Source organism: Ovis canadensis, chromosome 15 (assembly GCF_042477335.2).
Source record: "Ovis canadensis isolate MfBH-ARS-UI-01 breed Bighorn chromosome 15, ARS-UI_OviCan_v2, whole genome shotgun sequence".
Classification (NCBI taxonomy): Eukaryota; Metazoa; Chordata; class Mammalia; order Artiodactyla; family Bovidae; genus Ovis; species Ovis canadensis.
Window position 1 is genome coordinate 53466938 of NC_091259.1, and position 110416 is coordinate 53577353.

The 110416-nt window shown below is 38.7% G+C and overlaps 3 protein-coding genes and 1 pseudogene across 14 annotated transcripts; 2 read left to right on the forward strand and 2 right to left on the reverse strand.

Annotated features, from left to right (window-relative positions):
* Positions 1–15997: 15997 nt before the first annotated feature.
* On the reverse strand, positions 15998–17404 carry RBMXL2 (RBMX like 2). The gene has a single exon (XM_069553738.1). It carries the CDS (start codon positions 17402–17404, stop codon positions 16217–16219), a length of 1188 nt encoding a protein of 395 aa, XP_069409839.1. The 3' UTR covers positions 15998–16216.
* Positions 17405–30463: 13059 nt separating this feature from the next.
* NLRP14 (NLR family pyrin domain containing 14) lies at positions 30464–65881 on the reverse strand. Its single transcript, XM_069554175.1, has 11 exons — positions 65590–65881; positions 64492–64563; positions 58778–60374; positions 56278–56442; positions 53515–53682; positions 44741–44911; positions 44162–44332; positions 41663–41833; positions 39443–39613; positions 31526–31696; positions 30464–30819 (listed from the first exon to the last, which is right to left on the reverse strand). The coding sequence occupies exons 1-11, from the start codon at positions 65879–65881 to the stop codon at positions 30702–30704; spliced, it is 3267 nt and encodes a 1088-aa protein (XP_069410276.1). The 3' UTR covers positions 30464–30701.
* A 4288-nt stretch (positions 65882–70169) lies between these two features.
* On the forward strand, positions 70170–71024 carry LOC138421361 (large ribosomal subunit protein eL6 pseudogene; annotated as a pseudogene).
* An 8437-nt stretch (positions 71025–79461) lies between these two features.
* On the forward strand, positions 79462–98795 carry ZNF214 (zinc finger protein 214). 12 transcript variants are annotated; one of them, XM_069555196.1, is made up of 6 exons: positions 79462–79704; positions 80052–80110; positions 80734–80822; positions 88580–88627; positions 93902–94062; positions 95164–98795. In XM_069555196.1, the coding sequence occupies exons 5-6, from the start codon at positions 93936–93938 to the stop codon at positions 96852–96854; spliced, it is 1818 nt and encodes a 605-aa protein (XP_069411297.1). In that variant the 5' UTR covers positions 79462–79704; positions 80052–80110; positions 80734–80822; positions 88580–88627; positions 93902–93935; the 3' UTR covers positions 96855–98795. The 12 variants fall into 12 exon arrangements, with proteins under 12 accessions (XP_069411297.1, XP_069411299.1, XP_069411305.1 ...); XM_069555198.1 differs by lacking the exon at positions 88580–88627 and having other exon boundaries at positions 79462–79950; XM_069555204.1 differs by lacking the exon at positions 88580–88627 and having other exon boundaries at positions 79462–79950; positions 93902–94054.
* Positions 98796–110416: the final 11621 nt, after the last annotated feature.

Genomic DNA, 110416 nt, shown 5'->3' on the forward strand with positions numbered 1-110416 from the left:
TCCAGTGGTCATGTATGGATGTGAGAGTTGGACTATAAAGAAGGCTGAGCACCGAAGAATTGATGCTTTTGAACTGTGGTATTGGAGAAGACTCGAGTGTCCCTTGGACTGCAAGGAGATCGAACCAATCCATTCTAAAGGAGATCAATCCTGGGTGTTCATTGGAGGGACTGATGTTGAAGCTGAAACTCCAATACTTTGGCCACCTGACGCAGAGAGCTGACTCTTTTGAAAAGACCCTGATGCTGGGAAAGATTGAGGGCAGGAAAAGAAGGGGACAACAGAGGATGAGATGGTTGGATGACATCACCGACACAATGGACACGGGTTTGATGGACACCGGGAGTTGGTGATGGATAGGGAAGCCTGACATGCTGCAGTTCATGGGGTCGCAAAGAGTTGGACACGACTGAGCAACTGAACTGAACTGATTAGGCAAGGTGATGAGACGTAAGTCCATGATTATGGATGAGAATATGGGGTCTCCATGATTACATGGAGATGTGTATGTATACATATATATATATATACCTATATACATGGACCTATATCGATGTACAGAGATACTACATAGATGTTATATAAGACTAATGTTTTGTTGTTCTGTAAGAGTCTGCATTAGCAGACCTAGCGACTCTTTTTCAAGTTTTGAAGAAATAAGCTGCCATATTTAAGAGGGTGAGAAGGTCATGTGGAAAGGAACTGCAGGTGGCCTCAAGGAACTGAGAGCAGCCTCTGGCTGACAACCAGCAAGGAAACAGTATTACTTACTGAACTCTGCCAACAGAAGGAATATACGTATGTATGAATATATATGATAAACCAATAAAGTTATTTATTTAAATGGAAAGTGTTAATCTTTATGCAATCAAATGAATAAATATATTAACTTTTGATACCTCTGCTTTGGGGCCGAAAAAAATCTTCCCCAACTCAAGATGCTATAAAAACACACATATTTTTCCTAAGCTTTTTGAAGTTTCTATTTTTTATACTGAAAAAGTTAATCCACCATTTAACAAGATGAAGAAAGGTCTGTGGATGATAATGATGGCAGCACATCTGTGTGAATGCACTTAATACCACTTAACTGTATACTTAAAAATGGTCAAGATGGTAACTTTACGTGTATTTTATCACAATTTAAAAAAAAATTTAAGAAAAAACTTACCTAAAGAAAAAAAAGGAGTTAATTCATCTGGAAGTTATTTTGGAGTATAATAGTAAAGTCAAGTCGCTCAGTCATGTTCGACTCTTTGCGACTCCATGGACTGTAGACTACCAGGCTTCTCTGTCCATGGGATCTTCCAGGCAAGAATACTAGAGTGGGTTGCCATTTCCTTCTCCAGGAGATCTTCCCAACCCAGGGACTGAACCCGGGTCTCCCACATTGTTGGCAGATGCTTTACCGTCTAAGCCACCAGGGAATTACTGGAGTATAATAATAGTATACATCAATTTTTTTTCCCAAAAGTCTTTAGTCAACTGAATCAGTATCACTTACTGAATTATTCATTTGTTCCTACAAATCTGTATACTTGTATATACTTCTGGTCTTTCCAGCTGTATATAATGCTCATAATCTGATTAAAGATTTTCAATTGCCTCTATTTTACTTTCATCTTATCCAGAAGACAGACATCACCTAGCCCTAAAGTCATTGGCCCTGGAGCTTCAGGCAGCTACAAGGAAGGAAACATGAGGCCACAATCTTTAAGCTTCTGGTGCCACCTAGAGGACTGTCTTTATGGGTTAACCTCTGTTCAGAGTCAGAAAACAGTTTGCCCTAGGAAAATCCTTTTCCCCTTCTTAACCCTCTAGGGGAATTTTAAGTATATAAAAAAATTAAGCCTTATCATGTACAGGATAGCATCCTGCCTCTGACCTTTACCTGTAATCCATCTTTCAGATGCCATGGATATAATAGTAAGAGCAGCTCAGATCACTACTCCAGTCTTCAGAAGTTTCAGTGGCTGCCAAGTGGCCAGAGTAAGCCTCATGTAAATTAGCAGAGATGGAGAAAATCAAAAAAGATGAGGAAAATCTTAAAATTCACTAATAGAAAACAAATGGACTTTGCCCTATTTAAAGTGGCTAACATATACATGCTAAAGAAGACCTTTTTTGCTTCAAGGAAAACTTTCAAACTCATCTCCTCTGGAAAGACTTCCTCTAATCAGAATTCTTCAGTATTCTTGCCTTGAGAACCCCATGAACAGTATGAAAAGGCAAAAAAGATAGGACACTGAAAGATGAATTCCCCAAGTCGGTAGGTGCCCAGTATGCTACTGGAGATTATTGGAGAAATAACTACAGAAAGAATGAAGAGACAGAGCCAAAGCAAAAACAACATCCCAGTTGTGGATGTGACTGGTGATGGAAGTAAAGTCCAATGTTGTGAAGAGCAATACTGCATAGGAACCTGGAATGTTAGGTCCATGAATCAAGGTAAGTTGAAGGTGGTCAAACAGGAGATGGCAAGAGTGAATGCCGACATTTTAGGAATTAGCGAACTAAAATGGACTGGAAACACGTGAATTTAACTCAGATGACCATTATATCTATTACTGCGGGCAAGAATCCCTTAGAAGAAATGAAGTAGCCATCACAGTCAACAAAAGAGTCTGAAATTCAGTACTTGGATGCAACCTCAAAAATGACAGAATGATCTCTGTTCGTTTCCGAGGCAAACCACTCAATATCACAGTAATCCAAGTCTATGCACTGATCAGTAATGCTTTAGAAGCTGAAGCTGAACAGTTCTATGAAGACCTACAAGACCTTCTAGAACTAATACCAAAAAAAGATGTCCTTTTCATTACAGGCGACTGGAATGCAAAAGTAGGAAGTCAAGAAATATCTGGAGTAACAGGCAAATTTAGCCTTGGAGTACAGAATGAAGCAGGGCAAAGGCTAATAGAGTTTTGCCAAGAGATCACACTGGTCATAGCAAACACCCTCTTCCAACAACACAAGAGAAGACTCTACACACGGACATCACCAGATGGTCAATACCGAAATAGGATTGATTATATTCTATGCAGCCAAAGACAGAGAACTTCTATACAGTCAGCAGAAAGAAGACCTGGAGCTGATTCTGGCACAAACCATAAACTCCTTATTGCCAAATTCAGACTTAAATTGAAGAAAGCAGGGAAAACCATTACACCATTCAGGTATGATGTAAATCAAATCCCTTACAATTATACAGTGGAAGTGACAAATAGATTCAATGGATTACATCTGATAGACAGTGCCTGAAAAACTATGGACGGAGGTTCATGACATTGTACAGGAGGCAGGGATCAAGAATATCCCCAAGGAAAAGAAATGAAAAAAGGCAAAACGGTTGTCTGAGGAGGCCTTACAAATAGATGAAGAAAGAAGAGATGCTAAAGGCAAAGGAGAAAAGGAAAGATATTCTCATTTGAATGCAGAGTTCCAAAAAATAGCAAGGAGAAATAAGAAAGCCGTCCTCAGTGATCAATGTAAAGAAATAAACAGTAGAATGGGAAAGACTAGAGACCTCTTCAAGAACAGCAGAGATACCAAGGAAAAATTTTATGCAAAGATGGGCACAATAAAGGACAGAAATGGTATGGACCTAACAGACACAGAAGATATTAAGAAGAGGTGGCAAGAATACACAGAACTATGCAAAAAAGATCTTCAGGACCCGGATAATTACGATGGTGTGATTACCAACCTAGAGCCAGACATCGTGGAACATGAAGTCAAATGGGTCTTAGGAAGTATCACTAAGAACAAACCTAGTGGAGGTGATGGAATTCCAGTTGAGCTATTTCAAATCCTAAATGATGATGCTGTGAAATTGCTGCACTCAAAATGCCAGCAAATATGGAAAATTCAGCAGTGGCCATAGAACTGGACAAGGTCAGTTTTCATTCCAATCCCAAAGGCAGGCAATGCCAAAGAATGCTCTAACTACCGTACAATTACACTCATCTCACATGCTAGTAAATGCTCAAAATTCTCCAAGCCAGGCTTCAACAGTACGTGAACCGTGAACTTCCAGATGTTCAAGCTGGTTTTTAAAAGGCAGAGGAACCAGAGATCAAATTGCCAAATCCACTGGATCCTCGAAAAAGCAAGAGAGTTTCAGAAAAACATCTATTTCTGCTTTATTGACTATGCCAAAACCTTTGACTGTATGGACCACAACAAACTGTGGAAAATTCATCAAGAGATGGGAATACCAGACCACCTGACCTGCCTCTTCAGAAATCTGTATGCATGACAGGAAGCAATAGTTAGAACTGGACTTGGAACAACATTCTGGTTCCAAATCAGGAAATGAGTACGTCAAGGCTGTATATTGTCACTCTGCTTATTTAATTTCTATACAGAGTACATCGTGAGAAGCACTGGGCTGGATGAAGCACAAGCTGGAATCTAGACTGCTGGGAGACATAGCAATAACCTCAGATATGCAGATGATGTTACCCTTATGGCAGAAAATGAAGAACAACTAAAGAGCCTCTTGAAAGTGAAAGAGGAGAGTGAAAAAGTTGGCTTAAAGCTCAACATTCAGAAAACTAAGATCATGGCATCTGGTCCCATCACTTCATGCAAATAGATGGGGAAACAGTGTAAACAGTGACAGACTACTTTTTTGGGTTCCAAAATCACTGCACATGGTGACTGCAGCCATGAAATTAAAAGATGCTTATTCCTTGGAAGAAAAGTTATGACCAACCTAGACAGCATATTCAAAAGCAGAGACATTACCAACAAAGGTCCATCTAGTCAAAGCTATTGTTTTTCCAGTAGTCATGTATGGACATGAGAGTTGGACTATAAAGAAAGCTGAGTGCTAAAGAATTGATGCTTTTGAACTATGGTGTTGGAGAAGACTCTTGAGAGTACCTTGGACTGCAAGGAGATCCAACCAGTCCATCCTAAAGAAAATCAGTCCTGAATATTTATTGGAAGACTGATGCTGAAGCTGAAACTCCAATACTTTGGCTACCTGATGCAAAGAACTGACTCATTTGAAAATACCATGATGCTGGGAAAGATTGAAGGCAGGAAAAGGAGACGACAGACGACAAGATGGTTGGATGGCATCACCAACTCAACAGACATGAGTCTGAGTAAACTCTGGGAGTTGGTGATGGGGAGGCCTGGCGTGCTGCAGTCCACAGGATCACAAAGAGTCAGACACGACTGAGCAACTGAAGTGAACTGAACTGAATCAATTTATTTGTTCTCTTAGCACATTGCCTATGCCTATCTCATAGCACTTCTCTCTTTTGCAGTCTAGGTAGTTTGATTCATATTAGACTGTGAATGCCTTAAGGATGAAGATAGCATCTGGTACATCTCATATTTAAATAGTCTTGTTACTTTTAGTAAGAGTGACTTTCTTTGTTGAAGGTGATTCTGGGATTTTAAAGGGGGCTTCCCTGGTGGCTCAAAGATAAAGAATCTGCCTGCCAGTGCAGCAGACGTGGATTTGATCCTGGGTAGAGAAGATCCCCATGGAGAAGAAAATGGCAACCTACTCCAATATTCTTGACTGGACAATTCCATGCACACATGGACTCCAGCGGGTTATAGTCCATGGGGGTGCAAAGAGTTGGACACCAGTGAGCAGCTAAACAACAATCAGGGCATATGCAGTTCATTTCAGGGTATTAATCCAGATAATCTATGTCCATCTCCCGGTTTCTACATTTTACTTGTTTTTTTCTTATGTGTTTGAGTTAAAACTGATCTCATATTTCCTCTTTCTTATTTGTGATTCACATTTCGGTATTCCTTATTTCTGCTCCCTTATTAATCAACCTTAAGATATGCATGCCTTCTTAAGTTAGTATGTCAGTGATTCATCTGTGTACCTTCACTCACCTGTACAGCTTAAACTTCAGCAAAACTACCTTGACGTCAAAAAATAACAATATAATTATTAGCAAAATACAAATCAAAATTAGAATGAGTACCACCTCACACCAGTCAGAATAGCCATCATTAAAAAGTCTACAAATAGAAAATGCTGGAAAGAATGTGAAGAAGAGAACCCTGCTACACTGCAGGTGGAAAAGTAAATTGGTATAGCCACTATGGGAAAAGGTGCGGAGGTTCCTCAAAAAACTAGAGGTATCTTATGATCCTATGATCCTATTCCTGGGCATATTTCTGGACAGAACTATAATTCAAAAAATACATGCACCCCTATGTTCAAAGCAGTACTATTCACAATAGCCAAGATATGGAAAAACCTAAGTGTCCACGTGAAAAAGCTGGCTTAAAGCTCAACATTCAGAAAACGAAGATCATGGTATCTGGTCCCATCACTTCATGGGAAATAGATGGGGAAACAGTGGAAAGTGTCAGACTTTATTTTTTCAGGCTCCAGAATCACTGCAGATGGTGATTGCAGCTATGAAATTAAAAGACGCTTACTCCTTGGAAGAAAAGTTATGACCAACCTAGATAGCATATTGAAAAGCAGAGACATTACTTTGCCGACAAAGGTCTGTCTAGTCAAAGATATGTTTTTTCTAGTGGTCATGGATGGATATGAGAGTTGGACTGTGAAGAAAGGTGAGTGCCAAAGAATTAATGCTTTTGAACTGTGGTGTTGGAGAAGACTCTTGAGAGTCCCTTGGACTGCAAGGAGATCCAACCAGTCCATTCTGAAGATCAGCCCTGGGATTTCTTTGGAGGGAATGATGCTAAAGCTGAAACTCCAGTACTTCGGCCACCTCATGCGAAGAGTTGACTCATTGGAAAAGACCCTGATGATGGGAGGGATTGGGGGCAGGAGGAGAAGGGGATGAGAGAGGATGAGATGGCTGGATGGCATCACTGACTCAATGGACGTGAGTCTGAGTGAACTCCGCGAGTCAGTGATGGACAGGGAGGCCGTGCATGCTGCAATTCATGGGGTTGCAAAATCGGACATGACTGAGCGACTGAACTGAAATGAAGTGTCCACTAAGAGATGAATGGATAAAGATGTGCTACATACATACGCATACATACACATATACAATGGAGTATTACTCAGCCATAAAAAAGAATAAAATAATGCCTTTGGCAGCAACATGGATGAACCTAGAGATTATCATACTAAGTGAAGTAAGTCAGAAAGAAAAAGATAAATATCGTATGATATCACTTACATGTGGAATCTAAGCTATCTCACATATGAACTTGTCTACCAAAGAGAAACAGACTCACAGACATAGTGGGAGGGGAGGCAGGGAAGAGGTGGAGGCAGGGTTTGGAATTAGCAGATGAAAACCAAACTGAATGGATATACAAGGCCATACTGTAAAGGACAGAGAACTATATTCAATGTCCTGTGATTAACGCGCAATGGAAAAGAGTATGAAAAAGAATGGATACAAATATAATTGAATCACTTTGGTGTATAGCAGAAATTAACACAACATTGCAAATCAACTGTACTTCAATTTTAAAAAGAACAGCAATAAGAAACCCACAGCCTCTATTTACTAAGAGCTTATTACCTGCTATATGCTTTAATATATTGTCTTGCTTAATTTTCAAAGCAATTTAGTTCTTACTCATCTGTCACATCTTAATTCAATCATCACTTCTTTAAGGGTGTATTCTCTGATGCCCCATACTACCCTGAGCTTTATTAAATACTGCATCTCACAGCATTATACATTTCTTTCATAATGCTTATTGCCGTTAAAATTTTACATTTTTTTCCAAACTTAGTTGAAGGAAAATTACTTCACAGCCTCTGCCATAATCGAGTCAGCTGTAGGTATACATGTGTCCCCTTCCTTTTCAACCTCCCTCCCCTTCCTACCCCCTCTAGGTTGTTACAGAGCCCGTTTGAGTTCCGAGTAATACAGCAAATTGGTTATCTATTTTATACATGGTAGTGTATATGCTTCCATGTTACTCTATCCGTCCCACCCTCCTCTTCTTCCACCCGGCCCATGTCCGTAAGTCTGTTCTCTATGTCTGTCTCCATTGCTGCCCTGTAAATAGGTTCATCAGTATCATCTTTCTAGATTCCATATATGTGTTAATATACAGTATTTTTCTCTTTATGACTTACTTCACTCTGTATAATAGGCTCCAGGTTCGTCCACCTCATTAGAACTGACTCAAACAAGTTCCTTTTTATGGCTAATATTCCATTCTGTAAATGTACCACAGTTTCTTTAGCCATTCATCTGATGGTGGACATCTAGGTTGCTTCCATGTCCTAGCTATTGTAAACAGTGCTGCAATGAACATTTGGGTACATGTACCTTTTTCAATTTTGGTTTCCTCAGGATATGTGCCAAGTAGTGGGACTGATGAGTCATATGTTAGTTCTACTTCCAGTTTTTTGAGGATTCTCCATACTGCCTTCCCTAGCTGCTGCATCAATTTACATTCCCACCAACAGTGTAAAAGAATTCCCTTTTCTCCACACTCTCTCCAGCATTTATTGCTTTTGGATTTTTGATGATGGCCATTCTAATTGGTGTGAGGTGATATCTCATTATAGTTTTGATCTGCATTTCTCTAATAATGAGTGATGCTGAGTATTTTTTCCTGTGTTTATTAGACATTTGTACATTTTCTTTGGAGAAATGTCTGTTTAGGTCTTTTGCCCACTTTTGATTGCGTTATTTTTCCCATATTGAGTTTTATGAGCTCCTTGTATATTTTGGAAATTAATCCTTTATCAGTTGTTTCATTTGCTATTATTTTCTCCCATTTTGAGGGTTGTCTTTTCCCCTTGTTTATAGCTTCCTTTGCTCCAAAAGCTTTTAAATTTAATTAGGTCCCACTTGCTTACTTTTTATTTCCATTACTCTACAAGGTGATAGATCATCTTGCTGTGATTTATGTCATACAGTGTTCTATGTTTTTCTCTAAGAGTTTTATTGTTTTTGGTCTTTCATTTAGGTCCCTAATCCATTTTCAGTTTATATCTGTGTACAGTGTCAGGAAGCATTCTAATTTCATTCTTTTACACGCCACCTGTCCAGTAAAAACTCTTCAAAATGGGCAGAGGAGGAACCTACCTCAACATAATAAAGGTCATATACAACAAACCCACAGCAAACCCTAATTTCAACAGTAAAACACTGAAAGCATTCCCTCAAAGATCAAGAACAAGACAAGGGTGCCCAATCTCATCACTATTATTCAACATAGTTTTGGAAGTCCTAGGTATGACAGTCAGAGAAGAAAAAGAAATTAAAAGGATCCAGATTGGAAAAGAAGAAATAAAATTCTATTTGCAGATGACATGCTACTATACATAGAAAACCCTAAAGACATTATCAGAAAATTGCTAGAGCTAATCAGTGAATTTAATAAGGTCACAGGATACAATGTAAATATACAGAAATCACTTGCATTCCTATGCACTAACAATGAGAAATCAGAAAGAGAAATGAAGAAATCAATACCATTTACTATTGCAACAATACCTAGGAATAAACATACCTAAGGAGAAAAAAGAGCTGTAGATAGAAAAGTATAAGACACTGATGAAAGAAGTCAAAGACAACATAAACATAAAGAGAAATATTCCATATTCCTGGGTTGGAACAATCAATATTATGAAAACGAGTATACTGCCAAATGCAATCTACATATTCAATGTACCTATCATTACAAATGGCATTTTTCACAGAACCAGAACAAAATTTCTCAATTTGTATGTAAACACAAAAGACCCCAAACAGCCAAAGTAATCTTGAGAAAGAAGAATGGAGCTGGAGGAATCAATCTTCCTACTTCAGACTGTACTACAAAGCTGCAGTCATCAAGACAGTATGGTATGGGCACAAAGATGGAAATATAGACCAATGAAACAAGACAGAAAGCCCAAAGATAAACTCACACACCTATGGGCACCTTATCTTTGACAAAGGAGGCAAGAATATACAATAGGGCAAAGATAGTCTCTTTAATAAGTGGTGCTGGGAAAATTTTACATTTTTTAACCAAGGTCTATCTCTTCCCCTTTGAACATTAAATCCCTTTGAGGGTTAATAATTATCTACTTTTGTTCACCACAGTGTTTTCATTTCTTAGCTAAACCATAAGAATGATCTTGTCCAAAATCCCTAGCAGAGTGGCCTCCCACAAAAGACTAGTCTTATGAAAAGTTCAATGAAAACTGGTTAAGGCACTTAGTCCTGATCAGCTACACAGCTTGGACAACAGTTGCCTCTACAGTTATGATGTTAGAAAAGAGCTAACAGTCCCCAATCATAAACACTGACGTAGCATATCCTGCCATTAGTTTGCTGTCATACAGCTTCAGTTCCAAGACTTCCACCCCAGCCCCGTAATATCTTAAGACCTGGTATTAGTCACAGTAACACCTCTGCACCCTCTATTTATATTCTACCGTCTCTGCTTTCTCTAGTCCTTTACAGCTGGGCTGGCCAAAAATCTCCAGCAGGGGTCAAGGCTGATACATTTTATTATCAAGATCTCAACTGCTTCAAATCCCAACCATGAGCAATGAGTGACAAGAGCTAGCACTGTACTAGCTACTTCATTTATGAGGTAAAATCCAAGTCAATTACGCCAGAAAGTAAAAATTCTAAACCCTACTGGATTTGAAGGAATTCAAGGTCTTTAACTTCTCACTTTTTAAAAACTGAAATATTTTGACGTACAATATTGTGAGTTTCAATTGCAGAAGTGAAGTGTTAATCACTCAGTCATGTTCGACTCTTTGCGACCCCATGGGCTGTAGGCTACCAGGCTCCTCTGTCCATGGAATTCTCCAGGCAGGAATTCTGGAGTGGGTTGCCATTTCCTTCAGGGAATCTTCTTGACCCAGAGATTCAACCTAGGTCTCCCACACGGCAGGCATGTTCTTTGCCATCTGAGCCACTAGTTTCAGGTGTACTACATAGTGATTTGGGCTGCCCTGGTGGCTCAGACAAAAAATCTGCCTGCCATGCTGGAGATACAGGTTCGATCCCTGGGTCACAAAGATCCCCTGGAAAAGGAAATGGCTACCCACTCCAGTATTCTTGTCTGGAGAATCCCATGGACAGAGGAGCCTGGCAGGTTACAGTCCATAGGGTCAGAGTCGGACACAACTGAAGCGACTTAGCAAGAACAGTGTGTCCCAATATAACATATGAGTATAGTATTCTTGACTGTATGCCTCATGATGCATGTTATATCCCTGTGGCTTATTTATTTTAGAAGTGGAGGCTTGTTCCTCTTAATCCTGTTCACCTATTTCATCACCCTCCCCCTCGTGACTCCCTTCCCTGAAGGAATCGTCTTGACAATAACGTGTATCTGCCTTACTCCAAATTGGTTAGGAATGGGACACTGAGCCTGGTGATGCACGTTATTGGTCACCTTAGCTGTCAAGAAGTTAAGGCAGAGGCAGCAGGATATAAACTGGGGCATAAAGAGTCGAGTACATTTTTAAGATTTCAAGTTGAGTGAATAAATACAATAAAACTCTCCAGTTGAACTTTCCTGAAGACTTCTAATACATAAGCAGCTTTATAAGTCAATGGCAACGATAAACTGCTATTGCTGTGTGTAGCATGCTGTGGCACTACCACTTGATGAACCCCAATCATTTCAGGCACCATGCTGTGTGCTTACATGCCTTATTTTAAACTCTATGATTATCGGCACTGGCATATGAAGAAGACCAAAGATCAATTTTATAGAAGGCAATTGCCCAAGTCAAACAACAGAATGAGGACTCATACTGTGACCAGAATGTACCCTTCTACTGTAGCAAGGAGCCTCTAAACATTATGGGGAAGCTATACTATTTTTTCCCAATTTCTTCCCCCCAAATTTATAACATCCTCAGATTCTTCATTTTTGAGTTTGTAAATACGATAGTAGAATACATTCCACATGGTCATCATTGCTCTGTACCTCCTTTAGAGTTAATTTACTTTGTACTTGATACTCATGTTCAATGTCACCCGCAAAATATCTGGACTCATAATCATCTTTAAAGAGTTCTCAGATGTGCTACATTATGAGATAAATTACTTCAGAAATAACATCAATGTAAACAGAACACAGAGGTTCTGAAAGGATTCCCACCACCACTGGATTTCATGTGTACACAGCAAAAGCAACAGTCTACTTGCTGAGTTTGAGCAATGATCCAAAGAGGAAAACAGAGTTTAACCATCCCCCAAGAGGAAACTTCTCTGTACAAAGAGGATAATCACATAACATTTAAGGTAAAGGCTAAAACGGGAGGCAGCATGGACTCCACGTAAACTTAAAGATTGAGAAGGTTAGAGAGGTCCCAGGTTGCAAAACTACAGCCAGAGAATTCTCCATCTTACCTGTCCTGAGGCAAGCAGTTAAGGGAAGCTATTGATCTACAGGAAACAAGCATCCCTCCAGAGCTCTAAAACCCCAGGATTCAGGTTGCAATTAGAGATGAAAGAGTTCCGGCCTCACCTGATGGGGAAATATTCAGCTTGTCACATAGTTTGGATGTCTCTGGAACCGTTTTGGACAAAAGGAATGTGAAGAAGGGGGTCTCAGAAATAGGCTGAGACAAGTTCAAGACAGGAAACATACAAGTTTTGGTTATGTGATTCCTTAAATTATACCCAGTGAATCAGTCTTGTAAAACAGTTGATCTGCACTCATGTGCTCCCCCCATCTCTCTCCCTCTCTCATGAAAGACATATGAACAAGATCCTAATTGACTCTCTTGCATACTTTCCTCTGCACTGAGGAAATATTGTGTCTGTTACATTATACACATACATGAGAAACCCACAGCCTTTGTAATCTATGATCTCTTGAGCTCATTTAAGTTCTGGCTAAGTCTTTATTTCCTAATGTTTCCATCTCACTTTTTAAAAAGCTATTTATTAGCAGTTTCAATAGACGTAACATTGCTCTTTAGAAGTAAGTATTCTGTTAACTAGAAAAAATGTTTTCACTGCTATTTCACCGCTATTATACTTTAAAAATAATAGCAAAGGGAAAACTGTATTTTCATCTAAGCTTTGGTTCTCAGCTATAAAAGTTCTACCCTTGTATTCACCATGAGCTGGCCATGAATGCAGTCTAGTATAGGAAGTTTCTACAAATTGAATCAAACAGAGTAAGGTATCACCCACACAGAAAGAACAAAGCTGGGAGAAAGGACCACTGTCAAGATAAGACAGTTTCAGAATAATATTCAATAGCTAACTTTTTTTTAAGTAGTCATTATATTCTGGTGCTTACTAAGCTCTACTTTTCATAGTAACATTTGTATTATAAAGCATTTTGAAATTATACAATAAGAGATGCCAATGCACTGACTATAGAAATTAAGATAAAACTGTCATTTTTGCTTAAAATCCATCTCTTTTTAAAGAGATAAAACACTACAATTCACCGAAAGCTCAGTCCTCATTCCTTCCTTTCCTCCTCACACTAAATATCTTTTTTATGTTGTCACTCCAACCTCTTGTTCTTTTTACTATATCTTTATTTATACAAATTGCCTTTTTCACCCAACAAATATTTTAATATTTACCTGTTGATACTTGTGGATCTGGGTGATTCACATTAGCTTCTATGTTGAACTTCACTGTGACTCTCAGTTGATCCTCTCCAGTAGGCTTTCTACCTTTTTAACATTCAAGGGTTGTAAAAACCAATCCTGTACATATCTCCTTGTGTACATGTGCAAATTTCTCTAGGTCCTCTCTTTGAAGCAGATTTTCTGGGTCGTAGATATGTATTCTCCAACTGTACTAGGCATTGCCAAAATCATTTCCAAAGTGATTGTGTCAATTTACACATCTATCAGAAAGGTTAAGTTCTTTTGCCCACTTTTTTTTCATTTTCTAAGTACTCTTTTCCAAATTATTTCAATGCAAATCAATTCTTCCAATCTATGGTTTAATATTTCATTTTATCAGTGACTTTTATTACAAAAAATATTAATGTGGAAAACTGTTATCAACATTTTCCTCCTAGGTTTGTGCTTTTTATCTTAAAGAAACTCTCTACCTCAGTGTGATTTATTTCTTCAAGTGTTTTTTCCTCTTCATATCACATTTATATCTTCAAACCATGTATATTTTTGTGTATGCTGTTAAGAGAATCTTTTATCTTTTTGCAAAGAAAGCCATTTTTAAAAAGTCCATCCTTTCACCAACTTTTAGAGCTATCATATATTTTCACATACAGCTTGGCCTGTTCTAGGCTATTTTGGTCTACTGATCTGTCTTATATTTGTCCAAAGATGTCACACAGCTTAAATTACTAGAATTTTCCAGTAAGTCTTGGTATCTGATAGAGTAAGTTCTAATTTTTTTTTTCAGAATTGTTTTGCTTGTTTTGCTTTTCTCTTTATTCAAACATGTAAGTTTTAGGATTAGTTAAGTCTCCCATTAGCGCTTTTTAAAAAAATCTGTTTCTTAATAATTTGTTGGTAGTGAACGGGAGCTATTTTTTTTTTTTCCAGTTTTGTGGTTGATTGGCCAAATCTTTTATTTAGTATTCCATCGCTGATCAACACAAATACATGGCATTACTAGGAAGGAGGGGAGGGGAGCTGTGGGGGGAAAAAAAATCATGTTGTAATTTCACTTGAAGTTGTATTGATTTTCCAAATTAATTTGGCAAGGTTGAGAAGTTATGATAAAGCCTTCCCAACCATGACATAGCATGAATCTCCATTTATTTAGACTTCTTTTATGTCCTTAAATAAAGATTAACATTTTTTCCATAAAGGTCTTACACATTTTTGCCAGATTAATTCCTGATCTTTTTTTTTATTGAGCTATTAGTTGCCTTTGATCTTCTGGGCCACTACCACAGCCTTTCCTTTAACTCACTTTATTAATCAAAAAATCATGCTTTTAGAATCATGTATGTTATATTCAGATTTACTTTTGTTGTTTTTCATGTGTTCATCTGTTTCTCCAGCAATTATTACACTGAACATGGCTCCTAATATTTTGACCTGATTCTTCATTTGGTCATTACAGACATGTGACTGTACAATTACCTTTCTTTCAGATAAACAGAGAAATTCCACAGGAGTTGAATGGAAAAAATGTTTCTTACCCTCCACTTGGGGCAAAACAAAGGAGACTCTCATATCCTTCATGAGCCACTTTGGAGGAAGCCTCTAAAATCTGTGTTCAAGCCCTTCTCCCCACCATAAATGTATGGACCACTGAACTCATATCTTTGCCTTTTGTGGACAGGAAGACCCAAGTGTCTCATACTAGACTGAGTTCCTCAGATGTTGAAATGCCAAGCTTTCAGGGGCTCTTTGAGTTTCTGAGCTCTAATAACGCTTACTCTTTATTCTTCCACCCCTAGTGGGGAGAAGCCCAATTCTCCAATTTCCTAGAGCCAAAGGGCAGGAGCTCACAGTTAGAAATAGAAGCCATTTGGATTTCCAAATCCACCAACGATATATTTTCTATTTGTTTCTTAATAATTTGGTGGTGAAAATGAATGGTATTGATTTTAAGAGGGGTGGTCTGCAGCTTTGTGGTTGGCTGCCCAAATCTTTAATATAGTATTCCATCCTAGTTCAACACAAGAATGGTATTTTGGGGAGCAAGGGAATAGGAAATTCTGCAGATTTCAAAGTATGAAAAAAGGCAAAATATGCCCCGCAATTTCCTTTTTTGAGACTTGTGAATAGAACTTTCTTTCTTTATATATACTGACATAAGCAGTTTCTGTTGTTGCCGTCAGTTGTTTGCTTTTTAATACAGGTAAGAGATTTAGTTTGAAAGACACCTTGAAATCTCAGGAGTAGCACACACCAATCCCTCCCACTCAACCCCACCCCCACCCCCAAGCTCCAATCTAGTTGGATTGAATGTAAAGAATGGTCCAATTTTCCATCTTAGGTGAGAAGATCTTTGTCAAAGATCTTAGAACTTTTGGCCTCATTTATCAGGAAAATTTAGAAGGAAGAAAGCCTTTAGGAGAATTACTTGGAAACATAAGACGACTAGTAAGCAGGTTCAAATCGTATGCTTTTAAATGAGCTTGTTGAAAGAAACGTTAACAATTCCAGAACGAAATCAAAACGAGTTTAAACTTTTTCCTCTCAAATGCACACACACAAAAATAATCATGGAGACGTTAACAGGAAACTCTTAAAAAGTGAAAAACAATTCTTCCTTGCACTAGTCCTTGGGTAGTTACCACAGAACAGGCTCTTCTTCTCTGGAACTTCTTTGAAACCTGGTTTTGGTCCCAAGGTTTGTTGGTCTTAGTATCTGCTCCGGCCTCCTCCTCCTCTCTCCGAGCGGCTCCCCAGGCGGCCTCCGCCTCGGGGGACCTTACGGCCCGACCGGCTGTAAGACTCGCGCGGGGGCGGGCACCCCCTCTCCACAGACTGCGGCAGCCCGCGATCCGCCCTGCCTACCCGGTCGCGGCCCCCCGAGTAGCGCTCGCTCCGGCCCCCAGCATAACCGTCGCGGCCGCCGCCATAGGCGTCGGGCGAGCAGCCGCGGTACTCCTCGTAGCGGCCGCCGCCGCCACCGTAAGATGGCGGGGGCCCACGCGCGGGGGCGGCGCTGCGCGGGTCCCCGTAGCTCTCGAAGGGATCTCGGTAGGAGCCTCCGCTCGGGTGATCCGCGTAGTCGCGGTCGCGCCCCCCGTAGCCGTCTCGGTCGCCGTAGCCTCTCGATGGACACTCATCCCGGGCGCTGGAGTGGCCGTAGTCGCGGTAGGTATACTCTCTGGGCGAGGGGGCAAAATCCCGGGCGTCGCGGGCGCTCGGGTAGTCGCGGCTGGAGTAGCCGTCTCGGGGAGAGTAGCCCCCCTCCCGGGAACCCAGGTAGGGATCCCGGCGCGGGGGCGGCGGCTCTCGGCGCGGCGGGCCCTCATAGCCGTCTCGCCCTCGCGCGGCCGGGGCCCGCCCGCGCATTCCACCACCGCCGCCGCTGCGAGCCGGGCCCGACGGCGCGGCCCTCTTGGGGGGCGGGCCGGCCCGCCGCGGTGGTGGCGGCCCGCGCTTCATGGGTAGCGGGGCCCGGGAGGGCCGCAGGTCGAAGTCGCCCGCGTAGCCGCCGTCATCCGCAGGCCCTCCGCGGGACGGGGGGCGCCGCGGACCGCCGCCGCGGGCCCCGCGCAGGCCCCTCGAGCGGCCCCGGCTGCGGGACAGGGGTGGGCCCCGCCGGCCGCTCTCGAAAGCCGGTTTGGTGGCCTGGGCCACCTTGATGGCCTTACCATCCAGGGACTTGCCGTTCATGTCTCTCACGGCGGCCTTGGCGTCTGCCGGACTTTCGAAGGTGATGAACGCGAAGCCCCTGGACTTGTTGGTTTCTCGATCTTTCATCAACAGCACCTCGGAGATGTGGCCATACTTGCCAAACGCAGCCTCGAGGGATTTCTCGTCAGTTTCGTGGTTGAGTCCTCCAATGAAGAGCTTCCCCGGGCGATCCGCTTCCACCATGTCTGCCGGTCGGCTGGTCGGTCAGTGGCGGTGTGTGGCGGCGTGTGGCGAAGGCGAGCAGTCGTCGTGCCTTCTGAGCCCGCTGGTCGAGGGCGGCTCCTACTGGTCGGGCGCCGCGTCGTCGCGAAACCCCGGAACCGCAGTTCTCGCCCCCCGCTGCGCAGGCGGAACGCTCCGGTTTGCGCCTCTCTGATCTGGTTCCCTCAGCGTGCTAGGCTCTTGCTGGTTGTGATTGGTTGGTAGTGCCGGGCCGTAGTTCCCCGTCGAGGAAGACTGACGGTTTTGTGACTTTTTTTCCAGTCGTTAAACTTCGGCTGATTAACCTATCCTTGGCTTAAATTCTTTTGATACACTTTAATGAGAAGAATTTTAATGCATTCCAATCCAAGTTACCCAAACCACATTCAAACAAAAATTAACAGAAAAATGGAATAAGAACAATTTTAAAGTTTTTAAATGAATTTTGTACATAAAATGTATTAAGAATAAGATATTTTGCATTGCCAAGGGGCAAGAGAGAACTTGGTAAGTGGAAGGTTCCCTGGTAGAATAGGAAGGAGAGGGAGTCATTCTTTGGATGCATTTTCTTCCGTTTTTCAGCCTTCAAAGAACTCGTAGTTGCGTAGTATTAAAACTGTCCTTTCAGGTCTAAGTGTTGAACAGAGTCACCTCAGGGACAAAGTAAAGGCAAATGTGAAAGCACGTAGACACCTGTCAAAGTAGTACCTAAGCAAGCAGACCGTTAAAGGCTTTACCTCTTAATCTTGAGAGAAGAGGCACACCTCAGGAAAACAAAACATTCTGGGTTCATTCAAACGAATCACACAATTCAAATTTGTTCCTTATGATATCCTCTGAATGGAAGTAAGCGTGAAGAGTAAATTAGTGAACTCTCTTTACCTGAGAGTAAATGGTCTAAAACCACTTTTTTATTTTATACTATATTGATTGTGTGTGAATAATGCTACATTTGTTTATTGCAATAGCATTTAATCTTGAAAAGGGTAGTAAAAGGCATTTTTATGATGCTTCTGATTTTAATAAGGGCTCTTTTAAGGTTTTGTGATTTTTTTTAGCATACATGAATGGAAGTGAAAGTTTAAATGCATCACATCAGTTTACAGTAACAATTTTTATTATTTAATATATAATTTTAGTATATTCACTATTAATATATTTCTGAAGTAAACTTGTTTGGGAGGTATTCGTTTTAAAATATATTAACGAATTTTGTTTGTTCATACTTAGAAATTTTACATTTCCAAGCATAAAGGGTCTTAGCCAATAATTTTCTCTCCCATACCTAGCTGAGGAGATTTTTGCCCAAATTTGTCTTAGATTTTCAGTCTAGTTAGATTTTTTAAAATTTCTTCTTGACTTAGTTTTTGTAAGATATACTTTTTTCTAAAGTTACCATTTTTGTTCAACTTGAAAATTTATTTTTTCAGTAGCCATGTCCTGTTTTGCTTTCTCTCTTTTATGTAATCACTCTTGCCAGAAGTTTATCTTTTGAAAGAACTAGCGTTTTTCTTTGCTCATCCTCTCTTTTGATTTTATTTGCTGCTATTGTCTTTTTCACCTTCTTTTCATATTCTTTGGATGTGCAATCTGTATTATTTTCATTCTGGATTTTTAGATAAGGTACTTAGTCCATTAAGAGTTTAAAGAAACGTTTCTTCTAATTGTTGTATCTAAATTTTATTCTCTACTACTAGTTAACAGCATGCCCTGAACTGTGATACATGGTATTTTCATTGTTGTTCAGTTCCTAACATTTTCTCATTTTCTTTGACTCATGAATTATAAAGAATATGTTTTTAAAATTTACAAACATATGGATATTTTTAGTGTTATTTTTAACATGTTCTATATGATATCCATACATTGGTGTTGGCTGAAACTTGCATGAGTGCCTGTGTGTGTCTAATATGCTTGAGAGGAAAGTATATTCTCTAAATATTAAGGTCTAGTTCTTTCCTTGTATAGTGATGTTTAAGTCTTTCCTATTCTATCTTACTTTTTGATAGCGTTGTCAATCGCTGAGAATTGTTTTAAAATCCCATAATTGTGGATTTGTTAATTTTTCTTTATGTTTGTATCTACTTTGCCTCATGTAATTTAAAGTTATATTCTTGAATACATAAAGTTTGAGAATTGCTATGTGTTTCTGGTGAATGACTTCATTATGTAATGATCCTCATTATTCATATCTTTTATCTTAATTTGTTTTGTCTGATACTTGATGTAGCTCAATATTTTTCAAATTTTTTTTCTGCCAGCTTATTGTGTGTTGTCTCTTAACCACTTCTTTCTTGCCTCTTTGTTCCATCCTTCTTGCCCTCTCTTGTTATCATGATTTCATTTTATTCCTTTCTTTTTTCTCTAATAATACGAAAGAAGTTATGTCTTCTATTTCTATTCTTAGAATGATTACATTTAATGTTTTTATTGAGGGCTAACATAAATACAAAATTTACAAGTTTACTTATAAAATATTAAATTTAATACTTGATTAATTTTATGTATGTGTACATCCATGTAAACATGGATGACGTATATCAAGATTTATAATATATTGGTCTCCATAATGGTTGTTCACCCCTAATGGTTCCCTCCTGCCTTTCAAAACAATACATTCCTCTCAGAGATAACCAGTTTCCTGATATATCAATGATAATTTAGTTTTTATTATTTTTAGACTTTACATAAATGGAATAAAACTAGAATGAACTCATCTGTGTCTGGCTTATGGCACTCAGTGTATTTTTGAGATTCATCCATGTATTTATGCATTGCTATCACCTTCATACAAACTACCTAGGTCCTTTGGACATTTTAAAATGTCAGTGGTCCCAAAGGTCTGTCTGGGACTCCTTCACAAGAGAGTCTCAAGCTCCTTGTCAAGTATCAAGACCCACTGGTGATCCATAACTGGAGCTGCAGTTAGATTGAGAGAATATAGAAATGTAGGGTTGATAGAATTTAAGAGGAGGTTTGGATGAGAAATGGAATTTTTAAACAGGCTTTACATCAAGTGATTGGGTTTCTTTGTCTCTTTTATCTGAATGGATTATGTGGGTGGAAATTATATCTGACTGAGGAATGTTTCCCCTACCTAGTACTGTAAATTGCCCTTCAAGAAGTATCAGTCAGACATGCTAAATGGGAGCAAACAAGATTGCCTGAGCCCAAGTGATGTGACAATAAGAGATTGCTTTCCAAAATATACAAATAATTAATACAGCTTAATAGCTACACACACACACACACACACACACACGGCCTAAAAAGACATTTCTCCAAAGAAGAAATACAGATATCCAACAGGTACATGAAAAGATGTGCAACATCACTAATTATTAGAGAAATGCAAATAAAAACTATCATGAGGTCCCACCTCACCTCAGAAAAATAGCCATCTTCAAAAATTCTACAAATAATAAATGCTGGAGACGGTGTGAAGAAAAGGGAACCCTCCTACCCTGTTGGTGGGAATATAAGTTGGTGCAGCCACTACAAAGAACAGTATAGAGGTTCCCTACTAAACTAAAAACAGAGTTACCGTATGATCCAGCCATCCCACTCCTGGGCATATATCCAGAGAAAATCTAAATTCAAAAAGATTCATGGACCTCGATATTCACAGCAGCACTATTTACAATAGCCAAGACATGGAGGCAGTCTAAATGTCCATCAACAGATGAATATATATATATAATGGAATATTATTACTCCACCATAAAAAAAGAATGAAATGCCATTTGCAACAACATGAATGAACCTAGGGATTATAATATTAAGTGAAGTCAATCAGAGAAATACAAATATCATGTTATCTATGTGAAATCTAAAAAATTATATAGGTGAACTTATTTACATAGAAAATATGGTTATCAAAGGGGAAGGAGTAGAGATACATTTAATACTGTAGATAGATAACAAGGACCTACTGTACAGTCAGGGGAACCATATTCAGTATCTTGTACTAACTTATAATGGGAAAAAATCTGAAAAAGAATATATTATGTGTTTATCACCTTGCTGTACACCTGACACTAACACAGCACTGTAAATTAACTATATTTCAGTTAAAAAATGCTTTTAAGATTGCCCACACAGTATAGAATTAAAAAAAAAAAGATTGCCCACACAGTATAGAATAAAACTTTGTGTGCTGGTATAAGTGAGTTCTCTGTACCATAGACTGATGAGTGTAAACTGTGGCTTACAGCAAAAGCCTGTGAACACCCCACAGTAATGATTCCTGGGACTTTGGACTAGAAAATTTCCATTTGAGGGGCAGTTACCAGCTTGCTCTTGGACATTAACTGAAATTGTCCTTATGACTGAAGGACATAAAATAATCTTACCACCTTGCATGCACTATCAAAAAAAAACAACAAAAAAACCAAAATAAATATTGGGGAGGATGTGGAAAAATTGGAACACTCGTGCACTAGTGGTGGGAATGTAAAATGGTGTAGCCCACTATGGGAAACAGTGTGGTGGCTTTTCAAAAAATTAAAAATAAAATTATCATATGATCCAGCTATCTAATTTGAGGTATGCATAAAAAAGAATTGAAAGCAGACTCTCAGATATTTTATACCCATGTTCATAGCAACATTATTCACAGTGCCAAATGGTGGAAACAACTCAAGTGTCCATTGATAGATGGATAAACAAAATGTAGTATATATCTGCAGTATAATATTATTCAGACTTAGAAGAACATGAAGACACCTGCTACAATATGCATGAACCTGGAGGACATTATGCTAAGAAAAATAAACCAGTCACAAAAAAGAAAAATACTGTATGATGATTCCACTTATAAAAGTTATCCTAGAATGGTCAAGTTCGTAGAAACAAAGTAGAAAAGTGGTTGCCAGAGGCTGGAGGGAATGAGAAATGAGGAGCTATTGTTTAATTGGTATAGAATTTCATTTCTGCCTGATGAAACATATCTAGGGGTTTGTTGCAGAACAATGTGAATATACTTAACACTACTGAACTGTACATTTGAAAATGATTAAGATGGTAAGCACCATGTTATGTGTATTTAAGCACAACTAAAAAATCTGTAAATAAAAACTATAATAGTCTTAAAGCCTGAAGTATCAGTGATGTCTTAGGTAAGGTCAGAGAAGCATGCTGGGGGAAGATAGTGCCTAGAAGAGTTCCATAATAAAATGGAAATGTTTGTATAGGTATACCCTTTTGGGGAAATGCAGAGAGCTACTCAGTGGATTCACAAGCAGGTGGACTCTTTCTCCCAGGACTGACTTTGGAAATGCATGAGGAGCTGTTAGAATCTATTCTATGAACAGTGCCCTGTAAAGTTTTTCAGCTGATCAACAAAGAGTTGCTTGGTTTATGGATGGCAGTTCCAAGGTGAATGGATAGCATCCTGTTTGGAAGGTTATCACTGTGTTTATAGAAGGTAAAAACCAATCATTTCAACAGGACTTCTTGCTCCTCCTTTTGAGTAGGAGTCCAATGTAGTAATAAAAAAAAAAAAACAGTTTGGTGAACTCAATTGTATGCTATTTTCCTAGCAATGACTGAAGAAATGAACAGTGATAGAAAGTCCCTATGTTTGATCTGACTCCTGGGTAATAGCCTAGTCTTAAGTGAATGGAAAGTTGGCCTATTAAAGAGATGCCTGTATGAGGCATTGCCGTATTGAAATTACTGAGACTTCAAGGGATGCATTATAGTAGATATGGTGATGCTCATAGGAAGAACCAACTTGCAGGTTCACAAGGTGGTTGGACCTGACCAGTGGATACCCTGGTATGCTTGCTTGAGGACGACACCTGGGTGCATGAAATGAATGGACATTGAGGGACTACAGCAAATAGAGATGGACCCAGTCTAGACATACTCCTCTTGCACCTCTGAAGCACAAAATGCCACTAAGAACTGCTTTGTTTGCCAACAAAATAGACAGAGCCTGCAGATGGATATGTTGCAGATACCTCAAAGGGGAAAAGACCATGAACATAGTGGCAAGTGAGTCAGATGCTGGGATCTAATGGGTCTTGATGAGAATAGATCCCGATTCTGACACAGACTTTGTTTACTCAGTGGTAGATGAGAATGCTCAGAGTACTATAAAAGAACAGTAACAGCAAATATTATACCAGCTTGGATCATAGAGTGACATTGCTTCAGACCAAGGTACATACTTTACAGCCCATAATGAAAAGAGATGGACAGAGATACCCTGCTCAGAGTAATAGTTTGATAGAGAATTGCAATGGGGAATTAAAGCATTATTGCCTGAGGGGTAGATACAGGCATGAAGAGCTGGTTTATACACCCTCATGAGTGTGTGCTCACACTCAACATGAGCAGGGCTAAGGGAGTATCCTGACTAGAGTCTCCCCTGACTAGAGTCACCTGCCTGATGGATCTGGGGTGGAGGAGAATGCTAGCATGACTATATGGTTTAGTCAGTCCTGCCTATGTAGTGAAACCCCATCTAGAAACCCTAAAAAGGATTCGGGGAACTTCTGGGTTGGTGAACACATGGATGTGCTGGGAGGATCATGCACTTGGATGGGACATGGAATTTCTGTGCATTCACTACCACCCCCTCCCTCGAATTTGCTCTTTATACCTCTTCATCTGGCTGTTCACTTGTATCATTCATAATACACTGGAATCCTAAGTATAGCACTTTCCTTAGTTCTGTCAGTCATACTAATGAATTATAGAACCAGGGGGATTGTGAATATTTGGAGGGGGGTTGTCTTTTAATGTTCCCTTTAATCTACATTTATATTATTTCAATGAATGATAATAAGTGTCCACTTTGGAGGATTTCATTTCTTTAGGAAAATGGCTTCACAGCCTCAGGATTTATTATGAGCAGTGAAACTGACCAAGCAGAAAAAAGATCTGGGAACTAAAAGCGGTAATGCAAGAGGCCTCTGCCTCAAAGCGCTGTCCAGGGTTCTGCTTTCTCTGGTATGAAGACCAGAGTTGGCCTCGCTTCCAGGAATGCCCCTACCAGGCGCCCTGCCCCGTGCATAGTTCTGACAGCGCCAGAGTTAGGGTGCCGCTGAGTTCCTGAATCTGACAAACCCTGTGCTCCCTGCAAGCCTGGCCAGGACCCTGTGAAAGCTAGGTTCGCAAGCAGTGCAGCACAACACTTTCCTCTGAGCTGTTTCTTCCCCTCCCACTGGGCAGGATCCATAAGTGCCCCGGAATCACTGTCCTGACCCTGCCTTCCTTCCTGGTTTTCTCAGAGGACTTGGAGGGCAGATTCGCCTCACTTAGAGTAACCACTCTCAAAAGACTTTTGGACTCTGTGGGAGAGGGAGAGGGTGGGATGATTTGGGAGAATGGCATTGAAACATGTATACTATCATGTAAGAAACGTATCGCCAGTCTAGGTTGGATACAGGATGCTTGGGGCTGGTGCACTGGGATGACCCAGAGAGATGATATGGGGAGAGAGGTTGGGAGGCGGTGGGTTCAGGATTGGGAACTCATGTACACCCGTGGCGGATTCATGTCAATACATGGCAAAATCAATACAATATTGTAAAGTGAAATAAAAAATAAATTAAAAAAAAAAAAAAGCCAACTGGAAACGCAGGGCGCTGGCCTCAGGAATAGAAATCTAGGCACTCCCGCCCGGATGTGAAGGCCACGATTCCAGAAACCCCCGGGGAAGTGCGCTCCCAATGGGTGTTAGCAGATATTCCCCTGCCAACAAGATCACCTACTTCACGGAGTTGCTGGGAAGTTGGGAAGGAATAGGGTATTTTTGCTTACATTCATTTATTGAGAACCCACCATATTAAAGACACAGTGCTATAGGCTAGCAATATTAATAGTGAACCAAAGAATCATGGTCCCCACCCTTACTGAACTTAAACTGGGATGAGATGGAGGAAAAAATAATAAGGAAATCTGTCTCAGTGGTAGGAAAGAAACATGATGCAGTGTTAGGAAAAGGGAAGAGGATGGTAATAGTTAAGATAGGGTTCAACCTGCAGGAAGAAGTGATACTTAAACTACAGTGAAGAGTGAAGACCAGAGTAGGCAGAGAGGATGAAGCACACAAAGGACCAGTGGTGAAAAACTGGGAGGATTCAAGGTATTGGGAAGAAATTACAGTTGTTTAGTGAGAGGTTGGGATTAACATATACACACTACTATATATAAAAGAGGTAATCAACAAGAACCTACTGAGGGAAACTTTATTCAATACTCTGTAATAACCTATATGAGAAAAGAATCTGAAAAGAATAGAGATATGTATAACTGAATCACTTTACTATTCATCTGAAACTAACGCATTAATCATCAACTATAATCCAATATAAAAATTAAAAATCTTTTTAATGTTTTTCATGATGGATATATAAATCCTTCTTCCGCAAATACTTTGTTAACCAGCATCTCACTGGTTCTCTTACTAATGAATTGATAATATTCTTTGATAAGGGTTCATTTCGCATTTGTATAAGAGCCATGATTTAAAATCCTTGAAAATTATTTCACTACATCACTGGATTCTGAACCAATTAGAGTCTTTGGAAGACATTTAAAACTAAAGCAGGGAAATAAAAGAAATCTTTTCTCCTTGGTTGCTAAGCTGAAAGCATGTGAGCTCAAAGCTGCCTGTGACATATCTCTACTACATTTACCCATTGCCATAGCCCCAAAATATCTAAAGGAAATTTTTAAAGAATTCTAAGAAAAAAAGAAAAATTTTCCATTAAAAGAGTTAAAGAAAACGTTCTCAATAATTTATAGTTTGAGCAGCAAAAATTATTATAAAATGATTTGAATTGAATAATTAAAAAGCTTGATTTAAGGGGTATATATACATACATACACAGTCATGGGAAAACACATATTCTTTTCAAGCTCATGTAGAAAACTGATTATATACTAGGCCTTGAATTATATCCAGCTACTTTCAAAAAATGTTTTCATATAGAACACATTATCTGAACTCTATTAGGTTAAAAGCAATAACAAAAAGGTAACTTTAAAAATGCCTAAGTTTGAAAATTTATAAGCACACTTCTATGTGACATGTGGGTTACAGAAAAATAAATTCATGTAAATAAAAATATTTGGATATGAATGCTAATGAAAATAGTTCATATTGTGGATAGAGTTGAAGGGTATTATGCTTAGTGAAAGAAGTCAGACAGAGAAAAATAAACATTATATGATATCACTTATATATGAAATCTAGAAAATAAAATTAGTGAATATAACAAAAAAGAAAGAGACTCATAGACACAGAGAACAAACTAGTGGTTACCAGGAGGAAGAGAAAAGAGGGAGGGGCAATATAGGGGCAGGGGATTAAGAGATACAAACTGCTATGTATAAAATAAGCTACAAGGGTATACTATACAACACAGGGAATATAGACAATACTTTATAATAGCTATGAATATATAAACTTTAAAAATGGTGAATTACGATATTGTACACTTGAAACTTATATAATGTTGTAAATCAACTCTACTCCATGGTCAATGATGGGAATTCAATTAAAATGCAAATAGAAGGAAATTTATAGTCTTAATGCTTTATAATAAAAGATAAGGTTGGAAATCAGTAAGAATCTAACTTAAGTTAGCATACTAACAAAGCAAATTCAAAGATAATAGAAATAAAATAAGAATTTACAATACAAATCTATAAAAAGAAAACAGACAAAATGTAAAGAATCAAATATAACATTTGTTTTGACCACCCTATTTGATTCTTTCGCTATCGTATTTGGCTCGTTAACTATACTATTTAAAACGGCAAACCATTCCTAACATAGAGCTCTATTTAGAATGAGGGAAGTGGTTTTCCTGATGCACAAAATTTAAGGAGATGCCAAAAAGCCCCTCAGGAATGAAGATAAATAATATTTTAGTGGAATATTTTTTAAAATAAAAATTAGTGCAAAAAATCCATGATAACCAAATATTAAAAATTTAAATAAAGATGGTGTTTGACCTGGAACTTGCACAACCAGAAGAATAAGTGCCTTACTTTCCTCATCCTGATCCTGGCTCATGGGTTACCTGATAGCAGTGATACCAGGCATATGTGCAAAATGTAAATGGCATTGCTTCTAGTATACTGTTCAGTTCAGTTCAGCTGCTCAGTTGTGTCCAACTCTTTGTGACCCCATGAATTGCAGCACGCTAGCCCTCCCTGTCCATCACCAACTCCCAGAGCTCAGACTCATGTCCATCGAGTCGGTGATGCCACCCAGCCATCTCATCCTCTGTCGTCCCCTTTTCTTCCTGCCCCCAATCCCTCCCAGCATCAGAGTCTTTTCCAATGAGTCAACTCTTTGCATGAGGTGGCCAAAGTATTGGAGTTTCAGCTTCAGCATCAGTCCTTCCAATGAATACCCAGGACTGATCTTCTTTAGGATGGACTGGTTGGATCTCCTTGTAGTCCAAGGGACTCTCCAGTCTTCTCCAACACCACAGTTCAAAAGCCTCAATTCTTCAGCACTCAGTTTTCTTCACAGTCCAATCACATCCATACATGACTACTGGAAAAACCATAGCCTTGACTAGACAGACCTTTGTTGGCAACGTAATGTCTCCACTTTTGAATATGCTATCTAGGTTGGTCATAACTTTCCTTCCAAGGAGTAACCATCTTTTAATTTCATGGCTGCAATCACCATCTGCAGTGTAAACATTCTTTATGTTATGGAAGTACCTGACCAAAAAGACTGCTGCTTCTAAGTATCTTCTCGTGTCCGACTCTGTGCAACCCCATAGATGGCAGCCATTGCCTTCTCCGACCAAAAAGACTAAATTTTATTAAATTCCCTTTCAATATATAGTAAGATGATTATTTGGTCTTTTTCCATCAGTCAACTAATGTCATAAATTATAAAATTACTTCTAGTACTTGTCCTCTTGTACTTCTGTTACAAATCACAATAGTCATGGTATATTTTAACTGTTGGAAATAATTTTCAAATATATTTTGTCTTTGAGTATATATTCATAAGTAACAATTATAAATTTCTCGGTAGTGTTATCTTTGTAAGTTCTATTATCAAAGTTTTTCTAACTTTATAAAATGAAATGGGAAAGTTTTCTTCCTCTGTAATGCTCTGAAATTTAGTTAAAAGACAAAAGAATTTTCCTTTATCTGCAAGTTTGGTAGACATCACCTTGATTATAAGCAGTTTTCAGGAATTCCCTGGTGGTCCAGTGGTTAGAACTGGGCACTTTCACTACCATGCGCCAGGGTTCAATCCCTGGTCAGGGAACTAAGATCTCACAGGTTGCACAGTGCAACCAAAAAAGAAAAAAGCAGCAGCATTTATTAGTCCTTAGTTGGAGCTTTATTTGGCCCTGGAGAATGGGCCAGGATTATGTTAAAGCCCCTTATTTCCCTTTCTCTCCATTCCTGCTGCTATGGCTCTCTTCACAGCATTACCATCTGTGGCACATTTTATTGAATGGAATGAAATGGCGCATTTATTGAATGGCACATTTATATCCTTCATAAACAACAAATCTTGTTTATGAAGGATAAGATACTGCTCTATGTAAGGAATGCCACTTCTTTGATGTATGCTTTATTTTCTATGGACTTCCCTGGTGGCTCAGAGATTAAAGCATCTGCCTGCAATGCGGGAGACTTGGGTTCGATCCCTGGGTCAGGAAGATTCCCTGGAGAAGGAAATGGCAACCCACTCCAGTATTCTTGCCTGGAGAATCCCATGGACAGAGGAGCCTGGTGGGCTATAGTCCACGGGTCCACAAAGAGTCAGACACGAGAGGCTAGCTTTCTCTAGCCAGGACAACTGTCACTGGGAGTTAACCTCATACTGACCCTTCTCTAGGTATCATTTCTGCCAAATGTCACCTGTTATCACTGTTCTGTGTGCATATATCAGCTCCAGGAACATTACTTGTAAATTCTTACCCAATTGCCTTCTGCCCCCTTCTACCTGCCATGGTTGACTCTTGTCTCCAGCCTTGCTATGCTGACTTGGGAGCTATTATACCAGCAAAGAGACAGACAGGGAGAAGGATAAGAGTTTGTGGTAGACTACAGAAGGCCACAAATTCTCTAACAGTATTCCCATCAACCAGTGACTGCCCTTGAATCTAGACTGGCTTGGACTGTTTAGATCAATGGAGTAAGACAGAATTGGCTTTATGCCAGTTCTGGGCCTACCTTTTAAGAGAACTGGCAACTTCCCCTTGACTTCGTCAAAGCCCGAACCTCCATTCATTACTCCATCCCTGCTAGAGAGGCCTTAAGACTGGAGGGAAGAGGGGCCCAGCCTAACCCAGCCTGCCAGCCTGCCATCCTCTGCAAGGTACCAGGCATGTGACAGAAGTCCTCTTTAGTCTTATAGAGCAAAGCAATATGACTGTCAACTAAATATCACCACAAGACTCCAGGTGATGTCATGTGGAGCATAAGAAGTGCTTAACTGAGCCCTTTCTGGATTCTAATTCATCCAGTCATGAGATATAACAAAGTGGTTATTGTTTTAACCCACTATGTTTTTGGATGGTTTGTTATTTGGCAATAAATTGCATGACAAGACATTCTCCCACTGAAAATTTTAGTATACCATGTTTCTGCCAAAGGAAGGAATCTGTTTTTAGCTCTAGAAACTCCTATAATCTTTACATCTTCATTTATCTTCACAGTGAAAAGGCAACTCCCATTTCTATTGAGACTTGTGATTCTTAAAGAGTAATGTACCAAAGAATTGCCTGGGAAGTTATTAAACATGCCAGTGTCTGGGAACCTCACCCAGTAATCTAATTCAATAAATCTGGTATGGAGCTCAGAAATCTGCATTTTAAGAAAACACCAAGTGGTTTTGCCCCGACTGGTCCCAAGAACACACAGCGGAGCATTCAGTAAAATGTGCCACAGGTGGTGAGGCTGTGAAGAGAGGCACGGCAGCAGGAATGGAGGGAAAGGGAAATAGGGGGCTTTAACATAATCCTCCCTGGCCCATTCTCCAGTCTCATTTCCAGGCTTCTTACATCTGAATCCTTAAACTTTGTATTCAACTCAAACCATGTTATATTTTCCACAGAGCTTTATGTTTTCCATTTTATTATAGACTCTTAACTCCCATGTGAAGTAGAACAGACATTTTACAGAGAAGTGACTAACCCGTATCTGACAGACATCACACGCTATATGTCTGGGCATGGAGTACCTAAAGCTAAGAGCCTCCCACCCCACCTTGTCACTCTGAGGCCTTAATTTTACTTCGTTGAAGGACATCAGGTTCTTCAAATCAGGAACACCGCCACTAGGAACCATCTTCTTCCTCATGATCATTACAGTACTGCTTAACAGCTAGGCGTAGATTGCTACTCCCCTCAGCTTCCAGCAGCTTCTGGGTTTCTTCAAGTGCCTCTTTGCACAACCTGAGAATACAAGGGAACACCTCTTCTTGCTACAAAAACACCTCTCAATTCTCCCATAGCCCTTCACTTTCTCTGGGGAATTTATTTCAAGGAAAGAAAAAAACCTGTTAATAGAGAATATTAACATGGCTGGGCAGCAGGTAAGGAGAAAGAGATACACTGAGAGACATAGCAGTTGAAGGAAAATAGAGTACAAAAGATAAAGGGAAAATAGATTAAGATTTTTAAAGGATCCGTCAAGAGACTTTTCCTATTCAAGCAAAATAGCTCTATTCATGATTATGAAAACAGCCAATGATACACTATTTATTATGTGCTAGTCACTGTTCTAAACACTGCCTGTATGGACTCAGGTGATCCATGCTAACAGTAAACCTCTAAGTAAATATTGTCATTTCATCAGTTTTACAGACAAAGGAAACCAAAACACAGAGAATTTGGGGAGTAGTACAAGTTCAAATATCTAGTAAGTGGCAGGGCCAGAGTTCGAACTCAGAGAGTCTGGCTCTAGAGTTCTCGGCTCTTAACTACTACGCTACATTGCACCTCTTGAAATTCACTCTTCTATGTGAGAAAAACAAATAAGGGCCTGGAAAATACCCAAGGATTCACAATCATGTTGATGCTGAGGCTTGCCATTAATGAATGGCTCCCCAAATGCCTCATTCCAGGAAACTTCTCCCCTGAGAAGCCAATGAAGACTTACCCTAGAACCTGTAGTTTACATTCAGTAGACCTCAAGGCTTCACTTAACTTCGTAATTTCTTCATGCTCTATGGTATTCACTGTCAGGCTTATTTTTATCAGGCTTTGGTTGCTGCTAAGAGTAGAAGAGAGATCCTGACAACAGAGAGAAGTCAAACCACAGTGTTCCAACCTGCAGGGAAGACAGACTAAAGATAAATGAACTTTATCTCATGATAGAAAACGTGCACACAAGCGATCTGTGATCTGGGAGTGTAGGGTAACTCCAGAAGCTCAAAAAATGAGCACAAATAGGGTAAAATCAAGGTATATAATATTCATTATTTCTAGATGTTTTGGGGTTGAATATATCCCTTCCCTAATCATGAATTACAGGTTCATAATTATGGTCCAGGAATAAATAAAATGTGGAAGCACACCAAGGAAAACTGAAGCAACTGAATCCTTAGATTTAAAAACACAGCAACATAAGTAGATTTTAGAAATACGATATTGAGTATTAAAAGTCCAAGTATACAACACAGGGAAACAAACTAAATGTCCATGGACAGAGGAATGAATAAAGAAGATGTGGTACATGTATACAGTGGAATATTGTTCAGCCGTAACAGGAATGAAATAATGCCATTTGCAACAATACAGATGGACCTAGAGATTATCATACTGTGAAGTCAGATAAACACCATATGATATCACTTATAAATGGAATCTAAAATATGATACAAGTGAACTTATCTATAAAACAGACTCCGGACATAGAGAACAATCTTGTGGTTGCCAAGGAGGAGTGGAGGTGGGGAAGGGTTGGATTTGGAATTTGGGACTAGCAGATGCAAACTATTATATATAGCATGGATAAACAACAAGGACCTACTATGTAGCACAGAAAACTATATATTCAATATCCTGTGATAAACCACAATGAAAAAGATTTTTTTTAGTATTTTTTAAAATGTCATATGTTAAAGACATTATGGAGAGTGGGTAAGGTAAATAAATGGCACCATGCCAGTTATGCAAAAAAAATGTATACACCTAAAAACACCAGAGAAGCCCCCAAAGCAACATTACATCTTCTATAAGGTAATACAATTCTATGGCATATTTCAAAAAAACTAGGCAAACTGCCTATAAATGGAAAGAAGACATAGTTAATGGAGATAAATTAACCAACTAATCAACCAACCAGGGGCCTTGCATAAAACAAGGATAACAAAATACCATGAACTGGATCAATGGAACAGAATAGAGAACCCAGAAATAAATCCACACACCTAGAGTCAATTAATCTTCAACAAAGGAGGCAAAAATATAAAATAGGGGGAAAAAAATGGTCTCGTCAGCAAGTGACGCTGGGATAGTTGGACAGCTACATGTAAATCAATGAGATTAGAACACGCCCTCACACTATACTCAAAGATAAACTTCAAATGGCTTAAAGACTTAAATATAAGACAAGACACCATAAAATTCCTAGAAGAGATCACAGGCAAGACATTCTTTGACATAAATTGTACCAATTGTTTTTTTGGTCAACCTCTTCAGTCAATAGAAATAAAAATAAACAAATGGAACTTAATCAAACTTACAAGGTCTTAACAGCAAAGGAAACTATAGATAGATAGATAGATAGATATGTATGTATGTATATGTGTATATATATATGCATGTACATATATAAAGACAAGATACAGAATGGGAGAATATATTTGCAAATGATGTGACCAACAAGGACTTAATTTCCAAAATATACGGACCGCTCATACAACTCAACAACAACAAGACAACCCAATCAAAAAATGGCAGAAGACCTAAATGGACGTTTCTCCAAAGACATACAGATGGCCAACAGGCACCTGAAAAGATACTCAACATGGCTAATTGTTAGGGAAATGCAAGTCAAAACTACAATGAGGTACCACCTGACAACAGAAGAATGGCCATCATTTAAAACTCTACAAATAATAGATGCTGGAGAGAGTGTGAAGAAAAGAGAACCCTCCTACATTGTTGGTGGGAATGTAAATTGGTACAGCCACTATGGAAAAGAGTAGAGAGGTTCCTCAGAAAACTAAAAAATAGAATTACCATATGATCCAGTAATCCTGTTCCCATGCATATATACAGAGAAAATTATAATTTGAAAAGATACATGCACCCCTATATTCATAATTGTGCTTTTTACAATAGTCAAGACATGGACGTAACCTAGATGTCCATCAACAGATGAATGGATAAAGAAGAGGTGGTGGGGAAACAGTCCCAATAATCATGACACAAGGTACATAAATATCACACAAAACAAACCTTATGGTAAAAGCAGATAAGACATAAGACATAAAAGCATTATAAGAATAAAAGCATTAAGAGACATAAAACACTATCAAGAATTCATCAGGAAATAATCATTCTAAATTTGTGGTCACTAATAGAAGTCTCAAATATAGAAAATAAAAACTAACAGAACTACAAAGTGAAATACACAGATCTATAACTATAGCAGAGATTTTAACATATTTTTCACAATAATAGAATTATCTGGAAAAAATCATTAAAAATACCAGATGATTTAAAAAACAGAACTAACAATCTTAACTGATAAAAAATACTGCAACCCACAACTCTTCATAATCTTTCCAAGTGCACTATGGAACACACATTAAAAGCTGACTATATAAGGGCCATGAAACAAGTGTCAACAACTTTTTAAACATTGAAATCATGTACAGTGTATTCTCAGACTACAGTGCCAGAGGTTAAATATAAGAAGATAATAAGAAACTCTTATGTTTGAAAATGAAGTAGTACACTTTAAAATAATCCATATGTTGAAGAAAAAAATCATGTTAAATATTTTAAACTCAAAGTAACAAAAATACCACATATAATATCAAAATTTGTAGGATGAACTTAATGACTTAATGAAGTCTATTGGAAAAGAAGGAAATATTTATGAGATAAACATCCAACTCAAGAATTTAGGAAAAATAATGGCAAAATTAACTCAACAAAAATAGAGAAATATAGTAATTAATGAAACATGGCTATCTAAACACTAGATATGACTTAGAAATTAAGCAGATAATAACAGACACTTGCCAGTAAGTTTTAAGTTTCAGATGAAATGGCTAACATCACTTGCCAGAAGTTCACCAGAAATTTCTGCCAAGTTCAAGGAAGAAATAATTCCAGTTCTACACAGTCTTATGCTAAAATCACACTTGATTGGCTAGAATTTTAAAAATTAAGTCTGACAAAATTGTCAAGAATAGAGTAACAAGAACTCTTACACACTGCCAGTGGTAGCATAATGGGTGTAATCCTTGGAGATATTCCCGATAATAATTCCACTCCTAATTATTTACTGTAGATAAATGTGTACACACCTGTCTTACAATCCATGTATTAAAATGGGCTTCCCAGATGGTGCTAGTGGTAAAGAAAGTGAAATTGAAACTTGCTCAGTCATGTCCGACTCTTTGCTACCCCATGGACTGTAGCCCACCAGGGTCCTCTGTCCATGGAATTCTCCAGGCCAGAATACTGGAGTGGGTAGCTTTTGAACTCCTTTGGCAATGCAGGAGACCCAAGTTAGATCCCTAGGTCAGGAAGATCCTGTGGAGAAGGAAATGGCAACCCATTCCAGTATTCTTGCCTGGAGAATCCCATGGACAGAGGACCCTGGTGGGCTACAGTCCATGGGGTCGCAAAGAGTCAGACATTATTTACTGGAGATAAATGTGTAAACACATGTCTTACAATTCATGTTTTAAAATACTCATAGCAGCACTAATCATTAAAGAAAACAATCCAAAAGTCCACCAGCTAAATAGACTGAGCGACTAAGCCCAGCACAGCACAGAAGAAACCTATAATAAACACAAACCTCAACTAAATAGAGTTGGGAGACCAGAAGGGGGAGCTCTCACACCCTGCAAAGATAGCCCAGCCCAACAAGGACTTCTTTCCTGGCAAGGACTCAGCCAGTGAAAAGCCAGACTCTTGGTTTGCTATAGCCCCACCAGCTTCGTTTTCCTCTCTGTAAACACGTTCTCCTTTCCTTGCCATGTAGAGACTTGCACATGGCTCATCATGGTTGCAGACCCCAAATTACAATTCTCTGCTGATCCTGAATAAATCCATTTTTGCCAGAGAAATACCTGGCAGTGTTGCAGGTTAGCAATAGTTGGTAGTATGGTCATTCATTGGAATCTTTCGTAGCAATAAAAATGAGTAAAAATAGCCACATGAAACAACTAGAGGACTCTTACAATCATACCATTAAGCAAAAAACATAAAAGAATACATAAAGTATGATTTCCCTGTATAGAAAGTTCAAAATCAAGCAAAATTCAAATATATTGTTTATGATTACATATATTATATAAATCTATAGTGGAAAACACAAATTACTACTATAAAAGTCAAGATAATGTTTACTTCTTGAATAGGAGAGAAGTTGTGATTTGGGAGGGATAACTGAGGGGAGTTTAGTTTACTGGGAAAATTCAATATCTGAACCTGACCATGATTGTTACATATTTCCTTTTTAAAAAAACATTAGTTTTATTTACTTTTCTGTATATTTTATTTTATAAATAAAATGTTTAAAATATGATTTGGCAGAGCTTAAAAGTAACAGAAGAAAAAAATTATCGAATGAAGGCCACATTAAAAGAAGTCACAACTGCTAAAAATACACAGGAATATGTAGCATGAGTTAGAAAGATCCAGCAAAAGAAGAGTGAGTTTTAAAAGATTAAAGAATATAGATAAAGAATTATCCATAATTACAGAAAAACGAGAGATCCAACATAAGCATAATTACAGAAAAACGAGAGATCCAACATAAGCATAATTAGTAATTCTGAAAAAAAAATTAAGTCAAATAGATAAGCAGAAACTAAAGATAGGAATGCCTATCGCCACAAAAAAAAAAAAAAAGCACAATCTACATACTTAAATGGCACACCATTTCCCCAGAAAAGTATTATTAAAGAAAATTCAACAAAGGCTAAAGGAAAAATTCGGAGGATATATAGTCCCCCCGCCCCATTTTTTTTTAGAACAGTAAGGATATTAAAGGGGAAGAACCAACTGATTTCAGACTTTTCTACAACCAAATTCAATGCTAGCAGGCAGTGGACTCTTCAGAACTCTTAAGAGGATAACCAAAATATTATGAAGACAACCAAATGTGTTCATTCAGGTTCATCGAAAACTAACATATTTTCAGATATGCAAAAAAATAATATATATCTCTGGACTGCCCCTCAAAATTAAATAAGAAAGATTACTGACTCTATACCCCTCACTAACTCCTGGTCTACATTCCTTAGAGGGGCAGTTTAGTCACCAATTGTGACTATCCCCTGAAAAGCTCATCTCTCTTTGGCTACCTCCTGGGTAATGATTAAGATGAAAGGGATGGCAGCTTCTATAAAAAACTATTTTGAAGTTTCAGGATTGTATTCTGGTCATTCTTGGGCATGATGCTTTTCTCTCCCTAAAAGCAACTCCAGGTGACCCTGACTGGTACACCCTCCAGGTGGCAGGTCAGCCAAAAAAGGACTTTGGGATTCAAACTTAATTCAGATCAGATACCTGGATTCTCTTTTGGACTGACAAGGCCATAGCTCGTGAAAATAACAATCGTTTGGTTGAGTACAATGCTGGACAACTCCCCAACAAGCCAAAATGTGGGATACAACAGGTTTCAACTGTAAAATTGCTTTTGTCCCTCTCCTGCCTTATCCCTCTGGACTATAGGCCTGGTGCTGGTGGGGGATGATTAGAGAAGAAGTGAAGTTATAGACACTGGGATGGGACACACCGAGTTCCTGACTGGGAGGAAGACTAACAGCACTAATACCTGGAGAAAGAACACCTTAGAACCTGAGAGGTTCAGGAAGTGGGAAGAACCACCATGGTTCTCCTTGTCACCCTGGATCCAACACTGCCACCTGACAAATAATTACGTGGTTTGCTTGAGTCAAGCAGCAGCTGGCACCTGGACCCACTGCCCAGTTGTCATGCCTGTCTACATGCTATGAAAACAGAAAATCTCACATGGACATGGCAGGTCCTCAACTATTCTGTTAGGCCTGTGGCCGTCAAAGGCAGACCCCAAATGTAAGATCCCTTTCACAGGGCAACTGGTAATGCAAATTCACTAAGATTCTCTTAATGCTGGAACAGCCTGGATTATGCCACATATGGCAAACAAAGCAGCTGTAACTCCTCAGCGGCACTGCCTGCCCGATACAACCAAAGCAAGGCAATGGTGACCCAAATCAAATATAACAACAAACCCCACATTGGAGCCACCTATGCACCTTCAGGTTATATGTTTGCATGTGGGAAAGTGTAGACCACTGAATGGCTCTTCAATGGTGAAAGCATTGCTTCTGGCCCATCTTTTGCCTCCTTTCTTTATTGCTAATGAGACCAGGAGCAGCAGGTCATTCTAAATTCCCTTTCTTGAATTATAATAAAAAATTGGACACATTGTTCCTTTTATTGTTACTCAGCTGGCAAAGCCCAGGCCCCTGGGGCATGTTTTAAATCAATACTACAAACTGGCCTCATCCTGTGCTTGGAGTCCTGTTGATAGTGACCTTAATTAAATGGCATAGAGACAAACTGAACAAATTTGGTCCCAGCCTTTGCTGGTCTGACTAATCAGAGTGGCCATTGGAGTGGCATATCTGTGCGAAAGTTCACCAGAAGCCAAGACTTCTGTAGAAAACTTTTTCTGTTGTGTAGAAAAATTGGTGGAAATTGTTGGGAGACATTCTTCTATGGCTATGTCACCCTCCTACATGTTTCACTGACAAAAATGCAAGGTCCTGACAACACTACCTGATCGTTTCCTGGGATGTGTGTGCAGTGAGCAACCTTGAGGGATAAAGAAATGTCTCCCTCCAGGACAAAGGGCAGGCTTACTCACTGCTTACTATGAAATGATGGGTCCCCCAAACTCAACGTTCCTCTCCTGGAATGCAACAACTGCCTGTGCAGGCATCCATCTGAGTCCTATACATTGACCCTGTGGGATCTGCGACACAAGGGAAACTGCCAGCAAATATGCCCAATGCTTATGTGGCTATCATCTGAGTAATCAAGTCCTCTGTCTCTGATAGGACCCCACTCTCCTGGCAGGATGCATTAAACAGTAACTGGCTAAAACAGGCAGAATAAAATTAAAAGTCAGACCCAAAAGTAATATCATAATTATTGTGAAATATATATGTATATATAATTTATATGTATTTGTATGTGTGTATGTATTTGTAAGTTGTCAATGGAAACATAGAAAAAGCAACACTTTCTTAGAAGAGCCAGGAAGATATATCATAGTGGCTAGGCTTTCCACATGTAGAGCAAATTTCTTGAACCAGAGGTCAATAATTTATGCTGTGTAAGTAAAAATGTACTAGCCAATACGAATCCATTCAAGATTTAGAGAAAATAAAAATTTAAACATTATTCAACATAAAAAGTACTCAGAACATAGGATTAGATTTTGTTAGATTACAAGCTCCTTGAGACCACAGACAGCATTTTTCCAGGTAGAAAATGATTAGTAAAACCTTTGATTTACTAAGAAAAATTAATTCAAGGACAGATGGAATATCTGAAGGATAATAGAACATAGAAGACCTAAATTAAGCACTATTTACTTAATATATACCGTGTCCAAAGCACTAAGGGGGACACAAAGAAATGTGAAGTGTGGCTTCTATGCTAAGAATCATGTAATACACCGATTTATATATATGAAATTCAGATTTTCATTTTTGAGAATAATTTACCTTCTAGCCCCATTAATTTTTCACCCATTCTGCATATACTAAATTTCTTCTAGGTATACAAGCCACCAAATAGGTATCATTTTCCTAAGGAAAACCGAACTCACCCAAGCCTCTGAATATTGCAGTTTGGATGTCTCAAAGCCTCAAACAGGAGTTTCACTCCATCGTCCTGCAAGTCATTGTTCCCGAGGTCCAGGCTCTGCAAGTTTGGGTTGTTCAAAATAGCAGAAGCCAGATCCAGGCAACATGCACTAGTGAGAACACAGCCCATCAATCTGTGAGAAATAAAAAAGAGAAGTGAGATTTTCAGTTGTGAGGCTTTATTAGTTTATTCTTGGAAGGAACGCCCAGGTGAGCCTTTTTTTCCCTAAGCCTTTTCTATCTATAACCTAGGATGGACACAGGAAGGTCTAATGTTAAACCACTAAAGACAGATGGGATTGCTTAATAAGCAAGAAAAAACCAACAGGTAAAACTGCTTTCTCCCACAAATAGGTTGTTTTCTAGTAAGCTTCCCAAGTCAAGGGTATAAACACTTATTTCTACCTCTGCCAAAAAAAAAAAAAAAGGATCGGATATAATTTTCCTGAGGAATCCACAGATCTCTATGCCTTCGGTTCCTAATATATTTTTGAAATTAAACTGCAGTCAAGGAATCTAAAAGTACTGTTTCCAAAGAAGAAAGAAGCAAGCTACATACAAAAAGGGATTTCCTTCAAGTCCTTTGTAGGACATTCAAGAGCATTCACGATCTGGCCTTTCTTTCTCTTTCTGTATTTTGTCCCCACCCTATTTTCCAACCATACACATCCATTTACCCTACCCCAAATATATCACATCTACCTGCATTCCCCATCTTTTCTCTCTGCCTAGAGTATCTGCACATAACAAAATCCTCTTTATCTTTCAAGCCTAAATTAAATAAGTTTCCTCTGTTTCATTCCTCGCTCCTTGGGACTTTTGCCACATCCTTATAACAGCATATGAAATCTATTATAATTGGCTTTGTATTTATTTCCCTGCTGTCAGCACTTTGTAAGTTACCTTAGGACAAGTGCGTAACCTTAGAGATAGCCGTTAGTTCCCTGAGCATCTAGTTCATATCTGATGTAAAGATTGCTTGAGAGAATAGGCATGCCTGCAGAGGCTTTGAAAGTGGCTAAGAAGGCACAAATTTGTCTATGTGTTTACAGCAGTGCTTAGGAGAAAAATGCAGGCTAAGCAAACAACTTGTGTGCATAGGCCACATAGAAATTATATCTCTGTAGCTGAAATGAAGGCACTGGATTTAATGATAAACTCCATGAAGTAAATTTCTGTCTTCCAGGTGAATAATAATAAAAGAAACCAGAAAATCACATCGTAACCCATATCATATACATTTTCTCAGAGGAAGTACAGGTACTTATTGAATCCAAGAGTTCAATCACCTCAGGGTTTATAGAAATCACAATCAACTATTAAACTCATTTGAAAATTTGGTTATCATAAGTCAATCCAATCTGGCCAAACACTTCTAGGTATCCCATCGATCTTCAGTTTCTAGGAAAACAGTGTTGGGCTTAGACCCTTAATGACTCACCCAGGCTATTAGTCCCATGGGAGGCCCTAGTGGGGAAGTGAGATTTCTAAGTGACATCTCTTATTCTTGCTTCACTTGAGCCACAATATTTACCTAATGAAATACTATGTATTATGTAGCCATTAAAATAAATAGATAATTATATGTAAGTATTTAAATGAAATACTACATTTATCTGAAATACGATCACGTAAAAAGGAAACCTTAAAGTCATGTAATCACAATTATACGTACACATATTATGCAAATGTTTGTGTACCCACTCCCAGAGTAAGACAGACTATAATGGAATTAAAAATGGTTTCTGCTTAAGAATGATTGGATTCTTGGATACTCTTAAAAACTTCATTCCCAGTTTCTTTCAAAGTTGACCTAAGTATAAACCTGAGTTTAAGAAAGAAAAACTAGTAAAGCACAATTCAGCTTCCTGGATTTAGGTAGAAGACACACAACAGACTCCCTGAAGCACAACCGAGGCAACAATGAAATGGCTACATACAGTTCAACCTGAGGTCTCTGACCCTCCTTAACCGAGGGAATGAGGGAAGTTGACTGTAATTACTGTAGTAATTGTTTAACAAAAATCTGATGAATAGACTCCTCCAGCTTTTCTCATGCAGAATGAGAGAGAATTACTGTGTATTCCTCTCTGACAGATACTCTGCTCTCAGAATTCTTTTCCCATCTCCCCTGCCCTCCCAGTACGTAAAGCTACACAAAAATAAGGTCACAGAGCACCTACTCCAGGTCTTGAAGACTGCAACTTGGATGCCGAAAGGCATCACACAGAAGCTTTACTCCATCGTCTTGTAGGCAGTTTGACCCCAGATCCAGATGCTTCAGGCTCTTGTTGTGCAGGAGAGAGGCTGAGAGAGATTCACTGCTGAGTGAGGTGAAATGGCAGTGCCTCAGCCTGTGGGTGGACAGTGTGAGGAGAGATGGAATCACTGCTCTGCTACTTAGATTTGTACATCTTTGAAGAGGTTTCTAAGCCCCTATCTTCTTGCCAACCCTCCATCTATCTCAGATCAAATACCCTCCTTCCTCATTGCCTCTTTGGCTGTCTCACTTGGGATCCTTAGGTTTGTGCCGAATTTGGCTTCAAACTGGATTCTTGTTCTTCAGAATTTTTCTTACTAAAAAGAACATGCTAACTTCCCTACATTGTACGTAAATATAGTATCCTATTACAGAAGCAGCTCTGTGGAGCAGAGGAGCAGGCAAATGGAGTAGAATAGGCGGAATCATAATTAAATGAGGACTTTCTGTACATATTAAATGCGGCATTTCCAATCAGAACAGAAAAGATACATTATGCCATAAATGATTTAGGGTTAATGTCCTTTATGTAGGGGACATTTAATGTCCCCTAATATGTAGGGCAAGGTAAATTTAAATCTTATGACAAAATTAATTTGGAATAAGTGTTAAAAATTAAGCCATGGTGGCTCAAATGGTAAAGAATCCACTTGCAATGTGGAAGACCTGTGTTCGATCCTTGGGTTGGGAAGATCCCCCAGAGAAGAGAATGGCTACCCACTCCAGCGTTCTGGCCTGGAGAATTCCATGGACAGAGGAGCCTGGAAGGCTGACTTTTACAAGCCATAATGAATATGAAAAAGATGACAGACGTGGGCTTCTTTTTAATATATTAAACAATTCTATTAAGTCATGAAGGGGAAGATAATTCAACTTCACGAAAGTTTTAAACTTCTATATTCTAAAAATAACCATAAAGAAAGTTAGAAATACAACAGGTACGTTATTTATAATATATAAAAATAATAGTGATAATGTATATGTGACATTAATAACCATAATAGATATAACAAAAAAAAAATCAGGGGAAAGCTAAGCCTAGTAAGAGGAAATTTCTAGAATAGTAGAAACCAAAAAATTTAAAAAGATGTTCAACACAAATAATTTTTAAAGTTATTTTCAACTAATTAATATTGATAAAGAATCTTGTATAGGTTGGTGCAAAAGTAATTGCGGGTTTTGCATTGTTGAAATTTGCCATTTGATATTGGAATACATTCTTAAATAAATGTGATTATGTTATACATCTTTTTAATGCACCTTTCTTACTTTATGTTTTTTTGCTAATGACTTATTAATTGCTGGTTATTTTATATTTATTTTAGACTATGGAATTGATGTTAGTCAAAAAGCACATTCGAGCAATTTTCTTATTTAAATTCAAAATGGATCATAAAGCAACGGAGACAACTCACAACATCAACAACACATTTGGCCCAGGAACTGCTAATGAATGTACAGTGCAGTGGTGGTTCAAGAAGTTTGTGCAAAGGTGACAAGAGCCTTGAAGATGAGGAGCATAGTGGCTGGCAATCATCGAAGCTGATCCTCTTACAACTACATGAGAAGTTGCCCAATGTTGACCATTCTATGGTCATTCAGCATTTGAAGCAAATTGCAAAGGTGAAAAAGCTCAAAAAGTGGGTGCCTTGTGAGCTGACCAAAAATCAAACAAAATCATTGTTTTGAAGTGTTGTCTTCTCTCATCCTATGCAGCAACATGAACTCACACACTTCTCATGTTACCTAACAGCAATGAACAGTACTGTCACATCATAACCCAGCCATACCATGGAATACTGTCTTTGTTTAATGGTAGTGATACATATTTAACTGTTTGGAGCCCAGAATATAGAGTTGGATGGGTGGACTTTAGTTCTAAATACATCATTTTCTTGTAAGCATTATGCAAGTTGCATAACCTTTCTAAGCCTCACAATCCTCACCTATTCAGGGAGGCACTTAGAACTCAGGTGACCAATTTGACACCAACGGGTACTTCTCTGCAGGTTAAATTTTGCACAGGGCCCAGCAGAGAGTACGGTCACAATATATGGCAATTATTAATATCATCACCCTCATCATCTTCATCATTGTAGACAACAGGGAAAAAGCAAGGGACATAATATGTCCAAAATATTTTCCTAGTTTAAATATATTTCAAAATGTTATTACATGGGAATGATGAAAACTAGCAGGCACTAGGACTTCCCTAGTGGTCCAGTGGCTATGACTCTGCACTCCCAACACAGGGAGCCTGGGTTTGATCCCTGGTCAGGGAACTAGATCCCACAAGCTGCAACTAAGAGTTCACACGCTGCAATGAGGATTGAAGATCCCAAATGCCACAACTAAGACCCAGCATGGCCAAGTAAATAAAAATAAAAAAATATATATATTTTAAAAACTAGTTGACACTTACACTAGGCTCTGTAGAATGCACTGTGGATGTTTCAAGGCCTCGCTCATAAGCTTTACTCCACCATCTCCCAAGATGTTGTCCGCCAAGCATAAATGTGTCAGCCTTTTGTTGCTGATGAGAACCAAAGACAGATCCTCACAACAAGCTACTGTGAGGCCACAGCTTTCTAAGCTGAAGCAGAAATACAGATGAAGAGGGGTCAGTCAAGTCCCAAAGTGCATGCTTCTCTCCCCTTTTAGAGGGAAGTTAGTTGGTACTAACAACCTCTACATCTCTACTATAGAAGCAACCTCATCAAACCTACTTAAATCATGAATTCCATTGCAGCCATGGACAAGGTATGGTGAAACAAAATACAAGAGGACAGAGAAGAAGGCTGGAAAAGAATGAAAATAAGACATCTCTCATAAACAAAAGAAATGTCTAAAAGTCAAGTGAAAGGGGGAAGGAGGTAGAAGGAGGAGGTCATCCAAGATTGACAAATGAGCCAATTAATATCAAGACCCACTCAGTTCATAAGTTAAAAAAAAACAAAACTGAACAAAATGTCTCTGTAGAAAACAGTACAGAAAGACTCACGACAGTTTCTCCAGGTTACACTTTGGATGCATTAAGCCCTCGCACAACAGCTTCACTCCGTCATCCAATAGATTATTAGTTGACAGATTCAGAGACAACAGGCTCTGGCTTCTCACAAGAGCCTTAGAGATATTCAGACAACAAACCGTAGTTAGGTTGCAGGATTCCAAGCTGGAAAACGATACAGAAAAATAGAAACGACCACTTCTTAGAATTATAACCCCAACTCACTCAGCCACAGAGTGTGGTTTCCCGGTCTTCGGGACCTGTTCTGAAACCCAGCTTCCCTACACAGAATGAGGGTGATTTATCTAAAGCACAGGGCTCTGACAGACAGTTAGGAAGGGGAGGGGAGGAAGCTTGTCTCTCCCATCCCTACCTCCCCAATTCCCTACAAAAAATGTATGAAAGCATTCAGAAAAGTATTTTCAAATAATAAGTTTTTTTTGGGGGGGGGGTGGAATTTAACAACAACATGAAGAAGGTAGACAGAAGGATGGCTGTATCCTTGCACACTTTGACTTCTGAAACAGAACTGAGATGGGCATGAAACCAGGGGTGAAAGCTGAACCAACCATAAACTACTGTCAAGATTTCATTTATTCATGGCAGCCAATCTGTGTTTTTCTGAGTAACTTTGTCCTTAGTGAAAATAAGAAGTAAATTAGAAATAAAATTAAGTATTTCTTAAAAGAGGAAGAGAAACAACAAGAAAATTAAAGTGCACGTAGAGCACTTATTTTTACAGACTCGTATTTACACACAACTTGGGCTTTAAACATGGCTGAGAGTAATATCAGCTATTTGTAAGCAGCGTCAGGCAGTAGCATTCCTGGAACTTGGACTTGTTCTACTTATTCCCTTTAATCAGGGACTTATCAACTTGAGTCCCTTGAGAACTGGTTCTCTACATCAAAATCAGGGTACAGAGAGGTAGGCTGAACAGGAGCAGCTCCGTCCTCGGTCCAGAATTAGTCCTTAGTGGATGACCTGGAACATGACCTAAAGCTGAAAAACCTCAGCTTGTTCTGAAAAGTTGTTATGGACTGAACTGCCCTCCCCAAATTTGTATGTTCCCTGTCCAGGGGCCTCTAAGGAGGTAATTAAGGTTAATGAGGTCATAGGAGTAGACTCCCTAATTCAATAGAACTGGTGTCCTCATAAGAGGAGGAAGAGACACCAGGAGTGAGTACATGGCCAAAAAGGCCACGTGAAGACAAAACAAGAAGGCAGCCATCTATAAGCAAGGGAGAGAGGCCTCACCAGAAACCAGCTCTGCCAGCATTTGATCTCGACCTTCCAGCTTCCAGAACTGTAATAAATTTGTGTTTTCTAAGCTTGCCAGTCTGTGCTATTTTGGGTATTTTATTATGGGATCCTGAGTAGATTAATGCAAAAAGATATTGTATCAGCAGCCAACAAGGCAGTTAGGGAAACAAGGGAAATCTTATAAACTATGTATGGATAGAGCTCTTCCAGACAGAAAAGATATTCAAATATTATGGGATGAGTGGATAAAATATTAAGGCTTAACAGAAAAAGATACATTATACTAAGGGACAGAAAATAAGCACAAGTATAAAAAACAAAACTAGGAAACAGAAGAAAATGTTTAGAAAGGCTTCTTTTACATTTTAAATGTATAGGACGATGCAGATTCTGTGAAACAAGAATAGCACATCAGAAGTGAGAATGCTTCACATGGGTTCAATCAACCAAAAAAACAAAAACAAAGGAAAAACAAAAACAACAGAGAACTGAAATCTGTATCTGACATAATAGAGAAAAATCAACATAAATAAATCTAAGAAACTCCCCTAGAAGGAGAGGATAAAAGATTAAGAGGACAATAGTAATTCTTAGAAAAGTAAGAATTATATAGGAAGAAAGCTACAGCCATTGACTATCAGTTCAGTTCAGTTCAGTCGCTCAGTCATGTCTGACTCTTTGCGACCCCATGAATCGCAGCACGCCAGGCCTCCCTGTCCATCACCAACTCCCGGAGTTCACTCAGACTCATCTCCATCAAGTCGGTGATGCCATCCAACCATCTCATCCTCTGTCGTCCCCTTTTCTTCCTGCCCCCAATCCCTCCCAGCATCGGGGTCTTTTCCAATGAGTCAGCTCTTTGCATGAGGTGGCCAAAGTATTGGAGTTTCAGCTTCAGCTTCAGTCCTTCCAAAGAACACCCAGGACTGATCTCCTTTAGAATGGACTGGTTGGATCTCCTTGCAGTCCAAGGGACTCTCAAGACTATCAGATGCTCTTTGAAGAGAGACACAGAGACAGCACATGCAAGAGAGTGAGCCCTGAAGTCATTTTTAAAAATTCAAAGAAATCATTTCTGACAGGGAAAAAACAAAGGTTTCCAGCAGTTCAAAAGTTCAGTTCAGTTGCTCAGTCGCTCTGTTGTGACTGACTCTTTGCAAACCCCATGGACTAAAGCATGCCAGCCTTGCCTGTCCATCACCAACTCCTGAAGCTTGCTCAAACTCATGTCTATTGAGTCAGTAACGCCATCCAACCATCTGGTCCTCTGTCATCCCCTTCACCTCTTGCCTTCAATCTTTCCTAGCATCAGGGTCGAAAGTAACAAAATGTAAAACTAATTTTAAAAAATTCTGAGAACACTAGTGAGAAAGTCTGGGAAGGTGCAGCTGAAGTGGCAGATTCTTCTCAGACTTCTCTTTAGAAACCTAGATGTTAGAAAGTAAGGTAGCTAAGTCAAAAAAAGTCAGTTCTCTGTGCAGAACAGAGTGGAGACCTGAGACCCAGATATGCTGTCATTCATCTATGAAGGCAATCCAAGGATATAAAGGAAGTTGGCAAATGTATCATTCACACACCCTGCATGAAAACATTAGTTTAGGAAACCAGAATTGAAAGAGACACATGTACCCCAATGTTCATCGCAGCACTGTTTATAATAGCCAGGACATGGAAACAACCTAGATGTCCATCAGCAGATGAATGGATAAGAAAGCTGTGGTACATATACACAATGGAGTATTACTCAGCCGTTAAAAAGAATTCATTTGAATCAGTTCTGATGAGATGGATGAAACTGGAGCCGATTATACAGAGTGAAGTAAGCCAGAAAGAAAAACACCAATACAGTATACTAACACATATATATGGAATTTAGGAAGATGGCAATGACGACCCTGTATGCAAGACAGGGAAAGAGACACAGATGTGTATAACGGACTTTTGGACTCAGAGGGAGAGGGAGAGGGTGGGATGATTTGGGAGAATGAGATTCTAACATGTATACTATCATGTGAATTGAATCGCCAGTCTATGTCTGACGCAGGATGCAGCATGCTTGGGGCTGGTGCATGGGGATGACCCAGAAAGATGTTATGGGGAGGGAGGTGGGAGGGGGGGTTCATGTTTGGGAATGCATGTAAGAATTAAAGATTTTAAAATTTTAAAAATAAAAAAACTAAAATTAAAAAAAATAATAAAAAATAAAAATAAAAAAATAAATACTAAAAAAAAAAATAAAATTGTACTAGCCAATGGTGCAATGAATCAAAATTAAGATTTTATACAGTGAGAAAGGTGAGTTTAAGAAAACAAAACCAAAAAACTAGCAGTATACACTGATTAAAAAATTTATAAAATTAAGTCTAAATAATTGCTGCAATCATGTGTGTTGCCATGATAGAAAGTTTTAGAAGAGTTCAAAAGGTAGACTATCTAGCCCTTGTAATCCTAGATTAAATGAACATACTGGAAATTATATGACAGAGGTATACTAAATGTATTGCTTTACATGGAGTATTTTAAATGCTGTAATCGTGTTGAATTTGATCAAGCATACATATGAGGGGGAACCCTGAAGAGTAATAACTAATAATTACCAATTAAAAGCAGGCACTATAATTTGCTGGACATGAAACAAAATGTAGCTCATTTATGAATCAAGAAATAGAAGTGGTACTGAAACGTTAAAAAATGCTTTTGACTGGAGATATAAAGAGTACATGCCCTCGAGTCCCTTTGTTCATAATCTATTTTGCTCTTATCTTTTCCATATTATAAGTTTGAGTTTCTTAATCCCTTTTCTTTGTGCCAATTAATAGAATTTCAGCTATGGACCTCCTAATGCTTGATGAATGAAATATCAGCCTCATAAAAAGAAAATGATCCCTCTTTCCCTTGCATCTGCAAAGAAAAGCAGATGGTATCATAGATCAGAAAATATTTTGTAAGAATATTTTTGCTGTGTTTTATTGTTTTGTCATAACAAGGGAATCTCATAGGGTACCTGAACCTTACTGATTGTTGCTATGTCTTGTGAGAACAACCATTAAGTGCTTTTAAGTCTGTAATTTTGATTGCCCTGTGTAATAATGTCTTTCTTTCAATACTCAAATTGATATTTTGGAATTCCTAAATGTTACAAATATTGAAAGAATTTTGTTAAATCAGAAAAAAGATTTATCAGTACTCTCATCTCACATTATGATAATAAAAATAATTTTCTAGAGTTTAAAGGCTCTGTCTTATTATTAATATGTAATATCAATCACCAGTGACTCAACCAAAAGGGAAGGTGAGAGCTGAGGTTTGTGACTCCATACTTAACTCCTAAATAATGAACCAGCAAAACAGAGAAGATGCACTCACTTACTTTCAGGTCTTGCTGGAGAACCAGTCTCTTAATGTTGCCACTAAAATGAGGCCCTTGGCTGAAAACTTCCAAAGCCCCTTTACAGTAGACACATTATAAGTTTTATTCTTTTGTTGTTCTTATTGATTGCTGTCTGTGGCTCTTATGAGTTGTCATGGGACACTGGTCCATAAAATAGTCCTTAGGCAGTGGGACTGAGAGGAAGGAATCTATGCTCCTAGAATAAGTTATCTTAGTTCAAGAGGTGGTCAGGGTAGAATTTTATCTGATGGAAGCTGCTACAGCTTCATTCATGAGTTGAGACCCAGTGGAGTTAAGCTCTCCTATGCTACAGGATTATGGTAAGAAAACTGCCACTCAAAAGGCATCACCCAAGAAAGCCACCATTCCTCAGTGAGAAGGACCTGCTGTCCTAGAGCATGAACTCTTGGGGAGCTCAGAACAGCTGTCTGAGTGTATTTTTCTTTTCTAAAAATGCGTGTTTAATTTGCAGGTTATTTCTTTTTGTTGCTGAGTGTGAGATGAGTTTTCTGATATGAACTAGAAATTGAGATAAGCAGAATGGAGTTGTTGCCAAAGCAAAATGGTTGCAGAAGTTGTCTGTTACCCACATAGGGGCTGAATGTACCACAGGTGCCAGGGAAATGATGCTCACAAGAGAAAGGGCCTTTACATTAGTGGGATAGGCTTCATGGGCCTGTTCTAAAGTGAAAGAAAGTGAAGTCGCTCAGTCGTGTCCGACTCTTTGCGACCCCATGGACAGTAGCCTGCACCAGCCTCCTCCAAGCATGGGATTTTCTAGGCAAGAGTACTGGAATGGGTTGCCGTTTCCTTTTCCAGGGAATCTTCCCAACCCAGGGATTGAACCCAGGTCTCCCACATTGTAGACAGACACTTTACCGTCTGAGCCACAAGCAAGGTAAATCATGGGATAAGTAAATTTGGTCCAAAATTTGAGACTTAAAATGTCTATGGGACTTCTCCCTAATTTTACGAAAGTGAGAAATAAAAATGCACACATGGTTTTTTAGATCACATAAGGTTTTCCATTTCTTTAACAAATCTAAATAAAAGAACTTAAATATCTTACAGTTATCTTATAGATTATGCTAATATTTAAAGAATATAAATGTAAATCTGTGTGTATAATTTAAATGAGTTAAATAAATGACATCTTTATAAAATTATAATTTTATAAATCTTAGAATCAGATAATAATATAAACATCATGATATCTGGGTTAAGCTTTGAGATATAAAACTTTTGCTAAATTCGTAGTAACAGTGATTATACTATCCTTAATGTCAAATATATTTTCTAAACCTACTCATTGATTTTGGAGGCTCAGAGTAATGTAACATTTTAAGAATTAGTAATGTGTGCTTATCTAAACACGTATACAGAAGTTAAACTTCAAAGACAGAAAATAAATTACATTCTTACAATAATCTGTTACCATTTCTTGTTCATATTACTCAAATTATAGTAGCAAAATCTTACAGTTCCCTTATAGATCAAATAATTCCCCCAAATCAGTGAATTGTCTTATGTCCCATATTATTTGCATTTTTAAAAGTTAGGGCTTAAATGTTTAAATGATACTTCATTTAAACCTTATTTGGGGTGATTATGAAGCTGTATAAATATACATATGAAGGTTTATTAAAACTGATGAATGAAAGATTTTTGTAAGAGAGAAGAGAGGATTGGTAGTTCAGTTGTCAAGTCTCTGCCTGCTGTATCACCTATGCAGATGGCAGAACTTCTAGTTTCAAAGTGTATACCCTCACTTTGCCAAAGTCTGTGCATGTTTATCATGACTCATTATGCTTTCCGCTCTTAAGGACTGTAAACAACTGTAATAAACTGCAAGTTCCTCAATCCTGGAAAAGCAAACATTTCTACTGGACCATATGCACTCTACCTATTAATATTATAAAGTATTCTGTTCTACTTAATAATAGAGCCAAGACTGTGGATATTTGACATTCTCAAGTACCTTCTGTTTATAACTGGCAACTAGTCAGTTTCTTCTAGCAACCATTTTAGATGCTCCCTTTCTAGAATGTTAGTCCTCTAACTCAAAACCTTTGAGGATCTAACGGGTGTTTTGCATTTATACCATTTTAGCATTCCTCAGGTGGCTGTTTGGTGGAACCAATGATTGCTCCCTCACCTTGCTTGTAACCACAACAGCAGAGTATAGGCAAACTAAGACAGGATTCTGGGCACAATTAGGCAGTAAATGCATGTCCAAGATCCCCGCTCCCATGTGTTCAACATATTTTAAGAGCTACCCTGTTATCACAATGTGGAAGAAGTTATTAAGACAGGGAGACAAGATCTTTCTCCTCTTGTGGGGGAAAACCTTTGATAAATATCAGAGTGAAATATTCACATGAAAATTAGTGATTGTGTGTACCTTTCCAATATGTTCATTTGCAAGGGCTGATATGAGTCTCTTTACAATTTAAATCATTTTAAAACACTATTTCCAAATTTGCCAAGTCCCTGTAGCAATTGGGGATCATATTTGGTGAAACAGACTGGCAGAGACCCACTAATTTATCAATGCTTTCGCTGCCCACATCATCTACATTCAGCAGGGAGAGTAAAACATCAAAATGCAACTCTAAATGTTAATCTCAGCATGATCTATGCCTAAACTAGACAATCGTGGCCACTCAAGCTGTTTCTAACTCTCATAACAGGAGGCCTAAAGCAAACACAGAACTGGAGTTTTTCCTAGGAACATTTCATGATATGAAATGTTTATGAGACTGATTACTCCCCAGTGGCCACCCACGCTGAGAGAACATCCAGTCCTACAGAATATAGTGTTAGACAATATACAAAGCTCTGATGACTTCTGCCTCCAAACATTCTATGCACTGGTGCAACAGCCCTATAATAGTTGACTCGGAGAAATGGTTTCCTATTTGAAAGTCTAGTAATTGGGCCTACATCAAGGTTCATCAGTGGAATGCCTTATTCAAATCTCAACTGATGAAAGGAATCTTATCAGTCCTGCTGACCTGTCAGGTGCCAAGGCATTTTTCTTGGCTCCCACTACAAGAAAACATCTTTCCCTCTGTTTAACAACCCTTTGCTGCTAATATGTTTTATGCTTGGATACAGGAGAAATTTCGTGACCTAAAATGTCCTTGTAGTTGGTAAAACCAATACCGTAGGCTGGCCTGCTGACAACTGAACTCTACCCATGATCAAGAGTTAACCAAAAACTTTGCAGATATCCTGTGAATTTCATCCTGTAAAAACTGGTGAGACTTTAAAAAAATCCCAATGATATTTTTGCCTACTGTTGATTTCTCTTGTTTTTGTCCACATAGAGATTATAATTTGCTCCCTACAAATACAGCCTTACCTTGGCCCTTCATGTATCAAGGTTCAGTCTTGCTCCCCTGAACTGAACCTAAGGATTTAAAAAACTTCTAAGGTAAAACTTACTGTAATGATTTTTTTGTTTTTCTTTTTTGGTTGTTTTTCTTTCGTGAGAAGTTGATTTAAGTGCCTTTCCTTGGAAAATAAGATCTTTCTTGAAATCTGTTACACAATGTGGAGACCAAGTATGACTGCTAACCTTCTCACTTTTGTAAAGAAAGTCAGGCCTGTCAGTAGTGTGTGAAAGCTAGCAAGTACCTTGACAGCTGCTGCACTGATCTTCCTCAACTTTCTGACCTGGTCACTGTGTTGCAATTATAAGGTAAGGGGATTCATTATCCAAAATGAAGTTAAAAAAATTTAGCCACCACAGCATCGCACACCCCACCCACTGTTGGTGCATTCTTTTCTGTGAGAGTTCAAAGATACAGTGAGTATGCCTGCATTTAAATATGAAAAACTTACAAATTCTGGGTCTGCTCCCATTTTTTCCCCCAGACTTAGAAGATGGAGACACAGAGAATTATACAATGGAGTTCGTCAGTGGGGGAGGTGGGAGGAGTTGTAGGTCCTGCTGAGAGGAAAGACGCCTGAATCTACTAATCCCTGCTATTTCGTATCAGGAAAGTAAATTTAAGTTAGCCCAAAGAATAGCAAGTCCAGGCTGTAAGAGTCTATTTGGACAGACAAAAGTCTCAGTTATAAACACACACACACAAAAATCATGATTTACCTTAGATTCTGTAGTTTACAGTCTGGGTGTTTCAAGGCTTCACATAATGACTTCACTCCATCATCCCCTATATCAGTCCCTTTCAGGTCAAGATGTATCAGATTCTGATTGTGGGTCAAAGAACCAGAGATACCCTGACAAACGTCAGGGAAAGAAGTAAATCTCAACCTTCAGAAGAAAAAACACACAGGAGAGATTACATCATCATCTCTGTCCCTGATTACAACATCCTTTTCTTTTCAAGCCCAGCTCTTAGACACTATCTAACTATATCTACCATCTCTTATCTGACACTAGGTTTCTTATATTCCAGGTCAAGATCATATGCTCAGGATTCAGCATGCTGCCTAGGAAAAAAACTGGGTTATGACTTAGATGTCCATTGTATCCTGACAACCAATACTCTCAATTTTTTTTTTCAACCTTGAAGGAAAAGAAGGTGTAACATAAGGAAAGCAGAAGAGGGGTTTTTTTTTTAACTCTTCAGTCTCAGGAACGATGACCAAATATTATTGGGGCTATTCCAAATACTGTATTACAACATTAATTCACAACATTAATCCTTTAAATAAGCCAACGTGAGTTCACAGTTAATATCAACTATTTGATATGAATAATTAGCAAAACACATTTTTTTTCAAAATATTTCCTGTCATCTCATGGGCTTTGTTAGGTAGAGAGAGAGACAGCAGAAAGCAAAATATGAAGTAAGTTAAATCGGCCAATTTTTAAATTTCCATCTCCTAACTTTGTCAGAGACTTAAGACTGGGTCCTCCAGTGCCACTGCTGGCCCCAAATGCCCAGTATAGTCATACTTCTAACCGTTCAGAAACCTCTGTGATATCATCTCCCTTCACTTTTGCAGATCACTCACCCTTCACCCTCACCCCTCATCTAGCCAAGCACACCAAAAGAATAAAGCTTTATACCCATTTAGACTGCTAGGTATCATCATATAGTAAAGGTGCCTAATGCACTCACTAAACCTAAGTTGAAAGTACAATCCCCTTGTCAGGGAAAAGGGATTTGAGTAAGTAAGGTGACACTAAGGTAAGAAAGACTGAGAGCCGTCTGCATGGTGTTATCCCCCATAAAAGACTCTCACATTCTAAAAGAGGGAGCCATTTAACCCCAGAGAAGACACTGCATGCTGCATCGCCTCCATTGTGTCTAACTCTTTGCTACCCCCTTGGACTGTAGCCCAGCAGGCTCCTCTGTCCATGGGATTCTCCAGGCAAGAATACTGGAATGGGTTGCCATGCCCTCCTCTACGGGATCTTCCCGACCCAGGGATCAAACCCATGTCTCATATTTCCTGCATTGGTAGGCAGGTTCTTTACCACTGGCGCCAACTGGGAAGCCCTAGTATCAGCTGTTGTTGAGATCTGAGTTGGTGGCATCCAGTGAAGGGTCACCGTGGGTGAGATGAAGGCAGGTAAGTGAAAAGGACTTAACTACTTCATCATCACATATGGGCAAATGTCAACATTTATAAATATATGCAAGACCAGACTTCATCTACTTACTTGAGATTCTAAGGGAAATATTTAAAGGGAAGCCTGTTTCCCGAAAAAAGAAATTCATCTCCAGTGCTAATGGAAACAACAAGTCTCAATTATTTGTTCAGCATTCACTACATAGTACTGAGCACCAATCAGGCATTGGGCACATTGATGGGCATTGAATACAGAGAAAAATAGGATCGGTTCCAGCTCCTGGTGGAGCCGACAGACAAGAGAGAGATGTGAACAAGCAAATGTTAAAAAGTGGTAGGGTATCTAAAATAAAATGAAGATATAAAAATTTTGAAAAGGAAACAGCAAATGTTGGCAAGGATAAGGAGTAGCTGGAATGTATATACGATGCAGGCACGATTATAAAATGGTAAAAGCACTTTGAAGAACTGGTTGGGAATTTTTTAAAAAGTTAAATATACATCTATGAGCTAACAATTCCATCCCTAGGTATTAGCCCAAGAGATAAGAACATGTCATAAAAAAGGTTGGTACAAAATATTCATAGAAGCCTTATTCATAACAGCCATAAACTGGAAATAATCTAGAGATCCATTAACAAGAAAATGAGTAAGCAAGTTGGAGTATATCATTACAAGGGGATGCTAATCATTAATAAAAGAAATGAATGATTGAAACATGCAATAACAAGAATTTCAAAAAACCTTTTGTTGAGCAAAATAAGATGAACACAGGAATCAATCTAAATGAGATCCAAGAACAGACAAAGCTAATGTACAGTCACAGAGGTCAGAAGGTGGTTGCCTTTAGGACAGGACAGAGTGAGAGACGTAAATAAAGACTACATGGAAACTTTACGAGGTGAGGGAATTATTCTCTATCTTGTTTTGGGTATTTGTTACAAAGGTGTATGTAACTGTCAAAACCTAATGAACTAAACACTTAACATCTGTGCATTGTATTGAGTGGGGAAAACACAGAACTTATCTTTGAAAACGCTTTGTTGACCTGAGTAGAATGCCTTAGTTCTATGTTCCTCTTTATCTAGAAAATTCCTAATCAAGCCTCAAAAACCAGGTCAACCACTTCTACACTCTGTGCAGTTTTTCCCCAGAAAAAGTTACTTATGCTCCCACAACTCCAGACGTTCCCATAGTTGGTGTTCTTAAGAGTATTTTATGCAGTAGATTTTAATTTCTGTTTACTACTAATTCTCCCTAATGAGTAGGAGTGGGAGGTGGGATAAAGAAAGAGTAGAATAACTCCATTTTCTCATGCCAGACTTACAGTAGTTTTTGTAGTTTACAGTTTGGGTGCCTTAGTTCTTGATTAAGAATCTTCATTGCGAATTCATCAAGGTTGCTGTGGCACAAGATCACTTCTCTCAAGTGTTCATTTGTATGAAGCACAGAACAGAGGTCTTGCCACCAATGAAAAATGCGACTGTCAGCCCTTTGCCTAAATGATTAGAAAAAGAAAAGACCAACAAATCAGTTTCAGCTCAGGCAACTCTCAGAAGATGGTACTGAGTGAAAACAAGTGTCCTTTGTTACTCAGTTATGAGTAACTCAAAGAAGTGGTTGGAATTTGGCGTCTATATACATCAATTACTAGCGGAAAGGCAGAGGGAGAAAGCGCACTTATAGGAAAACAGATGGCTTTTTGGTAAGTAAATGGGCCCCTTGGAGGAGAGCCTGAAGATATGATGGTGATAATAATGTCTGAGTGTGGTGTCAACTGCTGCCTTCACAAAGACAAGATTAGAGTTACTCTGGGGAGGGGATTTATGACAGCTAATTTAAAAAGCTGAGATCTTTTGGAAGGCTCTGCTTTTAGGCAAATAAGCAATTTTGGGAACTCAGATGCCTTTATTCAAAGTAATTCTTATGTAAAAACTGCATAGTTTGAAATGGCAATATAGTGATCCATTTCACTACTCAATAAATATTGGTTCCCCCATGCCTTGCTTAAATTGGGATGAATGACATTGCAGAGGGGGTGGTTCTCTACATCACTCAGGGTCTTAAATTTGAGAAAACTTAAATTTGAGATTGAGGTGGTAAATCATTCATTCAGACATTCAGGTGCTTACTGCATACTATGTATAAAATGGTGAACAAGAGATCCCGCTCTAGTGAGGCTTACAATGTAGTTATGTCATAAAATAGGCTGAGGTCACCTATAATGTCTCTTTAAAAAAAAAAAACGCGATTCTCGGTCTCTTATTTTCACAACAATGGTAACTCTAGAATCAGATAACACTATAACACAGATGAGGGGAAAGTAGCACAAAGACTAGCAATACAGTTGCCAGAATTCCTTCCTAATACTTATTATTAGGCATAAAATACATTCTAATGTTCTGGGTTCAATCATGTCTTCTATAAGTAGAACTATGAAGTCAGAATTAAGAAAACCGACTGCAGGTGATTACTCACAACTCCCAAAGGACAGGAAAGGTCATAGCATCCCAGCCTACAATTCCTACTCCCACAGTTCCAAGAGAAATGAAATGCATGTTCTTATAAGAGGAATACATTTGTATGTAACGGCAACGAGAAAACTTGGGTAAAGTTGGAAAACCAAATACCTATAATCAGATGTGTAACCTCAATCAAGTTATGTTCCTTCTTGGTACCTCAGTCTTTTATAAGTAAATGGAAATAACAGCATCTATGTAGGATTGTTGGAGACTAAATGAGCTGGTCCTTAGAGGGATATTGGGTATGTGTTAAGCAAATGTTAGCTATTATTTGATCTGTGCTTGAATCAATAATTGATAACTGTAACTTTCTGGGTGAACTTCTCTGAATCTCAGTTTTATAATCTTAAAAATAAATTGAGATATGGTTTTGACCAGCATTAGCTTGGATAACATGTTAAATATTCTGTGATTATATAGCTGTGTGCCACATGAAGTGAAGTGAAGTCGCTCAGTTGTGTCCGACTCTTTGCAACCCCATGGACTGTAGCCTACCAGGATTCTCTGTCCATGGGATTTTCCAGGCAAGAATACTGGAGTGGGTTGCCATTTCCTTCTCCAGGGGATCTTCCTGACCCAGGGATCGAACCCAGGTCTCCTGCAATGCAAGCAGATGCTTTACCCTCTGAGCCACCAGGGAGGCTCCAAGCCCTTAATCAATTAAATCTGGCACTGATACCATAGTTCAAGAGAGTTAGAAAAAGTAACTTGAGAAAGGAGAGAGGGTAAAATAATATGCATAAAATGCTGAAGGTGCATTTAGTCTTTCAAAACATTCCTTCAGCACCTACTATTTCTTATCTCACTATTTATGGTGTTAAAGGGCTAAATCTTTCATGCAAAGGCCAAACTATATCAAGGTAATGGGGAAGGTGAATGAGGTCAGTAAAGTGAAACAGCCAAGACAAATGAGGTATGTACTCTGAGGTCAGCAAGAAATTCCTGGTCTCTATTTTTTTAAAAATAATATAGTGGATGGAAGTTAGCACTGTGCTGCCTCCCTCCTTGAGAACTGAAACACTCATTCCCTAGTTGCTGGAAGCTCTCACCCAGTTGCTTCTCTGGGGATTGCCCTCAGGCCAAGACAGCAACTGCAGGCACATTTTTGACTATTCCTCACCAGTAGCTGTGACTAGTCAATAGGGGGTTTCAGTGCCTGACCTCCTTGTCTCAAAGTGGGACAATTCTGAAAGGTTATCCTGGCTCTGGGACCTCAGTTAAACAACTCCTCCCCTCCCTCTGACAACACCTACGTCCTTCACTCTCTTGCAGGGCACTTCCAGGGAACTGACCTAACCCACTTACCAAGTTTCAGGTGGGAAGCTTGAGTTTAACATCTTCTTCTCAAATACCTCAGTTACCATCAGCTTCATGGTCCGTAAACACTGGCAGTGCTTCAGGCAGAATGAAGACAAAAGCAAATGGATTTCCTCACAAATATTAATGACAACCTTTTGGAAATATCTCATTGCCTGGCTTACAAATACTTCATCTTGAGTCTCATACAAATGGGCAAACAACTCTAGAAAAACCAGGTGTGATGGAAGCTGTTCACTGTTTCCCAGCATTTCCATCCACTGAAGTATCATCCATTTCACCTCCAATGACATTGTACAGTTAAAAGTTTCCTCCAGTTGTTTCATTCTATCTTCATTCAAAAGGCCAAACAAAAAGCATTTCATCTGTAGCAAGTGGGGGTCTTTATAACTGCTGCTTTCAAGCACCAGCTCCAAATTTTCAAAAGACTGAAGGGAATCATCCCTGGTGTCCCAACTGTCTTGCAACACATAGAACATTGCTGCAAAAAACTCCTGAATGTGTAGGTGGGTGAACACATAGCAGTTTTCATACACTGTGTCCTTTTGAAGAATATTTGTGTCTAGGAAAATTGAAACATCAGATTTCACTAACCCATGTCTTCTGAGATTTTCCTTGTAAAATACATATGTCATAGTCCATACTCCTTTGGCAGCCAAGTGGCACAGGCTCCTCAGTTGGGTTTGGCTGGGTAGACCAGGAAAGCTTCTATCTACTTGTGTCAACAAGCTGGAGATACAGCAGGCAAACAGAGAAGTGGTTGTCTTGCAAGTCAGCGTGATATCACCACCCTTTTCCATTTGCTGCTCCAGACAATTACAAACGATCCAGCATACTGCAGGGACTTGGCACATGTTAAAAAGCATCACATTGTTTCTTAGGGAACTGAATACTTGCAAGGCCCAACTCTGGTCTTCAAAAAACTGGTAAATATATTCCTGTCTTGCATCCTCAGACATACCTAGTAACTGTAGAGAATGCTGATTCTTCAACAAAGGCTTTAGTTTCCCCCAAGCTGTGAGTTTTGTCGTCACCAACAAGGACGACTCAGGGAGCATCACTTTTCTCAGCAAACTACTCATGAGGAAGGACACAGGATGCACTTGGGTCCAGTCTGTGCACAGCACAAACTCAGGCTCCTCAAAGGCAAAGTTCAGTTCATCAAAACTATCAATAATAAAAAGGAGACGACTTGGCTGGGACATAATCCTTTCAATGGGACCTTCTGTGCTGGGCCAGTCCTTTGACAGCAACTGAACAAAGCTTCTCTCTCTCAACTGGTTAATTTCTCTTGCATTGAGATAAAAGACATAGGTAAATTTCTGCTGGTAGAGGTTGCCCTGTGCCCAATCTAACATCATCATTCTCACCAACGTTGTTTTGCCTATTCCAGCAGCCCCTTGAAGGACCACCGTCTGTGGCTGCTCTCTGGTTCCAACATCTTCTTCAAACAAACGTTCCAACAGTTCTCGGCCTCCCTGAGCAATTTCATGACAGAAATTTTCAGATTTCCCAAGCAAATGGTTCTTATCTAACATGATGTGAAATTTTTCCCTTATTTGAATTCTGTATTCTGCTCCATCACCTAAGTCAGTTAGAAGGGAGATTGAAAAAAAAAAAAGATACACATGATCAAAATTAATTCTATGATTTGCAATGTTAATATTGGACTAGACTAGGAGTGATACAGGCTGAAATCAAAGCACAGCTGGTTTAGATGAGAAAAGAATGTAAATAAAATAAAAATATTCCTGTGGGTTTAAAATGCACATTATAAATTGTGGGGAAAAAAGAATTGACAATGCAGAAATCTATGATGGAAAATAAAAATTAGATTCATTCCAGAAGTATTTTTTCTTCTTTGTACTTCTATAGAGAAAAAAAAAATAATGGTATGTATGGAGAACAGAGCCATTCTCCAGATAAAAAGAGAACATAGGCAACAATTAACAATAACAGCCAGACAGGATCTGAAGACAGATCTGAACTATAGATCAAAGTAATCTGCTTTATACAGATAAAACATTAATGGGCATGAAGAGTTGCAAACATGTTTCTCAAGGAGCAGGAGGGTTGAGCCCCACACTGAGCTTCTCAGCCCTGGGGTCCTGCCCTAGGAAGATGAGCCCATGGAACATTTGGCTTTGAAGACAGCAGGGCTTACTTTCAGGAAAGCCTGGAAGGCTGTGAGAAACACAGACTCTGCTCTTAAAGGGCACACACAAAATCTCACATGTTGAGACCCAGAGTAGAAGCAATAACATGAAAGGAACTTGAGTAAGTGGCTGATCTTAGAGAGCCTCCCAGGGAGGCAGAAGGCACCTGGGACTTACCCTCACAACACTGACAGCAGCCACTTTGGGAGTTGATTTTACCAGGAAAACACAGGTGCTGGCAAGAGCCATTTTGGAATCCTTCCCTTAGTTCATTAGCAGCAGGACCCAGCCATGTCCACCAGCTAGTCAGCACTAGTCCCTGGGGCCCTACCTACCAGCAGGGAAACACCAGCTCCAAAATATCTTAGGCTCCTCAGTCAGCTTCCCCGGAATCCAGCCCCAGCCACCAGTGGGCCAGCAATGGCCCTGGAATCTGGTCTCATCTACCACCTGTAGGACCCCCAGGCCATAGCCAAACCTGGTCCTGCCCATCAGTGGGTCAGCACCAGCCCTGGAACCCCCAGAGCTCCACAGCTGGTCACATCGGGATCTGGCTCCACCCAACAATAGACCAGCCAGTCCTGGCCCCCCTGTACTCCCAAAGCCAGGCACTTGTGATCTGGTCCTACCCACCACCAGGTCATCCCAGACCGTGCAACCAGTCACAACATGCCCCAACCCCTCCCAATAGCAGGTCAACATCAGCTCTGGCAAACCTGGGCTTGAAGCCAGCCACAACCCAGCCCCCCTCACCAGTGGGACAGCACCAGGACAAGGACTCCCCAGGCCATGCAGCCAGCTCCTCTGAGATCAGTTCCACCAGCAGTCAGTAGCTTCTTCACGAGGCAGGGCCTTGCAACCAACTGGACCAGGGGCCAGCCATGCCTACCAGTGCGTCCACAGTAGCCAGCCCTGCCACAACAGAAGGGTCCATGGGGCCTGCACAGGGCCCACCCCCAGACCACATGGCTCTGCTGACCAGGGGGAAGTGTGCTGCTGGGCCTCGCAGGACAGGCCTATCTAATACATAGAAACAGACACAAACACAAGGAGGCTAGACAATATGCTACTAAACAACCAATGGATCACAGAAGAAATCAAAGAGGAAATCAAAAAATACCTAGAGATAAATGAAAATGAAACTACAATGATCCAAATCCTATGGGATACAGCAAAAGCAGTTCTAAGAGGGAAGTTGATAGCAATAAAATCTTACCTCAGGAAACAAGAAAAGTCACAAATAAACAACATAACACCTAAAACTAGAGAAAGAAGAACAAACAAACCTAAAAATAGAAGAAGGAAATAAATCATAAAGATTAGAGCAGAAATAAATGAAACAGAGATAAGACTATAGCAAAGATCAATGAAACTAAGAGCTGGTTCTTTGAAAAGATACACAAAATTGATAAACATTTAGACAGACTCGCCAAGAAAAAAAGGGAGCAGGCTCAAATCAATAAAATTAGAAATAAAGAAATTACAAGGGATACCACAGAAATAGAAAGGGTAAGAAGAGACTACCACAAGGAAGTATATACCAATAAAATGGACAACCTGGAAGAAATGGACAAATTCTTAGAAAGATACAATCTCCCAAGATTGAACCAGGAATAAATAAAAAATATGGACAGACCAATCACAAGTACTGAAATTGAAACTGTGGATCATAACAAAGGTCTAGGACCATGGCTTCACAGGTGACTTCTATCAAACATTTAGAGAAGACTTAAAATCTACCCTTCTGAAACAATTCCAAAAAATTTCAGAGGAAGTAATACTTCCAAACTCATTCTATGAGGCCACCATAACCTTGATACCAAAATCAGACAAAGATCCCACAGAAAATTACAGGCCAATATCACCATTGAACATAGATGTAAAAACCCTCAACAAAACACTAGCAATCCAAATTCAACAACACATTAAAAGGATCATACACCATCATCAAATGGGATTTATCCCCAAGGAAAGTTCAGTATCTGCAAATCAATAAGTGTGAGACTGCATAAACAAATAACAAAAATCATACAATCATTTAAATAGATGCCAAAAAAGCATCTGACAAAATTCATATCCATTTAGAATAAAAACTCTCCAGAAAGTGAAGATGACCATATCACCCAAGGCAACCTACAGATTCAATGCAATCACAATCTGAATACTAATGGGATTCCTTCCTCCATACATTCTCTCAGAACATAGTATATTTTTCATTCACAGCACATATCTCAAGCTGGAATTACTTTAATTTTTTAAAGTATATCATTCTTTTCTTTGTTCTACTAAGGCCTTCAGTACAAACATCTAACAAAGTTCAGATACCACTAAATTATCCTTATTTCTCCCTCAGTATGATATTAGAAGTCAGATACTCCTTTTTATGGTATAACATCTCAGACACTGCTGTACTTTTTAAAAATCATGGTTAGAGGGATAATCTACTTTCTTTGTAATACTTTATCTACCTTACAAATTTTATAAAGTAAATTTCTATGGAGGTAGAATCTTGCTTTCCTAAATTTACAGCTCATAATACCACAAAAATAAACTTCCTTATATTGTATCAGAAATCACGGCTCAAGCAGGAACTTATCTTCAGAATCATTTAACACAATAGGAAATTTTTATTTATCAGTTCTTGGAACAAAGTAGGCTCTCAATTATTTTTTGAATGAAATAATGTAGCCCATTAAAAAGCAGCATAGCTGAGTTAAGAACAAAGGCTTCTCACATGGTCCAATTTTCTCTGTATTATACTTCAATTTATAGAAACTGGGATTCAGCTAATATAGAATTCAAAACAAAGCAGGGGGACTGGAAATGGTATTGAATTAGGACTAAGAAAACCCAGCCCTAGAAATTACATTTTATGTAGATTAGTTGGTCACCATCCTGGAACTCAATTAGAGTATCATTTTGAACAGAAGAGAGGAGATGCAACAAGCCAAATTGTCCCTGCCAACTCTTACGAACTCTTATGAACTCTTCAGTCCATAAAACAAGATATTAAGATACCTTTGTTCATCAGATGATCAACTGTGACAGGGTCATTTCTAAAGACTCTGAATTAACATGGTCCTGTGTCTGATTTTGTCCTGAGAGCTGGTTTTGTCAATTCCTTCTGAATGATAATCACTGTTGCTGCTGCTAAGTCACTTCAGTCATGTCTGACTCTGTGCGACCCCATAGACGACAGCCCACCAGGCTCCCCAATCCCTAGGATTCTCCAGGCAAGAACACTGGAGTGGGTTGCCATTTCCTTCTCCAGCGCATGAAAGTGAAAAGTGAAAGTGAAGTCGCTCAGTCATGTCCAACCCAGCGACCCAGTGGACTGCAGCCCACCAGGCTTCTCCGTCCATGGGATTTTCCAGGCAACAGTACTGGAGTGGGGTGCCATTGCCTTCTCCGTGATAATCACTGAGCAGGTAGTATATCATAAGAAATTAGCAAGAGTTGAACAAAAGTCCCCTTAGAGATAATCCTCCCCCACTATGCTTCAAAAGCTCAAACCTCCCAAATCGGACAAAAAGCCCAGCTACTTACCCAGCACTGCTTCCTGATCACCCTGTACCTCTCCGGCCTCAGTGTCCTCTGGTCTCATAGTCTGGACAGTCCCTGCAACAGGTTCCAAAAGGAACATGAGATTTATCAAAGACAATTATTTGCTGACGGCCACACAGGGGCCAGAATTTTCCTCCGTGGTCCAATTCTGTGATCATCTGGATTTAAGAAACTAGAGCCAACAGAGCCGCAGACTCCACCAGCTTAGCTGATGGGAAAGTGATGTGGTGTGAACACTGAGGCATGACACTTCTTGCCACGCCTCCCACCCTGTAACTCTGAGGCACGTGGTCTAGTCTAAGCCTAAGGTTCCTTGTCTGTATTGACCTCATGGGGATGAGGTGAGGCTCAAAAGAAATAATGGATATACATTTTGGAGCTGTAAAGCATTAAATGTGAGTAAGGAATTTTAGATGTCTACAGTATTTCACACCTAGGAATGACAAAAAATAGTTTTTATGTCCCTTAATATATATATATTTTTTGCCCATTCCTCATATTTCAGCAAAGGTTTAAGGTCTTATTTGAGTATTCTTAAAATGTAGGCCAGCCTAATTACTTTATTTGTAGTTTAGGCAAAGGAACACTAGATGGGGCAATTCTTTCTAATCATTCTGTTTTTTGTTTTTTTTTTCATGTTTAGTTTTGTTTGTGTGTGTGTGTGCTCTTTATTTTTTATTTTTAACTTTATAATACTGTAGATGGATGAATTACTGCCAATTAAGGAGCCATACTCTGGAGAAGGGCATGGCAACCCACTCCAGAATTCTTGCCTGGGGAACCCCATGGACAAAGGAGCCTGGCAGGCTACAGTCCATGGGGTTGCACAGAATCGGACACAACTGACATGACTTAGCATAGTATATCCTAAGGAGCCATACTGAACAACAGTACTCAAAACTCTTCAGCCTGTTAGTGCTCCTCAAATGATCTAACAAACTCCCATTATATACCTGACCTCCATGGAACTTGTGAACCAAATGGTCTGGACTTCATTCCCAAGTCCCTTTCGCAGAATCAATGGGCTCCAGGAAGCACCCCCTTCTCCCTACCCCCAGGTATATCTCCAACATCACTCACAGTTGATCTCTGCTTTTGCTCTCTCACACAGTTCCTTGAGGTTCATCTTGCCAAAGATACTTAGAGCCACCTTCCAGGCTTGCTCTCCTGGATAATACTTGCTCATCAAGTCAGCCAAATCCTTCCGTTTGGCCTTCTTCACTTCAGACCAGGGTATCCTGCAGGACCTGGGTTCCAGGGTCTCATTCTTTAGAAATGACTTGAATCTAATTAATTCCTGTTTGTTTAGCTCCTCCAAATACAATAGCAGCCCAAAATCAGAAAAGAAGGAGGAAGACGACAAATGCGTCATCTTGTCTATGGATTAATATTCAAGCTTCAGTGGGGAAAGATAATCCAAAGAACATGGGATAACTGGGACCTGTGGAAAAATAAGATTAGAGAATGAAATACCTCTAAACACACAGACTAATTCAACAAACTTATTGAAGCCCACTGTTTCAGGCTCCGTACTAACCTCCTGTCCACTGTAATATATTTTCTATCATAAAAGCATTTCTCTAATTGTGTTTCTTCCACCTTCCCCAGAGTTGCTCCCAGCCCCATGCTTATGAGCTGTAAGAAATCAAGGGAGGCAATCCATCTCTCATTACTCTTCCGCAAAGCGAGGACATCAGAACCAATCTCAGAGGACTATGGCCTGGATTAAATGAGGTAGAGTTCATGTATCACCTGGCTCAGAACAGGCTCCTACTAAGTACTGGCAAATTTCTTCATTCACTCTCTCCCCTACCAACACCCAGCATGCACCTCAAACTATGAAATGTTATTACTGTGCCTCCACCATTAACTCCTAAAGCATGGCATGCAAGGGGCATATGCCAACTTTTTCTTGTCTGGTTATGTCAGCTCTAGTCATACGTCCATACCAGCTCCTGGTGATCTGTGTTCCCTAGCTCACAAGCTCCTTTCACACCTATTCAATACCAAAATTATTATAGATGTGTTCAAAGGTAAAGCCCTTCCAAAACAGCATTCTCACCCATCCCTGACCTCAACTCTCATGACCTCATCCCACTCCAGCACTTCACTCCAATGTTCTCACTCAGACTTTATCAACAACCACTCAAACTCTGTAGAATCTTTTAAACTCTTAAACTAATACTTTCTAGTTAACTGGACAGTTTCATCCCCTCACTCCCATGACAGTTCTTCAGATGCTATTAAATCTTAGTCTTCTGAGCCCTGTGTTTTCCTTATTTATCAGCCATCTTAAGAGCCTTATTCAATTTCTCATTTAGCACAGGAACTCCAGTTAATCATTAAAATCTGATGTTCAAGTTCGCCATTACCTCTTCAGTGATTTGCCTAAAGAGACAGAGGTAGTAAGTGATACACCTGGAACACACCCTAGATCTTTCTTCAAGCCCTCCTCTCCTTTCCAGCCTTTCATATGCCACTTGCTACTCTTGCCAGTGGGATTGGAAAAGATGAATGGGGGAAGAAAAAAAAAATGTACAGAGGGAAATTTTACTTCTTAAACAGAAGGTGAATTATCTCAAAGTTACAAGGTAAATCAGGAGTTTCTCATATAGTAATTGGTGAGTTATCAGCTGTTACAGGATTGTTTTTGTTTGCTTTAATGGCACTGTAGAGATACTCTACATTATAGATAGAATCCAACCAAAACAGGTTCTACAATAATTTTTTAAAAGAAGCAAAAAGGAGTCAATTTGAGGAAACTTCAAAGGAACACTAAAATTTCTCCAGAACATACAAAATATGGTAGGTGAGGGAAAATGCGATATAGAATACCACACCCTCAACTTCCTGCCCAGAAAAGTACAGTTATCACTGCATGGGGGCTTATCTGTTCCCTCTTTTCCTGTAACAAAAGATGTGAGCACCAGCTCCTTTTCTACAGCTCATTCCTTCACCTGTGATCTCAATCTCATCAGCATCAGGAATTAAGGGACTTAGTCCATCAAAAATCTCCCTTCCCTTCTCAAGCCTCAACTTCTCCCTGTCCTCGAGGTCCTTCTCACCAGCATTTAAACGTGCCCAAGTCCACCTTAGTCTTTTACAAATATTTCCTTTACTCCACATCTCCTTCCTCTTCAAACATCCTCAGTCTTCTATACTTTACCTATTATACCTCCTCAGTCCCTTGCAATCTAACTTTTGCTACCCCAGTTTCACTGGGAAAACTCATACCAATGATCACTGTTGTAAAACCCAATAGGTAGGCATTTGGGGGATTCAATGTTTATATTTTTAAGTAGGAAAAATAACAGTACCTACCTCTGCAAGGATTAGAAGATAATACATGCCCCTAATTTATAGGGTCTCATATATATAGTATTACAATTTTAACAGTGTCATAATTCTTGATGCTCTTTCTCTTTGGCTCTTATAATACCTCATGCTTCATCTTCCTCCTGTCTTTCTAGGTGCTCCTTTGAGCCAAGATTTGCAACTTCTGAATCCCTTCTGTTTCTACAGAATGATATCTACAACTCTGATAGAGTACAATATGCCTTGGCCTCCTTTCCAAAGATTTTATGTTGTTCTTTAAGGATTTTTCTTTTTTTCCTGTTTTGTGATCTTCCTGTGCTTATACTTTTGGGAAAAGGAAAGCAGATGTTATCTGGTATGACTCCTTTTCTGGGAAGGCATTCATAAATTCCAAAATGTTCTGAACTAAAATGGGAACCCATGGCCTAAGAGGATCTATTTCAATTTGCAAATTTATTGATGGAAATTTTTACCACCTATGATAATTAAAGAATATTTGCTCAAAATAAGTTATTCTCTCAGCATGTATTAATAATTATCATATTTATTGAGAACCTACAGAGATAGTTTATGAAAATGTTCTCTAGTCCCCAAAGCTTGGTTTTATCTACATTTTACAGATGCATGGACTCAGAACTTAATAAGTTTGTCCAGGTTACAGAGTTGACAAGGAACTTATCAGGCTACAAAGCTCATTTTCTTTCTACTATGAACCACTTGCCTTTTAATTTTACTTTATTTTTCAGGCACTGGGAATTCTGATTTAATGAAATCAGCATGACCATTCTCTGATACCTGACTTTTGCTCAACACTGGGCTAGGGGAAAGGGAAGACTTCTAAATATATAACGGCAGAACATAAAGGAAGGAGGGATTCTTTTCCAAAGAGGGTAGAGATGACAAGGTCTTGGAAGAGTTGCATTCTATCTAAGAAACAGGATATTCCTACCCTTTTCAGGTGTTTCTGCCTGACTTCCTTTATAGGGCCACTGGAATCTCCTATAACAGTTTCTCAACCTCACCACCATTAACATCTTTTGCCAGATGATTCTTTATTTGGGGGACACTGTAAGTACACTGTATGATGCTCAGTGGCCTTCCTGGACTCTGCCCACCACATGCCATTAGAACCTCAATCTCCCACAGCTGTGACAATATGTCTTTGGACATTGCCAGATGTCCCCAGGGGAGCATATTGCCCCAGTTGAAACCAATTTCAAAGCCTTAACGTCTACTGCTGTATATATGATTCATCAGCCCTTCTCCATGTCATTACTGTAACAAATCAAAGAAACAGAGCAGACAGCTCAGGAAAAGGCAGCATATAAGACAAGAAATATAACTGTGAAGGGGAACATTCAGTGAAGATTATTAGGACAACTTGTAAATCATTCAGACAAAAATTAGTATCCTCACATAATAAATCTCAGATACATAAATCAGGACATTGTTAATAGTTCAAAGTAGACTGGGATAAATCAGAGCACATTCATTACATTTTAGGAGATTAGGAATTTCTCAGCTTGGGAAAATTAAGGGAAATGATCAAGAATCAGGATAACTATCAGGAGATACATTGTTAAATATGTTGAAAATAAAACTTGTCCATAGGAAGTCAAATGCAAAAAGTAAACTGAAAACAGCTAATGTTTATAGGAAATTTGACAAATAAAGGGCTGAAATTTAAATTAGTAAAACCACTTTATAACTGTTGGCATTAACTACTAATGAGGGCTCCTTGGAAAAACTGTTGATTCTAGAGCTGAGGCTGGGAGTATATGAGCTAAGAGTCTAGAGCTTCTTGTTATGCCAGAAAGTAAGGAAAGGAAAAGGATTAGGTATATCAGAAATACATAAGAACAAACCCAAAAGAGCTCCCAGTGGCAAAGTAAATAACATTGTATTGGATCATAACCTAAAGGATAAAACAAGTGTCTATGTCCAAACTGATAAAAATAAATTAATGGGGGTGGGGTGGGGGGAGACAAATCTTACAGAAGAATTCCAAATACTTTTTGTAGCAGTTTCCTCCTCCAGGAGGTAGATCTTACCCCCAGCCCACTACCACCTAGGAGTGTGAACCATGAAGAAACCTGACAAATACTGGTGATTAAGGTTAATATCATCAACCTTAAGTCACCACTGACAGTATGTACCACTGATGTGATTGATGAGAAAGGCTTATGACCACCATGATATTCTTCTCCTAAATCTGTAATCCCAGTCTAACCATGAGGAAAATACTAGACAAACTTAAATGAAATGCTACAAATACCTGGCCAGTACTTCTCAAAACTATCAAGATCAAAAATAAGGAAAGACTGAGCTCTTTCCTATCTTGCAAGATGGCGGGTGAAAAGGCTAAGAAGCCAGATACTAAGGGTAAAAACCCCAAAGCCAAGAAGGCTGATGCTGGTGAGAAAATTTAAAAAGTGAAGAAGGTTAAGAAGGGGAAACCCCACTGCAGCTGAAACCCTGTCCAGATCAGAGGAATTGGTAGATATTCCCAATCGGCTATGTGTTACAGAAAGGCTTGTACAAGAGGAAGTACTCAGTGGCGAAATCCAAGGTTGAAAAGAAAAAGAAGATGCAGGTTCTTGCTACTGTCACAAAACCAGTTGGTGGTAACAAGAATGGTGGTACCTGAGTGGTCAAACTGCGCAAAATGCTTAGGTATTATCGTACTGAAGATGTGCCTGGAAAGCTGCTGAGTCATGGCAGAAAACCCTTCAGTAAGCCTGTGAGAAAGCAGGGCACCAGCATCACTCCAGGGGCCATACAGATCATCCTCACTGGGTGCCACAGAGGCAAGCGGTCACTGTCCTGAAGCAAGCCGGGCAGTAGCTTGCTACTTGTGACTGGGCCTCTGTCCCTCAATCAGGTTCCTCTGCACAGAACACACCAGAAATTTGTCATTACTGCCTCCTCTAAAATTGATACCAGTGGAATGAAAATCCCAGAACATCTCACTGATGCTTACTTCAAGAAGAAGCTGTGTAAGTCTAGGCAACAGGAAGGTGAGATCTCTGACCCACCCACAGAGGGAGAAATAGAAGACTACAGAGCAGCACAAGGCCGATCAGAAAGGGTGTGGACTCAAATTCTGCAAAGAATCAAAGCTGCTCCTCAGCTCCAGGGCTACCCCCAACTCTGTGTTTGCTCTCACAAATGGAATTTACCCTCACCAAGTAGTGTTCTGAACTTCTTACAAGGAGCCTAATTAAGTAACTTGCACATCCATCCCCACCCCCCCAAAAACCCACAAAACTAAAAAAAAAACAAGGAAAGACTGAGAAACTGTTACAGACCAGAGAAGACTAAGGAGACAAGATGCCTAATGACAATATGGTGTCTTGGAAAGGATTCAAGAGCAGAAAGAATACCAGGAAAAATATTGTGAAATCTGAACTAAGTGTGAATAATAGTTTTAGTTCATATCTTTGCTGTTACGAATATACTACAGTAATGCAAGATGTTAAAAATAGGGGAAATTGGGTGATGGGTGCATTAGAACTCTTTCCATAAATCTAAAACTATTCTAAAACAAAATGGTTATTTTTAGTTGAATTTATGTATACCCTATGGCTTAGGAATTATAGTCCTCAGAATATACCTAACAGAAATGTGTGTGTGCAAGTATATGCCAAGAGACATACAAAAATAGCCACATCAGCATTGTTTGCCAATTCTTATGCACTGGAAAAGATCCAGAGTAACACTATAAGTAGAACCAATAAATTAACTGCAATAAATTCATACATCAAAATCCTAGACAGCAAAGAAAATATATGACCTGTAGCTACATGCCATTAGGATGAATCACACAAACATTACCCATGAAAGAAGTCAACCCCCCAAAGATTATAAACTATATAATTCAATTTATAAAAAAAATCAAAACTAAAAAAGTAAAAAAAAACCTAAACTGGTATACTGTTTACAGATACACATATAAGTGTTAAAGCCATATTTAAAAAATGGGCTAGTGGTAAGGAAGTAGCTACCAAAAAAAACTGGCTTATTGTTACCTCTGCAGGGAGGGAGGAATTTGTAATCAGGAAAGATCCCCTGGGCTCTTGGGCACTCTATAGTAATGGTAATAAGTTAATATAGTGTAATATAGCAATAGTAATGTTCTATTCCTTGATCTGGTGACGGCTTACATGGGTAATCATTCAGTTGTCACTCACTAAATGCACATTTATTTTGAATACTGTCTTCTATATGAGTTATAGTCTCCTCTAAAATAACGATTTTAGTTCATATGACCAGAAAGAAATAAGACAAATATATTAGAAAAGCACTTAAATAAAATTATTGCAAATAACCACTTCAGACAGAGGGGAAAATGGATAATAAATATTTCAGAAAATGGTCAAACTTAAGCAGATACCAAACTAACACAAACCAGGTGATACCACTCCACACTTATTAAAATGGCAAAAAATAAAGTTTAAAAACACCACCACATTGACAATGAGAATGGGATGGACCATTGTTAGTGTAAATGTTATTTGCTACACTCTTGAATGCTGCGTGTTTAACACGACTATGCAGAACTTCAAAAACATACATGACTTTTCAATCAGTAACCTCTCTCTGGGAAATTAACCAATGAGAAGAATTACAAATACAGAAAAGAAAGTGTTGGGCATAACAGAATAATTTTCTGTGCATAACATAAATGTCAACTAATTAAAATTTAAAGATGATTAATGAAATGAATGCATAAAAAATGAAACACTTTTTCAGCTATTAAAATGATCTCTTCATACAGCAATATGCAACACATGCATGGTTAAAAGCAAATAGTAGGAGTATGAAGATTACAACCAAAGAACTGAAACCTCTGCATTAAAAAAAAAAAAATACACCAAAGTATCAACCACGGTTGTGTTTTGGGCTTAGGACAATCTGTGACAACTTTCTTTAATAAGATTACATTACTTAAATAAGTGAAAAAAAATAAAAAGGTGAAAGGCAATATATTTGTCAAATGTTAAAAAAGACAAAGAAATGAATACCTGTACTTGAATTTGGCGAGTGGGAGTTCAAGGGAAACCTCTGTGAAGAGAGCAATTTTAGGTCTCTGCTGGGGAAGAAGGAGTGTGAGTGATAGTCTCAGTACTATGGGGGTAGAGGGTGACTGATGCAGTGAGCAAATACGCGCTATTCTTTTCAGAACTTTGCTACTTACAGGGGGAAAAAGAACTTCAGCGAGGAGCCCAGAGACTGCAGAGCTGACAGTTTTGTTTTCAGTGCGGCGAGAATGGGGCGGAGGCTGCATGGGGTGGAGGAATAAAGGCGAAGCACAGGTGGAGGGAAGAATCCGGGATTGAAGGATAAACACCTGCTGGGGCAGAGAGGCGAGAGGAGTGCCGGAATCCATTAGGATTCACGAAAGAGGGGAAAATCATACCACCTGACCGTTAAGAAGCAGGCGTTGCACTCGGGAGTTAAAGGCCACACTAGGTCTTCGACCAAACTGGACTCCTCACCCACGTGCGCACCTCATCCCGGGCTCCCCGCCTCCCCAGGTGCGGCGGACTGGAACGTGGGAAGTGGCCTCTCCCGCCGGGTCTTCTCCCGCGCCCTCCAGCCGGCTGCGTTCTCCACTCGGGGGGTCCTAGCAGCTCCCCTCCTGGGCCTCGGGCTGGGGTCGGCCTGCCCTTCCTTGTCTTCCACACAGAATGCGGGTTCTGGCAAGACTCTCACGGGGTGTAACTGTATTTTAGAGCTGGCAAAACACGCGCAGAGAAGAGGGTTATTCCATACCTTGAGTCGCACGGTGGACACTGGTGGCGAAGATTCCATTCCAGCTCTGAAAACCGCGAACCAGAGAGAAAGGAAAAAGAGAAGGGGTACCCTCTAATGCGAAAGGGAAACTCATTCTTAGATCGTTTCACTAAAACTCCCTCCGGAGCTGCGAGTGCTGCAAAAGCGCGCCCAGGGCAGCGTGGACCGCCTGGGGGCGGTTGGACCCGCAAGGCCTGGCCATTAGTTCGCGGGGCAAGGGGCGGCTCTCACCCTCCCGCTCCCTGCCTGAGTCTCAGTCTGAGAACAGCTTTATGACACATTGCTGCTAGGAAAAGATACATTGTTCATTATAGGCTCCTCTGGGTGCAGCACACCTTGGAGCACACAGCCTCCTTTCCAGATAATCAATAACGTGGGGAAGAGAGAGTCTGGGAGTTGGGCCTAGCTCCTCTGACCTTTCCTAGACTGGAGGATTCCTAATAAACCACTTCCCTTTATTCATCCATCCAATAATTCCTGTAATTTTTGAGCATCTGTTTCCTGCCTGACAGTTTTCTTGGTCTTCTCTTGAAGGGAATAAAATATCCAAATTTTCCTCCCATCCTCCTGACTCCCACCCCTCCCATGGAGCTTACAGTCTATTGAAGAAGTAGAGATCTATCAGAAGTGTAGTATATCTTATGTTATCTTTGCTAAGGAGAACAGTGGGGTAAGGGAGCTAGTGCTGGTAGGTGGGGGATAGTGAGGGTCCTATTTCTCTTAGGGTGGAAAGGGAAGACACTGCTAAGGTAACATTTGCAGAAAGGGCATGGGCCAAGCAGATAAGAGATCCTGGTGATGGAGCAGCCAGGGAGCCCCTCCAGCAAGAGCCTGACTGATCAATACGAGGAACATTTGAGTTAAATCGAACATCATGGTCACCATGACTCCGTGTTGATATATAGATGGTGCAATTTCATCCAAATCCCACATGACTAGAACTGCTCTTGTATGAATATGGCCTTGGTCCTTCAAAGTTGACTTCCACCCTAATAAATGGAATTAGAATCGTCTAATTCTTGGATGGGAGACCTTAGATCAAAAAGGCAAACACGTGTCCGTTTAGGATGGCTTCCTGTTTTCTCAGGACTAACCATTCTAAAGACATTTTCTGGGTGACACAGCAGCAAGATTTGGGAGATTCTAGAATTGTCCATAATCTCATTTAAGGTAGTATTTCTCCAGCTGGAAGCTTCATGGAGAGTTTTAAACCTTATTGGCAAAGTAGGAGCCAGAATCCATTGTCATTAAGTAAATATACACTCTAAGCAGCTGATACTAACGGTTCAGGCATGCTGGTTAGCAAGATGGATCCAACAACCTCAATCACACTCAGAAATTAGAATCCTAGATTGTAAAGATTCATATAAAAATTAATTAAAAAGGATAACCAATAGTGTGAGGGTGAGAGAAAACCAAGTACCTTCTCTTGGTTTGACTCCAGCTTACTATATGTATTGGCTATCTAACAGCTATCCAAGTAATGTGTTAAATATTATATTCACAGGTCCATACATCTTAAGAGAAGCTATGCATGTTAGAAGTTTTGGTTCTGAAACCATTTCTAACATGCTCATAAAATCATGAAATAGAACATTTATTTCATGAAAAATTTAAAAAGGAAACTGTTAAAGAAACAAAGTTTTAGAAACTGAGGGTCCTGGAACTGTACATTAGTAAAAATGAATTAGACATCTGCATTTTTATTTAATTTACAAATATCTGGCCATATTTGAGTTTACATAAATGAACAACCTTTATGTCTGGCTCTAGGTGAGTGATCACACCATTGTGATTATATGGGTTGTAAAGATCTTATTTGTACAGTTCTTCAGTGTATTCTTGCCACCTCTTCTTAATATCATCTGCTTCTGTTAGGTCCATACCATTTCTGTCCTTTATTGTGCCCATCATTGCATGAAATGTTCCCTTGGTATCTCTAATTTTCTTGAAGAGATCTCTGCTGCTGCTGCTAAGTCACTTCAGTCGTGTCTAACTCTGTGTGACCTCATAGATGGCAGCCCACCAGGCTTCCCCGTCCCTAGGATTCTCCAGGCAAGAACACTGGAGTGGGTTGCCATTTCCTTCTCCAATGCATGAAAGTGAAAAGTGAAAGTTAAGTCGCTCAGTCATGCCCAACCCTCAGCGACCCCATGGACTGCAGCCTTCTAGGCTCCTCCATCCATGGGATTTTCCAGGCAAGAGTACTGGAGCGGGGTGCCATTGCCTTCTTCATGAAGAGATCTCTAGTCTTTCCTATTCTATTGTTTTCCTCTATTCCTTTGCATTGATCACTGAGGAAAGCTTTCTTATTTCTCCTTGCTATTCTTTGGAACTCTGCATTCAAACGGGTATATCTTTCATTTTCTCCTTTGTCTTTCACTTCTCTTCTTTTTTCAGCTATTTGTAAGACCTCCTCAGACAAACATTTTGCCTTTTTCCATTTCTTTTTCTTGGGCATGGTTTTGATCACAGCCTCCTGTATGATGTCACGAACCTCCATCCATAGTTCTTCAGGCACTCTATCAGATCTAATCCCTTGAATCTATTTGTCACTTCCACTGTATAATCGTAAGGATTTGATTTAGGTCATGCCTGAATGGTCTACTGGTTTTCCCTACTTTTTTCAATTTAAGTCTGAGTCTGGCAATAAGGAGTTCATGATCTGAGCCACAGTTAGCTCCCAGTGTTGTTTTTGCTGACTGTATAGAGCTTCTCCATCGTTGACTGCAAAGAGTACAATCAATCGGATTTCAGTATTGACCATCTGGTGATGTCCATGTGTAGAGTCTTTTCTTGCATTGTTGGAAGAGGGTGTTTGCTATGACCAGTGCATTCTCTTGGTAAAACTCCATTAGCCTTTGCCCTGGTTCATTCTGTACTCCAAACCAAATTTGCCTGTTATTCCAGGTATTTCTTGACTTCCTACTTTTGCATTCCAGTCCCCTATAATGAAAAGGACATCTTTTTTGGGTGTTAGTTCTAGAAGGCCTTGTAGGTCTTCATAGAACTGTTCAACTTCAGCTTCTTCAGCATTACTGGCCAGGGCATAGACTTGGATTACTGTGATATTGAATGGTTTGCCTTGGAAATGAACAGAGATCGTTCTGCCATTTTTGAGATTGCATCCAAGTACTGCATTTCAGACTCTCTCTTTTTCTTTTTTTTTTCACTATGATGGCTAGTCCATTTCTTCTAAGGTATGCTTGCCCAGAGTAATTTGGAAAACTCAGCAGTGGCCACAGTACTGGAAAAGGTCACTTTTCATTCTAATCCCAAAGAAAGGCAATACCGAAGAATGCTCAAACCAAAGAATGCACAATTGCACTCATCTCACACACTAGCAAAGTAATGCTCAAAATTCTCCAAGCCAGGCTTCAACAGCATGTGAACTGTGAACTTCCAGATGTTCAAACTGGATTTAGAAAAGGCAGAGGAACCAGAGATCAAATTGCCAATATCCGTCGGATCCTCATAAAAGCAAGAGAGTTCCAGAAAAACATCTACTTCTGCTTTATTGACTATGCCAAAGCCATTGACTGTGTGGATCACAACAAACTGCGGAAAATTTGACAAGAGATGGGAATACCAGACCACCTGACCTGCCTCCCGAGAAATCTGTATGCAGGTCAGGAAGCAACAGTTAGAACTGGACATGGAACAACAGACTGGTTCCAAATCGGGAAAGGAGTACATCAAGGCTGTATATTGTCACTCTGCTTATTTAACTTATATGCAGAGTACATCAAGAGAAATGCTGGACTGGATGAAGCACAAGCTGGAATCAAGATTGCTAGGAAAAATATCAGAAACCTCAGATATGCAGATGACACCACCCTTATGGCAGAAAGCAAAGAAGAACTAAAGAGCCTGTTGATGAATGTGAAAGAGGAGAGTGAAAAAGTTGCCTTAAAACTCAACATTCAGAAAACTAAGATCATGGCATCTGGTCCCATCATTTAATGGCAAATAGATGGGGAAACAATAGAAACAATGACAGACTTTATTTTGGGGGGGCTCCAAAATCACTGCAGATGGTGACTGCAGCCATGAAATTAAAAGACTCTTGCTCCTTGGAAGAAAAGCTATGGCCAATGTAGACAGCATACTAAAAAGCAGAGACATTACTTTGCCAACAAAGGTCCATCTAGTCAAAGCCATGGTTTTTCCAGTAGTCATGTATGGATGTGAGAGTTGGACTAAACGAAAGCTGAGCACCAAGGCATTGATGTTTTTGACCTGTGGTGTTGGAGAAGACTCTTTTTAAAAAATTAATTAATTTATTTATTTTAGTTGGAGGCTAATTACTTTACAATATTGTAGTGGCTTTAGTCATACATTGGCATGAATCAGCCACAGGTATATACGTGTTCCCCATCCTGAACTCCCCTCCCACCTTCCTCCCTATCCCATCCCTCAGGGCCATCCCAGTACACTGGCCTTTAGTGCCCTGACTCATGCATAGATCATGAATTGGCAATCTATTTCACATATGGTAATAAACGTGTTTCAACGCTATTCTCTCAAATCATCCCATCCCCGCCTTCTTCCAGAGTCCAACAGTCTGTTATTTAATATCTGTGTCTCTTTTGCTGTCTTGCATATAGGATCATCATTACCATCTTTCTAAATTCCATATATATGTGTTAATATACTGTATTGGTGTTTTTCTTTCTGACTTACTTCACTCTGTATAATAGGCTCCAGTTTCATCCACCTCATTAGAACTGATTCAAATGCATTCTTTTTAATAGCCGAGTAATATTCCATTATGTATATGTACCACAGCTTTTTTTATCAATTTGTCTGCCGATGGACATCTAGGTTGCTTCCATGTCCTAGCTATTGTAAACAGTGCTGCGATGAACTTTGGGGTACACAAGTCTCTTTCAATTCTGATTTCCTCAGTGTGTATGCCCCGCAGTGGGATTGCTGGGTCCTATGGCAGTTCTATTTCCAGTTTTTTAAGGAATCTCCACACTGATGGAGGACTCTTGAGAGTCCCTTGGATGCAAGGAGATCAAACCAGTCAATCCTAAAGGAAATCAGTCCTAAATATTCATTGGAAGGACTGATGCTGAAGCTGAAATTCCAACACTTTCGCCACCCGATGCAAAAAACTGACTCACTGGAAAAGACCCTGATGCTGAGAAAGACTGAAGGCAGGAGGGAAAACGGAGGACAGGGGATGAGATGGTTGGGTGGATGGCATCACAGACTCGATGGACATGAGTTTAAGCAGGTTCCAGGGGTTGGTGATGGACAGGGAAGCTTGGCGTGCTGCAGTCCATGGGGTCGCAAAGAATCGGACACGACTGAGGGACTAAATTGACTGAATCCAGCTGAGAGAACACGATGATACCAGAGAAGCCTAAGACTTAGCAGGAAGAGAAGAGGAAGAAAAGCCCAACGCGACCGAGTTAGCAGGAGAGAAGCGGGTCCCGGCAACCATAAACCGAAAACTGAAAAGCCGTCTTCGCGGCTCTGTAACTCGAATTTGGGGAGGATGATACAACCAGAGCTAGTGGGGTGCCCATTTCGCTGAATGCGCGGACAGCAGGCACTACCAACCCTCCCCTCGCTGGGTGACTATTTCCCGGAATCCCCAGCCCTGCCCCCTTCCCAGGGGTCCTAAAAGAAACCTAGAATTGTCCATTAACGTTAGTAATATCTTAGATGGCTCAAGCCCATCCTCGGTTCAAAGTGCATTCAGTAGGGTACGGTCCTCCCGCCCTAGAACACTGGTGGTTTAAGACCATACCACCGCCCGGATCTTTCTGGCCAATCAGGAGCCACGTCCTCCGGCGCGCTCCTTTCCTGCCCCGCCCCTCCCGTCTCCATGGGAACGCTCTGAGTGTCCAGTCCGAGGCCTGAGGCTTTGGTTTTGGTCAAGCAGGGTGGCAGACGTTGTTTGGACGGAGTATTTGAGTTGGTCCCTGTTCCTCTCCAGAGGCTCGGTAGGTGACGCGGACTCTCAGGAGCACATAACCAGAAGCAGACAAGGACGAGAAGAGCTGTGGCAGAAGAGAGAGGGCCAGGTGTCGAGAAGTCGCTCAGGCTTAGAAATCTAGGACTCGCCTGTAGGTGAGTCCTTCACAACCGCCCTGCCCACGTTAAAACTGAAGGGGAAAGAGAGAGGAGGCAGAGGCAACTTGGATCCTCAGGCCGGGGTGCTCCGGGCTGGGAGGTGCTGAGACGAAGGTCTGGATGCGGAACAGAGGCTGCCTGTGTCTCCGCGGCAGGAGCAGAGGCCCTGTGGATCCTGCTCTGCGAGAACAGTTTGTACGTCTGAACCCGGAGCTTCAGATGTACAAACTCTGGCGGCCCTTGGTGCGTATGGGGGAGTACAAACCTGTCCTGCTCCTGGAACACCATGAATCAGTTTTCTCTCTAGAGAAAGAGGGCTCTTAACTGTTTATCATTTTCTCCAGGGACCTGTGATCCGCAAGGGAGGGCCAGAGTGGCAAAGACTAATGCCCCCATTTTACAGGTGAGGAAAGTGAGGTCCTAGGAGGTCTAGAAGTTTGGTCTTTTTCAGAGTTCTACAAGTGGCTGGTGGGATTATGATCACGTCGTGGAAGCCCTAGATCTGAGCTCTTCTGCTGAGACTCTATACTTTGATCTAATAGTAAATCCAATATTTTTGTTGTAAGAAGTGGGGCGGGAGAGGGTGATGGAATTAACCTTTCTATTTCACTGACTGAACAAAATTTTAAAAATACTTTTCAAAAGAAGCTTTTTAAGTGTGCTGTTATTCCAATTGTTTGTATTTTTCTTAATAATAAACTAGGCAAATTTTGATGCTCAGAGAGGTTAAATTACATGGAAAGCATCTGTATTCCTGGAGCGACTTAACTTTGAGATCAAATTCTATGTTTTCATGCCCAGGCTAGCACTGTACTTTTCTAGATGTTCAGAAATGAGGTCCTGAGTGCAAATTCATATAAGTCTCCTTTCTGGTCTTTGAAAGGGCACAGAAATGTTCTTGGGCTCTTTCTGACATCTTTCTGGGAGTTTCGGGGGTCATACTCAAATCTTAGTGCATGGGGATTGTAGTGAGTTTGGGAATTTCAAGTCATGCCAGTCTTTTCATTCCTCTCTCTTCTCTCTCAGCTCAGCCTTCTCAACACTCCACCCTTCCCTAGAAAAGGAGCACAAAGGAGGAAAGAATGGCCACTCTTTCCCTCACAGTCTGATCCTGGGTGAGTAGGACTGTCTTCTCTTATTTATAAAATGCCCCTGACTTCTCCGTGGATAGCAGGAGTAGAAGTGGCAGCAGGGATGGAGGGACCAGACTGAATGGAACTTGTTCCTCATTTGCCTGGGAAGCTTTCAAGCCTCCTACGCAGCAAGCCCCTGCCTCCCGCCCAGGGTCTTTTCTTGACATTTACTCATTCAGCCAGCCAGCCATTCAAGTCTACTATATAATTCATACTGTCTTTGATACCCTGAGATAAATAAATGTCAGAATGTATTTCTTTAACCTTGGGCAAATAAACCACATGAGGTTAGCAAGAATTTCTAGAGTTACCACATGTTAAGCAGTGCTGGAATGAGTGGCAATTTTAAGTAAAAGATAGGAGCAGGTACTCAAATTTGAATTATTATTATGAATTGGAAGATATCATTCCAGCAGGAAGACCATCACTGAGTCTCCAGCAGAATATGAGGGGCTTCCCTGGTGGCTCAGTGGTAAAGAATCCGCCTGAAATGCAGGAGCTGCAGGAACCGCAGTTTTGATCCCTGAGTCAGGATGATCCCCTGGAGGGGTAAATGGCAAACTATTCCGGTATTCTTGCCAGGAGAATCCCATGGACAGAGGAGTTTGGCAGGATCAGTCCATAGGGTCACAAATAGATACGACTGAAGTGACTTAGCACACATGCACATGGAAAGATTAGTATACATACAAAAGTTCGAATCATGATAGATAGGCTCCATGAGGGCAAAGAATGTTCCCAGTATCTAGAACAATGCCTGGCATATAGTAAGCACTCAATGAATAGCTGTTGAATATGTGAATGGCTGTTGTATGTTTCATTTTTTCATTTAACATATGAAGTGGACATTTTTCCAAGTATGTTTTGGTAGCATGAGTTTTAATGGCTATATAATCTTTCATCCCAAGTGTATACCATGCTTTATTTAAATTTTCTTTTATTGGGAAAAACTTAAGTATTTCCCAATATTTTGCTATTATAAGCAACTTCTAATAAATATTCTTATAATTTATTAAGTGTATTTCTATTTCCTCAGGATATGTTCTAGGAAATGAGATAATAGCATCAAAGAATACAAACATGTTTTAGGCTTTTGAAAAACTTGAGTTCTTTTTTAGAAATATTGCATAAACTAACTGGTACAACCATGTAATGAAAGATCTTGTGTTGCTGAACCTTTACCAGCATTGAATATTTTTAAAATTTAGCCTTGAATTGCATCTTTTCAGTGTTAATTAAGATTGATCATTTTAAACATATACTTCTTGATCATTTGCATTCCTTCTTTGATAAAATGACTGGACATACATTACCTTTTTTCCTATTGATTTTTTTCCATATGATAAAAGGTGTAATTTGTATATAAAATGCAGCAACCATTTGTTGTATGGTATAAGCATTACTCTAAGTTATTTGTCTTTTACTTTTAAGGACTTTGTTTATATAACTTAAATTTGCATAAGTGAATCTTATTTCTTTTAATTTATATGTATAGTTTTATGCTTTGAAAGTTCTTCATCCCAAGTCTAATAATACATAATTACTTTTCCTCAGTTATTTCTTATGGTTTCAAGTATTTCTATAATTTAACTCTTAAACCTATCAGGTATTTATTTTGGTGTGAGAAAAAAATACAAAGAATATATGGAAACGTATATGTGGAATTTAAAATACAATGACAGCATGGGTACCCACCATATAGACCAGCAAATACTTTTAAAAGCCCCCTGATAAGCCCACAACTTCACTCTTCCTTCTCCTAAAGAAGCAACTGATAACTTAAATGTTGTGTTTGGCATTCTCTAGCTTTTGTGTGTGTGTGTGTGTGTGTGTGTATAGTTTTAACTACCTATGTCTGTATCGCTAAACAAAATTGTTTAGTTCTGCCTATTTTTAACATTAGATAAATGGAATCACTGTATACATTTTGTGAATGGCTACTTTAGCATAAGTTAAGATTTTTACAGTGCAACCATGTTGATTCATGTAACTGTAGTTTATTTTCACTGCTGTGCACTATTTCACAGTATAAAAAACAGCTTATTTATCCAAAATAAATTGTGCTTTCTGGATTATTTCCAGTGTTTTTGCTACTACAGCAGTCATACTCTAAATGCTCTTACACATATCCTCTGGTATTCATATATAAGTTTCTTTAGGATACAAACCTTGTAGTGGAATTTCTGGGATGTTGAACTCCCTATTTTCTTGGACTTCCCAGAAAAAAACAATCACACCCTCTACAGATAATTTTGTCTGCTTGCACTAGCAAATGCTTTCATATTAATGGCTGTAAAATAGTGAATTTGTAGTATCCTTGTTTCCAATTTTGATGGGAATGCCTTTATTGTTTTACCTTTTGATTTGAACTGTTTTTGCATGTCTTTGTTTTGGTAACTTGCTTTGTTGGTAGCTTTAAATGAAAGACCAATGTTGAACTTTAAGAAATACCTTTTGGACATTGATTAAAATAATTATATGGCTTTTCTTATTTGACATTATGATTATGGCTTATAACTAATAGATTTTCTCTTATGAACCTTCCTTTGCTTTTTTGGAATGAGCCACCATTTCATCATGCTATAATATACTTTGGTACTGTAGCAGATTACATTTTCCAAAGATGGCCATACCTATAATTTATCCTATCCTTCATGCTCTTTCTGCAATGTGACTTTCACGCTTCTGACCCAAAGATGGGAGCTATGACCCTTCCTCTCAAATCTGGCTGGGGTGAGTGTTTGCCTCAGCCAATGGAGAACAACCCTGGAGAACAACTGGAGAACACTGAAGAACAATGGAGAACTCAATGGAGAAAACCACAACAGCAGAAGTGATGCTATGTGACTTCCCATGCTAAGTCATTGAAAGGGTGCAACTTTTGCTTGCCCGTCTCACTCAAGAAACTTGCCACCATGTTGAGAGGTAGCTCAGGCCACAAGAAAGGACTAAGTAGAAAGAAACTGAGACAGCCAACCTGCCAGCCGTGAGTGAGCCACCCTGGGAATGAATCCTTCAAGCCTATAGATGACTGCAGAGCTAGCTGACAACTCCACAGAATCTCATGAGAGGTCCAAATCAGAACTGCCCAGCCAAGCCTCCCTTGAATATCTGACCTAGAGAAAGCATGAAAGATAGTAATCACTGTTTTAAGCCACTCAATTTTGAAGTAACTAGTTATGTGGCAGTAGACTATAAACACAGGTGTTGCTAAATTTTATTAACCTTATATTTTACTTTATTTACTTCTGAAGCTTGTTGGTATTCATTAATATAAATCTACACTCTTCGGTCTTTTGCCATCTCTTTTCTTGAGTTAAAATTTTGATAATTTTTTATATGCCTTGGAATAATTTAATAGAATCAAATAATCTGCTCTCTGAAAATTTGAAAGAATTCATTTAAGGAAACTTTTGGGTTGTTATTGTGAAAGTCACGTGTCTTCGACAACTTAACCAATTTGTTTCAAAATATCTGATGTGTTCATGGCTTTTCCCTTTTCTTGGGGCCATATCAAAAGGTTTCCAGGAGAAGATAAATTCCCATCCAGATTTTCAGATTTATTTTCTATAGAATTATGGAAAGTCCCCACCTAATGTTCAGTTAAACTTTTATCTATTGTTTTTTCACTAATCTAATTTCTAATTTTTTTGTTTGTGCCCACCCCTTTTTCTTTTTTTTTTGTAGCTAGTCAGGGGTTGATATATTTTCTTGTTAATATTTTTCTCACAAAGAACTGGCCCTTGGATTCATTTAACAATGGTAAATGTTTCTCAATTCCAACACTTTCTTTTACTGACTTTGTAATGTTAACATTTAAATGTTTAATCCATCTAGTGTTCTCATTGTATATGCTATCAAGTTGGAATCCAACTTTATTTTTTCTCATATAATCAGTTTCACCACTATCTAATATAAATAATCCATTCTTTCTTATTTGATTTTTAATACCATCTTTATTGTTAATAAGTTTTCATATATAAACAAGTACATTCCTTATTCTCTGAATCGTCAATTCCATTCTACTGGCCTATTCTGATTTTACTGCTGTCGTTTGTTGATATGTTGATATTTGGGAGGACAAGTGTTCCTTGGTTTACTTAAGTCTTTATGGACTTATTTTCCCTCCCTATAAATTTTAGGGGGAAAAGTATATTCCTCAAAAAATCCAGCTAGAAATTTGACTGGAGGTATATGAATTTGAGTCATCACATCCAAGAACATGTAGGCATGCTTCTTCTTTTATTCAGATAATCTTTTTACTACTTCATTGGAATCTGAAAGTTGTCGTCAAAGATAAAACTTTTATAAGATAGCTTTTTTTTTTTTTTGCTGTTGTGAATGATATCTTATTTCCTGGTAATTGATTGCTGCTATCATAATGCTTTTGCTTTCTCTTGTCTGGTAATTTTGCTGAGCTTGCTCATTAATTTATGGTTTATCTATATACTTTTGTTTTCCTAGGTAAATGACTATAACATATGCAGATAATGACATTTTATGTTTTTTCTTCTAATCCTTATCTCTTTTTCTTTTCTTCTAGTATTTGTCAGAACTTTTAGTACTATTTTGAAAGCAGTGATGATGGTGTATAGCCTTATCTTGTACCATCATAAAAGAAATACATGTAAAATTTCTCCATTAAGCTTATTGTTTGATGTGGATTCTTAATATATAATCTTTATGAATTTAGATAGGTTCTTTTTATTTCTAGTTAGCTAAAAGTTTAGGACTTATATAGGTGGTAAAAATTATTATCTTTAGTATACAATTTTTTTGCATCAGTTGAGATAATCATGGTTTTCTTCTGTAGTCTATTACTAGAATGAATTATGTTGATTAATTTTTCATGTTGAACTCTTCTCCATTCCTGTTATAAATTATGCTTTATCATGATGCACAGTTTTCATATATTTCTGAATTAAGTTAGTTAATATCTATTTAGGACTTTCTACATATTTATCAAACTTAAAAATGGGCCTATAGTTTTATTTTTTTGTTTTGTTCTTATCAGGTCGTGTAATCAAGATTACACTGGCCATATAATGAGTCAATAATTTTCACTTTCTATTTTCTAAAATAATTTGATTGTAATAGTAATTAAGTAAACATTTAATCAAATGTTTATGTAAACATTTGCTAGAACTCAACTATAAAAGGGCCTGTGATTTTTGGGAAGAGAGAAAGAACTGGCTGCCATTTCAGTTTCCTTACTAATTGAAAGTGAAAGTGAAAGAAAGTGAAGTTGCTCAGTCCTGTCCAATTCTTTGGGACCCCATGAACTGTAGCCTACCAGGCTCCTCCCTCCATGGGAATCTCCAGGCAAGAGTACTAGAGTGGGTTGCCATTTCCTTCTCCAGGGGATCTTCCCCACCCAGGGATCGAAGCCAGGTTTCCCACATTCCAGGCAGACGCTTTAACCTCTGAGCCACCAGGGAAGCCTATTACTCTTAAAATCTCTTTTGACATTTTATATTGGCATTGTGTACTTTACTAGGAATTTGTCCTTTTATATAGATGTTCAAGTGTATTTGCAGATAGTTCATAATGCCTTTGTCTTATTTAAAAACTTACACCTGTGGTTATTTACTCATTTTGTCTTATATTTTGTTTGTAATCATCTTTTAAAGAAAATCAGACTTGCAGAGATCTGACTTAAATTTAAAAAAAAATTTTAATTGAAGAATAATTGCTTTACAGAATTTTGTTGTTTTCTGTCAAACCTCAGCATGAATCAGCCATTGGTATACATATACCCCCTCCCTTTTGAGCCTCCCCCCATCTCCCTCCCCATCCCACCCCTCTAGGTTGAAACAGAACCCCTGTTTGAGTTTCCTGAACCATACAGCAAATTCCCTTTGGTTATCTATTTTACATATGGTAATGTAAGTTTCTATGTTACTCTCTCCATACATCTCACCCTCTCCCCATGTCCATAACAAAGCAAGGCAGCAGTGGAGAAACAGACATAGAGAACTGACTTCTTAAATTTTTAAGAGTATCTTTTGACTTTATGCATTTTCTCATCATCTGTTTATTGCACCTTCGACTCTCAGCTTTATTCTCCATTTCTGAAGTTTGCTTATTTTTTTTAAAGCGGGAGGGTTTCTGTTTTCTAAGTTTCTGAGTTGAATGCTTAGGTTGATTATATGTAGCCATTCTTATTTCCTTTAAGTACTTTTTTATTTGGATCTTGAAAAGTTTGAAATGTAATTATTATTATTCAATTCAAATTTTTCTTATCATTATATTTTCCATTTAAGGGCTATTTAATATATTACTTGGTTTTTTATTGTTAATAGTTCCTAATTTTATTACATTCTATGTAAAGAATGTATTTTGCATTATATTAATCTTTTGGAGTTTATTTAATTTCTTTAATGGACCACTACATGGCCAATCTTTTAACAGTATTGAAGGTGCATGAAAATGTGTTTTTAGTGTTTCAGAAGTCAAGAGTTCAACACAGATAAAATAGCTAGTGTATTAATTGTACTGTCTAGTCTTTATATTGTTGAGTTCTTTGGTTTTGCTTGATCTATCATTTTCTGAGAGGAGTTTATTAATAATCCATAATTACCATCAATGATGTATATATCTCCTTGAACTTATGATAATTGTTACTTCATACATTTTGAAATTTTATTTGTGGATGCAATTTAACTATTTTGGATATTTCCTTACTATTTATTTGAAAGTGAAAATCACTCAGTCATGTCTGACTCTTTGTGACCCCATGGACTATACAGACCCCATGGAATTCTCAAGGCCAGAATACTGGAGTGGGTAGCTGTTCCCTTCTCCAGGGTTACTAATATATAAAAACCTATATTTTTGTTCCTTATGGTATTTTTGCCATAAATTTTTTTATTGTGATATAGTTTACATATAACATTATATTAGTTTCAGGTATACAACATAATGATTCTACATTTGTATACGCTGTAAAATGATCACAATGTCTAGTTAACATCTATTACCATACACAGTTACAAATTTTTTGCTATAAATTTTATCTCAGCTGAAATTAAATTTGTTATTACAACTTTCTTTTGGTTCATATTTGTGTGGAATGTTTTTCTGTCCGTTTATTCTCATGTTTTTTCTTTTTAGTGTATCTCTTCTAAACCACATATTGAATTTTATTTTTTTAACCTACAAATCTGTCTTTTAATCTGTGATAGAGATACTTTTAATAGTATAGAGCTATACTATTATTTTTGCTATCATATGCCTTTTCTCCTTTCTGTTTTCCTTTGAAACAGGTTGTCTTCTGTTCTTGCTTTATTTTTTATAGATTCTACTATGGTTCTTCTGGTAATTGCTCTTAAAACCCATGTTGACTTTTATTTACTCCTATTGACTTCTTAAACTTGTATCTAAGTCATTTTTCTAAACAGACAAGTATTTGGCACACTCTCATGTCCCTTTTGGGGAAGGAAATGGCAGCCCACTCCAGTGTCTTTGCCTGGATAATCCCATGGACAGAGGAGCCTGGCAGGCTACAGTCCATGGGTCACAAAGAGTCGGATACGACTGAGTGATTAACCCCCCTGCACCACGTCCCTTTTCTCTTACCTCCCATGCATCAGTGCTCGTATTGTCAACAACTGTGGGGTAGGTGTAGATGTACTCTTTTTCCTTTTTTGTTCTTAGATTTTCTTGTTTTTACTTGTTTTATGATAACAATAAACTTTACCAAGGCATTTGATAATCTTTCCTTGTTATATCTCATGCAGCCTTTCCTGGATTTGTTTCTTTTCTTAAATGACTTATTAGAAAAATAGGTAAGTGTATATGTTTAAAGCATATTTAGGGTGACTCTTAAAGAATATAAATTATTAATATATGTATGGAATCAAAATCATAGAGGACAAAATGGGAGGAAATGAAAAAATAAAAACTAAAGACCGGAATGGATGAAGTAATTTTTAAAAATAATAAGATTTTAGAAATAAGTCCAAATATATTAGTAATCACAATAAATGAACATGGATAAAACTTACCTATAAAAAAACTGAGTCAGAGAGAGTTGATGAAAAACATGATCTTGCTCTGTGCTATTTACTGGAGACCTACCTAAAGTAATGCCATGAAAAAGGTTAGATGTATTAATCATGAACAAAACGTGTAGCTAAGAATGTGTTTCAAATTATATATAGCAAAACCTGAAAAAATTATAAGGAATCAAAATTTCAAATACTTAGAGAATAATTTTAACATCTTCTTGAAAAGGACCTTTAAAGAAAATTTTAATTATTGGAGAGATAACTATGTTTATGGATGGGAAGATAAGAGGGCTATCAAGTTTACATATTGTGGGGGAGGTTCATTTATACAGAAAAGAAAAAACTGAGGTTTTCAAACATTTTGGAGAAATGGTGAATCTTGGTTGGTACCGGAAAAACAACAAAACTGCATCTAGGACACTTGTGCAAGAAAGTAAGGATGTTTTCAAACACTAAAAATGGTCATGTCACAAGAACTTGAGGCCAACCGGAAAGAATTCCCACTAGCCAAAGATAAGGGAGGTTTGAATATCTAAAAGTAAAATGACTACAATTTGATTGAAACATATCAAATATGTAAAAATCAATGAATTCATAAAAATGCTTAAAAGCAAAACAATTCAAATCATACTAGTCACATTTGGTGGTTACTTTGTCCCAATCTATGATCTAATTACTCTGCAAATTAATTTTCTTAAAGGGGGTAGTTTGGGAAATAAATTTTTATCCTGACTTTTTTGATTGGACTACATTTCAGGGTAACCAGAAAATCTGTGATGGGATTTCTTTAGAAGAATTATAGCTTGCATGTATACAAGGGATAGTAGAATTAGGAAACCAGTTTACAATGTTTAATGACATAACATATCTAAGAAATGATCATCATTTACTTCCAAAACTTTAAGTGAAAGATTTATGGGAAACATTAAAATGGGAGGTCGGAACTTGAAAGCACCTGAACCCACTACTTAGTTAATTTAGCAGCCCTCAAGTATTGTAACAGGAAGTGTATAACAGGTATTCTTTCCAGAAAAAAAAAAAAAGAACTTTAGTCTTCACAGGCTTCTGGAATAAAAGGACCAAGTACCAGGAATGGAATAAAGAACAAGTTAAAACACCACAAGGAAACAATTAGCCAAATTATTGATGTGGATGTTCTGTAGAAGTGCTATTTAAAGTGTGGTCCCTGGAACAGCAGCATTGTCATTACATGGGACTATTATTACAAATGAATCTTGATTCCTATCTAGGACCTAATAAATCAGAATCTCTGGGGATGATGTCCAGGAAACTGTGTTTTATCAAGTTCTCCAGGTGATTTTGATGCTTAATGAAGTTTGAAAACCATTGTTTTACAGGATAAATGTCTGGGTTTCTTTAACAAATCAATGGTGCGATGAATTTTTTTAAAAAGGTAGGAGGTAACTTACAGAACAAGAGAGATTTAAAAAACATTATCAGTTTAGTTCAGTCGCTCAGTTGTGTCCAACTCTGCGACCCCATGTATTGCAGCACACCAGGCCTCCCTGTCCATCACCAACTCCCGGAGTTCACTCAAACTAACGTCCATCGAGTTGGTGATGCCATCCAGCCATCTCGTCCTCACTGGGGCTGGAGGATCCACTTCTAAGATGGTTCTCACATGGCTGTTAGCAAATACCTCATTTCTCACTGAGGACAGAAGGCCTCAGTTCCTCACCACATGGGCCTCTCCACAGGGCTGCCTAAGTATTCTCACGGTATTTTAGGTAGCTTCTCCCAGAGTAACTGATCCAAGAAAAAAGCAAGGAGGAAGAAAAGTGAAAGTCGCTCAGTCTTGTCCGACTCTGTGACCCTATGGACTATATAGTCCATGGAATTCTCCAGGCCAGAATACTGGAGTGGGTAGCCTTTCTCTTCTCCAGGGAATCTTCCCGATCCAGGAATCGAAGCGGGGTCTCCTGCCTTGCAGGTGGATTCTTTAGCAACTGAGCTATCAGGGAAGCAGAAGGAGGAAGATGTAGTGCCTTTTACGGGCTAGTCTTAAACATTGCACACCATGGCTTCCTCTTTGCATTTTCTTCTATTCATCAGAACTAAGTCCTTAAGACCAGGCCACATTCAAGGAAGTGGGGAACTAGGCCCCACCTTTTGAAGGGAAGCATATCAAATAATTTTTGGACAAAATCATATAATCTTGGACATACTCAAAAATGACCACAAATAACACAGGCCTATATGTACTGAAATGGGAAGTTGTACACTATACATTACCTGAAAAAGCAAACTGCAGAATTATGATGTCTTTGTTATGAAAAAAAAATTAGTGGGGTATGTGTGAAAATAAGGTCAGAACGGACACAATGAAAATAATAGTGGTTATTTCATAAGTTATTTGTGGAGGGTAGACTTAATTTTTACTTATATTATTTTAGCATTGTTACAATTTTTATGAACTTACTTTCAGTAAAAGATACTAGACTCTTAATCTCTAGTATATTTTAAAAATAAATTCTTAAATCTTTCTTAAAATGACAATCAAAACCAGTAACAACAGACTGGGTTTTATATACTGTACTTTATAAAAAGTGAAGGACCAGTGAGTTCATTTCTTTTTCATACTGACACCAGTTTGTCAGTTTCTGAGAATCCCAATTTGTATGTGTTAAGTAAACTTACTGTCTTTAAAATTTTTAGCATTTATAAACATTTAAAAAATAAATAGCACTGTATTTTCTCATTCTTGAATTCATATTTGTGATTAATGTTTCACTTTTCATGGGTTTTTATTTAGTTTATTTGGAAAATGGTACCTGGGTGGTATATTTTGAATCCTTGAATATTTCAGTATATCTTCCTTTTATCCTTCTATATTAACATCATATGGCTGTGGGGAAATCTTGATTTACCACCCTTCACAAGTTGTTTTTAACTTCTCTCACTTTTGCTTAGGAGGTAAAGCAGCAGTAGGCCTGTGTTAAAAAAACCACTACTTTGTAACTACAGGATCTTGTAATAGTTACTTAATCTTGCTAAATTTTAGATTCCTTTCTTTTAGTGTTGATAATAATACCTTACTGGATTGTTGTGATGATAAATGAGATAACGTAGCCTATTTCACATAACTGCCCCTAACTGCTAGATAATATTTAGCTGCTGCTATGATTATAATTTTATGATGATGATAGTTTAGTTTTTTTCATTTTATTGTAATCTCCTTAAAAGTATCTATTTCTTTTATTCTTAATGGTTATTGAACATTTTAAACTGACTTTACAATTAAGAATATATCATCAAAGAAATAAAATGAATTTGTTACACAGCCAACTTATGATCTGTTCTACTAAAATAATTATTTTTAGACAGAATACATGCATTATCCCTTCAACTTTCTAAAACTGCATAATAATAAAAAACCAAGAAATTAATGAACTTACAATGATGAAACTGAAGAGCCATCAGCAAATGAGAAATTTCAACAAAAACCTGGATGGCAACGTAGGAATAGTGATCAGAGCCATTTAGGGCTAAAGATGTTTTATCCCAGAGTACAGCAGAGTAAAACAGACAAGAAAGGAACTGATGAGCCCGTGAACTTTGGAGAAGCTCAAATCCATATACTATTTGGGGCAGAAGGCCAGCCATTAAAGACCACCCTAAAATATTTCCAGAGAGGAAAGAAAAAGTTACCTACAAAGGAATTTCAGTTTATTATTATTTTTTTAAAAATCAGTCTTGGCAACACTAAAACCTTATAAAACAGTAAAACAGTTTTAAGGAAAAATATTTTCACTCTAGAATTCTACACTCAGCCACTTGTGAGGGACAGAAAGACTTCAGGTATACAGTGATTCAAATGATTCTTGGGAATCTTTCCTAGTAACTATGTTTGGAGATTCTCCTTTGAAGAAAACCTCACCTGTTTCTCACCTTTGCTTTTTTCAGTGGCTAAAAAGTGTAATGTTCACAGGCTTGATTGAATTCATGTTGTTATGTGCCCTCCAACTAATGGAGTAAATCACAAAAGAGGAAGAGTCATGTGATTTTGAAAATGGAGCACTAAAGAGTAGCAGGCCCTGACTGGAACAGGAAGATAGACTTTCCAAAATAAAAGGGGTGGGCAAGGGAATGAGACACCTGATAAAACAGATTATATAAAGCCTTCTAAATAAATCAAGAATTTGAGGACAGTAAATTTATCAAGTAAAAATTAAACAGGTAATCCTCCCCAAAATCCTCCCCCCAAAATCCTCCCCAAATATAATCATATTCAAAATTATATAAGTGCTGCTTATTGATTTAACCAGAAAGTTAGCAATAATGCTATGCTGCTGCTGCTGCTAAGTCGCTTCAGTCGAGTCTGACTCTGTGCGACCCCATAGATGGCAGGCCACCAGGCTCCTCCGTCCCTGGGATTCTCCAGGCAAGAACACTGGAGTGGGTTGCCATGTCCTTCTCCAGTGCATGAAAGTGAAGAGTGAAAGTGAAGTCGCTCAGTCGTGTCCTACTCTTAGCGACCCCATGGACTGCAGCCTATCAGGCTCCTCCACCCATGGGATTTTCCAGGCAAGAATACTGGAGTGGGTCACCACTGAGGATGAAAAGTAGAGGTAGGAAGTAAATAGATGTCTAAAATGACCAATCATGAAGCAATAATACAAGCAACATGAAGTGATATAGTTGGCAAACGGTTCTTTTTCAAAGTGTGTAGACCTGGATCCTAGCTGCAGTACCTCCAGGTTCATGATCTTGGGAATTAATCTTTTTCAACCATTATTTACTAATGTGTAAATGGGGATAATAATAGTATCTGCAACAAAGGATCACTATAAGGATTACTTGAGATACGTGTGAAGTACTTACCTGGCCCAGTGGTTAGCAGACAAATGGTATATAAATGTTTCTTATGGTGGTGATGGTATTCATTGATTATATACATTATTTAACCACTTGACCTATGTTATGTCTCTTCTTACTTTTCTTGTCTTTCTTCATTATTAGAGTTATTTCTTTTTGGTTTACCACTTATGTTACATGCTGAATGCTTTTTTCGTTTTCCATCTTCTTATTTAGATTGCTTCCTCCTGGAAAGCTAATCTTCGACCAGATGGCAGTAACATTTGAAGATGTGACTGTTAGTTTTACTTGGGAGGAGTGGAAATTGTTGGATTCTTCTCAGAAAAAGCTCTACAGAGAGGTCATGTGGGAGAATTACACAAATGTCATGTTAGTAGGTAAAGTTATCCCAACTCTTAGGGAATAAGGTTAGTTTTTTCTGGGACCTGTTTTGTTGAGTATTTTGGTTCTTTATCTGATTGCTGTATTGAGGTAAAAGAGATTCTCAAAAATGGGTCTTAAATCACATGAAAAATTACAGAAAGAGAAACGATATCTTCCAAAATTTGGCTATATAATTAATAGGTGTCTGTGATTATTATTTGTGAATATTTTCTGGATTACACATAAAGCACAGATTTCCATCTATAATTTTGTGCAGTCCTAAGTTTGTTCTCGCTTATGTTCTATTTGTATGAGTTAGCTTTTGTTATATAACAAACTACCCTAAACTTAGTAACTTAAAACTTTGTTATGTTTCATGATTCCAATTGGTTACATGGATCTTCTATCAGGAGTGACTTGTTTGGGGCTAGATGCTCTAAAATAAAGCTGAATAGCCTTATTCAGATGTCTCATGTCTGGCAGTTGGTCAGTATCAATGTTATAATGGCCATGTGTTGACCATATGTCTCTCTTCAAGGAGGCCAGCCCAGGCTTATTTTGTGATCACAGGACTATCAAAACCAGCAAAAGAGACCAACCCCAAAATACAAGTACTTTTCAGATTTCTGTTTGTCTCACTTTTGTCCCAGTGGCCAAAGCAAATTAGAGAGTCAGTGTGTAAGAGGAACACCCAAAAATGTAAATAAGCAGAGAATTTTTTTTTACACAATCTACTACACTATTTTAGAACAAAAAAGAGAAACATGTATTTTATTTCTTATAATAATTTCCCAAATAGAGTAATCTAATTAAATCTCAGTCTTTAAGATGATTTGCATGTAGCCAATCACTTTCTTTTTTATTTCTAATAATATTTAGTAAGTAGTAGATGCTCAAGGTATGTTTATTGAATGAATGAGTGAAATGAATACATCTATGAATGAATAAACAAATGAATTTCATACCCAATATGGAGCAGCCTAAATCATAACCCTTCTTTCTCACTTGTGCCCATACATATATTCCTATAATTCTGGAGCTTGTTGACTTGAGATACTTGGAAATTTTTAAACATAGCTCTCATCTCACCACCGGATTATCTGCTTATATTTTAGGAAATTGGAAAGAGAGCTGCAAACCCCAGGAAGAAAGATTCAGCTATTTAGACCATGAAAATCTTTCCTGTTGGCAAGGCTGGAAGACTGCCAGCACTCCGATATATGAGAATAAAAACTATGTGGAAATGGTTCAAGGTATAGATTCCAAAGACCTAAAGCAGCAACACCTTTCTCACTATCAAGAATGGTCAACACTCCCCACACAAGTAGCAGGGTATGGGAACTATGAACTGACTTTTGAAGGCAAAAGTCCCAGGAACTTAAAATATACCAAGTGTATACCTTGTTGGGCCTTAGAAAAGAAACACTCTGAAGACGATGGTAGAAAAATCTATGTGAGTGATTCATGTGGTTTTCAAGGACTCAGATACCATGTTGGCATATCCAGGAAAAATCTCTCTCTGGAAAAAGAACAGAAGCTTATATGTCAGCATTCTATCCCAGGACAGGAAGCCTTTCCAGAGTACATTGGGGAGATATGCCAAAATTACCTGCTGAAAGGCTCTATGGAAGAGAAATACTGTGCATGTAAAAAATGTAAAGAAATTTATTACTGGAACTCACAGTGTGTTCTCCACAAGAGAAATCAACTTGGAGAAAAGTTGTATCCATGTTCCATCAGCCCCACAGGCTTCCCTCAGAGATCAGACCTATACAGACATCCAAGAATCCACATAGGTAAGCAGCTATACAGATGTGATGAAGTTGCCAGTAACTTTAGTCAGAGCTTTGGTGTTCACTTTCATCAGAGAGCCCACCCAGGGGAGGTACCTTATATATGTAACCTGTGTAGTAATAGCTTCAGTCAGATCCCCAGGCTTCACCATCATCAAAGATTCCACCTGGAAGAGAAACTCTATAAATTGCAGTGTGATAAGGACCTTGGTAGAAATTCATTGCTTCACATTCACCAGAGACTTCACATAGGAGAGAAGCCTTTTAAGTGTGATCAGTGTGGTAAGAGTTTTAGTCGGAGTTCAGTACTTCATGTTCATCAGAGAGTCCACACCGGAGAGAAACCATATAAGTGTGATGAGTGTGGTAAAGGCTTCAGTCAGAGCTCAAATCTTCGAATTCATCAGTTAGTCCACACAGGAGAAAAGTCCTATAAATGTGGTGACTGTGGTAAGGGCTTTACCCAGCGCTCAAATCTTCAAATCCATCAGAGAGTGCATACAGGAGAGAAGCCATACAAATGTGACACCTGTGGGAAGGACTTTAGTCACAGCTCAGATCTTCGCATTCATCAGAGGGTCCATACAGGGGAGAAACCCTATATTTGTCATGAATGTGGGAAAGGCTTCAGCAAGAGTTCAAAACTTCACACTCATCAAAGAGTGCATACTGGAGAGAAACCCTATAAATGTGAACAGTGTGGTAAAGGTTTCAGTCAGCGTTCACATCTTCTCATTCATCAGAGAGTCCATACAGGAGAAAAACCCTATAAATGTGATGACTGTGGAAAGGGCTTTAGTCACAGCTCAAATCTTCATATTCACCAGAGGATCCACACAGGAGAGAAGCCTTATCAATGTGCTAAGTGTGGTAAGGGTTTCAGCCACAGCTCAGCTCTTCGAATTCATCAGAGAGTCCACACAGGAGAGAAAACTTATAAATGCCATGAGTATTACAAGGGATTCAATCAGAATTCACATCTTTACAATAACTGCAGAAGAGAAACCTTGTAATTCTGTTCATTTTGTTGTAACAGCTTTAATCAAAGCTTCATTTTAAGCCTAGTAAATGCTGCTGGAAAAGTGCTATAAATAACCCAAATAATCCCAAGCACCATTTAAAATTTCCTCTAATTCCTACTAAGAATCATTTGCTTTAAGAAGAGATGCGTAGTATTAAAGTATTTTCTTTTTCTATCATATATATTAGGTATAGTAGTGTGTGTTAGTTGCTCAATTGAGTCTGACTCTTTGCAACCCCATGGACTGTAGCCTGCCATGCTCCACTGTGCATCGAATTCTCCTGTCAAGAATACTAGAGTGGGTAGCCATTCCCTTCTCCAGGGGATCTTCCTGACCCAAGGATTGAACCCAGGTCTCCTGCATTGCAGGTGAATTCTTTACCATCTTAGCCACCAGGGAAACCCCATATGCATAGTCATTATAAAATATGTAAATGAGTCAAGAAGAAAACGTCTCATCCTGTTTCATTCTAAGTCTTTTTTCTGTGCATTTTCATGTGCATGAAATCATACTGTACATTCAACTTTGTGTTTTCACTGACTTCAAAACATTTGCTTGTATTTTGGTTTGAATTGAAATTGGCTAGCTCTCAATGAACAGCAAGAATCTTGACTCAACTGTAAAGTCCCTTAGAAGCTACAGAAAAAAAGAAAATATGCAAAACCTGTGACTCAAACTGGCAGACAACTCAGATATGGAAGAATTAACTAACGGGTCAGTAAATTTCAGTTGCTTATGAGAAAAGATCAGAAAACACTGTATTTCCCTTTATCCAAGACCGGATATCGTAGATAATTTATTTCTGTCAACCAGAAAACTCAAGAACCATCCTTTTCTTGCAAGGGTGCTACACTCTGAAGTTACTATAACACACTCCCACCCATTCCCCTGCCCAGTTTTCTATATTTATGCATTCGTTTAGACCCTAGGAGGTGTGGAAAAATTCTGGTTATCTACAAAACCTAAGCGGGAGAATAGATACAGAACTCTCCAATAGTAAATGTCAAAAGACAGTGTGATAACACCTTCAGAATTGTGAGACTCAAAAATCTGTTATCACCTATATTTTTTCTTATCAACTAAATTGTCTTTATATCTATAGGTAACAGATAAGCAAAAACAACAAAAACAAAACCCAGAAAACATATGTACCTTTCTTAAACAGATCTCAAGAATGTGGAAGTCATAATGTAAAAGGACGGTAACAAACACTAAAATTAGTTAAACATGCAGTTAATTCTGAATTGTTAATTTGTTTACAAAACTTGAAAAATGTTAAAATAGTTGTACAAGAAGGTATTAATATAGAAATGCTGAGTATAAGAACATTATATATTAAAGACTGGATGGGATAGTAGGATTATCAGGTAAAGGAATCCAGGACACCCAATTAGGTCTGATTTTTCAGATCAGTTCAATTCAGTTCAGTCGCTCAGTCGTATCTGACTCTGTGACCCCATGGACTGCAGCACACCAGGCTTCCCTGTCCAACACCAACTCCCAGAGCTTGCTCAAACTTACATCCATCCAGTCGGTGATGCCATCCAATCATCTCATCCTCTGTTGTCCCCTTCTCCTCCTGCCTTCAATCAGGTTTTTCTGAATTTTCATCATATATCTGATTTGTCAGATCTACAATGATCATTTTTTATAAGCATGTCCCAAATACTGCATGGAACTTATACTAAGAAAGTATTTGCTTATATGAAATTCAATCTTAACAGCACCCTGTGTTTTTATTTGCTAAATCTGCCAACAAGATGAGGGAAGAATAGCAAAAGAAAGTACTCTACATTTATGGTCATATTAAATAGCATGGATTCATTACATTTTCTTGAATTTAACAATTCTAGAAATAAAGGCCTAAAATTTTTTTTTACAGAGTTCGAAATTACAATTAAAAGAACTAAAGAAAGCACATATATTTCAAAACAGGAAGATAAAAACAAAGAATATTCAGTCCCTAAAGCAAAAGGCAGAAAACAAAAACAATAGATTTAAAAAACTAGAGAATACATATCTAGGTGAGAGCAAATCAGATTTATCAAAATAGCTTAAATCTCCCTTTAAGTTTTGAAAACCCTTGATTGAATTAAAATTTTTACTTATATGTGATTCAAAGACTATAGCAAAATGATACTGGTTAATTGACCAATTTTCAACTTCTCAGTATTGATTTATTGATTAATCTTATTCATATAAGAGAACAGGCAAATGTTTATTAGGCAAACATAAAACAATATGTTTTAAAAGTTAATTTAAATGAACTAATTATAAACCATTAAGGTGGGTAAAAATATAAAAACCAATAACTTTCTAAATATTACAATAATCAGAAAAATACTATGGGTGCAAAATAGAGTTTGTAATACTAAGTGAAAGTCATTCCGTCGTGTCTGACTCTTGCGGCCCCATGGATTATACAGTCCGTGGGATTCTCCAGGCCAGAATACTGGAATGGGTAGCCTTTCCCTTCTCCAGGGGATCTTCCCAACCCAGGGATCGAATACAGATCTCCTACATTGCAAGCAGATTCTTTACCAGCTGAGCCACAAGGAAAGCCCTTGTAATAAGAGATGGCACAGGACACCAACAGATTAAAGCAATGTGTATATGTGCACTCAGTCATCTCCAACGTTTTGCAACCCCATGGACTGTAGCCCACCAGGCTCTTCTGTCCATGGAATTTTCCAGGCAAGATTACTGGAGCAGGTTGCCATTTCCTTTTCCAGGAGATCTTCCCAACCCAGAGATCAAACCCATGTCTCTTTTTGTCTCCTGCATTGGGCAGGCGGATTCTTTACAATTAGCGCCATCTGGGAAGCCCCTTAAAGCGATGAAATACCATTTTTTAAATTAACAAAAATTATAAAAGCTATTTTCAGTGAGTACAGAATGACTGATACTTATATACTGCTTTTGTTGAGAGTAAATTGATAGACTTTGGAAAAACTATTTGGTGAATCATAAGCCTTAAAATTGTTATTACTCATTCTCCTACAGTGATTTCATATCTAGGCATATATTCTATGGAAATAGAGTTACCTACTGTTACGGAAATCATATCTGCAAAGAGCAAAGCTCTACTTATTTCATACAAAAAGTGTTATATAACATTATGTTTCAGAATCTCACCAAAACAACAAAACCCACAGGGACAGAAGCTTAAATGTGAGAACTTGCTCTAGAAAGCCATTAGACGAGGCTACTCCTTCAAGAACTTATTTTTGTTTCTCTTTGGTTATCCACTCCTCTACAGACTGACTTCCTGTTCACTCTGTGCATGCTTACAGTCGCACCACACCCTTGAATATATGTATATATATTTTTCAATTTTATTGTCCACCACTAACTTGTAACTTCTTTCTGGGTCTCCAGATTTCTGAGTGGCAGGGAGATGATTGGTTCAACTTATAATTACTACCTCCTGACAAGTCTTTTAGTCTGGGCCAAACCATAGGCTAGTAGGTAAGCCTTTGGTTTGGCTAGTTTTGTTCAGATGTTAACTCTGGTGTTTTCAAACATGCCCTGGGAGCACTGATGTTCAATTAGGTTTCTCCAGAAAGTGGTGAGTCTGGGCCAAGCATTCTGAACTACATTAGAACACATACACAGGTAAATGTTCAAGATATTTACAAAAATATTTTTATGCTGTCCTCCCCCCCAAAATAGGGGAAAGGTCAAATTATGATGCATCTACATGATGTAATATTATGCAGTCATTAAAACTTTATTTTCCAAGAATGTTGTAAGGATAAGAATATACTTATGGTATTAAGAGAAAAAGTACAAGATATATATAGAACTCTATATAGGATAAGATTCTATTTATATATAAATATGTATTTATATTTTCATGGAGAAAATATTGGAAATATACAAAAATGTTAATGAGTTTGATAGGCTGAATTGTGGTTTTAATGTTCTTCATATTTTTCTGTATCTTTTATATTTTTATTGGTGTCTTAGTTTCATATAAACTTTTTTACATAAAATTTAAAATGTAAATAATGGCTACATATTCCATTGTGTGACTGTATCATAATATGTAATTATCTTTATATTATCAGGGATTTAATTTTTAATTTTTATATCATGAATTGAACTGCCATAAATGTGCTCATGTATCAAGTTTTCTATTACTTTAGGTAATTTTTATAATGATTTTCTATATTCAGTTATTGGGTTAAAAGGAAGCAGAAATATAATTTGGTAAAGAAATGGAATAATGAAATTACATGATACAACCAGCTACTATCAAAGAAGGAGCAAGCATGGAGGTCATGAGGCCATACAGTAGACATGACAACCGGGAGGTGTCAATGAGTTTTGATAATAGGAAGCAGTTTCCTTTTATAAAAGTTGAATTTATTTTTCACTTCATTAGTATGCCCACCAGAGTAAAACTGGAAAACACAGTCACTAAAAAATGAGTTTATTGTTTCTTCATGCTGAAATGCAGTTTCAGAGTCATCTCAAAGATCTTGTCCCCAAGGTGGAGGCTTAAACTTAGCCAAATCTGGTCTCTGGAATCCTGTGCTTTCACATCATTTGTATAGTACCTTCTATATAGGTATCATGAGTTCCCGGAGGGTCTCCAACTTCTAGCACAGCATTGACATACTATAAATGTTTTAGGAGTGGATACTGTTAAAGAGACAACATCATCTTAATTAACTTCACATCTTTGAATGATTTCAAGTCTATTGAGAGGAAAAGAATTTGGGGGGTTTAGGAGCAAAGAATCCACTAAAATCTTTACAGGTGCCCCACAAAAAGTTAAAATGGTAGTTGCACAGTCGCATCTGACTGTGACCCCACAGGCCGCCAAGCTGCTCTGTCCATGGGATTCTCCAGGCAAGAATATTGGAGTGGATAGCTATTCATTTCTCCAGGGGATCTTCCCCACCCAGAGATCAAACCCAGGTCTCCTGGCATTGCAGGCAGATTCTTTATTGTCTAAGCCACCAAGGAAGCCTGTTATTTCCAGTTCCTTTTATATGAAAACTGAGTCATAGGAAGAGAAACCTGACTTTAAAACTCCCCTACTCTTTAAACTACATCATTTTTTATATTCATAATGCAATTGAGAAGAAATAAAACTTTAAAACAGCATCAAGCAAATCACTGTGCAGGTTATCCTCAGGTCAGCTTTCTTTCTCCACTTTTGTATTATCCACTAAATAGTGAACATGAAGGAATTATTTTAGGATCAAAGAATCAAATAGTAGCTGATGCAGAGTATTGACTTAGATTTTTTTAATTCCAAGGGATTACACATTTTCATTCAGAAATCAAAACCACTGAGATGTTACCATTTTGTATCCATGAAGACACAAAGGAAAATTCTGTTATTCTGGGAAGTTTAATCTAGTAGCCTCTTCCTTTTCTTCCCTCAACCCTTTTATCTTTGTCCTTTTTAGTTACGGTTTCCTCTATGACGTGCATACAGGCACACCTCCTTTAACTGTTCTTCACAGATGTTGAGGTTTGGGTTTTCTTAATTGTTTACAAATTGAAGGTTTGTGGCAACCCTGCCTTGTAAGATGATGGTTAGCATTTTTTAGCAATAAAGTATTTTTAAATTAAGGTTATATACATTTTCTTTTTAGAAATAATGCTGTTGTACACTTAATGGACTATAGTACAGTATAAACATGACTTCTCTATGAACTGAGAAACCAAAAAATAAAATATGACTTGCTTTACCAGTTTTTGCTTTATTGAGGTGGTCTGAAACCGAACCCAGAGTATCTCCAAGGTATGCCTGTATTTTAGTATTAGACCAGATAGCTGGTTTTATCTTCCAGTGGGCAAAAGGCCCCTTTACTTTCCTGTTGTCTCCCACCTGGGCAGATCCTTATCAACACCCACTTTCTGATTGTCAGACAACAGATGAGTATGCTCCCATGTGTTAATTTCTGCTGGTTTTTCTTGTTTTCAAAATAATTTCTTTGCAGTATCTGCTATCCTTGGTAAGCCTGCATTCACATCTGTAAACATTCAGTTCAGTTGCTCAGTTGTGTCTGACTCTTTGTGACCCCATGAATCGCAGCATGCCAGGCCTCCCTGTCCATCACCAACTCCCAGAGTCCACCCAGACTCACGTGCATCCAGTCAGTGATGCCATCCAGCCATCTCATCCTCTGTCGTCCCCTTCTCCTCCTGCTCCCAATCCCTCCCAGCATCAGGGTCTTTTCCAATGAGTCAGCTCTTTGCATGAGGTGGCCAAAGTATTGGAGTTTCAGCCTCAGCATCAGTCCTTCCAATGAACACCCAGGACTGATCTCCTGGGTGAACGTGAAATCGCTCAGTGGTGTCCGACTCTTTGCGAGTCCCCATGGACTGTAGCCTACCAGGCTTCTCTGTCCATGGGATTTTCCAGGCAATAGTACTGGAGTGGATTGCCATTTCCTTCTCCAAGGGATCTTCCCAACCCAGGGATCGAACCCGGGTCTCCCGCATCGTAGACAGACGCTTTACCATCTGAGCCACCAGGGAAGTCCATCCTTTAGGATGGACTGGTTGGATCTCCTTGCAGTCCAAGGGACTCTCAAGAGTCTTCTCCAACACCACAGTTCAAAAGCATCAGTTCTTCGGTGCTCAGCTTTCTTCACAGCCCAACTCTCACATCCATATATGACCACTTGAAAAACCACAGCCTTGACTAGACGGACCTTTGTTGGCAAAGTAATATCTCTGCTTTTTAATATTCTATCTAGGTTGGTCATAACTTTCCTTCCAAGGAGTCAGCGTCTTTTAATTTCATGGCTGCAATCACCCTCTGCAGTGATTTTGGAGCCCCCCAAAATAAAGTCTGAATGTGTAAACATAGACACACTTTATTGAGAGTACTGCCACAGGCATAGGATTTTTGAATGGATTTTTCCATAGTTGATATTCATCTCTGAACAGGTCTCCAGGAGTTATTACTTTCCTTTTCTAGTTCAGTGATAGATAGGAAAAGTAAAGGTAAGCCTCTCTCCTTCTGAAAAAAAAAATTAAACCATTTCACAGCTGAAAATATACTAAAGTAAATAGTGGGGGCAGAGTGGGATCTATCCCTGTCAAAATGAATTGCTGTATCAGTGATGAATTCTAGGGCTAAAGGTTCTCCCAGAGAAAAATAAATTTCACTCTTAGAAAATCTGAACACATATGTTGAGGAATCCTTCATCCCTGGAGCTAGAATTTGTTTACTGTATTTGATATTTTAGAGGGTTGACTGTTTAACAATTTCTGAGCCAGGCTATTGCTTCTTTGGTCAATGATTAACATCTATAATGGCTGTGACTTTTTAGCATTTACAATGAGTCAAACACTGCTAAAAGTCATATATCTGCATTTCATTTGTAATTCTTGTACTTACATAATACATATTATTCCATTTGAGCTGTATAACAATCAAAATGTGGACCCACTATCCCTTCTCAAATAAAAATTAGAATCCCAAGTTAAATAACTGGTTATAGGACAAGAAGTTCTAATACTGTGGCCACTTGATGCGAAGAGCCACCTCATTGGAAAAGACTTTGATGCTGGGAAAGACTGAAGGCAGGAGGAAAAGAAGACAACAGAGGACAAGATGGTTGGATGGCATCGCTGACTCAAAGGACGTGAGTTTGCACAAACTCTGGGATATAGTGAAGGACAGGGAAGCCTGGTGTGCTGCAGTCCATGGGTCACAAAGAGTCAGACATGACTGAGCCACTGAAGTGGCTCAGTCAACAACAACGAAGTGGCACATTGAGAATTAAAACCTAGAAGTTTGCCTTTCCATCTCTTAAGACTATATTAGGAGATATATTAAAATTTTCATTGAAAAGTGAGTATCAAAATACAAATCCTACATATTTTCCTCAGAAACTTTTTTTAGTCACTAAACTCATTGTCAGATATATTTAGTAAGTGGTATCTCTTATGATTTTCTTCACTTGCTAGAAAGGTAACCTAGTTATCTCTGACAAACAAAAGTAAATCTTTCTTGTAAGAAATAACCAATGCTTTCAGCCATTACAGCATCAAAATGAAGTAATAAGAGCAAGAGAAATCAACTTGGATATCAAAGAGTTCTAAGAGAAAATTGATAGAGCACAACTGCTGCTGCTGCTGCTGCTGCTGCTGCTAAGTCGCTTCAGTCGTGTCTGACTCTGTGCGACCCCATAGATGGCAGCCCGCCAGGCTCCCTGTCCCTGAGATCCTCCAGGCAAGAATACTGGAGTGGGTTGCCATTTCCTTCTCCAATGCATGAAAATGAAAGGTGAAAGTGAAGTCGCTCAGTCGTGTCTGACTCTTAGTGACCCCATGGACTGCAGCCCACCAGGCTCCTCCATCCATGGGATTTTCCAGGCAAGAGTACTGGAGTGGGGTGCCATTGCCTTCTCCAAGAGCACAACTCGGAGTATTGGTAAATGACTAACTTTAAAGATCACATCTATGAAGATAATCAGGCTTCCCTTGTGCCTCAGCTGGTAAAGAATCAATCAAAGCTGCCTGCAATGTGGGAGGGTTCAATCCCTGGGTTGGGAAGATCCCCTGGAGGAGGGAAAGGCTACCCACTCCAGTATTCTAGCCTGGAGAATTCCATCAACTGTATAGTCCATGGGGTTGCAAAGAGTCAGACACGACTGAGCAACTTTCACACTCACTCATGAAGATATCAGGACCACTGTTCATAATCCAGTCATAATTTAGTGTGAACAATACTTTTTTTTTTTTTAATTCAAAGAAACATATAAACTTGAAGAAAGTACTAGTATATGTTAGTGGAATCATCAGTACAGAGCCAGTATGGACAACACCTTCAAGCAGTTTGGCTGGCCTGGAGATGATGTGTTAACTATAGATGGGAGGAATCCGTTCACAATGTATAGGTAGCAAATCACCAGGGTGTATACTTTAAGCATCTCACAGTTTTATCTGACTTATTTAAAGATGATTTTTTGGATTTGACACTAGAAGCAAAGGCAGCAAAAGCAGAAATAAACAAGTAAGACTACATCAAACTAAAAAGCTTCTGCCCAGCCAAGGAAACCATCAACAAAATGAAAAGGCAACCTACCAAATGGGAGACAATAATTGTAAAAAAATAAAAATAAAAAAGTATATCTGATAAGGGGTTAATATCAAAAATACATAAACACAACTCAGTAGCAAAAAACAATCTAATGAAAAAACAGGCAGAGGATTGGAACAGATGTTTTTCCAAAGATGACAAATGAATGGCTAAAAGGTACATGAAAAGGTGCTTAACATCACTAATCATCAAGGAGATGTCCTCAAAACCATAATGAGATACCACCTCACATCTATTAGAATGGCTATCTAAAAGACAAGAAATAACAAGTATTAGCAAGGATGTGGACAAAAGGGAGCCCTTGTGCACTGCTGGAGGGAATGTAAATAGGTACAGCCATTACTGCTGGACAACAGTATGGAGGTTCCTCAAAAAATTACAAACAGAACCACTGTATGATTCAGCAATTCCACTTCTGGGTATTTAGCCAAAAAATAAAACACTAAATCAGAAAGATACCTGCACTCCCATATTCATGGCAGCTTTACTTACAATACCGAAGACATGGAGGCAACCTAAGTGTCCAATGTGGTATGTATATTTATACACAATGGAATATTATTCGGCCATAAAGGAAATCTTTCCATCTGCAACCACACAGATGGATCTTGATGGCATTGTGGGTATGAGCGCTCAGTCATGTCCGACTCTGCAACCCCACTGACTATAGCCCACCAGGCTTCCCTATCCATGGAATTTTCCAGGCAAGAATATTGGAACAGGTTGCCATTTCCTTCTCCAGGGGATCTTCCCAACCCAGAGACTGAACCCATGTCTGTTATATCACCTGCAGTGGCAGAGGGTTTCTTTACCACCAGCACCACCTGGGAAGTCTTGATAGCATTATGATAAGCCAAATAAGTTAGACACAGAAAGACAAATACTGTATGATCTCACTCATATATGGAATCTTAAAAAAAAAAAAAATTAACCACCTCTAAACAACAAAACTCCACAAACTCACAGATACAGAGAACAGATTGGTGGTTATCAGGAGTCAGGGAGCGGGGAATGGATGAAATGAATGAATGTGGTGAAAAGGCACAAACTTCCAGTTATAATATAAATAAGTCTTGGGGACAAAATGTACAGTATGGACAGACTATGGTTAATAATACTGTATTGTGTATTTCAAAGTTGCTAAATTTTAAAAATTCTCATTTTAAGAAAAATTATGTGCAGTGACAAATGTTAACTAGTCTGCTTGTGGTCATCACAATATATACAAATAATGAACCATCACATTATACACTTGAAGCTGTTATATGTCAACTGAATCTCAAAAACAAACAAAAACACTTCTATTTATGCTACAGATAATCTAAATGGGTACAGAAGCCACTCCAAGGAGATCTGGACACCCTGTATATATCACAGATATATCAAGAAAGACTGAGGTCCACTAAAAGTCTCTCATCAGATCATTTTGGATCCTGTCCATTGCCAGGGTGTCTTCCATTTGCTTTTCTAAATCCACTCTTTATCCTTCTCTGACATGAGAAGACTGACCTACATAGCTCCCCTAGGGCTCCGGCTGTGACTAGGCTTGGCCAATGGGGAGCCCTGACAGACTGGAGGGTTGATTTTGACAGGCTACTTTTCTAGATCTGAAGTCACATTTCTTACCAAAGTGCCTTCTTTACATGACCTCCTTCTAGCTTCTCCTTGCTCTTGCCTCTTCAGGCAGGCCTAGCGATAAGATATCCCCTTGTTACTACCCCTGGAATATTCCCATTTCTTGGGGTTTCCCTAAACTCTGTCCATATCTCCTAAATAATCCTATATTGTCAAACTGTCATCAAATTATTCTAAAATTAGAGTACGTTTCCAGCTAGCACCCAGACTGAAATATTTACTGGGACCAATGTGGACATACAAAACAGATCCTTTAAATGAGGTTCATTGGGCTGCTAGGAGCAGCACAGAGATAACCTCCTTGCTGAGGGGAAAACAATTTTAAGGCATAGAGATTTCTCCAGGTATCACTAGTGGTAGAAGTGAATAAAAGTGCAGGTGAGGACAAGGTGTTGAGAGATCAAGTGGCCATGGCATTCAGTTGCTATGGTGAAAATAATGATTTTAAAGATGTGGAGCCATCTGGATTTTCTGTCACCTTAGAGAATAAACACAGAGAACAAGAGCAACCAAGAGCTGTGAGCATACAATTCAGAACCAGAGGAGGATCACCAGAGGGACCCTATGGAAATTTTGTAGTAGTTCCAATTTTCAACAATTGCAAGGCAAATATGACTAAGGGTTGAACCTCACTCTTGATTGAAGTAGCTGAAGAATTGCCGTACCAATTAAATTCAGAACTTGGTATGAAATACGGTTAAGAAAACTGGTGAAGAACAATGGACAGGCACTTGGGCAGACACCGATGAGGCTAACACGGCCATCCCAGTCCTCAGAACCTCTCTTCAATGAAACAGTATCCCTTATCTACTTATTTGAGCATGTCACACCTCCAGACAATTCAAGCTTACTCCTGACTACACCTGGAGCATTTGCCTCACAAGCTGATATCACACCTCTCCACTGCTCACCTCCACCACTGTCACTGGCTCCAGGCCCATAATGAGACTTAGATCTCAACTTAGTCCTGATAGAAAAAATGTCCTAGAGATTACCTGTTGTTAGCACTGTAAAAACTGCAAGATCTCTGTATTAGCAAGAGCCATGAGAGAAATTGTGGGAGTAGATTCTAAGATAGACCTAATGGAAATTACATTTGGGTTGAATTCACTGTCATGGGTGCAAACATCTGGGGCCTGGAGTTTAATGTGTTGCTTTAAACAAAAGAAAACCTATTCTGTTAAACTGGCTAATTAAAACCTGGAATCAAACTGGGCCTACTTCTAATAACTTCTCAAATACCATAGGGACAGTGTTAAGAGGTTCAGGGCGATGGACTGTTGGAATGGATTATTACTCTCTTCTCCAAAGATAAGAGGTATTTTGAAAAAGGTGCAAAGACATTCTTGAAGAGTTCTGCAGTGTCTGTCTAGGCTAGAGATGATGGTGAAAACTGCTGCAAAGGAAATGCAGCAGTTTCTTGATCTTAATGGTAATCATATAATTCAAGAGAGGCAGATGACCAGATGGTATACATGTGTTAGAGACAAATGATCATCATAATTACTGCAATAAGTTATGGGAAGGTAGGAGCTATCCATGTTCTGATCCAGAGGAATCTGTGCCAATGCAAACTTGATCACAGCTCCCTAAATATGAAGCAATGGACAAATATTTAAGTGATTACTGTTATATTTAAGTGGTTATCAGAGAACCCGTGTGATGTGCTCACCTCTAGCTCATCTCTGACCTAGTCCCTCACTGATTGTTGCTGCTGTTCCTGCTGCTGTTGCTGAGTCAGGTGGTTCTTGAATCATGCTTGTTTTTTCGCTATCTCAGGTTGAGCTCTGCTTACTCCCTTACTTTATAGGCTGGATGCCTGGTCCTTTCTGCAACTCTTCTGCGCTTTTCTGTTGTAGATTGTGATCCTGTGCTGCCTGCCCTCTAGGGAAAAGTCATACATTCTTGAGGTTCCTGAATCCTTAACTCCTGACCTGTTCCCTTCAATGTATTCTTTTTAAAGGTTCTTCATATACGTTGTCAAACTGGCTCTCCAGAAAGGCAGTAAGTCAGTGGTTATTAGTTGCCATTTGGTTAACCATTATGCCAATGGTTATTATAGTTGCCATTTCTTGACAGTTCTGTTAAAATAAGTATTATTCCTTTCATATGTTATGAGCACCAGATGCTATGTTTTTATTATTAGTAAAAACAGTGTTTCCCCTGTTTATTGGTTATCCTTTTTTCATATATTGACAGTTCACTTTTTAGACCAGTTTTCACTGATGTTCAACTTTTAATTTTTGCTTTTAATAAATATCAACCTACATTATAAATTCATCTAATGAATGTACCTGCATGATATAAATGTAATATTAACTAGTTTTTTTCCCACACCAATGTGAAGTGATAATTTATGATATACTAAATTCTTACAAACATCTAGGTCTAGTTACAGTTCTGTTCCAGAGATTTCAATTCCTAGGTTAGTACCATACTATGTTATTAAGGTTCCTATTATCATTCCTCTTTAATAAAAAGTTCATAGTTATTTTAACTTGTTACTTCTACAAAATAAACCTATCATCACTTTGTGAAAGAAATCTTCCTAGTAAAATGTTTAATTAAAATTTAAAAGTTTAATGTGGGGAGACTCAACATCTTTACAATAATCTTCTCATCTAGAAACATAGTCCTACTTATTCAAGGTATTTTTTTAAGGGAAGTGGGATGTATGTAGTGTATCTAAATTCACTTCTTAAATCTATGATTTTCTTTGAAGCTAAGTATGTTTAACTTAGTAAATAGTATACATAATCTTTTTTTTTTTTTGGAAAGCTTAGAGATCTAGGAGAAAAAATAAGCATTTTACTTAGGCCAAAATAGCTCCTGAGAAAAAAAG

Coding starts and splice junctions, on each gene's coding strand:
- RBMXL2 (XM_069553738.1), bottom strand. CDS start 17,404: ATGGTGGAAGCGGATCGCCCGGGGAAGCTCTTCATTGGAGGACTCAAC.
- NLRP14 (XM_069554175.1), bottom strand. CDS start 65,881: ATGACGCATTTGTCGTCTTCCTCCTTCTTTTCTGATTTTGGGCTGCTA. Junction 44,333..44,740: donor TGTAACCTGGAGAAACTGTC/GTGAGTCTTTCT, acceptor TTTCTGCTTCAG/CTTAGAAAGCTGTGGCCTCA. Junction 30,820..31,525: donor TGTAAACTACAGGTTCTAGG/GTAAGTCTTCAT, acceptor TTGTATTCTCAG/GTTGTGCAAAGAGGCACTTG.
- ZNF214 (XM_069555202.1), top strand. CDS start 93,870: ATGCTTTTTTCGTTTTCCATCTTCTTATTTAGATTGCTTCCTCCTGGA. Junction 94,063..95,163: donor CACAAATGTCATGTTAGTAG/GTAAAGTTATCC, acceptor CTTATATTTTAG/GAAATTGGAAAGAGAGCTGC.